The sequence below is a fragment of the Ranitomeya imitator genome, chromosome 2, assembly GCF_032444005.1.
Source record: "Ranitomeya imitator isolate aRanImi1 chromosome 2, aRanImi1.pri, whole genome shotgun sequence".
Classification (NCBI taxonomy): Eukaryota; Metazoa; Chordata; class Amphibia; order Anura; family Dendrobatidae; genus Ranitomeya; species Ranitomeya imitator.
Genome location: NC_091283.1, coordinates 655,437,666 through 655,581,844, shown reverse-complemented (window position 1 = coordinate 655,581,844; position 144,179 = coordinate 655,437,666). Strand labels below are relative to the sequence as shown.

The window sequence follows — 144,179 nt, the reverse complement described above, 5'->3', positions numbered from 1 at the left end:
GTCAAGTGTTCACTTAGTTATGCCCCTCCAGGCTCTCCTCAGACCATGACACGGTGGTTCCATCACCCCTTCCTTTACAGGTGTGCATCTGATTACCAGGATTAAAGGAAGCTGGCACAGGTGAGTAACATTTTTATCTAGCGTATCATGCCAATGGTGGGACATGGCAAAGGATTTCTTGTTGAACTCATCTGAACATGATGTCAGCCATAGTTTAGGCTATCAGTTATGATCAAAGACTCCTCCGTTTACACTACGGGGCACAGTCACTGACATCAGCTAAAATATGGTGAAGTGAAGACTTCAAAGGATGGATGAGTAGAACACAAGAATCTAAGGTTGTTGATACTAACCAATATGGTAAGGCCTCTCAAGTGTAGACGGAATTGCAGAATACAAAGAGGATAAACTACATAATAAGTTCTGGTGTTTTGTTTTCCAATTCTAAAGCTACTAAACTTGGCCTTTGGTAGCAACATTGTGGGCATTTACTTCAACAGGAGCTAAGCTGGAGCACCCAAGATCACTCTCTGTACAAAGTACAGAGTTGTGTTATACTGCTCTATACAGCCCAATGGGGAACTGCTAACAGCTGATTAGTGGGTATGTGGCATGTCTAACCCCAAACCATCTGATATTGATGATCTGTTCTATGGATAAGTAAGCTATAAAAAGGTTTTTACAGAACCATATAATCCTGACAATTAGTTTCATAATGTAAGATGGTGAGATGTCACGTGATGTACAGTCACACAGCACATAACTTATCTTTTTGGGGTTTTTTAATTTCATTTTATCTCTTCTTGTTAAATGAAACAAAGTAGACCTCTGCACAATGAATGGTAAGTTCATTGCACTGTACTAAGTAGTTCCTGGTACTTCTAGGTACATGTAGTTGGGGATAATCCAAAACAGTAAGTCATGTGGTCCGACAACCTGATCTACTGATATACCTGCAGAATACATTAGCATGCAGGTGAAAGAAGACACATTTCAAGCAGTGCTTTAAATAAGAACAAATGAGTGTGGAAATCTGCAATTAACCAGAAAGTGTGCTGTAATGTAATTTATAGAGGACAAGCTGTTCTTCGTGAGCTGAGGCACTGGACCATTTTTGGATCCTTGAGGTCAACTTCCCTGAGCTGACATCTGGTTCTACTAAGATCTCTTCCATGCTGTCATTCTGTTCAACACTGAGTAAGCAATAGTCTTAAACTTCCAACCTGCATTTTACAAACATGTAATCACTGATGTTCTCCAATACTAAGATTTTGCATTTTACTCATTAACCTTAGACCCAGACAGTATGGTCTTTAATTTAGACCAGCCAGGCCTGCAGGATAAATCCTAATTGTCTTCAAATTCCAAGAGTGCCCATGAATTTTAGAAATGTAATTGAATCAGGCACTCCAAACTGAGTAACATAAAGGTTTTCTTTTTTTTTAGTTTAAGAATCGTTGAGGACCAGTAGTAGGGGGTGGCAGGGGTTCCCTGCTTTGGACAATTCTCACTTCTGGAAAAATAAAAGTGGTTGTGCAGCACCAATAATTCCTTGTTCGGCAATAAGAGACACTCCTGCATGCTGACCTAGTTGTTGAGGCAGGTTGAGGAGGTTTCAAAAACCAATTCAGCTGAGAGACCAAGCTCTCAGCAACTTCAGAAACAAGGTTTAACTCCTGCCCTGCTGGCACAAGACAGCCAGGTCAGAATTCAGGAGAAGAGCTTCTGGTCATCGTGTGTGAATGAGGCCCAGAGCGCTGCGGTTCTCTGGAACCTCTCTGTTGCGGTAGCCCCATGACAGTACCCCCCTTCTATGAGGGACCTTCGGAACCTCAGGACCAGTTTTCTCAGGATGAGCTGTATGAAATGCCCGGACTAACCTAACCGCATGGACATCGACTGCAGGTACCCACATCCTCTCCTCAAGACTGTACCCTTTCCAATGTACTAGATACTGTAGAGACCGGCGAACAAATCGAGAATCCATGACCCTGACTATCTGGAACTCGAGATTTCAATCAACCAGGACCGGAGAGGGAGGTAAAGGTGATGGATTAGGTGACGCCACAAGCCTCTTGAGTAAGGAGCGTTGAAAAACATTATGGATCCTAAACGACTGAGGTAAAACCAGCCGAAATGCAATAGGATTGACGACGACCACAATCCTATAAGGGCCAATGAACCTAGGGCCCAATTTCCACGAGGGAACTCTCAGTTTAATATTCTTTAAGAACAACCAAACCCAATCACCCACACATAAGTCCAGACCTTTCATACGTCTCCGATCAGCCGCATTGTTATATCTGAAACTCATCTTCTTTAATTTATCAAGAACCCCTTGCCATACGGACGTGATGGACGAAGAAAACCTCTCATCTTCAGGCACCGCCCGAGGAATCCTTCCTATTAAACTAACTGAATTGAGGATGAAAACCATATGCCCCGAAAAATGGGGACTTACCAGTAGACTCATGAGTACGGTTGTTTATTGCAAATTCTGCCAACGGTAAGTACTTAACCCAGTCCTCCTGATTTTCTGAAATGAAACACCTGAGATAAGTTTCAAGATTTTGATTTACACGTTCTGTCTGACCATTGGATTGAGGATGAAAAGCGGAAGAAAATGACAAATGAATCCCCAGCCGGCTGCAAAAAGCCCTCCAAAACTTAGAAATAAACTGCACCCCACGGTCTGACACAATATCTGAAGGAACACCATGCAATCTCACAACCTCCTTGATAAAGATCTGTGCCAGAATCTTGGCATTAGGTAACGCGGGAAGAGAAATAAAATGTGACATCTTGCTAAATCTGTCAACTACGGTTAAAATAACTGTATTACCCTCAGAAACCGGTAAGTCGGTGATGAAGTCTATTGACAAATGAGTCCAAGGTCTATTGGGAATCTCAAGAGGTTGGAGAGACCCAGACGGGCGAGTACGAGGGGTCTTGGAACGTGCACGCACACTGCAGGCAGCGACATATTCCTGTACATCATGATTTACCCCAGACCCCCAAAAACGCCGAGCGTCTGACGGTACAGTTCAAAGCAATGATGGAGAGAGCGTCAGCTGACGCTCCGTCTCCCATCATTTCCCGCTCTGCCTTGGACACTGTGGGTGCGCGATGACGTTATCGCACACTCACTGTGTGCCAGCAGGCCATGCAGCCACTGAGACAAGAGCAGAGAGCAGCGCGGGCACAAGGAGAGGTGAGGAGTGTGTTTTTTGTTTTTTTTACTATAACAGTGAGTACTGGACTGTTGGGCCATTCTCGGGGGGGAGATGCAGGCTGTGCTACTATATACTATGCGGGCTGTGTTATATAGTATGCATGCTGTGTTATATACTATGCGTGCTGTGTTATATACTACGTGGGCTGTGCTATATACTATGCGGGCTGTACTGTATACTACGCGGGCTGTGCTGTATACTACGCGGGCTGTGCTGTATACTACACGGGTTGTGCTATATACTACGTGGGTTGTGCTGTATACTATGCAGGCTGTGTTATATACTACGCGGGCTGCGCTGTATACTATGCAGGCTGTGCTGTATACTTTGTGGGCTGTGCTGTATACTACGCGGGCTGTGCTGTATGCTACGCGGGCTGTGCTGTATACTATGCGGGCTGTGTTGTATACTACGCGGGCTGTGCTATATACTATGCAGGCTGTGCTCTATACTATGTGGGATGTGCTATATACTAAGTGGGCTGTGCTGTATACTACGCTGGCTGTGCTGTGTACTATGCGGGCTGTGCTGTATACTATGCAGGCTGTGCTATATATTATGCGGGTCGTGCTATATACTATGTGGGCTGTGTTATATACTATGCGGGCTGTATTATATACAATGCGGGTTGTGCTATATACTGTGAGGCTGTGCTATATATTATGTGGGCTGTGTTATATACTACGCGTGCTGTGTTATATACTACGCGGGCTGTGCTGTATACTACGTGGGCTGTGCTGTATACTACACGGGTTGTGCTATATACTACGTGGGTTGTGCTGTATACTACGTGGGCTGTGCTGTATACTATGCAGGCTGTGCTATATACTACGCGGGCTGCGCGGTATACTATGCAAGCTGTGCTGTATACTACACGGACTGTGCTGTATACTACATGGGCTGTGCTGTATACTACGAGGGCTGTGCTGTATACTACGAGGGCTGTGTTGTATACTATGCGGGCTGTGCTATATACTATGCGGGCTGTGCTATATACTACTCAGGCTGTGCTGTATACTACGTGGGCTGTGCTGTATACTATGCGGGCTGTGCTGTATACTACAAGGGTTGTGTTGTATACTATGCGGGCTGTGCTATATACTATGCAGGCTGTGCTATATACTATGCGGGATGTGCTATATACTAAGTTGGCTGTGCTGTATACTGTGTGTTGTGAATTCTGCTCTTGGGTTCCCTCCAGTGGTTGTAGGTGGGAATGCAGTTGTCTCTGAGTCACAGACCTGGCCAGGTGTATCGGATGATTACAATTCTGACTGGGATATTTAAGTGGGCAGGATCCTTTAGCCCTTGCCAGTAGTCAATGTTCCTTGTGAAGTGTTCGATCACTTTCTGGCTTCTCCTGCTCGCTGCCTATTTCAGCAAAGATAAGTGTTTGGTTTTTGTTTCTGTGGCACACTGCCAGTGTGCTTGTTTCAGTTTTATTCCTGCTCTGATTGTAGGATTCACTGGAGTTGCAGATTTACGCTCCTACATCTTTTAGTAAAGATGTAGGAAGTTTTTGTATATTCTGCTGTGGATGTTTTGAAGGGTTTTTTATACTGACCGCACAGAACTCTGTCTGTTATGATACGGTGGTCTAGGAGCAACATGGAACGAGCTCCGAAGGAAGTGGTAACTGTACTGACCGCAGTCCCTAAGCTCAACACAACACTAGAAGTAGCCGTGGAATGCTCCTAACTCTCCCTAGGCATCTCGTCACAGCCTAAGAGCTAACTACCCCTAAAGATAGAAACAGGAAAACTATCTTGCCTCAGAGAAAATCCCCAAAGGATAGATTAGCCCCGCACAAATAATGACTGTGAGTGGAGAGGGAAAAGACATACACAGAATGAAACCAGGATGAGCACAGGAGGCCAGTCTAACTAAATAGATAGGACAGGATGGAATACTGTGCGGTCAGTATAAAACACTACAAAAATCCACGCAGAGTTTACAAAAAATCTCCACACCTGACTAAAGGTGTGGAGGGCAAATCTGCCTCCCAGAGCTTCCAGCAAGACAGAATTAATTCACACTGATAAGCTGGACAAACATAGAAAGCACAGAATGGATAAGTCCACAATCTATGGACAGAAAAGGGCAAGCAAAAACTTAGCTTAGCTGAACTGGTCAGGATAACAGGGAACTCCAAAGAGATGTGAATCCAACCAGGAACCATTTACAAGTGGCACTGGCTGAAGAAAGAGCCAGACCTAAATAGCCGAGCAGAAGAGACGATAAGTGAAGGCAGCTGATGACAGCTAACTCCAAGGAGCAGCCATACCACTAGAAACCACAAGAGGGGGCCCAAGAGCAGAACTCACAAAAGTGCCACTTACAACCACCGGAGGGAGCCCAAGAGCGGAATTCACAACACATACCCCCCTTGAGGAGGGGTCACCGAACCCTCACCAGAGCCCCCAGGCCGATCAGGACGAGCCAAGTGAAAAGCACGAACCAAATCGGCGGCATGTACATCGGAGGCAACAACCCAAGAATTATCCTCCTGGCCATAACCCCTCCACTTGACAAGATACTGAAGCCTCCGACTCGAAAAACGAGAATCCAAAATCTTCTCAACCTCATATTCCAACTCTCCCTCAACCAACACCGGGGCAGGAGGGTCAACCGAGGGAACAACGGGCACCACATATCTCCGCAACAAAGATCTATGGAAAACATTATGAATGGTAAAAGAGGCAGGAAGAGCCAAACGAAAAGACACCGGATTAATAATTTCAGAAATTTTATAAGGACCAATAAACCGAGGCTTAAACTTAGGAAAGGAAGCCTTCATAGGAACATGATGAGAAGACAACCAAACCAAATCCCCCACACGAAGCCGGGGACCAACACACCGACGGCGGTTGGCAAAACGTTGAGCCCTTTCCTGAGACAACGTCAAATTGTCCACCACATGAGTCCAAATCTGCTGCAGCCTGTCCACCACAGAATCAACACCAGGACAATCAGAAGGCTCAACCTGCCCAGAAGAAAAACGAGGATGAAAACCAAAATTACAAAAGAAAGGCAAAGGTACCAGATGGACCATTTTAGAGAACCGGTCACAAACAACCCAGATAACAGACATCTTCTGGGAAACAGGAAGATCCGAAATAAAATCCATGGAAATATGCATCCAGGGCCTCTCAGGGACCGGCAAAGGCAAAAGCAACCCACTAGCGCGGGAACAGCAAAGCTTGGCCCGGGCGCAAGTCCCACAGGACTGCACAAAAGCACGCACATCGCGCGACAAGGAAGGCCACCAAAAGGACCTAGCAACCAAATCTCTGGTACCAAAAATACCAGGATGACCAGCCAACACTGAACAATGAACCTCAGAAATTACCTTACTTGTCCATCTATCAGGAACAAACAGCTTCCCCACTGGACAGCGGTCAGGCCTATCAGCCTGAAATTCCTGAAGCACCCGCCGCAAATCAGGGGAGATAGCAGAAAGAATCACCCCCTCCTTAAGAATGCCAACCGGCTCAAGGACTCCAGAAGAATCAGGCGAAAAACTCCTAGAGAGGGCATCAGCCTTAACATTCTTAGATCCCGGAAGATACGAGACCACAAAATCAAAACAAGAGAAAAACAGGGACCATCGAGCCTGTCTAGGATTCAGCCGCTTGGCCGACTCGAGGTAAATCAGATTCTTATGATCGGTCAGGACCACAACACGGTGTTTAGCTCCCTCAAGCCAATGTCGCCACTCCTCAAACGCCCACTTCACAGCCAACAACTCCCGATTGCCGACATCATAATTGCGTTCCGCAGGCGAAAACTTTCTGGAAAAAAAAGCACATCGTTTCATCAAAGAACCATCAGACTCCCTCTGAGACAAAATGGCCCCTGCTCCAATCTCAGAAGCGTCGACCTCAACCTGAAAAGGAAGAGAAACATCCGGTTGACGCAAAACACAGGGGCAGAAGTAAATCGGCGTTTAAGCTCCTGAAAGGCCTCAACAGCCTCAGAGGACCAATTTGTCACATCAGCGCCTTTCTTCCTTAAATCAGTAAGGGGCTTAACCACACTGGAAAAGTTGGCAATGAAACGGCGATAGAAATTAGCAAAACCCAAAAATTTTTGAAGACCCTTCACAGATGTGGGTTGGATCCAGTCATGAATAGCTTGGACCTTAACAGGATCCATTTCTATAGACGAGGGAGAAAAAATAAAACCCAAAAAAGAGACCTTCTGAACTCCGAATAGGCACTTAGACCCCTTCACAAATAAAGCATTATCACGAAGGATCTGGAATACCATCCTAACCTGCTTCACATGAGACTCCCAATCATCGGAAAAAATCAAAATATCATCCAAATATACGTCCATGAATTTATCAAGATAATTGCGGAAAATATCATGCATGAAAGACTGAAACACAGATGGAGCATTAGAGAGCCCAAATGGCATCACAAGGTATTCAAAATGGCCTTCGGGCGTATTAAATGCAGTTTTCCATTCGTCACCCTGTTTAATACGAACAAGAATATATGCCCCTCGGAGGTCAATCTTAGTAAACCAACTAGCCCCCTTAATCTGAGCAAACAAATCAGTAAGTAAAGGCAAGGGGTATTGGAATTTGACCGTGATCTTATTAAGAAGACGATAATCAATACAGGGTCTCAAGGAGCCATCCTTCTTAGCAACAAAAAAGAAACCCGCTCCCAATGGTGACGAAGAGGGCCGAATATGCCCTTTCTCCAAAGATTCCTTAACATAGCTCCGCATGGCGGCATGCTCTGGCACAGACAGATTGAAAAGTCGGCCCTTAGGGAACTTACAACCAGGAATCAAGTTAATAGCACAATCACAGTCCCTGTGCGGAGGAAGGGAACTGGACTTGGGCTCATCAAATACATCCTGGAAATCCGACAAAAACTCAGGGACCTCAGAAGAGGGGGAAGAGGAAATTGACATCAAAGGAACGTCACTATGTACTCCTCGACAACCCCAACTAGTCACCGACATAGTTTTCCAATCCAGCACCGGATTATGTTCCTGTAACCATGGAAATCCCAGTACAACAACATCATGCAGGTTATGCAACACCAGAAAACGGCAATCTTCCTGATGTGCAGGAGCCATGTACATAGTCATTTGTGTCCAGTACTGAGGTTTATCCTTGGCCAAGGGTGTAGCATCAATGCCCCTCAAAGGAATAGGGCTCTGCAAAGGCTGCAAGGAAAAACCACAGCGCCTGGCGAATTCTAAGTCCATTAAGTTCAGGCAGAGCCTGAATCCACAAATGCCATGACAGAAAAGGACGACAATGAGCAAATCAGGGTCACAGATAAGAGAAATTTAGGCTGTATAGTACTAATGGTAACAGACCTAGCGACTCTCTTAGTACGCTTAGGGCAATCAGAGATAACATGAGCCGAATCACCATAGTAAAAACACAGTCTATTCTGACGTCTGAATTCCTGCCGTTCTATTCTAGTCAAAATCCTTTCACATTGCATAGGTTCAGGACTTTGCTCAAACCGGCAGGCGTAGGAAAGCCCACCATAACATCTTTAAGGGTTTAAGAAAGGCCTTTTCTGAAAATAGCAGCCAGAGCCTCTTCATTCCATTTAGTGAGCACAGACCATTTTCTACATTTCTGGCAGTATAACTCTGCCGCTTCCTGACGTTGACACAAGGCCAACAGAGTTTTTTCCGCATGATCCACAGAATTAGGTTCGTCATACAATAATCCGAGCGCTTGAAAAAATGCGTCTACATTCAATAATGCCGGATCCCCTGTTTCAAGAGAAAAAGCCCAGTCTTGAGGGTCACCACGCAGCAAGGATATGATGATTTTTACTTGCTGAATGGGATCACCAGAAGAACGGGGTTTCAAAGCAAAAAACAATTTGCAGTTATTTTTAAAGTTCAAAAACTTGGATCTGTCCCCAAAAAACAAATCAGGAGTAGGAATTCTGGGCTCTAAAGCCGGAGTCTGGACAACATAGTCTTGGATACTCTGTACTCTTGCAGCAAGTTGATCCACACGAGAAAACAAACCCTGAACATCCATGCCAAAGCATATATCCTGAACCACCCAGATATCAAGAGGGAAAAAAAAAAAAGACAAACTAGAGCACAGAAAAAAAATGGTTCAGAACTTTCTTTTCCTTCTTTTGAGATGCATTTAATTCATTTTTGGCCACTTGTACTGTTATGATACGGTGGTCTAGGAGCAACATAGAACGAGCTCCGAAGGAAGTGGTAACTGTACTGACCGCAGTCCCTAAGCTCAACACAACACTAGAAGTAGCCGTGGAATGCTCCTAACTCTCCCTAGGCATCTCGTCACAGCCTAAGAGCTAACTACCCCTAAAGATAGAAACAGAAAAACTATCTTGCCTCAGAGAAAATCCCCAAAGGATAGACTAGCCCCCCACAAATAATGACTGTGAGTGGAGAGGGAAAAGACATACACAGAATGAAACCAGGATGAGCACAGGAGGCCAGTGTAACTAAATAGATAGGACAGGATGGAATACTGTGCGGTCAGTATAAAACACTACAAAAATCCACGCAGAGTTTACAAAAAATCTCCACACCTGACTAAAGGTGTGGAGGGCAAATCTGCCTCCCAGAGCTTCCAGCAAGACAGAATTAATTCACACTGATAAGCTGGACAAACATAGAAAGCGCAGAATGGATAAGTCCACAATCTATGGACAAAAAAGGGCAAGCAAAAACTTAGCTTAGCTGAACTGGTCATGATAACAGGGAACTCCAAAGAGATGTGAATCCAACCAGGAACCATTTACAAGTGGCACTGGCTGAAGATAGAGCCAGACTTAAATAGCCGAGCAGAAGAGACGATAAGTGGAGGCAGCTGATGACAGCTAACTCCAAGGAGCAGCCATACCACTAGAAACCACAAGAGGGAGCCCAAGAGCAGAACTCACAAAAATACCACTTACAACCACCAGAGGGAGCCCAAGAGCGGAATTCACAACAGTACTCCCCCCTTGAGGAGGGGTCACTGAACCCTCACCAGAGCCCCCAGGCCGATCAGGACGAGCCAAGTGAAAAGCACGAACCAAATCGGCGGCATGGACATCGGAGGCAACAACCCAAGAATTATCCTCCTGACCATAACCCCTCCACTTGACAAGATACTGAAGCCTCCGACTCGAAAAACGAGAATCCAAAATCTTCTCAACCTCATATTCCAACTCTCCCTCAACCAACACCGGGGCAGGAGGGTCAACTGAGGGAACAACGGGCACCACATATCTCCGCAACAAAGATCTATGGAAAACATTATGAATGGCAAAAGAGGCAGGAAGAGCCAAACGAAAAGACACCGGATTAATAATTTCAGAAATTTTATAAGGACCAATAAACCGAGGCTTAAACTTAGGAGAAGAAACCTTCATAGGAACATGACGAGAAGACAACCAAACCAAATCCCCCACACGAAGCCGGGGACCAACACACCGACGGCGGTTGGCAAAACGTTGAGCCCTTTCCTGAGACAACGTCAAATTGTCCACCACATGAGTCCAAATCTGCTGCAGCCTGTCCACCACAGAATCAACACCAGGACAATCAGAAGGCTCAACCTGTCCAGAAGAAAAACGAGGATGAAAACCAAAATTACAAAAGAAAGGTGAAACCAAAGTAGCCGAACTAGCTCGATTATTAAGGGCAAACTCAGCCAACGGCAAGAAAGACACCCAATCATCCTGATCAGCAGACACAAAGCATCTCAAATAGGTCTCCAAGGTCTGATTAGTTCACTCAGTTTGGCCATTAGTCTGAGGATGAAACGCCGAAGAAAAAGACAAATCAATGCCCATCTTCGCACAAAAGGCCCGCCAAAATCTAGAGACAAACTGAGAACCTCTGTCAGACACAATATTCTCCGGAATGCCATGCAAACGAACCACATGCTGAAAAAATAATGGAACCAGATCTGAGGAGGAAGGCAACTTAGGCAAAGGTACCAGATGGACCATTTTAGAGAACCGGTCACAAACAACCCAGATAACAGACATCTTCTGGGAAACAGGAAGATCCGAAATAAAATCCATGGAAATATGCGTCCAGGGCCTCTCAGGGACCAGCAAAGGCAAAAGCAACCCACTAGCGCGGGAACAGCAAGGCTTGGCCCGGGCGCAAGTCCCACAGGACTGCACAAAAGCACGCACATCGCGCGACAAGGAAGGCCACCAAAAGGACCTAGCAACCAAATCTCTGGTACCAAAAATACCAGGATGACCAGCCAACACTGAACAATGAACCTCAGAAATTACCTTACTTGTCCATCTATGAGGAACAAACAGCTTCCCCACTGGACAGCGGTCAGGCCTATCAGCCTGAAATTCCTGAAGCACCCACGCAAATCAGGGGAGATAGCAGAAAGAATCACCCCCTCCTTAAGAATGCCAACCGGCTCAAGGACTCCAGGAGAATCAGGTGAAAAACTCCTAGAGAGGGCATCAGCCTTAACATTCTTAGATCCCGGAAGATACGAGACCTCAAAATCAAAACAAGAGAAAAACAGGGACCATCCAGCCTGTCTAGGATTCAGCCGCTTGGCCGACTCGAGGTAAATCAGATTCTTATGATCGGTCAGGACCACAACACGGTGTTTAGCTCCCTCAAGCCAATGTCGCCACTCCTCAAACGCCCACTTCATAGCCAACAACTCCCGATTGCCGACATTATAATTGCGTTCCGCAGGCGAAAACTTTCTGGAAAAAAAAGCACACGGTTTCATCAAAGAACCATCAGACTCCCTCTGAGACAAAACGGCCCCTGCCCCAATCTCAGAAGCGTCGACCTCAACCTGACAAGGAAGAGAAACATCCGGTTGACGCAACACAGGGGCAGAAGTAAATCGGCGTTTAAGCTCCTGAAAGGCCTCAACAGCCTCAGAGGACCAATTCGTCACATCAGCGCCTTTCTTCGTCAAATCAGTAAGGGGCTTAACCACACTGGAAAAGTTGGCAATGAAACGACGATAGAAATTAGCAAAACCCAAAAATTTTTGAAGACCCTTCACAGATGTGGGTTGGATCCAGTCATGAATAGCTTGGACCTTAACAGGATCCATTTCTATAGACGAGGGAGAAAAAATAAAACCCAAAAAAGAGACCTTCTGAACTCCGAATAGGCACTTAGACCCCTTCACAAATAAAGCATTATCACGAAGGATCTGGAACACCATCCTGACCTGCTTCACATGAAACTCCCAATCATCGGAAAAAATCAAAATATCATCCAAATATGCGACCATGAATTTATCAAGATAATTGCGGAAAATATCATGCATGAAAGACTGAAACACAGATGGAGCATTAGAGAGACCAAATGGCATCACAAGGTATTCAAAATGGCCTTCGGGCGTATTAAATGCAGTTTTCCATTCGTCACCCTGTTTAATACGAACAAGATTATATGCCCCTCGGAGGTCAATCTTAGTAAACCAACTAGCCCCCTTAATCTGAGCAAACAAATCAGTAAGCAAAGGCAAGGGGTATTGGAATTTGACCGTGATCTTATTAAGAAGACGATAATCAATACAGGGTCTCAAGGAGCCATCCTTCTTAGTAACAAAAAAGAAACCCGCTCCCAATGGTGACGAAGAGGGCTGAATATGCCATTTCTCCAAAGATTCCTTAACATAGCTCCGCATGGCGGCATGCTCTGGCACAGACAGATTGAAAAGTCGGCCCTTAGGGAACTTACAACCAGGAATCAAGTTAATAGCACAATCACAGTCCCTGTGCGGAGGAAGGGAACTGGACTTGGGCTCATCAAATACATCCTGGAAATCCGACAAAAACTCAGGGACCTCAGAAGAGGGGGAAGAGGAAATTGACATCAAAGGAACGTCACTATGTACTGAGGTTTATCCTTGGCCAAGGGTGTAGCATCAATGCCCCTCAAAGGAATAGGGCTCTGCAAAGGCTGCAAGGAAAAACCACAGCGCCTGGCGAATTCTAAGTCCATTAAGTTCAGGGCAGCGCCTGAATCCACAAATGCCATGACAGAAAAGGATGACAATGAGCAAATCAGGGCCACAGATAAGAGAAATTTAGGCTGTATAGTACTAATGGTAACAGACCTAGCGACTCTCTTAGTACGCTTAGGGCAATCAGAGATAACATGAGCCGAATCACCACAGTAAAAACACAGCCTATTCTGACGTCTGAATTCCTGCCGTTCTATTCTAGTCAAAATCCTATCACATTGCATAGGTTCAGGACTTTGCTCAGAGGATACTGCCATATGGTGCACAGCTTTGCGCTCGCGCAGACGCCGATCAATCTGAATGGCTAGAGACATAGATTCGCTCAAACCGGCAGGCGTAGGAAAGCCCACCATAACATCTTTAAGGGTTTAAGAAAGGCCTTTTCTGAAAATAGCAGCCAGAGCCTCTTCATTCCATTTAGTGAGCACAGACCATTTTCTACATTTCTGGCAGTATAACTCTGCCGCTTCCTGACGTTGACACAAGGCCAACAGAGTTTTTTCCGCATGATCCACAGAATTAGGTTCGTCATACAATAATCCGAGCGCTTGAAAAAATGCGTCTACATTCAATAATGCCGGATCCCCTGTTTCAAGAGAAAAAGCCCAGTCTTGAGGGTCACCACGCAGCAAGGATATGATGATTTTTACTTGCTGAATGGGATCACCAGAAGAACGGGGTTTCAAAGCAAAAAACAATTTGCAGTTATTTTTAAAGTTCAAAAACTTGGATCTGTCCCCAAAAAACAAATCAGGAGTAGGAATTCTGGGCTCTAAAGCCGGAGTCTGGACAACATAGTCCTGGATACTCTGTACTCTTGCAGCAAGTTGATCCACACGAGAAAACAAACCCTGAACATCCATGCCAAAGCATATATCCTGAACCACCCAGATATCAAGAGGGAAAAAAAAAAAGACAAACTAGAGCACAGAAAAAAAATGGTTCAGAACTTTCTTTTCCTTCTTTTGAGATGCATTTAATTCATTTTTGGCCACTTGTACTGTTATGATACGGTGGTCTAGGAGCAACATAGAACGAGCTCCGAAGGAAGTGGTAACTGTACTGACCGCAGTCCCTAAGCTCAACACAACACTAGAAGTAGCTGTGGAATGCTCCTAACTCTCCCTAGGCATCTCGTCACAGCCTAAGAGCTAACTACCCCTAAAGATAGAAACAGGAAAACTATCTTGCCTCAGAGAAAATCCCCAAAGGATAGATTAGCCCCCCACAAATAATGACTGTGAGTGGAGAGGGAAAAGACATACACAGAATGAAACCAGGATGAGCACAGGAGGCCAGTTTAACTAAATAGATAGGACAGGATGGAATACTGTGCGGTCAGTATAAAACACTACAAAAATCCACGCAGAGTTTACAAAAAATCTCCACACCTGACTAAAGGTGTGGAGGGCAAATCTGCCTCCCAGAGCTTCCAGCAAGACAGAATTAATTCACACAGATAAGCTGGACAAACATAGAAAGCGCAGAATGGATAAGTCCACAATCTATGGACAAAAAAGGGCAAGCAAAAACTTAGCTTAGCTGAACTGGTCATGATAACAGGGAACTCCAAAGAGATGTGAATCCAACCAGGAACCATTTACAAGTGGCACTGGCTGAAGATAGAGCCAGACTTAAATAGCCGAGCAGAAGAGACGATAAGTGGAGGCAGCTGATGACAGCTAACTCCAAGGAGCAGCCATACCACTAGAAACCACAAGAGGGAGCCCAAGAGCAGAACTCACAAAAGTGCCACTTACAACCACCGGAGGGAGCCCAAGAGTGGAATTCACAACAGTAAATATAATGAATTGAGGGGAGCAGGAGGTACAGAGTAGGATGCAGGACTGTGACTGGTTTTGAATTGCGTGAATGAGTACAGTTGCTAATGTAGTGATGGCGGTGTGTGCTGAATGAAGAAGAAAAGCAAAGATGAAGGACTTCAACTAGAGATGTCACCAGTGAGTAAGTGTGTTACTTATACACTGTATACTATATACAGAGTTCCTGTATATACTGGTGATCACTGTATTACCTGTACACCGACACTATATACAGAGCTTCTATGTATAATGTCACTGGTGATCACTGTATTTCCTATTTATTATTATTATTATTATTATCTACATATATAACACTATTAATTCCATGGTGATGTACATGAGAAGGGGTTACATAAAAAAACAAAATATCACACTACACAAAATAACAAAGTACTTACATAGGTTACCTAATTAGGTATGAAGTGACACAAGACAGAATATATAAAAGCATTTTCCTTTATTAACAAAATATTTAAAATAGAATATATATGTTTTTAAAAAGACAGAGATGATGGAAAAGGTGGGATCTCCAAAAAAGACAGGAGGTGACACACAAAAATGACACTTTTTGTATATATCAGCACATGGAAGGTGTATACCTAAATTAATATTATGGACTACTTTAGGCCTGTCCCACACATCCAGATAATTCCGGTACCGGAAAAATCGGTACCGGAATTATCCGTGTCCGTGTGCTTACGTAGTACATCAGTGTGGCACACGGGCGGCAGCCGTGTGCCGCCCGTGTGCCGACTGAGGACCACACGGACCATGCAGGAGACAGCGCTATAGTTAAGCACTGTCCTCTGCGTGCGGTGCTGAAGCCGGTATTCATCCCTTCTTCCCAGCAGCGTTCGCTGGAAAGATGGAATGAATAATCTTTTTTTTTTTCCCTTAAAAATAAAGTTTAGTCTCACCACAAACAGGTCATCGTGCATACAGAGCAGTTCAGAGATTGCAAAATGACAGGTAGCAAGCAGCAGAATAAATGGTTATATTCCAAGATTACCACTAGATGGCAGTTAAGTAAAAGATTGAAAAAAGTGTTGATAAACGTAGCAAACATAGAGCCATCTATATATCTAACGAAGTTAGTTTGCAAAAAAAAAAAAAACACATGTTGCCCAAAGTGTTGGAAAAGGAGGGAGTATTTATCTATACACGGGCTGTGTCATTTCCAATAGGTAAAAAGAAGGACTAATTTAAGGCAGAGGGGCGCAAAAAAAAAAAAAAAGGCGTCTTAATGTTTTACTAGTAGTCCATTAGATTAGGAAGACACAGACCGGGAGAAATACTATAGAGCTCAAATAGGGCAAGTAAACGTGTTCATGCGACTTCAAGGATATAATATGGCAGATAAACAACAATGGCGGCCAAATGAAGGAAAAAAGGAATAAATTAAGGTACCAAATGCCGCACTATCTGTGTGTAGAGACTTCCGATCATGCGCCCTGTGACACGCAGTGGAACGCACTGCGCGTCACAGAAGGGGCGCCGACCGCAAGTCAGATGGAAACCAAAGACCGGCGCATGTGCACCATCCAACAGGGGAGGAATGGGTGTAGGTGTGACGTGTGTCGCGTGCAGCATCGTCCACCCCGACCCCGAAAAAAATGGAACAACAGGAAGGGGGAGGAAGCGGTGCCACACGCGGCATAATAGAGAATAATACAGGGACCACTATAAAAGATGTTTTTCGAAACCGCTGAAAACCAAACCCAAAGATGGCAAAGGGAGTCACTAAGGTAACCAATATATATATCTATGCAAGCAACCAAAAGTGACACCAAGGAGGGATTAAATAAAAATGATGAAGGTGAGAGGCATAAGTTGCCTATAAGCAAGTGATAATAAATGGATAATTGAGGGAAAGCATATGTAAAGGGAAGTGAAGGGAAAAGTATTAGATGAAGAAGGATGCATACTCATGCACCAATAATAAAAGTAATAATGTTTGCATAAGCAAGATAAATCAAAAAATGAATGAACAAGACAATATTAGTATACGGTAAAATGATATAAGGTGACAAAGTGCAATAGTGCCAAAACAAGGACATATCAATGAGAAAATCTTCCATACTATATAAAGAAAGGGGGGTATTTAACCCCTATCTGACCTCGGACGGGATAGTACGTCCGAGGTCAGATCCCCTGCTTTGATGCAGGGCTCCGCGGTGAGCCCGCACCAAAGCCGGGACATGTCAGCTGTTTTGAACAGCTGACATGTGCCCGTAATAGGCGCGGGCAGAATCGCGATCTGCCCGCACCTATTAACTAGTTAAATGCCGCTGTCAAACGCAGACAGCGGCATTTAACTACCGCATCCGGCCGGGCGGCCGGAAATGACATCATCGACGACCCCCGTCACATGATCGGGGGTCGGCGATGCGTCTCCATTGTAACCATAGAGGTCCTTGAGACCTCTATGGTTACTGATGACCGGTGGCTGTGAGCGCCACCCTGTGGTCGGCGCTCACAGCACACCTCCATTTCTGCTACATAGCAGCGATCAGCAGATCGCTGCTATGTAGCAGAGCCGATCGCGTTGTGCCTGCTTCTAGCCTCCCATGGAGGCTATTGAAGCATTGCAAAAGTAAAAAAAAAAAGTTGAAAAAAATGTTAAAAAAATAAAAAAAATATAAAAGTTTAAATCACCCCCCTTTCGCCCCAATCAAAATAAATCAATAAAAAAATATAAAATCTACGCATATTTGGTATCGCCGTGCTCAGAATCGCCCGATCTATCAACTAAAAAAAGCATTAACCTGATCGCTAAACAGCGTAGCGGGAAAAAAATTCAAAACGCCAGAATTACGTTTTTTTTGTCGCCGCAACATTGCATTAAAATGCAATAACGGGCGATCAAAAGAACGTATCTGCACCGAAATGCTATCATTAAAAACATCATCTCGGCACGCAAAAAATAAGCCCTCAACCGACCCCAGATCACGAAAAATGGAGACGCTACGGGTATCGGAAAATGGCGCAATTTTTTTTTTTTTTTTTTAGCAAAGTTTGGAATTTTTTTTCACCACTTAGATAAAAAATAACCTAGTCATGTTAGGTGTCTATAAACTCGTACTGACCTGGAGAATCATAATGGCAGGTCAGTTTTAGCATTTAGTGAACCTAGCAAAAAAGCCAAACAAAAAACAAGTGTGGGATTGCACTTTTTTTTCAATTTCACCGCACTTGGAATTTTTTTCCCGTTTTCTAGTACACGACATGCTAAAACCAATGATGTCGTTGAAAAGGACAACTCGTCCCGCAAAAAATAAGCCCTCACATGGCCAAATTGACGGAAAAATAAAAAAGTTATCGCTCTGGGAAGGAGGGGAGTGAAAAAGAACACGGAAAAACGAAAAATCCCAAGGTCATGAAGGGGTTAACTCCCGTGGTTCAAAAATTCATATTGCCCATAAAAGGTCATAAGAGGTCCCATATACACGAAAATTGTCTTTTTGATTTTCATTCTTCAAGTTCACCATTACTCCTGGAATCTTCGTAATAAGGGACCATCCGAACCAGACCAGAGCCACTGCGCTGTTGCCCAGAAACACGAGAAAGATGTATATATCTTGGGTGGAAGACCGCAAGTGCGTTAGAACAACACTTAGGATACCTGAGGTAAATAAGAGCATGAAGTTAAAATTAAAAATATGAGACTGAAGAAAGGAATAAAAAGCCAAAAATACAAAGGTTATAACCTAGAAACCGATAAAACCTCGGAGATTATCATTAGTGGGTTAAGGAATTATTACTAAGGAGTGATGACTATTATAAGAAGGAAGCAAACCCGTGACTTTCGTTTAGACCAAAGGGTGTGATGGTGTTTAGGCGATAAATCCATCTACTCTCCTGTTGCGCTAGTAGTTTGCCTAGGTCACCAACGCTTATGCCCAGGTCAATTTGGTCTATAGCTTTGAAAATAAGGCCGTTTGATTGGGAATTGTGATATCTTTTAAAATGGCGAGGCAAGGTTTTAAGCAATGAGATATCCTCAATAGTAGTGTTGAGCGATACCTTCCGATATCGGAAAGTATCGGTATCGGATAGGATCGGCCGATATTCAAAAAATATCGGATATCGCTGATACCGATACCCGATCCCAATGCAAGTCAATGGGACCAAAATATCGGAATTAAAATAAACCCTTTCTTTCCTTGTAGGTTCATTCTACATGAAGGAAAACAACTAAGAATAATGCAGGATGTATTCAGGGAGGTGGCGGAGACATTAAAGTCATAGAGGTTTAGCCCAATCAAATAGAATAGCATGTTTTTTGTTTTTTTTTTAAAGACGTTCGGAGTGACAAAGATATTGACTATGTAAAAATTTTTTTTATTTTGTTAGATATTGATGTTTCACTATTCCACGCCCTTCCCCTTTTTTTTTTTTTTACTTTTCCCACACTTTCATCTTCATCATCATCAGCATCTTTGACATCAACTTCTTCTTCACCTTATTCATCTTCTTCTTCATCCTTTACCTTTTTGTTTTTTGATTACATTCTTCATATTCATTTTATTCAACTATTATTATTCTTCCTATTCTACATATTCATTTTATTCAACTGTTATTATTCTTCCTATTCTACTTCTTCATCATATTCTCATTTGTGACAGGCATTCCCGTAGTTGTTATCTATAAAAGTTGGAAGATTACACCTTCCGTTCTGCCAGTCACAAAAGTTACATTTGTCCGCGTTCAGTTTGGCCTGCAGCATCAGGCTTTATCCAGGGGCACCACGAGGAGGAACGGACTCACCCCCATACACTGCTTAGTCTTCTTCTGCATATAATTTAGATAATATCTTTTGCTCTGATATTAAGTGTTATGCTTAATGTTCTTCTGCTCTTTGTTCTGCAGCCTCTTGTTCTTCTGCTTCTCGGTCTTCCATGTCGTCGTCTCCAGGGTCGTCGTCTCCAGTGTCGTCGTCTCCGCCGTCGTCGTCATCGGGGTGGTCTTTCTGGTCATCGATGTTAGGGTCTTCAACTTGGAAATGTAGCAGAAGGTACAAGAAGGCTGAGAAAATGCCAAGAACCAGCTGATGGAACTGGAACTCGGATGGCTACCCGAAGGTTCAAGAGCCTATGGAACTACCGAGGACCAGCTGACGTTACTGGAACCCGGAAACTAAGCAGGAGGTACCCGTGCTAAAAAGCACTACCAAGGACCGCCTGACGTTGGCGGAACTCGGATACCCAGAAGGAGGCACCTAAGCCAAAGGCTCTGCCCGGAACCAGCTGACGGTACTGGAACCAGGATGGGGAGCAGAAGGTACAAGAGCAAAAGACACTGCCGAGAACCAGCTGACGGTACTGGAACCCGGATGGGTAGCCGAAGGTCCAAGAGCCAATGGAACTACCGAGGACCAGTTGACGTTACTGGAACCCGGTTACTAAGCAGCAGGTACCCGTGCCTGAAAGCACTACCAAGGACCACCTGACGTTGGTGGAACTTGGATACCCAGAAGGAGGCACCTAAGCCAAAGGCTCTGCCCGGAACCAGCTGACGGTACTGGAACCAGGATGGGGAGCAGAAGGTACAAGAGCAAAAGACACTGCCGAGAACCAGCTGACGGTGCTGGAACCAGGTGGTGGACCCGAAGGTCCACAGGAGAGGAGAGAACAGCTAGGCCGCGAGGCAGCCGCAGTTACCGAACCCCAACAGTCCTACAGGGGGAGCTGGGCCTACTGGCACTACAGAACCAGCCTTGACTACCAATTCATGCAGCCCACATAGGAAGCTCCTGAACTGGAGGCACCCTGGAGTTGGCTAACTCGACCGCAACACGACGGGGCAACGCATAGGTGTCTCAGTGAGTTTGACAGTACCCGGAAACAGCTGACGGTGCTGGAACCAGGCTGGGCACGAGGGAGTACCCGTGACAAAAACACTGCCGAGAACCAGCTGGCGGTGCTGGAACCCAGATGCGTTGCCCCAGTGTGCAAGAGCCAATGGCACGACCGAAGACCAGCTGACGGTGCTGGAACCCGGTTACTAAGCTGTAGGTGCCCGCGCTTAAAAGCACTACCAAGGACCGCCTGGCGTTGGCGGGACTTGGATACCCAGGAGGAGGCACCTAAGCCAAAGGCTCGGCCCGGAACCAGCTGACGGTGCTGGAACCAGGTGGTGGACCCCAAGGCCCACAGGAGAGGAGAGAACAGCTAGGCCGCGAGGCAGCCGCAGTTACCGAACCCCAACATTCCTACAGGGGGAGCTGGGCCTACTGGCACTACAGAACCAGCCTTGACTACCAATTCATGCAGCCCACATAGGAAGCTCCTAAACTGGAGGCACCCTGGAGTTGGCTAACCCGACCGCAACACGACGGGGCAAGCATAGGCGTCTCAGTGAGTTTGACAGTACCCGGAAACAGCTGACGGTGCTGGAACCAGGTTTGGCACGAGGGAGTACCTGTGACAAAAACACTGCCGAGAACCAGCTGGCAGTGCTGGAACCCTGATGCGTTGCCCCAGTGTGCAAGAGCCAATGGCACGACCGAGGACCAGCTGACGGTGCTGGAACCCGGTTACTAAGCTGTAGGTGCCCGCGCTTAAAAGCACTACCAAGGACCGCCTGGCGTTGGCGGAACTCGGATACCCAGGAGGAGGCACCTAAGCCAAAGGCTCGGCCCGGAACCAGCTGACGGTGCTGGAACCAGGTGGTGGACCCCAAGGCCCACAGGAGAGGAGAGAACAGCTAGGCCGCGAGGCAGCCGCAGTTACCGAACCCCAACAGTCCTACAGGGGGAGCTGGGCCTACTGGCACTACAGAACCAGCCTTGACTACCAATTCATGCAGCCCACATAGGAAGCTCCTAAACTGGAGGCACCCTGGAGTTGGCTAACTCGACCGCAACACGACGGGGCAACGCATAGGTGTCTGTTGTGAATTCTGTGGCAGAGCTCCCTCCTGTGGTCACAAGTGGTACTTCGGCTGATTCTCTCTGGGAGTTTCCGTTTGTGGAGGAAAGTGGTACTGCGGCTTCTGAGTTTCCTCCCTCAGGTGATCTGGTGAGGTCGTTAGGTGCTTCTCTACTTAACTCCACCTAATGCTTTGTTCCATGCTTCCTGTCAATGTTCCAGTGTTGGACTTGTTTTTCCCTGGATCATTCCTGTGGCCTGCTGCTCTGCATAGCTAAGTTCTAATTTGCTATTTGTTTGCTATTTTTTCTGTCCAGCTTGTCTAATTTGTTTTGCTGGAAGCTCTGGGACGCAAAGGGTGTACCTCCGTGCCGTTAGTTCGGTACGGAGGGTCTTTTTGCCCCCTTTGCGTGGTTTTCTTTAGGGTTTTGTGTAGACCGCAAAGTTATCTTTCCTATCCTCGCTCTGTTAAGAAAGTCGGGCCTCACTTTGCTGAATCTATTTCATCCCTACGTTTGTCTTTTCATCTTAACTCACAGTCATTATATGTGGGGGGCTGCCTTTTCCTTTGGGGTATTTCTCTGAGGCAAGGTAGGCTTATTTTCTATCTTCAGGCTAGTTAGTTTCTCAGGCTGTGCCGAGTTGCATAGGCAGAGTTAGGCGCAATCCACGGCTGCCTCTAGTGTTGTTTGGAGAGGATTAGGAATTGCGGTCTGCAGAGTTCCCACGTCTCAGAGCTCGTTCTATTATTTTGGGTTATTGTCAGATCACTGTATGTGCTCTGACCGCTATGTCCATTGTGATACTGAATTGCCTATCACAACAGTACAGGAAGCCAAAAGTGCTAATGATTCTCAATAGAGTGAAAAAAGAAGTTCTGAGACCATTTTTTTTTTCTTTGCACTGTGTTTTGCCTTTTTTTTCCCCTAGACATTTGGGTGGTTCAGGACACAGGTGTAGCAATGGACATTAAAGGTCTGTCTTCATGTGTGGATCAGCTCACGGCAAGAGTTCAAAATATTCAAGATTTTGTAGTTCAGAATTCTTTGTTAGAACCGAGAATTCCTATTCCAGATTTGTTTTTTGGAGATAGAACTAAATTTCTGAGTTTCAAAAATAATTGTAAACTATTTCTGGCTTTGAAACCTCGCTCCTCTGGTGACCCAGTTCAACAGGTTAGGATCGTCATTTCTTTTTTGCGTGGCGACCCTCAGGACTGGGCATTTTCTCTTGCGTCAGGAGATCCTGCATTAAGTAATATCGATGCGTTTTTCCTGGCGCTTGGATTGCTGTACGATGAGCCTAATTCAGTGGATCAGGCAGAAAAAAATTTGCTGGCTCTTTGTCAGGCTCAGGATGAGATAGAGGTATATTGTCAGAAATTTAGAAAGTGGTCCGTGCTCACTCAATGGAATGAATCTGCGCTGGCAGCTATATTCAGAAAGGGTCTCTCTGAAGCCCTTAAGGATGTCATGGTGGGATCTCCTATACCTGCTGGTTTGAATGAGTCTATGTCTTTGGCCATTCAGATCGGTCAACGCTTGCGTGAGCGTAAATCTGTGCACCATTTGGCGGTATTACCTGAGATTAAACCTGAGTCTATGCAGTGCGATAGGACTATGACCAGAGTTGAACGGCAAGAACACAGACGACTGAATGGGCTGTGTTTCTACTGTGGTGATTCCACTCATGCTATTTCTGATTGTCCTAAGCGCACTAAGCGGTTCACTAGGTCTGCCACCATTGGTACAGTACAGTCAAAATTTCTTCTGTCCGTTACCTTGATCTGCTCTTTGTCATCGTATTCTGTCATGGCGTTTGTGGATTCAGGCGCTGCCCTGAATTTGATGGACTTGGAATATGCTAAGCGTTGTGGGTTTTTCTTGGAGCCCTTGCAGTGTCCTATTCCATTGAGAGGAATTGATGCTACGTCTTTGGCCAAGAATAAGCCTCAATACTGGACCCAGCTGACCATGTGCATGGCTCCTGCACATTAGGAGGTTATTCACTTTCTGGTGTTGCATAATCTGCATGATGTGGTCGTGTTGGGGTTGCCATGGCTACAAGCCCATAATCCAGTATTGGATTGGAAATCCATGTCGGTGTCCAGCTGGGGTTGTCAGGGGGTACATGGTGATGTTCCATTTCTGTCAATTTCGTCATCCACCCCTTCTGAGGTTCCAGAGTTCTTGTCTGATTACCGGGATGTATTTGATGAGCCCAAGTCCGATGCCCTACCTCAGCATAGGGATTGTGATTGTGCTATCAATTTGATTCCTGGTAGTAAATTCCCAAAAGGTCGACTGTTTAACTTATCCGTGCCTGAGCACACCGCTATGCGCAGTTATGTGAAGGAATCCCTGGAGAAGGGGCATATTCGCCCGTCATCGTCGCCATTAGGAGCAGGGTACTTTTTTGTAGCCAAGAAGGATGGTTCGCTGAGACCTTGTATAGATTACCGCCTTCTTAATAAGATCACTGTTAAATTTCAGTACCCCTTGCCATTGTTATCTGATTTGTTTGCTCGGATTAAGGGTATGTGCACACGTTCAGGATTGCATCAGGATTTGGTCAGGATTTTTCATCAGTATTTGTAGCCAAAACCAGGAGTGGGTGATAAATACAGAAGTGGTGCATATGTTTCTATTATACTTTTCCTCTAATTGTTCCACTCCTGGTTTTGGCTACAAATACTGATGAAAAATCCTGACCAAATCCTGATGCAATCCTGAACATGTGCACATACCCTTAGGGGGCTAGTTGGTTCACCAAGATAGATCTTCGTGGTGCGTATAATCTGGTGCGAATCAGGCGAGGCGATGAATGGAAAACTGCATTTAATACGCCCGAGGGTCATTTTGAGTATCTAGTGATGCCATTCGGACTTGCCAATGCTCCATCAGTGTTTCAGTCCTTTATGCATGACATCTTCCGAGAGTACCTGGATAAATTCCTGATTGTGTACTTGGATGACATTTTGATCTTCTCGGATGATTGGGAGTCTCATGTGAAGCAGGTCAGAACCGTTTTTCAGGTCCTGCGTGCTAATTCTTTGTTTGTGAAGGGATCAAAGTGTCTCTTTGGTGTGCAGAAGGTTTCATTTTTGGGGTTCATCTTTTCCCCTTCTACTATCGAGATGGATCCTGTTAAGGTCCAAGCCATCCATGATTGGACTCAGCCGACATCTCTGAAAAGTCTGCAAAAGTTCCTGGGCTTTGCTAATTTTTATCGTCGCTTCATCTGCAATTTTTCTAGTATTGCCAAACCATTGACCGATTTGACCAAGAAGGGTGCTGATTTGGTCAATTGGTCTTCTGCTGCTGTGGAAGCTTTTCAAGAGTTGAAGCGTCGTTTTTCTTCTGCTCCTGTGTTGTGTCAACCGAATGTTTCTCTTCCGTTCCAGGTCGAGGTTGATGCTTCTGAGATTGGAGCAGGGGCTGTTTTGTCGCAGAGAGGTTCTGATTGCTCAGTGATGAAACCATGCGCTTTTTTTTCCAGGAAGTTTTCGCCTGCTGAGCGAAATTATGATGTGGGCAACCGAGAGTTGCTGGCCATGAAGTGGGCATTCAAGGAGTGGCGTCATTGACTTGAAGGAGCTAAGCATCGCGTGGTGGTATTGACTGATCATAAGAACTTGACTTATCTCGAGTCTGCTAAGCGTTTGAATCCTAGACAGGCTCGTTGGTCGCTGTTTTTTGCCCGTTTTGACTTTGTGATTTCGTACCTTCTGGGCTCTAAAAATGTGAAGGCGGATGCTCTGTCTAGGAGTTTTGTGCCCGACTCTCCGGGTTTATCTGAGCCGGCGGGTATCCTCAAGGAAGGAGTAATTGTGTCTGCCATCTCCCCTGATTTGCAGCGGGTGCTGCAAAAATTTCAGGCTAATAAACCTGATCGTTGTCCAGCGGAGAAACTGTTTGTCCCTGATAGGTGGACGAATAAAGTTATCTCTGAGGTTCATTGTTCGGTGTTGGCTGGTCATCCTGGAATCTTTGGTACCAGAGAGTTAGTGGCTAGATCCTTTTGGTGGCCATCTCTGTCGCGGGATGTGCGTACTTTTGTGCAGTCCTGTGGGATTTGTGCTCGGGCTAAGCCCTGCTGTTCTCGTGCCAGTGGGTTGCTTTTGCCTTTGCCGGTCCCGAAGAGGCCTTGGACACATATCTCTATGGATTTTATTTCAGATCTTCCCGTTTCTCAAAAGATGTCAGTCATTTGGGTGGTCTGTGATCGCTTTTCTAAGATGGTCCATCTGGTACCCTTGTCTAAATTGCCTTCCTCCTCTGATTTGGTGCCATTGTTCTTCCAGCATGTGGTTCGTTTGCATGGCATTCCAGAGAATATCATTTCTGACAGAGGTTCCCAGTTTGTTTCGAGGTTTTGGCGAGCCTTTTGTGGTAGGATGGGCATTGACTTGTCTTTTTCCTCGGCTTTCCATCCTCAGACTAATGGCCAGACCGAACGAACCAATCAGACCTTGGAAACATAGTAACATAGTAACATAGTTAGTAAGGCCGAAAAAAGACATTTGTCCATCCAGTTCAGCCTATATTCCATCATAATAAATACCCAGATCTACGTCCTTCTACAGAACCTAATAATTGTATGATACAATATTGTTCTGCTCCAGGAAGACATCCAGGCCTCTCTTGAACCCCTCGACTGAGTTCGCCATCACCACCTCCTCAGGCAAGCAATTCCAGATTCTCACTGCCCTAACAGTAAAGAATCCTCTTCTATGTTGGTGGAAAAACCTTCTCTCCTCCAGACGCAAAGAATGCCCCCTTGTGCCCGTCACCTTCCTTGGTATAAACAGATCCTCAGCGAGATATTTGTATTGTCCCCTTATATACTTATACATGGTTATTAGATCGCCCCTCAGTCGTCTTTTTTCTAGACTAAATAATCCTAATTTCGCTAATCTATCTGGGTATTGTAGTTCTCCCATCCCCTTTATTAATTTTGTTGCCCTCCTTTGTACTCTCTCTAGTTCCATTATATCCTTCCTGAGCACCGGTGCCCAAAACTGGACACAGTACTCCATGTGCGGTCTAACTAGGGATTTGTACAGAGGCAGTATAATGCTCTCATCATGTGTATCCAGACCTCTTTTAATGCACCTCATGATCCTGTTTGCCTTGGCAGCTGCTGCCTGGCACTGGCTGCTCCAGGTAAGTTTATCATTAACTAGGATCCCCAAGTCCTTCTCCCTGTCAGATTTACCCAGTGGTTTCCCGTTCAGTGTGTAATGGTGATATTGATTCCCTCTTCCCATGTGTATAACCTTACATTTATCATTGTTAAACCTCATCTGCCACCTTTCAGCCCAAGTTTCCAACTTATCCAGATCCATCTGTAGCAGAATACTATCTTCTCTTGTATTAACTGCTTTACATAGTTTTGTATCATCTGCAAATATCGATATTTTACTGTGTAAACCTTCTACCAGATCATTAATGAATATGTTGAAGAGAACAGGTCCCAATACTGACCCCTGCGGTACCCCACTGGTCACAGCGACCCAGTTAGAGACTATACCATTTATAACCACCCTCTGCTTTCTATCACTAAGCCAGTTACTAACCCATTTACACACATTTTCCCCCAGACCAAGCATTCTCATTTTGTGTACCAACCTCTTGTGCGGCACGGTATCAAACGCTTTGGAAAAATCGAGATATACCACGTCCAATGACTCACCGTGGTCCAGTCTATAGCTTACCTCTTCATAAAAACTGATTAGATTGGTTTGACAGGAGCGATTTCTCATAAACCCATGCTGATATGGAGTTAAACAGTTATTCTCATTGAGATAATCCAGAATAACATCCCTCAGAAACCCTTCAAATATTTTACCAACAATAGAGGTTAGACTTACTGGCCTATAATTTCCAGGTTCACTTTTAGAGCCCTTTTTGAATATTGGCACCACATTTGCTATGCGCCAGTCCTGCGGAACAGACCCTGTCGCTATAGAGTCACTAAAAATAAGAAATAATGGTTTATCTATTACATTACTTAGTTCTCTTAGTACTCGTGGGTGTATGCCATCCGGACCCGGAGATTTATCTATTTTAATCTTATTTAGCCGGTTTCGCACCTCTTCTTGGGTTAGATTGGTGACCCTTAATATAGGGTTTTCATTGTTTCTTGGGATTTCACCTAGCATTTCATTTTCCACCGTGAATACCGTGGAGAAGAAGGTGTTTAATATGTTAGCTTTTTCCTCGTCATCTACAACCATTCTTTCCTCACTATTTTTTAAGGGGCCTACATTTTCAGTTTTTATTCTTTTACTATTGATATAGTTGAAGAACAGTTTGGGATTAGTTTTACTCTCCTTAGCAATGTGCTTCTCTGTTTCCTTTTTGTCACAAGGGGGCAACCTATCTGAGATGCTTTGTTTCTGCCGATCAGGATGACTGGGTGTCCTTTTTGCCTTTGGCTGAGTTCGCCCTTAATAATCGGGCCAGCTCGGCTACCTTGGTTTCGCCATTTTTCTGCAATTCTGGGTTCCATCCTCGTTTCTCTTCAGGACAGGTTGAGTCTTCGGACTGTCCTGGTGTGGATACTGTGGTGGACAGGTTGCAGCAGATTTGGACTCATGTAGTGGACAATTTGACCTTGTCCCAGGTGAAGGCTCAACGTTTCGCTAATCGCAGACGCCGTGTGGGTCCCCGACTTCGTGTTGGGGATCTGGTTTGGTTATCTTCTCGTCATATTCCTATGAAGGTTTCCTCTCCTAAGTTTAAACCTCGTTTCATTGGTCCGTATAGGATTTCTGAGGTTCTTAATCCTGTGTCTTTTCGTTGGACCCTCCCAGATTCTTTTTCCATACATAACGTATTCCATAGGTCATTGTTGCGGAGATACGTGGCACCTATGGTTCCATCTGTTGACCCTCCTGCCCCGGTTTTGGTGGAGAGGGGAATTGGAGTATATTGTGGAGAAGATTTTGGATTCTCGTGTTTCAAGACGGAAACTCCAGTATCTGGTTAAATGGAAGGGTTATGCTCAGGAAGATAATTCCTGGGTTTTTGCCTCTGATGTCCATGCTCCCGATCTTGTTCGTGCCTTTCATGTGGCTCATCCTGGTCGGCCTGGGGGCTCTGGTGAGGGTTCGGTGACCCCTCCTCAAGGGGGGGTACTGTTGTGAATTCTGTGGCAGAGCTCCCTCCTGTGGTCACAAGTGGTACTTCGGCTGATTCTATCTGGGAGCTTCCGTTTGTGGAGGAAAGTGGTACTGCGGCTTCTGAGTTTCCTCCCTCAGGTGATCTGGTGAGGTCGTTAGGTGCTTCTCTACTTAACTCCACCTAATGCTTTGTTCCATGCTTCCTGTCAATGTTCCAGTGTTGGACTTGTTTTTCCCTGGATCATTCCTGTGGCCTGCTGCTCTGCATAGCTAAGTTCTTCTTTGCTATTTGTTTGCTATTTTTTCTGTCCAGCTTGTCTAATTTGTTTTGCTGGAAGCTCTGGGACGCAAAGGGTGTACCTCCGTGCCGTTAGTTCGGTACGGAGGGTCTTTTTGCCCCCTTTGCGTGGTTTTCTTTAGGGTTTTGTGTAGACCGCAAAGTTATCTTTCCTATCCTCGCTCTGTTAAGAAAGTCGGGCCTCACTTTGCTGAATCTATTTCATCCCTACGTTTGTCTTTTCATCTTAACTCACAGTCATTATATGTGGGGGGCTGCCTTTTCCTTTGGGGTATTTCTCTGAGGCAAGGTAGGCTTATTTTCTATCTTCAGGCTAGTTAGTTTCTCAGGCTGTGCCGAGTTGCATAGGCAGAGTTAGGCGCAATCCACGGCTGCCTCTAGTGTTGTTTGGAGAGGATTAGGGATTGCGGTCTGCAGAGTTCCCACGTCTCAGAGCTCGTTCTATTATTTTGGGTTATTGTCAGATCACTGTATGTGCTCTGACCGCTATGTCCATTGTGATACTGAATTGCCTATCACAACAGTACAGGAAGCCAAAAGTGCTAATGATTCTCAATAGAGGGAAAAAAGAAGTTCTGAGACCATTTTTTTTTCTTTGCACTGTGTTTTGCCTTTTTTTTCCCCTAGACATTTGGGTGGTTCAGGACACAGGTGTAGCAATGGACATTAAAGGTCTGTCTTCATGTGTGGATCAGCTCACGGCAAGAGTTCAAAATATTCAAGATTTTGTGATTCAGAATTCTTTGTTAGAACCGAGAATTCCTATTCCAGATTTGTTTTTTGGAGATAGAACTAAATTTCTGAGTTTCAAAAATAATTGTAAACTATTTCTGGCTTTGAAACCTCGCTCCTCTGGTGACCCAGTTCAACAGGTTAGGATCGTCATTTCTTTTTTGCGTGGCGACCCTCAGGACTGGGCATTTTCTCTTGCGTCAGGAGATCCTGCATTAAGTAATATCGATGCGTTTTTCCTGGCGCTTGGATTGCTGTACGATGAGCCTAATTCAGTGGATCAGGCAGAAAAAAATTTGCTGGCTCTTTGTCAGGCTCAGGATGAGATAGAGGTATATTGTCAGAAATTTAGAAAGTGGTCCGTGCTCACTCAATGGAATGAATCTGCGCTGGCAGCTATATTCAGAAAGGGTCTCTCTGAAGCCCTTAAGGATGTCATGGTGGGATCTCCTATACCTGCTGGTTTGAATGAGTCTATGTCTTTGGCCATTCAGATCGGTCAACGCTTGCGTGAGCGTAAATCTGTGCACCATTTGGCGGTATTACCTGAGATTAAACCTGAGTCTATGCAGTGCGATAGGACTATGACCAGAGTTGAACGGCAAGAACACAGACGACTGAATGGGCTGTGTTTCTACTGTGGTGATTCCACTCATGCTATTTCTGATTGTCCTAAGCGCACTAAGCGGTTCACTAGGTCTGCCACCATTGGTACAGTACAGTCAAAATTTATTCTGTCCGTTACCTTGATCTGCTCTTTGTCATCGTATTCTGTCATGGCGTTTGTGGATTCAGGCGCTGCCCTGAATTTGATGGACTTGGAATATGCTAAGCGTTGTGGGTTTTTCTTGGAGCCCTTGCAGTGTCCTATTCCATTGAGAGGAATTGATGCTACGTCTTTGGCCAAGAATAAGCCTCAATACTGGACCCAGCTGACCATGTGCATGGCTCCTGCACATCAGGAGGTTATTCACTTTCTGGTGTTGCATAATCTGCATGATGTGGTCGTGTTGGGGTTGCCATGGCTACAAGCCCATAATCCAGTATTGGATTGGAAATCCATGTCGGTGTCCAGCTGGGGTTGTCAGGGGGTACATGGTGATGTTCCATTTCTGTCAATTTCGTCATCCACCCCTTCTGAGGTTCCAGAGTTCTTGTCTGATTACCGGGATGTATTTGATGAGCCCAAGTCCGATGCCCTACCTCAGCATAGGGATTGTGATTGTGCTATCAATTTGATTCCTGGTAGTAAATTCCCAAAAGGTCGACTGTTTAATTTATCCGTGCCTGAGCACACCGCTATGCGCAGTTATGTGAAGGAATCCCTGGAGAAGGGGCATATTCGCCCGTCATCGTCGCCATTAGGAGCAGGGTACGTTTTTGTAGCCAAGAAGGATGGTTCGCTGAGACCTTGTATAGATTACCGCCTTCTTAATAAGATCACTGTTAAATTTCAGTACCCCTTGCCATTGTTATCTGATTTGTTTGCTCGGATTAAGGGTATGTGCACACGTTCAGGATTGCATCAGGATTTGGTCAGGATTTTTCATCAGTATTTGTAGCCAAAACCAGGAGTGGGTGATAAATACAGAAGTGGTGCATATGTTTCTATTATACTTTTCCTCTAATTGTTCCACTCCTGGTTTTGGCTACAAATACTGATGAAAAATCCTGACCAAATCCTGATGCAATCCTGAACATGTGCACATACCCTTAGGGGGCTAGTTGGTTCACCAAGATAGATCTTCGTGGTGCGTATAATCTGGTGCGAATCAGGCGAGGCGATGAATGGAAAACTGCATTTAATACGCCCGAGGGTCATTTTGAGTATCTAGTGATGCCATTCGGACTTGCCAATGCTCCATCAGTGTTTCAGTCCTTTATGCATGACATCTTCCGAGAGTACCTGGATAAATTCCTGATTGTGTACTTGGATGACATTTTGATCTTCTCGGATGATTGGGAGTCTCATGTGAAGCAGGTCAGAACCGTTTTTCAGGTCCTGCGTGCTAATTCTTTGTTTGTGAAGGGATCAAAGTGTCTCTTTGGTGTGCAGAAGGTTTCATTTTTGGGGTTCATCTTTTCCCCTTCTACTATCGAGATGGATCCTGTTAAGGTCCAAGCCATCCATGATTGGACTCAGCCGACATCTCTGAAAAGTCTGCAAAAGTTCCTGGGCTTTGCTAATTTTTATCGTCGCTTCATCTGCTGATTTGGTCAATTGGTCTTCTGCTGCTGTGGAAGCTTTTCAAGAGTTGAAGCGTCGTTTTTCTTCTGCCCCTGTGTTGTGTCAACCGAATGTTTCTCTTCCGTTCCAGGTCGAGGTTGATGCTTCTGAGATTGGAGCAGGGGCTGTTTTGTTGCAGAGAGGTTCTGATTGCTCAGTGATGAAACCATGCGCTTTTTTTTCCAGGAAGTTTTCGCCTGCTGAGCGAAATTATGATGTGGGCAACCGAGAGTTGCTGGCCATGAAGTGGGCATTCAAGGAGTGGTGTCATTGGCTTGAAGGAGCTAAGCATCGCGTGGTGGTATTGACTGATCATAAGAACTTGACTTATGCTAAGCGTTTGAATCCTAGACAGGCTCGTTGGTCGCTGTTTTTTGCCCGTTTTGACTTTGTGATTTCGTACCTTCTGGGCTCTAAAAATGTGAAGGCGGATGCTCTGTCTAGGAGTTTTGTGCCCGACTCTCCGGGTTTATCTGAGCCGGCGGGTATCCTCAAGGAAGGAGTAATTGTGTCTGCCATCTCCCCTGATTTGCGGCGGGTGCTGCAAAAATTTCAGGCTAATAAACCTGATCGTTGTCCAGCGGAGAAACTGTTTGTCCCTGATAGGTGGACGAATAAAGTTATCTCTGAGGTTCATTGTTCGGTGTTGGCTGGTCATCCTGGAATCTTTGGTACCAGAGAGTTAGTGGCTAGATCCTTTTGGTGGCCATCTCTGTCGCGGGATGTGCGTACTTTTGTGCAGTCCTGTGGGATTTGTGCTCGGGCTAAGCCCTGCTGTTCTCGTGCCAGTGGGTTGCTTTTGCCTTTGCCGGTCCCGAAGAGGCCTTGGACACATATCTCTATGGATTTTATTTCAGATCTTCCCGTTTCTCAAAAGATGTCAGTCATTTGGGTGGTCTGTGATCGCTTTTCTAAGATGGTCCATCTGGTACCCTTGTCTAAATTGCCTTCCTCCTCTGATTTGGTGCCATTGTTCTTCCAGCATGTGGTTCGTTTGCATGGCATTCCAGAGAATATCGTTTCTGACAGAGGTTCCCAGTTTGTTTCGAGGTTTTGGCGAGCCTTTTGTGGTAGGATGGGCATTGACTTGTCTTTTTCCTCGGCTTTCCATCCTCAGACTAATGGCCAGACCGAACGAACCAATCAGACCTTGGAAACCTATCTGAGATGCTTTGTTTCTGCCGATCAGGATGACTGGGTGTCCTTTTTGCCTTTGGCTGAGTTCGCCCTTAATAATCGGGCCAGCTCGGCTACCTTGGTTTCGCCATTTTTCTGCAATTCTGGGTTCCATCCTCGTTTCTCTTCAGGACAGGTTGAGTCTTCGGACTGTCCTGGTGTGGATACTGTGGTGGACAGGTTGCAGCAGATTTGGACTCATGTAGTGGACAATTTGACCTTGTCCCAGGTGAAGGCTCAACGTTTCGCTAATCGCAGACACCGTGTGGGTCCCCGACTTCGTGTTGGGGATCTGGTTTGGTTATCTTCTCGTCATATTCCTATGAAGGTTTCCTCTCCTAAGTTTAAACCTCGTTTCATTGGTCCGTATAGGATTTCTGAGGTTCTTAATCCTGTGTCTTTTCGTCTGACCCTCCCAGATTCTTTTTCCATACATAACGTATTCCATAGGTCATTGTTGCGGAGATACGTGGCACCTATGGTTCCATCTGTTGACCCTCCTGCCCCGGTTTTGGTGGAGGGGGGAATTGGAGTATATTGTGGAGAAGATTTTGGATTCTTGTGTTTCAAGACGGAAACTCCAGTATCTGGTTAAATGGAAGGGTTATGCTCAGGAAGATAATTCCTGGGTTTTTGCCTCTGATGTCCATGCTCCCGATCTTGTTCGTGCCTTACTGTATGTGCTCTGACCGCTATGTCCATTGTGATACTGAATTGCCTATCACAACAGGTGTCTCAGTGAGTTTGACAGTACCCGGAAACAGCTGATGGTGCTGGAACCAGGCTGGGCACGAGGGAGTACCCGTGACAAAAACACTGCCGAGAACCAGCTGGCGGTACTGGAACCCAGATGCGTTGCCCCAGTGTGCAAGAGCCAATGGCACGACCGAGGACCAGCTGACGGTGCCGGAACCCGGTTACTAAGCTGTAGGTGCCCGCGCTTAAAAGCACTACCAAGGACCGCCTGGCGTTGGCGGAACTCGGATACCCAGGAGGAGGCACCTAAGCCAAAGGCTCGGCCCGGAACCAGCTGACGGTGCTGGAACCAGGTGGTGGACCCGAAGGCCCACAGGAGAGGAGAGAACAGCTAGGCCGCGAGGCAGCCGCAGTTACCGAACCCCAACAGTCCTACAGGGGGAGCTGGGCCTACTGGCACTACAGAACCAGCCTTGACTACCAATTCATGCAGCCCACATAGGAAGCTCCTAAACTGGAGACACCCTGGAGTTGGCTAACCCGACCGCAACACGACGGGGCAAGCATAGGCGTCTCAGTGAGTTTGACAGAACCCGGAAACAGCTGACGGTGCTGGAACCAGGTTTGGCACGAGGGAGTACCTGTGACAAAAACACTGCCGAGAACCAGCTGGCGGTGCTGGAACCCGGATGCGTTGCCCCAGTGTGCAAGAGCCAATGGCACGACCGAGGACCAGCTGACGGTGCTGGAACCCGGTTACTAAGCTGTAGGTGCCCGCGCTTAAAAGCACTACCAAGGACCGCCTGGCGTTGGCGGAACTCGGATACCCAGGAGGAGGCACCTAAGCCAAAGGCTCGGCCCGGAACCAGCTGACGGTGCTGGAACCAGGTGGTGGACCCCAAGGCCCACAGGAGAGGAGAGAACAGCTAGGCCGCGAGGCAGCCGCAGTTACCGAACCCCAACAGTCCTACAGGGGGAGCTGGGCCTACTGGCACTTCAGAACCAGCCTTGACTACCAATTCATGCAGCCCACACAGGAAGCTCCTAAACTGGAGGCACCCTGGAGTTGGCTAACCCGACCGCAACACGACGGGGCAAGCATAGGCTTCTCAGCGAGCTTGACACAACCCGGAAACAGCTGACGGTGCTGAAACCAGGTTTGGCACGAGGGAGTACCTGTGACAAAAACACTGCCGAGAACCAGCTGGCGGTGCTGGAACCCGGATGCGTTGCCCCAGTGTGCAAGAGCCAATGGCACGACCGAGGACCAGCTGACGGTGCTGGAACCCGGTTACTAAGCTGTAGGTGCCCGCGCTTAAAAGCACTACCAAGGACCGCCTGGCGTTGGCAGAACTCGGATACCCAGGAGGAGGCACCTAAGCCAAAGGCTCGGCCCGGAACCAGCTGACGGTGCTGGAACCAGGTGGTGGACCCCAAGGCCCACAGGAGAGGAGAGAACAGCTAGGCCGCGAGGCAGCCGCAGTTACCGAACCCCAACAGTCCTACAGGGGGAGCTGGGCCTACTGGCACTACAGAACCAGCCTTGACTACCAATTCATGCAGCCCACATAGGAAGCTCCTGAACTGGAGGCACCCTTGAGTTGGCTAACTCGACCGCAACACGACGGGGCAATGCATAGGTGTCTCAGTGAGTTTGACAGTACCCGGAAACAGCTGATGGTGCTGGAACCAGGCTGGGCACGAGGGAGTACCCGTGACAAAAACACTGCCGAGAACCAGCTGGCGGTGCTGGAACCCAGATGCGTTGCCCCAGTGTGCAAGAGCCAATGGCACGACCGAGGACCAGCTGACGGTGCTGGAACCCGGTTACTAAGCTGTAGGTGCCCGCGCTTAAAAGCACTACCAAGGACCGCCTGGCGTTGGCGGAACTCGGATACCCAGGAGGAGGCACCTAAGCCAAAGGCTCGGCCCGGAACCAGCTGACGGTGCTGGAACCAGGTGGTGCACCCCAAGGCCCACAGGAGAGGAGAGAACAGCTAGGCCGCGAGGCAGCCGCAGTTACCGAACCCCAACATTCCTACAGGGGGAGCTGGGCCTACTGGCACTACAGAACCAGCCTTGACTACCAATTCATGCAGCCCACATAGGAAGCTCCTAAACTGGATGCACCCTGGAGTTGGCTAACCCGACCACAACACGACGGGGCAAGCATAGGCATCTCAGTGAGTTTGACAGTCCCCGGAAACAGCTGACGGTGCTGGAACCAGGCTGGGCACGAGGGAGTACCCGTGACAAAAACACTGGCGAGATCCAGCTGGCGGTGCTGGAACCCGGATGCGTTGCCCCAGTGTGCAAGAGCCAATGGCACGACCGAGGACCAGCTGACGGTGCTGGAACCCGGTTACTAAGCTGTAGGTGCCCGCGCTTAAAAGCACTACCAAGGACCGCCTGGCGTTGGCAGAACTCGGATACCCAGGAGGAGGCACCTAAGCCAAAGGCTCGGCCCGGAACCAGCTGACGGTGCTGGAACCAGGTGGTGGACCCCAAGGCCCACAGGAGAGGAGAGAACAGCTAGGCCGCGAGGCAGCCGCAGTTACCGAACCCCAACAGTCCTACAGGGGGAGCTGGGCCTACTGGCACTACAGAACCAGCCTTGACTACCAATTCATGCAGCCCACATAGGAAGCTCCTGAACTGGAGGCACCCTTGAGTTGGCTAACTCGACCGCAACACGACGGGGCAATGCATAGGTGTCTCAGTGAGTTTGACAGTACCCGGAAACAGCTGACGGTGCTGGAACCAGGCTGGGCACGAGGGAGTACCCGTGACAAAAACACTGCCGAGAACCAGCTGGCGGTGCTGGAACCCAGATGCGTTGCCCCAGTGTGCAAGAGCCAATGGCACGACCGAGGACCAGCTGACGGTGCTGGAACCCGGTTACTAAGCTGTAGGTGCCCGCGCTTAAAAGCACTACCAAGGACCGCCTGGCGTTGGCGGAACTCGGATACCCAGGAGGAGGCACCTAAGCCAAAGGCTCGGCCCGGAACCAGCTGACGGTGCTGGAACCAGGTGGTGCACCCCAAGGCCCACAGGAGAGGAGAGAACAGCTAGGCCGCGAGGCAGCCGCAGTTACCGAACCCCAACATTCCTACAGGGGGAGCTGGGCCTACTGGCACTACAGAACCAGCCTTGACTACCAATTCATGCAGCCCACATAGGAAGCTCCTAAACTGGAGGCACCCTGGAGTTGGCTAACCCGACCACAACACGACGGGGCAAGCATAGGCATCTCAGTGAGTTTGACAGTCCCCGGAAACAGCTGACGGTGCTGGAACCAGGCTGGGCACGAGGGAGTACCCGTGACAAAAACACTGGCGAGATCCAGCTGGCGGTGCTGGAACCCGGATGCGTTGCCTATTAAAGATTGGCTTCCTAGAGCCCCAACTAGCGGGGTTGGAGCAAAGGGTAAGCAGGGGGAGCAGAGTGTAGGCCGAAGCCTGCACTGGAGGCAGCTTTGTGTCTGCGTTGCGTTTGCAGGACACTTTGCCGGCTACACAGTGGGGGAAGAGCTGGCGTTGCTGAACCCCACTAACACAATGGCGGGTGTTTTTCTCTGTGCAGCTATCACTTGCGGGCAAAAACTAGCGATGTTAGAGCCCGTGGTGAAGCAGGAGGAGGAGGAGAGGAGCAGAGTGTAGGCCAAAGCCTAGTTGAACCAATTTCAAAGGAAACCTTTAACCCCCCCTCAGGTGTTACAAAGTACAAGAGACACACCTTGTGCAGTATTAATGCTGCACAAGTGAAAGGTTGCTCTATTAATTAGTCTACTTGCACACGCTGAATGAAAGACGTACACAATTTAGCCCATTGTACAGTCAAACTGTAGTGGATGCGTGACTTGGCTTTTTAAGGAGACGCAGCACAGGTGTCCCAAATAACGCCTTAGTGCTTGGCGCAGCTTCCTGAGCGTTGTTTTTTGCTGTACAGGAGTCTGCGCTCTTGTGTTATCCCTTGGCAATGCCCTGTTAGCGCTGCCCGTCTTATGACCTCATTTCATGTTGGCCGGTGCGGTTAACGATGGCCATTAATCCCAGACCCACAGTGCCTTTTCATAAAGTCACACTGCGGTGCTGGGATTCGTGGCCTTGAGCAGTAAATATTTTAACCGCTCACACACGTCCTTACACCTGCTTCAGACTGGGCGGCCTCTGCTGATCCCTTTTCGCATGCCGCGGCCATGAGGCTGCACAGTCTGAAGAAGGCGGAAGGAGATGAGTGACGACAGGCGAACATATGCACTGCTCGTGCCCATAAACCACACCCTCGCTGACAAAATAAATAAGAAACCGAGGGGCGTTGTTTGGAGCAGGGCGGACGCACAGGCGCAGCCAGCTAACCAATGATGTCAAAAGACGGGAAGCGCTACCAAGGCTGGTGCTGCGTATCATTAGAAAGGAAAGTCACACCTCAGGGACAGTGGAATGGTCTCAATGAGACACATTTTGTACGTGTTGAGTTCCACGTGGGCAAGTAGAAAAAGTCAGCCACCTTGTACAAATGCAGCAGTACTGCTGTACAAGGTGGCTGTTATACATTGAAACACCTGAGGGGGGTGGGCAGGCTTCCGTCAATTTCAGTTCATGTGCCTGCGTGGCGTTTGCAGGTCACGTTGCCGGCTACACAGCAGGGGAACAGCTGGCGTTGCTGAACCCCACTAACACATTGGCTGGTGTTTTTCTCTGTGCAGCTAGCACTTCCGGGCAAAAACTAGCGGTGTTTGAGCCCAGGGGCAGCAGCAGGAGGAGAGGAGCAGAGTGTAGGCCGAAGCCTGCACTGGTGGCAGCTTTTGGTCGGTTGTGCCAGCGTGGCTTGTGCTGGACACGATGCCGGCTACACAGCAGGGGAACAGCTGGCGGTGCTGAACCCCACTAACACATTGGCTGGTGTTTTTCTCTGTGCAGCTAGCACTTCCGGGCAAAAACTAGCGGTGTTTGAGCCCAGGGTCAGCAGGAGGAGGAGAGGAGCAGAGTGTAGGCCGAAGCCTAGTTGAACCAATTTCAAAGGTAACCTTTAACCCCCCCTCAGGTGTTGCAAGGTACAAGAGCCACACCTTGAACAGCATTAATGCTGCACAAGTCAAAGGTTGCTCTATTAATTTTGCTCCTTGCACACGCTGAATAAAACACGTTTACTATTTAGCCCATTATACTGTCAAACAGTAGTGGAGGCGTGACTTTTCTTTTTAAGAAGACGCAGCACAGGTGTCAAAATTTACGGCTAGGTGCTGGGCGCAGATTCCTTAGCGTTCTTATTTGCAGTACAGGAGACTGCGCTCTTGTGTTATCCCTTGGCAATACCCTGTTAGTGCAGGCCGTCTTATGACCTCATTTCATGTTGGCCGGTGCGGTTAACGATGGCCATAAATCCCACACCCACAGTGCCTTTTCATAAAGTTACACTGCGGTGCTGGGATTCGTGGCCTTGTGCAGTAAATATGTTTGCCGCTCACACATGTCCTTACACCTGCTTCAGACTGGGCGGCCTCAGCTGATCCCTTATCGCCTGCCACGGCCATGAGGCCGCACAGTCTGAAGAAGGCGGAAGGAGGGGAGTGAAGACAGGCGAAGATATGCACTGCTCGTGCCCATCAATCACACCCTCGCAGTCATAATATATGAGACGAGGGGCGTTGTGTCGGGCAGGGCGGACGCACAGGCACAGCCAGCCAACCAATGATGTCAGAAGACGGGCAGCGCTAACAATGGGGGTGATGCGTGTCATTAAAAAGGAAAGTCACACCTCAGGGACAGTGGAATGGTCTCAATGAGACACATTTAGTATGTGTTTAATTAAACGTGGGCAAGGAGAAAAAGTCAGCCACCTTGTACAAATGCAGCAGTACTGCTGTACAAGGTGGCTGTTATACATAGAAACACCTGGGGGGGTGGGGCCTGGTTCCCTTTAATTTCAGTTCAGGTGCCTGCATGGTGTTTGCAGGACACGTTGCCAGCTACACAGCAGGGGAACAGCTGGCGTTGCTGAACCCCACTGACACATTGACTGGTGTTGTTCTCTGTGCAGCTAGCACTTCCGGGCAAAAACTAGCGGTGTTTGAGCCCAGGGGCAGCAGGAGGAGGAGAGGAGCAGAGTGTAGGCCGAGGCCTGCACTGGTGGCAGCTTTTGGTCGGTTGTGCCAGCGTGGCTTGTGCTGGACACGATGCCGGCTACACAGCAGGGGAACAGCTGGCGGTGCTGAACCCCACTAACACATTGGCTGGTGTTTTTCTCTGTGCAGCTAGCACTTCCGGGCAAAAACTAGCGGTGTTTGAGCCCAGGGTCAGCAGGAGGAGGAGAGGAGCAGAGTGTAGGCCGAAGCCTAGTTGAACCAATTTCAAAAGTTACCTTTAACCCCCCTTCAGGTGTTGCAAGGTACAAGAGCCACACCTTGAACAGCATTAATGCTGAAAAAGTCAAAGGTTGCTCTATTAATTTTGCTCCTTGCACACGCTGAATAAAACACGTACACTATTTAGCCCATTATACTGTCAAACAGTAGTGGAGGCATGACTTGTCTTTGTAAGGAGACGCAGCACAGGTGTCAAAATTTACACCTAGGTGCTGGGCGCAGATTCCTGAGCATTGTTATTTGCTGTACAGGAGTCTGCGCTCTTGTTATCCCTTGGCCATGCGCTGTGAGCGCTGCCTGTCTTCTGACCTCATTTCATGTTGGCCGGTGCGGTTAGCGATGGCCATGAAACCCAGACCCGCAGTGTCTTTTGTTTAAGTCACACTACGGGGCTGGGATTCGTGACCTTGCGCAGTAAATTTTTTTGCCTGTCACTCATGTCCTTACACCTGCATCAGATTGGGCGGCCACAGCTGATCCCTTCTTGCATGCTGCGGCCATGAGGCCGCACAGTCTGAAGAAGGCGGAAGGAGATGAGTTAAGACAGGCGAAGATATGCACTGCTCGTACCCATCAATCACACCCTCGCAGTCAAAATAAGTAAGACAACGAGGAGCATTGTTTAAGGCAGGGCGGACGCACAGGCGCAGCCAGCCAATCAATGATGTCAGAAGACGGGAAGCGCTACCAAGGGTGGTGCTGCATATCATTAGAAAGGAAAGTCACACCTCAGGGACAGTGGAATGGTCTCAATGAGACACATTTTGTACGTGTTTAATTAAACGTGGGCAAGGAGAAAAAGTCAGCCACCTTGTACAAATGCAGCAGTACTGCTGTACAAGGTGGCTGTTATACATAGAAACACCTGGGGGTGGGGGGCAGGCTCCCTTCAATTTCAGTTCATGTGCCTGCGTGGCGTTTGCAGGTCACGTTGCCGGCTACACAGCAGGGGAACAGCTGGCGGTGCTGAACCCCAGTAACACATTGCCTGGTGTTCTTCTCTGTGCAGCTAGCATGTCTGGGCAAAAACTGGCTGTGTTTGAGCCCAGGGTCAGCAGGAGGAGGAGAGTAGCAGAGTGTAGGCTGAAGCCTGCACTGGTGGCAGCTTTTGGTCGGTTGTGCCAGCGTGGCTTGTGCTGGACACGATGCCGGCTACACAGCAGGGGAACAGCTGGCGGTGCTGAACCCCACTAACACAATGGCGGGTGTTTTTCTCTGTGCAGCTAGCACTTCCGGGCAAAAACTAGCGGTGTTAGAGCCCAGGGTCAGCAGGAGGAGGAGAGGAGCAGAGTGTAGGCCGAAGCCTAGTTGAACCAATTTTAAAGGTAACCTTTAACCCCCCCTCAGGTGTAGCAAGGTACAAGAGCCACACCTTGTGCAGCATTAATGCTGCACAAGTAAAAGGTTGCTCTATTAATTTTGCTCCTTGCACACGCTGAATAAAACACGTACACTATTTAGCCCATTATACTGTCAAACAGTAGTGGAGGCGTGACTTGTCTTTTTAAGGAGACGCAGCACAGGTGTCCAAAATAACACCTTGGTGCATGGGCGCAGCTTCCTGAGCGTTGTTATTTGCTGTACAGGAGACTGCGCTATTGTTATCCCTTGGCCATGCGCTGTGAGCGCTTCCTGTCTTCTGACCTCATTTCATGTCGGCCGTTGCGGTTAGCGATGGACATGAATCCCAGACCCACAGTGTGTTTTCAAAAAATCACACTGCGTGGCTGGGATTCGTGGCCTTGTGCAGTAAATATGTTTGCCGCTCACACATGTCCTTACACCTGCTTCAGACTGGGTGGCCTCATCTGATCCCTTATCGCATGCCACGGCCATGAGGCCACCCAGTCTGAAGAAGGCGGAAGGAGATGTGTGAACACAGGCAAACATATGCAATGCACATGCCCATCAATCACACCCTCGCTGTCCCAAAAAATAAGACACCGAGGGGCGTTGTTTCGAGCAGGGCAGACGCACAGGCGCAGCCAGCTAACCAATGATGTCAAAAGACGGGAAGCGCTACCAAGGGTGGTGCTGCGTATCATTAGAAAGGAAAGTCACACCTCAGGGACAGTGGAATGGTCTCAATGAGACACATTTAGTACGTGTTTAATTAAACGTGGGCAAGGAGAAAAAGTCAGCCACCTTGTACAAATGCAGCAGTACTGCTGTACAAGGTGGCTGTTATACATAGAAACACCTGGGGGGGTGGGGCCTGGTTCCCTTTAATTTCAGTTCAGGTGCCTGCATGGCGTTTGCAGGACACGTTGCCAGCTACACAGCAGGGGAACAGCTGGCGTTGCTGAACCCCACTGACACATTGACTGGTGTTTTTCTCTGTGCAGCTAGCACTTCAAGGCTACAACTGGCAGTGTTATAGCCCAGGATCAGCAGGAGGAGGAGAGTAGCAGAGTGTAGGCCGAAGCCTGCACTGGTGGCAGCTTTTGGTCGGTTGTGCCAGCGTGGCTTGTGCTGGACACGATGCCGGCTACACAGCAGGGGAACAGCTGGCGTTGCTGAACCCCACTAACACAATGGCGGGTGTTTTTCTCTGTGCAGCTAGCACTTCCAGGCTACAACTGGCGGTGTTATAGCCCAGGGTCAGCAGGAGGAGGAGAGGAGCAGAGTGTAGGCCGAAGCCTGCACTGGTGGCAGCTTTTGTTCAATTGTGCCAACGTGGCTTGTGCTAGACACGATGCCGGCTACTCAGCAGGGGAACAGCTGGCGGTGCTGAACCCCACTAACACAATGGCGGGTGTTTTTCTCTGTGCAGCTAGCACTTCAGGGCAAAAACTAGCGGTGTTAGAGCCCAGGGTCAGCAGGAGGAGGAGAGGAGCAGAGTGTAGGCCGAAGCCTAGTTGAACCAATTTCAAAAGCTACCTTTAACCCCCCCTCAGGTGTTGCAAGGTACAAGAGCCACACCTTGTGCAGCATTAATGCTGCACAAGTCAAAGGTTGCTCTCTTAATTTTGCTCCTTGCACACGCGGAATAAAACACGTACACTATTTAGCCCATTATACTGTCAAACAGTAGTGGAGGCGTGACTTGTCTTTTTAAGGAGACGCAGCACAGGTGTCAAAATCTACACCTAGGTGCTGGGCGCAGCCTCCTGAGTGTTGTTATTTGCTGTACAGGAGTCTGCGCTATTGTGATCCCTTGGCCATGCGCTGTGAGCGCTGCCTGTCTTCTGACCTCATTTCATGTTGGCCGGTGCGGTTAGCAATGGCCATGAATCCCAGGCCCGCAGTGGGTTTTCAAAAAATCACACTGCGTGGCTGGGATTCGTGGCCTTGTGCAGTAAATATGTTTGCCGCTCACACATGTCCTTACACCTGCTTCAGACTGGGCGGCCTCAGCTGATCCCTTATCGCCTGCCACGGCCATGAGGCCGCACAGTCTGAAGAAGGCGGAAGGAGATGAGTTAAGACAGGCGAACATATGCACTGCACATGCCCATCAATCACACCCTCGCAGCCAAAATATATGAGACAACGAGGGGGGTTGTGTCGGGCATGGCGGACGCACAGGCACAGGTAGCCAACCAATGATGTCAGAAGACGGGCAGCGCAACCAAGGGGGTTTGGTGAGTGTCATTAAAAAGGAAAGTCACACCTCAGGGACATTGTAATGGTCTGTAATGAGACACATATTTTACGTGTTTAATTCAACGTGGGCAATGAGAAAAAATCAGCCACCTTGTACAAATGCAGCAGTACTGCTGTACTAGGTGGCTGGTATACATAGAAAGACCTGGGGGGGTGGGGCCTGGTTCCCTTTAATTTCAGTTCAGGTGCCTGCATGGCGTTTGCAGGACACGTTGCCGGCTACACAGCAGGGGAACAGCTGGCGTTGCTGAACCCCACTAACACATTGGCGGGTGTTTTTCTCTGTGCAGCTAGCACTTCCAGGCTACAACTGGCGGTGTTATAGCCCAGGGTCAGCAGGAGGAGGAGAGTAGCAGAGTGTAGGCCGAAGCCTGCACTGGTGACAGCTTTTGGTCGGTTGTGCCAGTGTGGCTTGTGCTGGACACGATGCCGGCTACACAGCAGGGGAACAGCTGGCGTTGCTGAACCCCACTAACACAATGGCGGGTGTTTTTCTCTGTGCAGCTAGCACTTCCAGGCTACAACTGGCGGTGTTATAGCCCAGGGTCAGCAGGAGGAGGAGAGGAGCAGAGTGTAGGCCGAAGCCTGCACTGGTGGCAGCTTTTGGTCGGTTGTGCCAGCGTGGCTTGTGCTGGACACGATGCCGGCTACACAGCAGGGGAACAGCTGGCGGTGCTGAACCCCACTGACACAATGGTGGGTGTTTTTCTCTGTGCAGCCAGCACTTCCGGGCCCCAACTGGCGTAGTTAGAGCCCAGGGTCTGCAGGAGGAGCAGAGTGTAGGCGGAAGCCTACTTGAACCAATTTCAAAGGTAACCTTTAACCCACCCTCAGGTGTTACAATGTTGAAGAGCCACACCTTGTGCAGCAGTAAAGCTCCACAAGTTAAAGGTTGCTCTTTAAGTTTTGCTCATTGCACACGCAGAATGAAAGACGTACACAATTTAGCCCATTGAACAGTAGTTCAGTTCTGTATTGGAGGCGTGACTTGTCTTTTTAAGGAGACGCAGCACAGGTGCACATAAATAACGCCTTGGTGCTGGGCGCAGCCTCCTGAGCGTTGTTATTTGCTGTACAGGAGTCTGCGCTATTGTGATCCCTTGGCCATGCGCTGTGAGCGCTGCCTGTCTTCTGACCTCATTTCATGTTGGCCGGTGCGGTTAGCAATGGCCATGAATCCCAGGCCCGCAGTGGGTTTTCAAAAAATCACACTGCGTGGCTGGGATTCGTGGCCTTGTGCAGTAAATATGTTTGCCGCTCACACATGTCCTTACACCTGCTTCAGACTGGGCGGCCTCAGCTGATCCCTTATCGCCTGCCACGGCCATGAGGCCGCATAGTCTGAAGAAGGCGGAAGGAGATGAGTTAAGACAGGCGAACATATGCACTGCACATGCCCATCAATCACACCCTCGCAGCCAAAATATATGAGACAACGAGGGGGGTTGTGTCGGGCAGGGCGGACGCCCAGGCACAGGCAGCCAAACAATGATGTCAGAAGACGGGCAGCGCTACCAAGGGGGGTGGTGCGTGTCATTAGAAAGGAAAGTCACACCTCAGGGACAGTGGAATGGTCTCAATGAGACACATTTTGTACGTGTTGAGTTCCACGTTGGCAAGGATAAAAAGTCAGCCACCTTGTACAAATGCAGCATTACTGCTGTACAAGGTAGCTGTTATACATAGAAACACCTTGGGGTGGGTGGCAGGGTCCCTTTAATTTCAGTTCATGTGCCTGCGTGGCGTTTGCAGGTTACGTTGCCGGCTACACAGCAGGGGAACAGCTGGCGGTGCTGAACCCCACTAACACATTGGCTGTTGTTTTTCTCTGTGCAGCTAGCACTTCCGGGCGAAAACTAGCGGTGTTTGAGCCGAGGGGCCGCAGCAGGAGGAGAGGAGCAGAGTGTAGGCCGAAGCCTGCACTGGTGGCAGCTTTTGTTCTGTTGTCCCAGCGTGGCTTGTGCTGGACACGTTGCCGACTACACAGCAGGGGAACAGCTGGCGGTGCTGAACCCCACTGACACATCAGCTAGTGTTTTTTCTGTGTAGACAACACTTCCAGGTGGCAACTGACAGTGTTGAAACCCAGGGAATCAAAGAGGAGCAGAGTGTAGGCCGAAGCCTGCAGTGGAGCAAGTTGAAAGGGAACCTTTAACCCCCCCCCCCCAGGCATTTGTTGCTGAAAGAGCCATCTTGTACAGCAGTAATACTGCACATGGAAAATGGTGGCTCCTAAAATTATGCTCCTTGCAAACGCTGAAGTACACACTCATATAATGTATCTCCTCACACCGTCAAACCGTCCCGGAAGTGGGACTTTCCTTTGTAATGTGACACAGCACAGCCGTCATTCCAACCCCCTTGGTGCCGTGCGCCACCTCCTCAACGTTGTTTGGTTCTGTCACGGAGCCCGCGCTGTAATGTTATCCCTTGGCCATGCACAGTTAGCGGTGCCCGTCTTCTGACATCATTTAGGTGTCAGGCTGGCAGTGCCTGTGCGTCCAAGCTGCCCGAGATCCAACCTCGCAGTGTCATCTAAAGTAATCCCACTGCGGGCCAGGGATCCATGGGCATGCGCAGTGCATATCATCGCCTCTCACTCCCCTCCTTCCTGCTTCTTCAGACTGTGCGGCGTCACGGCCGTGGCATGCTATTAGGGATCAGCTGACGCCGCCTAGTCTGAAGAAGCGTGAAGAAGGGGAGTGAGAGGCTAGTATATGCACTGCGCATGGCCATGGATACCAGGCCCACTGTGGGATCACATTAGACGACACTGCGAGTTGGGATTTCGGGCAGCGTGGACGAACAGGCGCAGCCAGGACGACAACAAATGATGTCAGAGGACGGGCAGCGCAAACTGTGCATGGCCAAGGGATAACATAACAGCGCAGGGTCCATGACGGAATCAAACAGCGCTAAGGAGGCAGCGCACGGTGCCAAGGGGGTAGCAATGACGGCTGTGCTGCGTCACATTACAAAGGAAAGTCCCACCTCCGGGACGGTTGGACGGTGTGAGGGGACACATTACATGAGTGTGTAGTTCAGCGTTTGCAAGGAGCATAATTTCAAGAGCGACCTTTTCCTTGTGCAGTATTAGTGCTGCACAAGGTGGCTCTTTCAGTAACAAACGCCTAGGGGGGGGGGGGACAGGTCCCCTTACATTTTAGTTGTGCCAGCATGGCAGTCGCATGACACGTTGCCGGATACACAGCTGGGGATCAGCTGACGTTACTGAACCCCAATAACAGAGGAGCGACTGTTGACTGTGCAGACAGCACTTCCAGGCACCAACTGGCGGTGTTAGAGCCCAGGGACAGCAGGAGGAGCAGATTGGAGGTATTGCCGCACACACAGCTGGGGATCAGCTGACGTTACTGAACCCCAATAACAGAGGAGCGACTGTTGACTGTGCAGACAGCACTTCCAGGCACCAACTGGCGGTGTTAGAGCCCAGGGACAGCAGGAGGAGCAGATTGGAGGTATTGCCGCACACACAGCTGGGGATCAGCTGACGTTACTGAACCCCAATAACAGAGGAGCGACTGTTGACTGTGCAGACAGCACTTCCAGGCACCAACTGGCGGTGTTAGAGCCCAGGGACAGCAGGAGGAGCAGAGGAACAGAGTGTAGGCCGAAGCCTGATTGGAGCAAGTTGAAAGGGAACCTTTAACCCCCCCCCCCAAGACGTTTGTAGCTGAAAGAGCCATCTTGTGCAGCACTAAGCATGCAAAAGGAAAAGGTTGCTCTTTTAATTATGCTCCTTGCAAACACAGAAGTAAACACTAAAAATGTGTCCCCTTATACCGTAAAACCGTCCCAGAGGTGCGAATTTCCTTCGTAATGGGACACAGCACAGCTGTCATTCCTATCCCCTTGGTGCCGTGCGCTGCCTCCTCAGCGTTGTTTTAAGCTGTCACGGAGCCTGCGCTGTTCTGTTATCCCTTGGCCATGCCCAATTAGCGCTGCCTGTCTTCTGACATAATTTGGTGTCAGGCTGTCAGTGCCTGTGCGTCCACGCTGCTCCAGATCCCACCTCGCAGTGTCGTCTAACGTAATCCCACTGCGGGCCTTGGATCCATGGACATGCACAGTGCATATCTTCGACTCTCACTCCCCTCCTTCCCTCTTCTTCAGACTGTGCGGTGTCACGGCCGTGGCATGCTATTAGGGATCAGCTGACGGCGCACAGTGTAAAGAAGGCGGAGGGAGATGAGCGAGAGCCCAAGGGGAAGATATGCACTGCGCATGCCCATGGATCCCAGGCCCGCAGTGTGATTCAATCAGAAGACACTGCGAGGCGGGATCTCGGGCAGCGCGGCCGCACAGGCGCAGCCAGCCTGACACCAAATTATGTCAGAAGACAGGCAGCGCAAATAGGGCATGGCCAAGCGATAACAGAACAGCGCAGGCTCCGTGACAGCTTAAAACAACGCTGAGGAGGCAGCGCATGGCACCAAGGGGGTAGGAATGACGGCTGTGCTGCGTCACATTACGAAGGAAAGTCCCAGCTCCGGGACGGTATAACGGTATCAGTGAACACATTTTATAAGTGTTAAGTTCTGCGTGTGCAAGGATCTAAAATAAAAGAGCTACCTTTTCCTTGTGCAGCATTACTGCTGCACAAGATAGCTCTTTCAGTAACAAATGACGGGGGGGGGGGGACAGGTTCCCTTACATTTAGGTTGTTGTGCCAGCGTGGCGGTCGCAGGACACATTGCCGGCTACACAGCTGGGGATCAGCTGACGTTACTGAAACCCAATAACACTGGGTCGTATGTTTTTACTGTGCAGCCTGCACTTCTGAGCCGCAACTGGCGGTGTTGGAGCCCAGGAATAGCAGTTCAGGTGGTAGAAAGATGAACACAGCAGGAGACCTGGATGACACCCAATTACTTAATCAGGCAGAGGAGTGGCAAATTCCTGCGAGATCCAGGCCTGGTTCATTTTCAGGAAAGTAAGCCGGTCAACGTTATCGGAGGATAGTCGCATGCGACGGTCTGTTAGTACACCACCTGCGGCACTAAAGACACGTTCCGATAAGACACTAGCCGCAGGGCAAGCCAGCACCTCCAATGCATACTGGCTTAGCTCTGGCCATGTATCCAGCTTAGAGACCCAAAACTTGAACGGGGAAGAGCCGTCTGGGAGTACAGTAAGAGGGCAAGCCATGTAGTCTGTCACCATCTGACGGAACCGTTGCCTCCTGCTGACTGGAGCCGCCAGTGATGGTGTACACATTTGGGGCGGGCACACAAAAGTGTGCCAGAGTTGTGCCATACTGGGCTTGCCTTGGGCAGAGGCACTGCTTCTGCTCCCTCTTTGGGCAGAGCCTCCCCCACTGCCTCGACGCACTGAGCTGCTTTGTAAAGCACTAGCAGCACTCCTCTCAGTTGGACTGGAGAAGATGATGGAATTCACCAGTGTGTCGTGGTACTCCCGCAATTTACGCTCCCGGATCAACGCTGGGATGAGGTTTTGGACGTTGTCCCGGTAGCGAGGATCGAGGAGGGTGAACACCCAATAATCAGGCATGTTGAGAATGTGGTCGATGCGGCGGTCGTTTCTCAGGCACTGCAGCATGAAATCCATCATGTGCTGCAGACTGCCAATTGGCCCAGAAACGCTGTCTCCTGCTTGAGACATGATCTCTGCCCGCTCGTCATCACCCCACCCTCGCTGTACACACTGACCACTGGACAATTGTGTCGCTCCCTCCTCTGGACGGAGCTCTTCCTCCTCCATTGACTCTTCCTCATCCTCCTCACAAAGTGGCCCCTGCGTACCCCTTTGTGAGGAACCACGTGGCGCTGACTCTCCAGAAGCTGATGGAAAAGGTGACTCCTCATCCTCCACCTCTTCCACAACATCATCCCTTAACCCTTGCAAAGTTTGCTGAAGCAGGCAGATAAGGGGGACAGTCATGCTGACTAGTGCATCATCTGCACTTGCCATCCGCGTGGAATAATCAAAAGGACGCAAAACCTGGCAGACATCCTTCATAGTGGCCCACTCTGTGGTTGTGAAGTCTGATCGGCGCTGACTGCGACTTCTTTGCGCCTGATGCAGCTGGTACTCCATAACTGCTTGCTGCTGCTCACACAACCGCTCCAACATATGTAACGTGGAATTCCACCGGGTAGGGTGTTCCGGAAGGCGGAATCGGCGCTGCAGAGCAGCAATGCGGGATCTTGCCAAGCTGGAACGCCGCAAGTGAGCACACTCTAGGCGGACCTTGTGCAGCAGGGCATCAAGATCCGGATAGTCCCTCAGAAAACTCTGCACAACCAAATTGAGCACATGTGCCAGACATGGGATGTGAGTGAGGTTGCCAAGGGCCAAAGCTGCTACCAGATTTCGGCCATTGTCACACACTACCATGCCTGGCTGGAGATTCGCTGGCAGTAACCACACATCGCTCTCCTGCTTGATGGCATTCCAGAGCTCCTGCGCTGTGTGGCTTCGATTCCCCAATGAAACTAGTTTCAAGACGGCCTGCTGACGTTTGGCCACGGCTGTGCTCATGTCGGTCATAGGTAAACGTTCACGGGTCCATGTGGAGGTGGACTGTGACGGCTCCTGCAGAGATGATTCTGAGGAACTTGTGTAAGAGGAGGAGTCAATGCGTACAGACTGGATTCCTGCAATCCTTGGAGTGGGCAGGACACGTCCTGCGCCACTCGCACGATCTGTACCTGGCTCAACAACATTAACCCAATGGGCAGTGAGGGAAACGTATCGCCCCTGTCCATGCTGACTGGTCCACGCATCGGTGGTGAGGTGGACCTTGCTACTGACGGCGTTCAGTAGCGCATGTTTTATGTTTCCCTCAACATGCATGTGCAGGGCAGGGACAGCTTGCCTGCTGAAGTAAAAGCGGCTGGGCACCTTGTACTGTGGGACTGCCAATGCCATCAAGTCACGGAAGCTGTCAGTCTCCACCAGCCTGAATGAGAGCATTTCCAGGGACAACAGTTTGGCAATGCCTGCATTCAGAGCCTATGCTCGGGGGTGGTTGGCCGAGAATGCCCGCCTTTTCTCCCATGCCTGTACTACCGATGGCTGTAGAGTAGACTGGGAGTGTGAGGATGACTGGGAAGGTGGTGCTGTGGGTGGAATTAAACAAGGTCTCTGGACAACAGTGCCAGAGGTTCTTCCATGGCGATCCTGGGAGGAAGCCAAACCAGCTGTGCGTGAGCTGGAGGAAGAGGCAACACGAGCTGAAGAGGTGGTAGCTGCCGCTGTTGGTTGGCCTACATCTTCAGTGTGTTTCTGTAACTCCACCGTGTGCCTGGTCCGCACATGTTTCCACATATTTGTGGTATTGAGGTTGCTGACATTTTTTCCTCTTTTTACTTTCTGATGACACAGCTTGCATTTGACAAAACAAATGTCATCTGCAACTGTGTCAAAAAAGGACCAGGCACTGCAAGTCTTGGGAGCGCCTTTTTTGGCTTTGGAAAGAGACAGGCTCCTAACGGGTGCCAAAGTGGAGGCTACAGGCTCCGCAGTCTTCCCCCTCCCTCTCCCTCTTTGGCCCGTAAGGGGAATCTCTTCCTCAGAGCTGCTCCCACCACCTTCCTGTTCCTCACGCCACGATGGGTCAACGACCTCATCATCTCCACTACCCTCTGCCACCAACTGCTCCTCCTGGGTAGTCTCGGCAGCACAGTATGCACCAGAAAGCGGCACCTGAGTTTCATCATCAGATGCGTACTGCGCTGTGGTCACCGGAGGCACTGGCCCACCCGCCTCTTCAGAGTCAGAGAGACAAAGCTGTTGGGCATCACTGCACACTGCCTCTTCTTCCATTTCTCCAATGCTGCTTGGCTGGCCCCCTGTTTCCAAGCCAAGAGATTCAGAGAACAGAAGTAGAGACGGCTCCTGTCCTGGGCTCTCTGACTGCCTGGCCAATTTGGCAGGTGGTGAAGAGACAGATGGCTGCTCTCCAGTGCTCTGTGCCTGAGAGGATGTGGCACTAACTGAAGTCGATGCCGAGGCGTTAGCTGCCATCCACCTGACAACGGCTTCAATTTGGTCTTCACGCAGCAGCGGTGCACGGCGCTCTCCGACAAAGCTGCGCATGAAGGACTGTTCCCTGCTGAAACTGAGTGACGACGAGTCACCGGTGCCCGCAGCAGGCACAGAATCACCACGTCCTCTCCCTGCTCCGCGCCCACGCCCACGTGCCTTACTCCCTGCCCTCTTCATCTTGGTTGACAGATAAAGATAAGCAGAAAAGTACTAAGGCCTTAGTGTGCTTATTCCTGAAATGCTCCTCCTAACAGGTGTAAGAAACACTAATGTTGTAAAGTGTGGACTAAACTTTATTATTTTTCAAATGTGGCCTACACAAGTGTTAAGTTGTGTTTGGTGAACTTTCCTTTTTTTTTTTTCTGCAGATCGGACTACAGAGCAAGTTTAACTCACACGGGGACCGTGCAGACAGCCGTAAACGGCGCTGCAAGGCCCAAAAACCCTCCTCTAGGTTATCCTATGTAGTGTTTTTCCACTATTTAGCTTGAGACGGGTGGAAAGACACTAATAGGAAATTTTTTTTTTTAAATTTTAAACAGGCTGCACTATTTGAAAAAAAGGAAAAATTTTTTCAAGGTATGAGGCAGTAACGCACCCTGAGCTGAATCCAACCGGCTATGGCTGCACACAGACTACAGGGCGAGCTGCGCTCACACAGAGACCGTGCAGACAGCCGTAAACGGCGCTGCAAGGCCCAAAAAAACCCCTCTAGGTTATCCTATGTAGTGTTTTTCCACAATTTAGCTGGAGACGGGTGGAAAAACACTAATAGGAATTTTTTTTTTAAATTTTAAACAGGCTGCACTATTTGAAAAAAAGGGAAATTTTTTTCAAGGTATGAGGCAGTAACGAACCCTGAGCTGAATCCAACCGGCTATGGCTGCACACAGACTACAGGGCGAGCTGGGCTCACACGGAGACCGTGCAGACAGCCGTAAACGGCGCTGCAAGGCCCAAAAACCCCCCTCTAGGTTATCCTATGTAGTGTTTTTCCACAATTTAGCTGGAGACGGGTGGAAAAACACTAATAGGAAATTTGAGAAAAAATGTGCAGCAGGCTGCACTATGAGCAAAAAAGGACAACTGTGTGAGGCAGTGTGAACCCCCCCTGAGCTGAATACAACCGGGTATATGGCTGCACACAGACTACAGAGTGAGCTGCACACACACACACACACAGAGACCTTGCAGAACGCTGTTAAAACAGCGCTGCAAGGCAAGAGCAAGGTGAACAGTGAAGAACACACAGCGTTTTGCTAAATTAGCCTTGGGAAAGGAAAATAAAGCAATTAGCTATCTCAACTGGCCCTCAGTTAGAACACAGCGTCCTGTCCCTAACTGAAATCACAGCAGAGTGAGCGCAAAATGGCGGCAGCGTTTTTTTATAGTGCAGAGTGACATCATTTCAGCAGCCAATCACAGCCTTGCCAGTACTTACATGCCCACCATGCTAAACAGGATGTGCCCACACTTCTATTCATTCCTCATTGGCTGCTGCGTTCAGTTTGAATTCTGCGAACTTCCGATTCCGGTATCCGATACGCGGAAAGTATCGGAATTCAGTATCGGAATTCCGATACCGCAAATATCGGCCGATACCCGATACTTGCGGTATCGGAATGCTCAACACTACTCAATAGTCTTTGATTTTTCTATATCCCTAATGTGTTCCCTTACCCTAATCTTAAGTTCACGTGTTGTCAGGCCAATATATATCAAATTACAGGGGCAAGTTGCATGGTATATTACACCCTGGGAAGCACACGTAAGGTGTTTTCTGATGGTAAATGATTTTGATCCGTCAAAATTGACAATTTTTTTGGACTTCCTTAAATTAATGCAGGCTTTGCATAAGCCGCATGGAAAAAAGCCTTGTAGTGAGCGTAAAGATGATGAAGTGAGTGAGGGGTCGTAGTGACTGTGAACTAATATGCTCGAAGATTACGGCTTCTTTTTGCCACCATAGAGGGATATGAAGGAAGACACTATTTTAATATAGGATCTGTCATCAGGATGTGCCAGTGTTTTTGAGAATTGCCTTTAGGTCCTTCCACCGATTGTAATACATGGAGATGAACCTTACCTGGTCACAGGGGTGGATTAAGGGTAGCCAGGGCCCCGGGCTGTTCAGACACTGTGGGCCCCCCCCGGTCATGTGACGGGGGTCATGTGACGGGGGTCATGTGACGGGGGTCATGTGACGGGGGTCATGTGACGGGGGTCATGTGACGGGGTCATGTGACGGGGGTCATGTGACGGGGGTCATGTGACGGGGGTCATGTGACGGGGGTCATGATATACCCGAACCAGATTATTCCAGAAAAATGGCCGGGCCCTACTCTACTGTAACCTATTAAATATTTGTTAGAATCTGCAATACAATTTAGGTATATTTTGACCAATAATATCACATACAAGGAACAAATACCACCGCACCGTGACCAGACCACAAATTACAACCACAGTGATCGAATAATATTACATACAAGGATCAAATACCACCGCGCCATGACCAGACCACAAATTACAACCACAGTGATCGAATAATATCACATACAAGGGACAAATACCACAACACCATTTCCAGACCACATATTACCACCACATAGTGACTGAATACTACAATACTGATCAGTAAAAAACAACAACACAATACTATCACCATAAGTGCCAGTATTCACAGGAGATCTGTACTTAGTATGCAGTGTCTGTGTAGAGGTAATACAGAGATCACTGGTGGTATTATACACAGGAGCTCAATATAGTATACATTGTATAGTGTCAGTGTATAGGTAACACTGACTCACCAGTGACGTCTCTAGGTGAAGTCCTTCATCTTTCAGCCAGCACAGACCGCCATCATTTCTCCCAGCCAGGACTCGTTTCTGCAGGAAATAACACAGTTATCTCGAGCTCCGCTTGCAGAACACATTACTTAATTTTCACAACTTCTACATTACACCACATGAAGAAAAAAAGGTGATATAGTGTCACTCTGCACAGTAACATGACCGCCCCCCATTTAAAACAGTATACTCAAAAAATAAAATAAATACATCACTGCAGTAATAATATCCCTAAATTAGCCCCTATGGTAATAATATTCCACATCCTGGCCCCGTGTGTCTCATTCCTGGCTCCAGCCATATGTTCTCGCATCCTGCCCTCATGAGTATCCATTCTACCCCATATGATCTCCACATCCTGCCCCATATGTCTCCATCGTATCCATCCTGCCACATGATCCAATCCTGCCCCATGTCTTTAATTCTGCCCCGTGTCTCCAATCATGCCCCGTGTCTACATTCTGCCCATGCCTCCAGTCCTGCCCCCATTGTGTCCAGCAATCTGCCCCAGTATGTCCAGCATATTGCCCCAGTGTCCAGCAATCTGCCCCAGTGTCTCCAGCATATTGCCCCCAGTGTGTCCAGCATTGCCCCCAGACAGTGTGTCCAGCAATCTGCCCCAGTGCGTCCAGCATTGCCCCCAGACAGTGTGTCCAGAATATTACCACCAGTGTGTCCAGAAATCTGCCCCAGTAAGTCCAGCATTTCCCCCAGTGTCTGCAGCATTGCCCCAGTGTCCTCCAGCTCCAGCAATCTGCCCCAATGTCCTCCAGCATTGCCCCAGTGTCCTCCAGCATTGCCCCAGTGTCCTCCAGCAATCTGCCCCAGTGTCATCCAGCAATCTGCCCCAGTGTCATCCAGCAATCTGCCCCAGTGTCATCCAGCAATCTGCCCCAGTGTCATCCAGCATTGCCCCAGTGTCATCCAGCCATCTGCCCGTGTCCTCCAGCATTGCCCCAGTGTCTTCCAGCATTGTCCCAGTGTCCTCCAACAATCTGCCCCAGTGTCTTCCAGCCATCTGCCCCAGTGTCCTCCAGCCATCTGCCCCAGTGTCCTCCAGCCATCTGCCCCAGTGTCCTCCAGCCATCTGCCCCAGTGTCCTCCAGCCATCTGCCCCAGTGTCCTCCAGCATTGCCCCAGTGTCCTCCAGCCATCTGCCCCAGTGTCCTCCAGCATTGCCCCAGTGTCCTCCTGCCATCTGCCCCAGTGTCCTCCAGCCATCTGCCCCAGTGTCCTCCAGCCATCTGCCCCAGTGTCCTCCTGCCATCTGCCCCAGTGTCCTCCAGCCATCTGCCCCAGTGTCCTCCAGCCATCTGCCCCAGTGTCCTCCAGCCATCTGCCCCAGTGTCCTCCAGCATTGCCCCAGTGTCCTCCAGCAATCTGCCCCAGTGTCCTCCAGCATTGCCCCAGTGTCCTCCAGCATTGCCCCAGTGTCCTCCAGCCATCTGCCCCAGTGTCCTCCAGCATTGCCCCAGTGTCCTCCAGCATTGCCCCAGTGTCCTCCAGCCATCTGCCCCAGTGTCCTCCAGCATTGCCCCAGTGTCCTCCAGCCATCTGCCCCAGTGTCCTCCAGCCATCTGCCCCAGTGTCCTCCAGCCATCTGCCCCAGTGTCCTCCAGCCATCTGCCCCAGTGTCCTCCAGCCATCTGCCCCAGTGTCCTCCAGCCATCTGCCCCAGTGTCCTCCAGCCATCTGCCCCAGTGTCCTCCAGCCATCTGCCCCAGTGTCCTCCAGCCATCTGCCCCAGTGTCCTCCTGCCATCTGCCCCAGTGTCCTCCTGCCATCTGCCCCAGTGTCCTCCAGCCATCTGCCCCAGTGTCCTCCAGCCATCTGCCCCAGTGTCCTCCAGCATTGTCCCAGTGTCCTCCAGCAATCTGCCCCAGTGTCCTCCAGCATTGCCCCAGTGTCCTCCAGCCATCTGCCCCAGTGTCCTCCAGCATTGCCCCAGTGTCCTCCAGCATTGCCCCAGTGTCCTCCAGCCATCTGCCCCAGTGTCCTCCAGCATTGCCCCAGTGTCCTCCTGCCATCTGCCCCAGTGTCCTCCAGCCATCTGCCCCAGTGTCCTCCAGCATTGCCCTCAGTGTGTCCAGTCCACCGTTGTAAAAAAAAACAAAAAAAAAAACAAAGTCTCCTCACCTGTCCTCGCTCCAGCGCCGCGGTGAGCTCCCTCCAACAGAGCACACTCGCCGGCGACTGACAATGACGTCAGACGCCGGCGACGTGTGCGCCTGCGGCCGACATCAGCCGCCAGCCTCCAATTGGCTGGCGGCTGGTGTTAACTATTGACGTGCGGGCGCGTGCCCGCACGTCAATAGGAAACCGCCGCAGGCAGCGCCGGAAGGGGCCCGGTGAGCAGATGAGAAGGGGCCCCATGCGGGCCCCCTCTCTCTGCCCACCGGCTACGGCAGGGGGCCGGGGGCGGGCACATAAATGCCGGCGGCGGCCGCCGGCAGCGGCATTCGAATAACAGATGATCAGAGGGTCAACAGTGCGGTAGCCCAGGGCCCCCCCAGACCACTGGGCCCTGGGCTACCGCCCATATTGACCCTCTGATAATCCGCCCCTGCCTGGTCATCTTGAGATGTCAAAAAGACAATTTTCGTGTATATGGGACCTCTTATGACTTTTTATGGGCAATATGAATTTTTGAACCACGGGAGTTAAATACCCCCCTTTCTTTATATATTATGGAAGATTTTCTCATTATTGATATGTCCTTGTTTTGGCACTATTGCACTTCGTCACCTTATATCACTGCACTTTATTACCGTATACTAATATTGTCTTGTTTATTCATTTTTTTATTTATCTTGCTTATGCAAACATTATTACTTTTATTATTGGTACATGAGTATGCATCTTTCTTCATCTATTATTTTTCCCTTCACTTCCCTTTAGGCCAGATACCGGAGAAAACAGTACCGGAGTTATCCGTGGCCGTGTGCTCACGTAGGCCATCCGTGTGGGATCTGTGTGATGTCCGTGAGTACGTTTTTAGGGTCCGTGTGCTGTCTGTGTGCTGTACGTGTGTCCGTGTCTGTGTATTGCAACAATTTTTACAATTTTAACCCTATGACAGGGAAAAACGCACACGGACTCCACACTGACAGCATCCGTGTGCGGTACGTGTTTACACGGACCCATTGACTATAATGGGTCCGTGTGATCCTTGCGCTCCCACGAACACTGACATTTCTCCGTGTTTTGCAAACGGACACACGGTCCGTGAAAACACGCTGACATGTGCAGAGACACATTGATTTTAATGTGTCTACGTGAGTCAATGTCTCTGGTACGCGAGGAAACTGTCACCACACGTACCGGAGCCACTGACGTGTGAAACCGGCCTTACATATGCTTTCCCTCACTTAACCATTTATTATCACTTGCTTATAGGCAACTTATGCCTCTCACCTTCATCATTTTTATTTAATCCCTCCTTGGTGCCACTTTCCGTCGCTTGCATAGATATATATATATTGGTTAACTTAGTGACTCCGTATGCCATCTGTGGGTTTGGTTTTCAGCAGTTTCGGCAAAACATCTTTTATAGTGGTCCCTGTATTATTTTCTACTATGCCGCGTGTGGCGCCGCTTCCTCCCCCCTCCCCTTGCCTGTTCTGTTTTTTCAGGGGTTCGGGGTCGGGGCAGATGATGCTGCACGCGACACACGTCAAACCTACACCCATTCCTCCCTTTCTGGATGGTGCACATGCGCCGTCCTTCGGTTTCCATCTGACTTGCGGTCGGCGCCCCCTCTGTGACGCACAGTGCGTTCCACTGCGTGTCACAGGGTGCATGATCGGAAGTCCTTTTTGCTTATGGGAGTATCTGACTGGCTTCATGCGCCATAATCTATGCCAGATCTCTCGCCTGTACTCCTATACCCAGCACGCAAACTCCGCCTCTCAATTTATGCTAAACACACACTTGGGACATATTAACCCTCCCCATCCACCTAGTTTCCACCACGCCCCCCTGTATGAAGAAGTGGTAACGCGAAACGGCGCTCGTCGGGCGCAGGAGGTGACACCACTTCCTTTCAGGCTGCCTCACCCCTTCCACTCCCCACATTCAGGTAATATCGGCTTGCTTTAAACCATCTCTACACACAGATAGTGCTGCATTTGGTACATTTATTCCTTTTTTCCTTCATTTGGCCGCCATTGATGTTTATCTGCCATATTATATCCTTGAAGTCGCATGGACACGTTTACTTGCCCTATTTGAGCTCTATAGTATTTCCCCGGTCTGTGTCTTCCTAATCTAATGGACTACTAGTAACACATTGAGACGCCTTTTTTTTTTTTTTTTGCGCCCCTCTGTCTTAAATTAGTCCTTCTTTTTACCCATTGGAAATGACACAGCCCCTGTATAGATAAATACTCCCTCCTTTTCCAACACTTTGGGCAACATTTTTTTTTTTTGCAAACTAACTTCGTTAGATATATAGATAGCTCTATGTTTGCTACGTTTATCAACACTTTTTTCAATCTTTTACTTGACTGCCATTTAGTGGTAATCTTGGAATATAACCATTTATTCTGCTGCTGGCTACCTGTCATTTTGCAATCTCTGAACTGCTCTGTATGCACGATGACCTGTTTGTGGCGAGACTAAGGGTGTGTTTTTTCCGGTTTGTGTGTTCTTCTCTCATTAAAGGACTGTAAAGTTGAACAGCGAGACGTTATCCATGTCCACCTGCTTTAAAGTACTCCATAATATTAATTTAGGAATACACCTTCCGTGTGCTGATATATACAAAAAGTGCCATTTTTGTGTGTCACCTCCTGTCTTTTTTGGAGGTTCCACCTTTTCCATCATCTCTGTGTTTTTCAAAACATATATATTCTATTTTAAATATTTTGTTAATAAAGGACAATGCTTTTATATATTCTATTTTGTGTCACTTCATACCTAATTAGGTAACCTATGTAAGTACGTTTATCTGAAGTGCTATCTGCCAATTTAAATTTGGATTATGGGATTTACAAAATAACAACGGTAGACTGGTACAGAGGGGAGAGGCCCCTGCCCTTGCGGGCTTACATTTTACAGGATTATGGGGAAGGAGACAGTAGGTTGGGAGTTGCAGTAGCTCCAATGGTGATGAGGTGGCACTGTGATCATTGCAGGTTGTAAGCTTTCCTGAAGAGGTGGGTTTTCAGGTTCCGTCTGAAGGATCCGAATGTGGTGTATAATCAGATGTGTTGGGGCACAGAATTCCAGAGGATGGGGGATATTCGGGATAAGTCTTGGAGGCGGTTGGGTGAGGAGCAGATAAGTGTGGAGGAGAGAAGGAGGTCTTGGGAAGACCGGAGATTACTGGAAAGAAGATATCGAGAGATTGGAGATATACGGAGGAGAAAGGTTATGGATGGCTTTGTAGGTCAGTATTAGCAGTTTGAACTGGATACGCTGGGAAATTGGGAGCCAGTGAAGGAATTTGCAAAGGAGGGAAGCAGAAGTGTAGTGAGGAGAGAGATTAATTAGTCGGGCAGCAGAGTTAAGGAGGGACTGGAGAGGTGCGAGAAGGTAGGTGTCAGGGATACAATATATGTTAGGACAAATCCATGATATCACAGGCCGGGAAGGTCACGAGTACCACCTGCTGTGATCTTTGGAGCAAACCGCTCTCTGCTACCCCCATCGTCCGGACAATTACACGATTGGCTGACGATCATCGGAGAAGGCCGCAACCTGTTTGCACCACTAGGCTACCTATCGGAAAATTAATAGTTAGCGCACGGCATATACACCTCCGGATTCTAACACATGGAATATGTGTGCACACCCTGGTACAACCGCTAACAAACAGCTAACTCTCCAATGCTCCCAGACTACTCGCCACCACCACTAATCTGTTTCGGTTGATGAGACTCCGCTTATGGTTGCTTATGACTTCAAGGCGTAGTTTACAGAACAGAACTATTACATTTTATATTTAATCCAAAGGGAGACAGTGTTTGTGAAAAATATAAAAAAGATTTTAGAAGGGGGACAAAACAATACACCATAAACAGTTACATAAAATAAAAGGGAGTAACAGGAGAACTTACTACACCGATCGCAGAGATGAGTCAGTTTAGCCTAAGGAGAGCGCTTCGATTTGGTTGTCGATAAACAGGGCCCCTGCATACATACATGCACGATATGTAGCTCTCTGCACGAATGCTGACTATAATTTTTTATGAGGCCCCGAGTCCCACGCACACACCTCTCTGTGATGACCTCACAAGGTCCCGGTTGTGGGCTGGTTCAGCCCTTCAGAATTTTAGGAAATCCCAATTTATAACTCCTCATAGAGTGATCACAGAATGTCGAGACTGATGTCTTCTTTTGTATCAGGATTTTATCAAAGTGTGGAGACCAAACATGGCCTAGCTGCTGGTGGTTATATAGTCCCTATGGATTTGGGGCCTTTTGGTGGGGGTTATAATTAAAGTATTTTCCTTGAGAAAGCCACGGTGGCAAAACGTACGTTGGAGCTGGAGCTATAGGAGCCACTGATCCCTTACCATTGGTATTTATCCATGATTCTTTATATTTTCTATGCACTTTATTTTTAGACTTAGATTTTTTTTTTCTGTCTATTAACTTTTGCACTTTATAAAGATTATGTATAAGGGATCATTTATAATTATGTTTTTTGGTCAGCTTTCCCAATTATGATTATATTATATTATCTCCTTGTACAATGGTATATTGATGTCATTGTTGTCAGTTTTCTCTAATATTGTGATTAATAAAATAATTTTAAAATTTTCCATATTTTGGACCCCCATTTTTTTGGTATATTCACCTTTTGAGTAAGTTGTTCATGGTAATATTAGTATAATGGTTTTTTTTAATTAATTAGCAGTATTGTAGTATTCGGTCACTATGTGATGGTAATGTGAGGTCATCTGGTCATGGTTTGACTGTATTTATTCCTTGTATGTTTTGTAATTTGGTCACTATGTGGTGGTGATATGTGGTCTGGTCACAGAGTGGCGGTATTTGTTCCTTGTATGTGGTATTATTGATCATTTTAAAAAAATGAATGTGACACATTCCATTAAAGAGAAATAAATAAAATTATACCAAAAAAGAGTATTGGATATTTTAACAAATGTTTATTGATGAGCAAATATACTCGTTACTCGAGATTTCCTGAGCACGCTCGGGTGTTCTCCGAGTATTTTTTAGTTGTCGGAGATTTAGTTTTCATCTCTTCAGCTGAATGACTTACATCTGTTAGCCAGCATAAGTACACATGGGGGTTGCCTGGTTGCTAGGGAATCCCCACATGTAATCAAGCTGGCTAACAGATGTAAATCATTCAGCTGCGGCGATGAAAACTAAATCTCTGAGCACTAAAAAATACTCGGAGGTCACCCGCGCATGCTCGGGAAATCTCGAGTAACGAGTATATTCGCTCATCACTACAAATGTTTAATAGGTTAGAGTAGAGTAGAGTCTACCTTGTCGTAGCGGCAACTTAAAAAATCTTTTGGCCAAAACAAAAGCTGATGGCTATGTATGTGATATGGTGTTCAATGGGAACTGTTAATGTGTGATTGATGAGGACAGAGTACAGAAGTGGATTTTTTCCAAGGCTGGGTGGTGGGACTGTGCAAGGTTTGAGGGGTAGAGACGCATCTGGGGTGGAGCCTGGACAGGGTCTCAAGGGGGCCTGAAAATGTTGCTGATAGGAAACAAAGGATGGTTATTAATGGAACACACTGAGATTGAGTCAGTTAACATTGGCGTGCCACAATTATCAGTCACCGCGGCTGCATCGGGGCCCAGAGTTGGAGGGGTCCCGCAACGACGGCGCACTTCCAGCTGAGATGTATGGCGACGCAGAGAACCTGCCGACTCCTTACATTGCCACATATGCCACTGGCCTATAAGAGGTTGGCAGCTGACATCGGCATGACCCTAACTGGGGGAACATGACAGCAATGTCATGCACCATGGCTCACACACCAAAGATCATATGTAGCAAGATGGGAGCAGCAGATCAGAGGCAGGAGCTACTGGACAGAACAGAGGACAATTGTTTCATCTAACACATCATCCGGCACACCGGGAAAAAGTCCTTCTCACTAGCTGGACTGGGGGAAGGTTCCTGCACTAACATGAGACTGCTTTATAGTGTGTGGAAGCTACATACCTCAGCCTGGTCCTGCGAGGCTGGCTGACCGTAGGTAATGATCATGCCGACTGGCCCTACAGCCCCTTATCTATAGTATGATGGCCCCCACAGCCCCTTATCTATAGTATGATGGTCCTACAGAACCTTATCTATAGTATGATGGTCCTACAACCCCTTATCTATAATATAATGGCCCACAGCCCCTTATCTATAGTATGATGGCCCTACAGCCCTTTATAATATTATGGCCCAACAGCGCCTTACCTATAGTATAGTGACGCCACAGCCCCTTATCTGTAGTATGATGGCCCCCACAGCCCCTTATTATAATAGGATGGCCCCCACAACCAAATAATATAAAAAAAAAAATAAAGATCATACCTAATCTTGATTCCTGGCACCATAGCCTCCCCCTCCTTTTCTATAGTGGGCCTGCAGGGTGGAGTGCTTCAATGACATGATCACTTGACCTGTGTCAATATGCTGATATCTCACAATTCACAGGCCATCAGCAGCTGCGGTTTACGCTATGGACAGTGATAGGGTAGGGAGCTTGTGTCTTGCTGCTGTATTATGGGATTGAACTGTATTGTTGTCAAGTTGAAGCCAACACAGTTCAATGCGGCAGTCGCAGGAGATAAGGGGCTCTGCGCAAATCGTTCGGGGCTAGAGCCCTGGATCTTTGAGGCTAGAAACTCCCCTGCCCAACGGTCAAGCCTATCCTCACCATCAGAGGCTCAAGTGAAAACCACTTAGTCATGGCCTTCCAGGGTAAGCCTGGTCCAGACCCACCACCATCACACTGCCCTTCTGAATCCATGAAGGGAAGCTGTCCTATGATTTGTGCTGCCCAAATTGCAGCAGGAGTCCCAGCCAGGTATAGTGTCTGGAATGCTCTGGCCTCAGCTAGAATATGCGGTGAAGATGCTTCCAGGACACATGGCAAACCAGGCCAGCTTTTCTGTACATGACTGACAGCTCCCTGTCCATTAACTCTGGCAGCGCTGGAGAGAGTCGGTGGGTGGCGGAGGGTACTGATCATGGGTCTCCTGCAAGATCTTTGTGTATGTTTGCACAGTGAGGAATGGCTCTGTATTTGCTCAGGATTTGACGCAGGTGAAATCTGCATCTGAGGTCACTGGCAGGTCACCTGCGTGTTTGATGCAATTTTTACATGCGTTTTTTTATGCTTTTTTTCTTTACATGCATTTTTTGTCACTTGAAATAAAGCTTTTTGAAAGTTGGCTTCTGGGAAGGAAAAAAGAATGATATCCTGTTTGCAGATAGGGTAGTCAGTAAATCTGCAGGTTGGACCTGCATTCAGTAAACGCTGCAGGTTGGACGCTGCGTACATCTGCAGCATCCAGATGTTAAAGCATAATGGAGGGCATTTCAAGAAATCCCATCTCCACTATGCTTTCAAAGACGCAAACGGTAGACCTGCGTTAACGGACATGTGGCGCGTCTTTCCAGACCGCAGCATGTCTATTTACGATACGGAGACACTCATTCCCCGCAGCGTAAATTTCCCATAGGCTATCATTGGATCCGGCAAAACCACATCTAATAATTATTAGTCATATGCATAATAAATGCGGAAACGCAGCTTACTACGCATGCGTACTAATTTACATGTGTTGAATCTGGTGTCACATCTGGTAGTATGTGACGGGTCGGTGTCACACCTGCGAGTGTGATGCGAGAGACTCGCGCAAGTCTCTCACATCAACAACAGGCACTACCGCCGGCACTCAGACCGAGTGCCGGGTGTTGATGTGAGAGACTTGCGCAAGTTTTTCACATCACACTCGCAAGTGTGACAGCAGCCACACAGGAATATGTAATGTCCTTTCCTTTTTTTTTTACTGAATAAATATATATTTTTTAAAAATGGTGTGGGCTCCTGTGCAATTTTCAAAACCAGCAGATGAAAAACCAGTGACTGGGGGGCTAATACCCATGGAGCTTCCCAGGCTATTAATATCACCTCACAGCTGTATACTTAGCCTTTACTGGCTATTAAAATAGGGGGACCCCCCAAAAAATGAGTTGGGGTCCCCTATAATTAATAACCAGCTAAGGCTAGGCAGACAGCTGTGGCCTGATATTAATAGCCTAGGAAGGGACCAGGGATATTGCCCCCCCTGCTAAAAACACCAGCTCTCAGCGGCCCCAGAAATGGCGCATCTCTAAGATGCATCAATTCCGGCACTTAGCCTTGCTCTTCCCACTTGCCCTGTAGCGGTGGCAAGTGGGGTAATAGTTTGGGGGTTAATGTCACCTTTGTAATGTAAGGTGACATCAAGCCCATTAGTAATGGAGAGGCGTCAATAAGACCTCTATCTATTACTAATGCTATAGTTGTTAAGGGGTTAAATAAAGACACAGCCAGAATAAAGTATTTTAATGACATAAAACACAACACAGTTTTCCTATCTTTTATTGTTCTGCTAATTCCCGGAATCCCTCGATCTCCTGCAAAAAAAAAAAAATAATAAACCAACACAAATACTTCCTCTCCGACGTAGTCCTTAACCCCTTCATGACCCCATCTTTTTTCGGTTTTGCATTTAAGTTTTCTTCTCCCCTTCTTCCCAGAGCCATAACTTTTTTTATTTTTCCATCAATATGCTAGAAATTGGAGAAAAAATTCAGTGTGGTGAAATTGCAAAAAAAGTGCAATCCCACACTTGTTTTTTTGTTTGGCTTTTTGCTAGGTTTACTAAATGCTAAAACTGACCTGCCATTATGATTCTCCAGGTCATTACGAGTTCATAGACACCAAACATGTCTAGGTTATTTTTTATCTTAAAAAAAATTCCACACTTTGCTTAAAAAAAAAAAAATTGCGCAATATTCCGATACCCGTAGCGTCTCCAGTTTTCATGATCTGGGGTTCGGTGAGGGCTTATTTTTTGCGTACCGAGCTGACATTTTTAATGATACCATTTTGGTGCAGATACCTTCTTTTGATCGCCTGTTATTGCATTTTAATGCAATGTCGCGGTGACCAAAAAAGCATAATTCTGGCGTTTCAAATTTTTTTCTCACTACGCCATTTAGCGATCACTTTAATCCTTTTTCTATTGATAGATCAGGCGATTCTGAATGCACAATACCAAATATGTGTATATTTGATTTTTTTTTTTATTGTCTTATTTTGAATGGGGCGAAAGGGGGGTGATTTAACCCCTTCCCGACCTGTGACACAGCGAAAGTCGGTGCCAATCCGACCTGTGACGCATATGCTGTGTCACAGAATGATCGCGTCCCTGCAGATCGGGTGAAAGGGTTAACTCCCATTTCACCCGACCTGCAGGGACAGGGGGAGTGGTAGTTTAGCCCAGGGGGGGGTGGCTTCACCCCCCCCCCCCCCCGTGGCTACGATCGCTCTGATTGGCTGTTGAAAGTGAAACTGCCAATCAGAGCGATTTGTAATATTTCACCTATTATAACTGGTGAAATATTACAATCCAGCCATGGCCGATGCTGCAATATCATCGGCCATGGCTGGAAACATTGATGTGCCCCCACCCCACCCATCGCCCCCCCAGCCCTCCGATCTGTCCTTTACACTGCTCCGCTCCCCTCCGTCCTCCTGTCAGCTCCCCCCCGTGCTCTTGTCCGCTCACCTCCGTGCTCCAATCACCCCCCCTGCAGTCCGATCCACCCCCCCGCAGTCCGATCCACCCCCCCTGCAGTCCGATCCACCCCCCGATGCTCCAATGCACCCCCCCGTGCTCCGATCCACCCCCCTGTGCTCCGATTTACCCCCCCATGCTCCGATCCACCCCTTCCCCGTGCTCCCCCCCACCCCATCATACTTACCGAGCCTCCCGTGGTCCGTGGTCTCCTTTCCTGGGCGCCGCCATCTTCCAAAATGGCGGGCGCATGCGCAGTGCGCCCGCCGAATCTGCCGGCCGGCAGATTCGTTTCAAGTGCATTTTGATCACTGCGATAAAACCTATCGCAGAGATCAAAATAAAAAAAATACTGAATGACTCCCCCCTTTGTCACCCCCATAGGTAGGGACAATAATAAAATAAAGATTTTTTTTTTCTTCCACTAAGGTTGGGGTAAGGGTTAGGGGTAGGGTTAGGGGTAGGGTTAGGGGTAGGGTTAGGGTTTCGGTATGTGCACACGTATTCTGGTCCTCTGCGGATTTTTCCGCTGCGGATTTGATAAATCCGCAGTGCTAAACCACTGCGGATTTATGGCAGATTTACCGCGGTTTTTCTGCGCATTTCACTGCGGTTTTACAACTGCGATTTTCTATTGTAGCAGTTGTAAAACCGCTGTGGAATCCGCAGAAAGAAGCGACATGCTGCGGAATGTAAACCGCTGCGTTTCCGTGCAGTTTTTCTGCAGCATGTGTACAGCAATTTTTGTTTTCCATAGGTTTACATTGAACTGTAAACTCATGGGAAACTGCTGCGGATCCGCAGCGTTTTCCGCAGCGTGTGCACATACCTTTAGAATTAGGCCATGTGCACACGGTGCGGATTTGGCTGCGGATCTGCAGCAGTGTTCCATCAGGTTTACAGTACCATGTAAACCTATGGAAAACCAAATCCGCTGTGCCCATGGTGCGGAAAATACCACGCGGAAACGCTGCGTTGTATTTTCCGCAGCATGTCAATTCTTTGTGCGGATTCCGCGGCGTTTTACACCTGTTCCTCAATAGGAATCCGCAGGTGAAATCCGCACAAAAAACACTGGAAATCCACGGTAAATCCGCAGGTAAAACGCAGTGCCTTTTACCCGCGGATTTTTCAAAAATGATGCTGAAAAATCTCACACGAATCCGCAATGTGGGCACATAGCCTTAGGGTTAGGGTTGGAATTAGGGTTGTGGTTAGGGTTAGGGGTGTGTTGGGGTTAGGGTTGTGGTTAGGGGTGTGTTGCGGTTAGGGTTGTGATTAGGGTTATGGCTACAGTTGGGATTAGGGTTAGGGGCGTGTTGGGGTTAGTGTTGGAGGTAGAATTGAGGGGTTACCACTGTTTAGGCACATCAGGGGTCTCCAAACGCAACATGGCGCCACCATTGATTCCAGCCAATCTTGTATTCAAAAAGTCAAATGGTGCTCCCTCACTTCCGAGCCCCGACGTGTGCCCAAACAGTGGTTTACCCCCACATATGGGGTACCAGCATACTCAGGACAAACTGTGCAACAATTACTGGGGTCCAATTTCTCCTGTTACCCTTGTGAAAATAAAAAAATGCTTGCTAAAATATCATTTTTGAGGAAAGAAAAATGATTTTTTATTGTCATGGCTCTGCGTTGTAAACGTCTGTGAAGCACTTGGGGGTTCAAAGTGCTCACCACATATCTAGATAAGTTCCTTGGGGGGTCTAGTTTCTAAAATGGGTCACTTGTGGGGGGTTTCTACTGTTTAGGCACACCAGGGGCTCTGCAAACGCAACGTGACGCCCGCAGAGCATTCCATCAAAGTCTGCATTTCAAAACGTCACTACTTCACTTCCGAGCCCCGGCATGTGCCCAAACAGTAGTTTATCCCCACATATGGGGTATCACCGTACTCAGGAGTAACTGGACAACAAATATTGGGGTCAAATTTCTCCTGTTACCCTTGGGAAAATTAAAAAATTCTGGGCTAAATAATTATTTTTGAGGAAAGAAAACATTTATTATTTTCACGGCTCTGCATTATAAACTTCTGTGAAGCACTTGGGGGTTCAAAGTGCTCACCACACATCTAGATAAGTTCCTTTCGGGGTCTAGTTTCCAAAATGGGGTCACTTGTGGGGGGTTTCTACTGTTTAGCCACATCAAGGGCTCTGCAAACGCAACGTGACGCCCACAGAGCATTCCATTAAAGTCTGCATTTCAAAACGTCACTACTTCACTTCCGAGCCCCGGCATGTGCCCAAACAGAAGTTTACCCCCACATATGGGGTATCACCGTACTCAGGAGAAACTGGACCACAACTTTTGGGGTCTAATTTCTCCTGTTACCCTTGGGAAAATAAAAAATTGCAGGCTAAAAGATCATTTTTGAGAAAATAATTTTTTATTTTATTTTCATGGCTCTGCGTTATAAACTTCTGTGAAGCACTTGGGGGTTCAAAGTCCTCACCACACATCTAGATTAGTTCCTTTGGGGGTCTAGTTTCCAAAATGTTGTCATTTGTGGGGGATCTCCAATGTTTAGGCACACAAGGGCTCTCCAAACATGACATGGTGTCCGCTAATGATTGGAGCTAATTTTCCATTTAAAAAGCCAAATGGCGTGCCTTCCCTTCCGAGCCCTGCCGTGTGCCCAAACAGTGGTCTACCCCCACATATGGGGTATCAGCGTACTCAGGAGAAACTGGACAATAACATTTGGGGTCCAACTTCTCCTAATACCCTTGGCAAAATAGGAAATTACAGGCTAAAAAATCATTTTTGAGGAAAGAAAAGTTATTTTTTATTTTCTTGGCTCTGCGTTATAAACTTCTGTGAAGCAGCTGGGGGTTTAAAGTGCTCAATATGCATCTAGATAAGTTCCTTGGGGGGTCTAGTTTCCAAAATGGGGTCACTTGTGGGGGAGCTCCAATGTTTAGGCACACAGGGGCTCTCCAAAACGCGACATGGTGTCAGCTAACGATGGAGATAATTTTTCATTCAAAAAGTCAAATGGCGCTCCTTCCCTTCCGAGCCTTACCATGTGCCCAAACAGTGGTTTACCCCCACATGTGAGGTATCGGTGTACTCAGGGGAAATTGCCCAACAAATTTTAGGATCCATTTTATCCTATTGCCCATGTGAAAATGAAAAAATTGAGGCGAAAAGAATTTGTTTGTGAAAAAAAAGTACTTTTTCATTTTTACGGATCAATTTGTGAAGCACCTGTGGGTTCAAAGTGCTCACTATGCTTCTAGATAAGTTCCTTGGGGTGTCTAGTTTCCAAAATGGGGTCACTTGTGGGGGAGCTCCAATTTTTAGGCACACGGGGGCTCTCCAAACGTGACATGGTGTCCGCTAAAGAATGGAGCCAATTTTTCATTCAAAAAGTCAAATGGCGCTCCTTCCTTTCCAAGCCCTGCCGTGCGCCCAAACAGTGGTTTACCCCCACATATGAGGTATCAGCGTACTCAGGACAAATTGGACAACAACTTCCGTGGTTCAGTTTCTCCTTTTACCATTGTGAAATCAAAAAAATTGTTGCTAAAAGATAATTTTTGTGACTAAAAAGTTAAATGTTCATTTTTTCCTTCCATGTTGCTTCTGCTGCTGTGAAGCACCTGAAGGGTTAATAAACTTATTGAATGTGGTTTTGAGCACCTTGAGGGGTGCAGTTTTTAGAATGGTGTCACTTTTGGGTATTTTCAGCCATATAGACCCCGTAAACTGACTTCAAATGTGAGGTGGTCCCTAAAAAAAATGGTTTTGTAAATTTCGTTGTAAAAATGAGAAATCGCTGGTCAAATTATAACCCTTATAACTTCCTAGCAAAAAAAAATTTTCTTTCCAAAATTGTGCTGATGTAAAGTATACATGTGGGAAATGTTATTTATTAACTATTTTGTGTCACATAACTCTCTGGTTTAACAGAATAAAAATTCAAATTGTGAAAATTGCGAAATTTTCAAAATTTTCGCCAAATTTCCATTTTTATCACAAATAAACGCATAATTTATTGACCTAAATTTACCACTAACATGAAGCCCAATATGTCACGAAAAAACAATCTCAGAACCGCTAGGATCCGTTGAAGCGTTCCTGAGTTATTACCTCATAAAGGGACACTGGTCAGAATTGCAAAAAACGGCAAGGTCTTTAAGGTCAAAATAGGCTGGGTCATGAAGGGGTTAAACTTTTATATATTTTTCATTTTTTAAAACATTTTTTTTTTTACTTTTGCCATGCTTCAATAGCCTCCATGCCAGAAGCTGGCACAACTCGATGGGCTCTGCTACATAGGAGCGATGTTCAGATCGCTCCTATGTAACTGAATTACTTCTTTGCTATGAGCGCCGACCATAGAGCAATAGACCTCTGGATGTCATGCCGATGATCGCTGACCCCCGATCACGTGACGGGGTCAGCGATGCGCTCATTTCCAGCCCGATGGCCGGAAGCGCTAGTTAAATGCCGCTGTCAGTGTTTGACAGCGGCATTTAACTAGTTAATAGCGGTGGACAACCACAAGATGGCAGTAAATAAACCGTCATCCCCAAGAAGCCAACCATTCATTAAAAGTTTAAATCAATTTTATTATACAAACAAAAACATAAAGACAATACATATACATATTAAAAAGCTACATATATCTTCCGGGTAAATACCCCATGGGAACGCCAAGAGTGACACACTATGTTAACGTTAGACCAAAAAATTACTTATCTAAAGTTCACAAGCAAGCCTCCTCATGAAACATATAGAGTTAAATATAGGGTGCAGTATGCATCCACTTAATAGTAACTATGTCCATGTGAATACCGCCATCTTATTAACCACTACATTCTATATATACCTCCACCTTATAAAGATCCCCTAATATCAAATAGCCACAGGCTAATCAAAAGAATGCGAAAAAGGTAGATAGTAAGAATATTGATATTACCTCCAGCAGGTCCTAGATACTGTGCGTCCACCCTGGCTGATTCCCAGCGCCCCAACGCGCGTTTCGCCCTTGCTTCTTCCGGGGGCGTCCAGCATAACACATAAATAACACAAAACAACATATTGAAACAATAGCAGCAACAGCAGCAGCGTCCATTCTTCTTTCTTGATGAACTTCCTTTAATAAGATATAACGTGGGCATCATTTCACATTTCACATAGCACCGATCAAGATAGGCCCATACAGATATACTAAAACGAATAAAAACACATAATTAACATACATAATCAAAAATACATGTAAAATCACCCATACCCTAAAAAATACCTCTCATAACAGTATAATATTCCTACCACCTACCAAGCACTGAGAAACCAATTCAAATAAGACAAGGCAAATAACCCACTCTATAGAAAGGCTGAGAAACCCAAACTCTCATTAAGCCCATTAGGACTTAGGGTTCCCAGGCGGTATATCCATTTACTCTCCGTTTGGGCTAATATTTTTGCCAGGTCCCCTCCACGGATGCCCAGCGTAATCTGATCTATAGCCTTCACAACAAGACCACTAGCATTACATCCATGATGTGCCTTGAAATGTCTAGCAAAGGGCTTCAAGGCTACATCATTATCCGCATCTTTTGCCTTTAGGATGTCCCGGACATGTTCTCTCGTTCTTAATTTCAGTTCCCTTGTTGTGAGGCCAATATACACTTTTCCGCAGGGACATTGCGAATGGTACACCACTCCTTGTGAACTGCAGTTCAAATGTTTCCGGATCGCATATTTTTTAGACCCATCGAAATTGCAAAAATTCGTTGCTTTTATGTGGTTATAACAGCCTTTACATAAACCGCATGGGAAGAAACCAAGTCTTCCCATGTTTCTTTCCTTTTTCTTTTTCTCATAATGGCTGTGTACCAACGTATCCTTTAGATTTGCAGACCTTCTAGCAACAAAAGAAGGACGATCCGGCAAAATTCGCCTCAAAATAGGGTCCACTTGCAGAACCTTCCAATGTTTAGATATAATCTCTCTAAGTTCATTCCATTTATTGTTATAAGTAGAAATGAAACGTACTTGTTCCGGGTGGTCCTGTTTTCTGGCTCCAGACGAATCCTTATACAACAGTTGGTTCCGCGGTGTCTTGGAGGCCCTGAGGTATCCCCTTCTTATCATCCTTTTGCTGTACCCCCTTTCTGTAAATCTTCTTGTCAAATCCATGGCTTGTTTTTCGAAGCTACTTTCATCCGAACAGATTCTCCGAGCCCGGAGAAACTGTCTAACCGGAATTCCCCGAATCGTGGAGATGGGATGGGAGGAATCTGCATATAGAAAAGAATTAGTTGCGGTGGACTTTCTAAAGATGTCAGTATTGACCACACCATCAGGATTCACTGAAATCTGGATATCCAAAAACTCAATTTCTCTTCCATATTTGAACGTAAGCCTGATATTCTTGGAATTGTTATTCAAATGTTGCATTACGCGTTCCAAACCTTCCAAAGGGCCTTCCCATATAAACAGAACATCATCGATGTATCTCATCCAGTTGTGAATGTGACATGTCCTGGATGAGATCACCCTGAAAAACCTCCCTTTCCCAAGCCCCCAAAAATAAATTGGCATACGAGGGGGCACAAGAGGCCCCCATCGCAGTACCTTGCAACTGTAAATAAATCCGGTTATTGAAAGTAAAAACGTTGTGAGTCAATAAAAATTCAAGTAGAACCATAATTAGTTCCACCATTTCCGCCTCAAAAGGGCCAGATTTAAGAAAAAAATCGGACTGCCTCTAAACCATCTTGATGTCGTATGGAAGTGACGCCCCCGGAAGAAGCAAGGGCGAAACGCGCGTTGGGGCGCTGGGAATCAGCCAGGGTGGACGCACAGTATCTAGGACCTGCTGGAGGTAATATCAATATTCTTACTATCTACCTTTTTTGCATTCTTTTGATTAGCCTGTGGCTATTTGATATTAGGGGATCTTTATAAGGTGGAGGTATATATAGAATGTAGTGGTTAATAAGATGGCGGTATTCACATGGACATAGTTACTATTAAGTGGATGCATACTGCACCCTATATTTAACTCTATATGTTTCATGAGGAGGCTTGCTTGTGAACTTTAGATAAGTAATTTTTTGGTCTAACGTTAACATAGTGTGTCACTCTTGGCGTTCCCATGGGGTATTTACCCGGAAGATATATGTAGCTTTTTAATATGTATATGTATTGTCTTTATGTTTTTGTTTGTATAATAAAATTGATTTAAACTTTTAATGAATGGTTGGCTTCTTGGGGATGACGGTTTATTTACTGCCATCTTGTGGTTGTCTATAGTTATTTGGGAAGTACCATTAATAGGTATAGATTTGGACTTTTTGGATTATTAGTTAATAGCGGTGGTTGCATCGCGATTCCACCTGCCCCTATTGCGGGCACATGTCAGCTGTTCAAAACAGCTGACATGTCCCGGCTTTGATGTGGGCTCACCGCTGGAGCCCGCATCAAAGCGGGGGTTCTGACCTCAGACCGATTATCCCGTCCGAGGACAGAAATGGGTTAATGAGTGTCCCACGACGAGTCCAGCTCTGCTAAATCTGGATGCCTAACATCCAGATGTAGCAGAGCTTGTAGATGACCACCGGAGATAACTATCCTGCGGTCACCTGTTTGTTCTCACACTCAGCTGACCGTGAGAACTTGTCTAGTGACCGGAGGTAACCCCGGCGGTCACGTGCACGGCGATTCTCGCGGTGAGCTCAGTCATCACAAGAACTGCAGTGGGTGCAAACTTCCGCCGGTCACAAGGTAACAGATTATTTAAATTAGTTTGCATGCGTAGTAAGCTGTGTTTACGCAGTTACGATGCATGTGACTAATAATTAGATGCGCTTTTACCACATCTAGTGATAGTCTATGGGAAATTTACGCTGCGGGGACGGAGCATCTCCGCATCGTAAATAGACATGCTGCGCTCTAAAAAGATGCGCCACATGTGCGTATATGCAGGGATGCCACCTGCGTCTCCGAAAGCATAGTGGAGATGGGACTTCATAAAATCCCCTCCACTATGCTGTAACATCTGGACGCTGTGGATTACACTCTGCGGCTGTACGCATCATCCAATCCGCAGCAAATCCTGAAGGTTTCCTGACCGTCAGCTGCGGGCTGATATTCATAGCCCAGGAAGGGGCCATGGATATTGCCCCCCCCCCAACTGTAAACACCAGCTCCCAGCCCCCCCCCTCCCCCCCAGAAATGGCGCATCTGTAAGATTCTGGCACTCAGCCTCTCTTTCCACTGCCCTGTAGCGGTGGCATATGGGGTAATAGGGGGTTGATGTCACCTTTGAATTGTAAGGTGCCATCAAGCCGGCTTACTAATGGAGAGGCGTCAATAAGACACCTATCCATTACTAATCCTAGAGTTGTTAACGGGTTAAATAAACACACACATGCAGAATAAGGTATTTTAATGAAATAAAACACCACACAGTTCTGCCAATCCATGTGACGCCCTCGATCTCCTGGAAAAAAAAAGAAAAAATAATAAACCAACACAAATACTACCTGGTCCAACGCAGTCCATTTAATAACAAGTGTCCTATGACGATCTCACATGAGGAGATATGACAGCTCTATAGGCCTCCAGTGACACAATGACAGGAGACAATGGCTCCTGCAGTGTTATCACTGAGGGTTCAATAGACTCTCACTTTATGGCACTGCTGCGTGAGAATTTTCCCATGCAGCGGTGCTGCAAGTGATAGTATGAACTCTGCACTCACAGCGGTGGAGGGATACAGTGCAAAAGGATACCTTCCCTCATCGTATCACTGGACCGGAGCCCCTGGAGAGCGGTCGCATCTCCCGATGTGACTGCTCTCCATGAGAGATCGTCGGGGACTTCCACCGGCATCAGGGGCTTATCAACAGCATTCTGTAATACAGTAGATAAGCCCCCGATGTATCCTGAAAGATGAGAAAAAGAGGTTAGATTATACTCACCTGGGCGGGTGGTCCGATCCGATGGGCTTTGCGGTCCGGGGCCTCCCATCTTCATAGGATGACGTCCTCTTCTTGTCTTTACGCTGCGGCTCTGGCGCAGGCGTACTTTGTCTGCCCTCTCTGACCTTTCCCGGCACCTGCGCACTGCAGTACTTTGCTCTGCCTTCAACAGGGCAAACAAAGTATGCCTGCGCGATATATCCCTCCTCCGCTGACGGGAGAGAGGTCACCCAAGTTTATTCTCTCACCAGCAGTGCTGTGTGAGAAAAGTCCTGTGCAGCATTGCCGTAAAGTGAGAGAAAAAACTCAGGTAACCTCTTCAGCGATGCACTGCAGGAGCCATTATCTCCTGTCAGTGCATCGTGGGAGGCCCTTTAGAGCAGTGACATCACCCGATGTCACTGTTCTATAGGGAAGATCGTTGTGGGACACTCGTTATTAATTGGACTGCATCGGAACAGGGAATGTACGTTGGTTTATTTTCTATTTTTTGCAGGTGATCAATGGCTTCGGGGAATAAGGCGTGGTTGTAAGTATAGTGAAATTAAGAATATTGAAAACCTTTTTTTGGCCGTGTCTTTAACTCTTTCACTACTATAGGATTAGTAACGGATACGTGTCTTACTGACGCCTCCCCATTACTAACTGGGCTTAATGTCACCTTACAATGAAAGGTGACATTAACCCCTTATTACCCCATATGCCACCGCTACAGGGCAATGGGAAGAGAGAGGCTAAGTGCCGGAATTGGCACATCTTACAGATGTGCCATTTCTAGGTTGGCTGGGGGCTGGTATTTGTATCCAGGGGGAGGGCCAATAACCATGGCCCCTCTTTAGGCTATGAATATCAGGCCGCCGCTGTCTGCATAGCTTTTTCTATTAATTATAGGTGGATCCCACGTCCTAGCCTGGGAAGCTTCAAGGGTATTAACCCCTTCCCAGGCTAGAAACATCGGCCCCCAGCTGTCAGCTTTCCCTCTCTGGCGCAGAAGATTGTACGGGAGCCCACGCCACTTTTTTCCCCTTTTTAAAAAAAAAAAAAATTAAAGGTATTGCGTGCAGATTTTGTGTGTGTCTTTATTTATGTACCATTTAATTAGGTTCATTACTAAACATCAGCCTTGGTATTATCTATCTATAGATCTATCAACTATCTATGATCTATCTATTATCTATCTCCTATCTATTTCCTATCTGTCTGTGTAAACATTATTCCTCAATGGAGTATGTAAAATAAGAGGTTGGACAAAGAAATGACATCACAATTCTTTTTTGTTAAATAGATCTTAGGGTATGTGCACACGTTGCGGATTCTCTGTAGATCCGCAGCGTGTTTGCAGTGCAGAAAAGCTGCAGATCCGCAATTGATTTACAGTACAATGTAAATCAATGAGAAAAAAAAATGCTGTGCACACTTTGCGGAAAATCCGCTGTGGAAACGCTACGGTTTAAAAGAAGTAGCATGTCACTTCTTTTTTGTGAATCTGCAGCGTTTTTGTACCCATTCCATTATAGAAAACCGCAGGGGTAAAAAACGCAGCAAATCCGCAAGAAAACCGCAGCAAAAACGCACAAAAAACTCTGCGGAACCGCACAAAAAACGCGACAAATCCGCAGGTGTGTTTTCTGCTAGGAGAGGCAGAATCCGCACCAGAAATTCCTAAGCCTTATCCGCAACGTGTGCACATAGCCTTAGGGTACTTTCACACTAGCGTTTTTTTAAATCCGTCACAATGCGTCGTTTTGCAGAAAAAACGCATCCTGCAAAAGTGCTTGCAGGATGCGTTTTTTCCCCATACACTTCTATTGACGACGCATTTGCACACTTCGCATCCGTCTTGCGATGAATGCGTCGTGCTTTGGCGGACCGTCGGGGAAAAAAAAACCCTACATGTAACGTTTTTTTCTCCCGACGGACCGCTTTTTCCGACCGCGCATGCGCGGCTAGAACTCCGCCCCCACCTCCCCGCACCTTACAATGGGGCAGCAGATGCGCCGGAAAAATGCATCCGCTGCCTCCATTGTGCAATGCAGCAAACGCTAGCGTCGGAATCTCTCCCCGACGCATTGCGACGGGGAGATTCCGACGCTAGTGTGAAAGAAGCCTTAGGGTATGTGCACACGTAGATTTCCTGCAGATCTGCAGCTGTTGTTTTCCGCGCAGAAACGCTGCAGATCTACAAGTAATTTACAGAACAATGTAAAATCAATAGCAAAAAGAAAATGCTGTGCTAATGGTGCAGAAAAATCTGCACGGAAAATGCAGCAGATTCAAAAAAGGAGCATGTCAATTCTTTGTGCAGATCTGCTGCGTTTCTGCACCCATTCCATAATAGAAATCTGCAGGGGTAAAAAAAAAAGGAAGAAATCTGCACAAAAATCTGTAACGTGTGCACAGACCAAAAAAAGGTGCAGATTCTGACCTACGTTTTCTGCCAAGAAATTCAGAATCTGCACAGAAAATTCCACAGTCAAATCCGCAACGTGTGTATATAGCCTTATTTAGGTTAAGGTACCTTCACACTAAACGATATTGCTAGCGATCCGTGATGTTGCAGCGTCCTCGCTAGCGATATCGTTCAGTGTGACAGGCAGCAGTGATCAGAATCCTGCTGTGATGTCGTTGGTCGGAGCTGAAAGTCTGGAACTTTATTTCGTCGCTGGATCTCCTGCTGACATCGCTGGATCGGCGTGTGTGACACCGATTCAGCGATGTCTTCACTGGTAACCAGGGTAAACATCAGGTTACTAAGCGCAGGGCCGCGCTTAGTAACCCGATGTTTACCCTGGTTACCATCGTAAAAGTAAAACAAATAAACGCTTCATACTTACCTTCCGTTGTCTGTCCTCCGGTGCTCTGCTTTCCTGCACTCACTGTGAGCACAGCGGCCGGAAAGCAGAGCGGTGACGTCACCGCTCTGCTTTCCGGCCGCTGTGCTCACAGACAGTACAGAGAAGCAGAGCGCCGGGGAAAGACAGCGGAAGGTAAGTATGAAGCGTTTATTTGTTTTACTTTTACGCTGGTAACCAGGGTAAACATCGGGTTACTAAGCGCGGCCCTGCGCTTAGTAACCTGATGTTTACCCTGGTTACCGGCATCGTTGGTCGCTGGAGAGCGGTCTGTGTGACAGCTCTCCAGCGACCAAACAGCGACGCTGCAGCGATCCGGATCGTTGTCTGGATCGCTGCAGCGTCGCTTAGTGTGACGGTACCTTTACAAAAATGCAGACAAATCTGCATGAAAATCTGCACAGAAAACGCATCAAAACCGAGCGGATTTTTACCTGCGTTTTCTGCCAAGAGATTCAGCATCTGCGCAGAAAATACCACAGGCAAATCTGCAATGTGTGCACATAGCCTAAAGTTCCAGCTGAAACGTTTCCAGGAATAGACCTGGCTGCGATTTGTGCAGCCTGCAGTTTCTGTATGATGAAACACCGACTACCAGGAAACCTGCACAAACACATAGCTGCCATCACTGCCCCCGGTAGCAGCCAGTGAAGCAATGGGTGCGGAGTGTCGCCTACTGCACCTGTGACGGCCGCCAGGGTGGGGGGTCCGCATCCTACCGCCAGGAGCCCGGTGTGTGACGGTGTAATGTGACGCTACGGCCTGCTCCCTGCGTCCTCACACCGCGAGCCAAATACACGGGCACACGCGGACTGACTGAAACCCCATCCTGTGTCTTCACCTCCCATCCTGTGTCTTCACCCCCATCCTGTGTCTTCACCTCCCGCCTCCTTTCCAGGCCAACTGATGCTGCTGAGGAGACGCTCCGTGCCTGACAGATACAGCTGCCATTCTGCAGCAGCGCCACGAACAGGAAGAAGCTGTGTGGTTTCCGGGTGACGGGGATCCTCCGTCATCACCGATCTCCGGTGTGCACAGCTCTGGTGAGTTATGTCGGCCTTGTATTTGTGACCGGTCTTACTAATATAAATGTGTAGGTGGAGGCACACTGCAGCCTTGTAGAGGCTGCCACACCGGAGGACCCACCGGCTTCCCTCAGTAATGCTACGGGGGCAGGCCGGCTTCCCTCAGTAATGCTACGGGGGCAGGCCGGCTTCCCTCAGTAATGCTACGGGGGCAGGCCGGCTTCCTTTTGTGTGTTTAATGGTACAGAGCCGACCGGCTTCCCTCTAATGTACACTGCAGGAGCCGGCTGTGCCGGGGTGTAATTCTACCTGTAATAATTAGCCATCCTAGGGAGCAGGCCGGCATCCCTCTTTATGTAAGACTACAGGAGCCGGTTATGCCTCCTCTCTGGGTGTAACGCTTAGGCCGGGGTCACACTACCGTGTTTTACGAACGTAAGAGAGATGCTGAAAATACGGATTGCACACGGTACAATGCTTCTCTATGCCCCTGCTCCTATCTGCCGTATTTTACTGATCCGTATTATACGGCTTTCTACGGCCATAGAAAATCGCAGCATGCTGCGTTTGTCACCGTATTGCGCAAAAAAACGCCAATGAAAGTCTATGGAAGCCCCAAAAATACGGATTACACACGGACCAGCAGTGTGACTTGCGAGAAATACGCAGCGCTGTTAGCGAGAAAAGCCGGTAATTCAGTGCGGTGTACAGTAAAATCACACTGACAGCTTACAATAGAGTAGGTAGAATAAATGTGTACACATAGAATAGGTATATATATATATATATATATATATATATATGTCAGTAGACACATATATGTATATATATTATTACTTCATACAGCGCTAGATAGCTTTAAAGCCGGTAATTCAATTACCAGCTTTTGCTTTCTCCTTCCTAAACCCGACATGATATGAGACATGGTTTACATACAGTAAACCATCTCATATCACCATTTTTTTGCATATTCCATATTATTTGCTATTAAATTAAAGGGTTAAATGGCGGAAAAAATTGACGTGGGCTCCCGCGCAATTCTCTCCGCCAGAATGGTAAAGCCAGTGACTGAGGGCAGATATTAATAGCCTGGAGAGGGTCCATGGTTATTGCCCCCCCCCCCCCGGCTAAAAAACACCTGCCCCCAGCCACCCCAGAAAAGGCACATCTGCCTCCCCTCTGGGTGTAACGCTTAGGGACCAGGCTTTGCCTCCCCTCTCGGTGTAGCACTACAGGAGTGGGCCCTGCGTCCCCTCTGGTGTACTGGTTCAGCTGTAGTCCCCACTCACTATACTGTGAGCAATGGCCGTGACGGGACCGTGATGTACAAATACGGCAGAGAAATATAGGTATAGTACATTGCCAAAAATTTGACTTCTCAGATTACATGAGTGATATCTATTGTAAATTCTACAACAGCCACGAAATCGGACAAAATAGTCCTCCATACAGTATTATGGGCACCACATAGAGCTCCATACAGAATAATGAGCCCCATATATTTCTCCATACAGGATTATGGGCACCACATAGAGCTCCATACAGAATAATGAGCCCCATATATTTCTCCATACAGGATTATGGGCACCACATAGAGCTCCATACAGAATAATGAGTCCCATATATTCCTCCATACAGGATTATGGGCACCACATAGAGCTCCATACAGAATAATGAGCCCCATATATTCCTCCATACAGTATTATGGGCACCACATAGAGCTCCATACAGAATAATGAGCCCCATATATTTCTCCATACAGGATTATGGGCACCACATAGAGCTCCATACAGAATAATGAGTCCCATATATTCCTCCATACAGGATTATGGGCACCACATAGAGCTCCATACAGAATAATGAGCCCCATATATTCCTCCATACAGGATTATGGGCACCACATAGAGCTCCATACAGAATAATGAGCCCCATATATTCCTCCATACAGGATTATGGGCACCACATAGAGCTCCATACAGAATAATGAGCCCCATATATTCCTCCATACAGGATTATGGGCACCACATAGAGCTCCATACAGAATAATGAGCCCCATATATTCCTCCATACAGGATTATGGGCACCACATAGAGCTCCATACAGAATAATGAGCCCCATATATATCTCCATACAGTATTATGGGCACCACATAGAGCTCCATACAGAATAATGATCCCCATATATTGCTCCATACAGGATTATGGGCACCACATAGAGCTCCATCTAATATATAATTGCCTAGAATACTACTTCCTGCAATTTGTGCCAACTTCCGTGGCTTTGTCCGGAGCTAATGTGCGGAGCTAATGTCCGGAGCTAATGTCCGGAGATAAGTGACGTCAACAGTGTCCAGTGTCTGATTGGTTGCTGCCTGCTGCAAGCGACCAATCAGAAACGTGCCGTACTGTGACACACTCCGCCCGCCATTTTGGTGTGATTTTTGAATTTTTACCTCACAGCAAGTTTCTACTGCGTGGAGGCGGGCCCAGTGACGTTGCTCTTCAAGCTCCTGCCGAATTTCATCAAAAAAATGATAATACCATTTACCAAAACTATATATATTTAGTTGTGAAGTGGTTCAGTGACATTTTCACACCAATTTTGAACTTTTGTTTGGTGTTTTCTCCATATACTGCCTATTATTTTTGTTCTTTCTTACTATTATTTATTAATTGTATTATTCTTACATTTGAATAAATAAAGTATATATGGATTCTAGACTCCCGATTCTTTAGAATCGGGCTGCCATCTAGTACAGAATAATGAGCCCCATATATTCCTCCATACAGGATTATGGGCACTACATAGTCCTCCATATTATGGGCACCACATAGTGCTCCATACAGTATAGTGAGCCCCAAATATTGCTCAATACAGAGTAATGGGCACCATATAGTGCTCCATACAGAATAATGTGCCCAATATAATGTTCTATACAGAATGCTGGGCCCCATATAATGCTCCATACATAATAAATTGCCCTGGTGTGACAGGTGGTGACACTGGTCCTGGCTGTAAGGAGGCCCTGGCGCTTTGACAGCTTACAGCTGCCACTTATTCTATGATGGATGACTGTAGCATGTCAGAGAGAATCTATGACTGAAAGCCGATGGCTCCTTGGAAGAAGAGTTACATTTTCTCCTGTGAGCTGTGCTTTCAGGACGCCGGCTTGAGACCTTTTGCAATGCGACTAAACAGGTTGTCCAGGCTTGTGATGAAAGTTTACAGTTACTCTGTGGCTGCAGAATTCTGAATCCTCACAGCATGCTGTCATTGTAAGGATTTTCATGTGCCGGTGGACATAGCAGCCTGTCATGTGGCAAGTATGTGATTGGCATGCTTTTGTTAGAATCCCAACTAGGCGGGCGTTGCCTTGTTCAGTACAAGTGAGTTGAGTGAGCATACGTATGAAAATCGGATTCCTGTGGTCATGTGACTACCCGCTGAGAATCCTGAAAGTATGTGGTGTGCTTGCTGTCAGCATTCAGAAGTCTGCAGTCACATAGGATGACTGCAGACTTTCATCACAAGCCTGCAGATTAGAAAAATTAAAAAAAAAGATATTTTTACCACTAAAATATTTTAGCTTCAAATTTTTCATTTTTCACAAGGATAAGAGGAGAAAATGGACCCCGCAATTTGTAATTCCGTTTCTTCTGAACGTAGCAAAACCCCAAATGCATTCGGAAATTGTTTGGTAACACGGCACAGCCCGGAAGTGAAGGAGCGCAATTTTACTTTTGAAGCACAGATTTTCCTGGAATAGTTTACAGACTGCATGTGCAGAGCCCCCCCTTCCCCACCACCACCCTCAAATGATCCCATTTTCCAAATTGCAGATATGGCATTTTTGTACCTACATTGTGCTTCTGAGGACACGCTGCTCAGACATTAAGTGGGCTCTTCCTTACATTAATGCCACCCATGTGGATGCTAGCTGCAGTGTAGTCACACTGGGTTTTTCTGAGATTAAGGCTCGAAACACCTTAGTGTATAAAAAAAATTGCACCGATGTTGATCCAGAAAAGTCAGATGAGTATCATAAGAGTACAATGCGATTTTTCTTCCCTGGCATCCGTATGACATAGTATTTTTAACATTATCTTTTACATACTGTATTTGTCATTTAAAGCTAGTTTACAAACTAATAAAGCAATCGTAAATACAGATATAGATGGCTACAAGACAACTATACTATTTATTCTATTTAATGTCACAAGCCTGCTACATATAATAACCTAGCGCCCTTTTGTGCCTTGCATGTGGCACTACATGGTGTTTAGCCTAATATAACCTATTAAATGAATAATTTAATTAGAAAAATGTTGTGAGATCCCCCTTTCTTATTAACCTGCTGAGGGAAAGCAGACACCGGTGATCTGGTATTATTATTCTGGGAAGGGTCCAATATCCATTCAAACCAGCCGTTAGCCGCCCCAGAATTGCCGCATCCATTAGATGTGCCAATTCTGGCGCTTAGCCTTGGCTTTTCCCGATTGCCCTGGTGCAGTGGCAATTGGGGTAATTGTTTTGGGGTTGATGTCAGCTGTGTAATGTCCACTGACATCAAGCCCAGGGGTTAGTAATGGAGAAACATCTGTCAAGACACCACTATTACTGATCCCGTAATCAAAAGAAAAACACACACACACACACACACACACACACACACACACACACACACACACACACACACACACACACACACACACACACACTAGGCCTTTGCTGGCTATTGAAAATAGGAGGGATCCCACTTTATTTATTTTTTTGGGGTCCCCCCCTTTTTAATAACTAGCAAGACTATGCAGACAGCCATGGGCTGAAATTAATAAGCTGGGAAGGGGCCATGGATATTGGCCCCTTCCCAGACTAATAACACCAGGCAAACAGGTTTCTGCTAATAACCAAGAAAAATTATCTTTCACAATTGGTGCAGAATCCAACCAGAGGAGCAGCACTTTTAGACCTAATACTATCTAATAGACCTGACAGAATAACAAATCTGCAGGTGGTTGGGCATTTAGGAAATAGCGACCACAATATTGTGCAGTTTCACCTGTCTTTCACTAGGGGGACTTGTCAGGGAGTCACAAAAACATTGAACTTTAGGAAGGCAAAGTTTGAACAGCTTAGAGATGCCCTTAATCTGGTAGACTGGGACAATATCCTCAGAAATGAGAATACAGATAATAAATGGGAAATGTTTAAGAACATCCTAAATAGGCACTGTAAGCGGTTTATACCTTATGGGAATAAAAGGACTAGAAATAGGAAAAACCCAATGTGGCTAAACAAAGAAGTAAGACAGGCAATTAACAGTAAAAAGAAAGCATTTGCACTACTAAAGCAGGATGGCACCATTGAAGCTCTAAAAAACTATAGGGAGAAAAATACTTTATCTAAAAAACTAATTAAAGCTGCCAAAAAGGAAACAGAGAAGCACATTGCTAAGGAGAGTAAAACTAATCCCAAACTGTTCTTCAACTATATCAATAGTAAAAGAATAAAAACTGAAAATGTAGGCCCCTTAAAAAATAGTGAGGAAAGAATGGTTGTAGATGACGAGGAAAAAGCTAACATATTAAACACCTTCTTCTCCACGGTATTCACGGTGGAAAATGAAATGCTAGGTGAAATCCCAAGATACAATGAAAACCCTATATTAAGAGTCACCAATCTAACCCAAGAAGAGGTGCGAAACCGGCTAAATAAGATTAAAATAGATAAATCTCTGGGTCCGGATGGCATACACCCACGAGTACTAAGAGAACTAAGTAATGTAATAGATAAACCATTATTTCTTATTTTTAGTGACTCTATAGCGACAGGGTCTGTTCCGCAGGACTGGCGCATAGCAAATGTGGTGCCAATATTCAAAAAGGGCTCTAAAAGTGAACCTGGAAATTATAGGCCAGTAAGTCTAACCTCTATTGTTGGTAAAATATTTGAAGGGTTTCTGAGGGATGTTATTCTGGATTATCTCAATGAGAATAACTGTTTAACTCCATATCAGCATGGGTTTATGAGAAATCGCTCCTGTCAAACCAATCTAATCAGTTTTTATGAAGAGGTAAGCTATAGACTGGACCACGGTGAGTCATTGGACGTGGTATATCTCGATTTTTCCAAAGCGTTTGATACCGTGCCGCACAAGAGGTTGGTACACAAAATGAGAATGCTTGGTCTGGGGGAAAATGTGTGTAAATGGGTTAGTAACTGGCTTAGTGATAGAAAGCAGAGGGTGGTTATAAATGGTATAGTCTCTAACTGGGTCGCTGTGACCAGTGGGGTACCGCAGGGGTCAGTATTGGGACCTGTTCTCTTCAACATATTCATTAATGATCTGGTAGAAGGTTTACACAGTAAAATATCGATATTTGCAGATGATACAAAACTATGTAAAGCAGTTAATACAAGAGAAGATAGTATTCTGCTACAGATGGATCTGGATAAGTTGGAAACTTGGGCTGAAAGGTGGCAGATGAGGTTTAACAATGATAAATGTAAGGTTATACACATGGGAAGAGGGAATCAATATCACCATTACACACTGAACGGGAAACCACTGGGTAAATCTGACAGGGAGAAGGACTTGGGGATCCTAGTTAATGATAAACTTACCTGGAGCAGCCAGTGCCAGGCAGCAGCTGCCAAGGCAAACAGGATCATGGGGTGCATTAAAAGAGGTCTGGATACACATGATGAGAGCATTATACTGCCTCTGTACAAATCCCTAGTTAGACCGCACATGGAGTACTGTGTCCAGTTTTGGGCACCGGTGCTCAGGAAGGATATAATGGAACTAGAGAGAGTACAAAGGAGGGCAACAAAATTAATAAAGGGGATGGGAGAACTACAATACCCAGATAGATTAGCGAAATTAGGATTATTTAGTCTAGAAAAAAGACGACTGAGGGGCGATCTAATAACCATGTATAAGTATATAAGGGGACAATACAAATATCTCGCTGAGGATCTGTTTATACCAAGGAAGGTGACGGGCACAAGGGGGCATTCTTTGCGTCTGGAGGAGAGAAGGTTTTTCCACCAACATAGAAGAGGATTCTTTACTGTTAGGGCAGTGAGAATCTGGAATTGCTTGCCTGAGGAGGTGGTGATGGCGAACTCAGTCGAGGGGTTCAAGAGAGGCCTGGATGTCTTCCTGGAGCAGAACAATATTGTATCATACAATTATTAGGTTCTGTAGAAGGACGTAGATCTGGGGATTTATTATGATGGAATATAGGCTGAACTGGATGGACAAATGTCTTTTTTCGGCCTTACTAACTATGTTACTATGTTACTATGTTACCAGCCTTCAACTGCCACAGAAATAGTGCATACATTAGACGTGAGCTGTTATTAATAGGCTGGGAAGCTCCATGGATATTGGCCCCTTCCCAGAATAATGACACCATTTCACAGCTCTGTGCTAAATACAAGTACAGACACAAAGCACTGATTATACTGTATGTATCTCTCTTATATCACTAGATGGTGGCCCGATTCTAACGCATCGGGTATTCTATAATATGCATGTCCACGTAGTATCTTGCCCAGTCACGTAGTGTATTGCCCAGTCACGTAGTATATTGCCCAGTCACGTAGTATATTGCCCAGTCACGTAGTATATTGCCCAGTCACGTAGTATTCAGCACTGTCACATAGTATATTGCCCAGCCACGTAGTATTCAGCACTGTCACATAGTATATTGTCCAGACACATAGTATATTGCCCAGCGACGTAGTATACAGCACTGTCACATAGTATATTGCCCAGCCACGTAGTATATTGCCCAGTCACGTAGTATATTGCCCAGCGACGTAGTATACAGCACAGTCACATAGTATATTGCCCAGTCACGTAGTATATTGCCCAGTCACGTAGTATATTGCCCAGTCACGTAGTATACAGCACAGTCACATAGTATATTGCCCAGCCACGTAGTATATTGCCCAGTCACGTAGTATATTACCCAGCCACGTAGTATACAGCACAGTCACATAGTATATTGCCCAGTCACGTAGTATATTGCCCAGTCACGTATATTGCCCAGCGACATAGTATACAGCACAGTCACATAGTATATTGCCCAGCCACTTAGTATATTGCCCAGCGACTTAGTATACAGCACAGAGCCACGTAGTATATTGCCCAGCCATGTAGTATATTGCCCAGTCACGTAGTATATTGCCAAGCGACGTAGTATACAGCACAGAGACACGTAGTATATTGCCCAGCCACGTAGTATATTGCCCAGCCATGTAGTATATTGCCCAGTCACGTAGTATATTGCCCAGCGACGTAGTATACAGCACAGAGCCACGTAGTATATTGCCCAGTCACGTAGTATATTGCCCAGTCACGTAGTATATTGCCCAGTCACGTAGTATATTGCCCAGTCACGTAGTATATTGCGCAGCTATGTAGTATACAGCACAGAGCCACGTAGTATATTGCCCAGCCACGTAGTATACAGCACAGAGCCACGTAGTATATTGCCCAGCCACGTAGTATATTGCCCAGTCACATAGTGTATTGCCCAGTCATGTAGTATATTGCCCAGCTATGTAGTATATTGCCCAGTCACGTAGTATATTGCCCAGTCACGTAGTATATTGCCCAGCTATGTAGTATACAGCACAGAGCCACGCAGTATACTGCCCAGTCACGTAGTATATCACACAGCCCACAGAGTATATAACACTGCCTATGTAGTATACAGCACAGAGCTACGTAGTATACTGCCCAGTCACATAGTATATAACACTGCCTATGTAGTATATAGCAGCCACGCGGTATGTAACACAGCCCACGTAGTATACAGCAGTGTGGGCACCATATTCCTGTTAAAAAAAATAATGAAAATAAAAAATAGTTATATACTCACCTCCTGGGATCCAGCAGAGCTCCGGCGATAGGCGCGCGGCTGCCGCCATCTTCCGTTCCCAGGATGCATTGCGAAATTACCCAGATGACTTAGCGGTCTCGCGAGACCGCTAAGTCTTCTGGGTAATTTAGCAATGCATTGCCGGGAACGCAAGATGGCGGCAGGCGCGAGCGGCTCAGCGGACAACGGAGGGAGAGAATAGCAGGTTTTTTGTTTTTTTATTATTGTTAACATTACATTTTTTACTATTGATGCCGCATAGGCAGCATCAATAGTAAAAGGTTGGGGACACACAGGGTTAATAGCAGCGGTAATGGAGTGCGTTACCCGCGGCATAACGCGGTCCGTTACCGCCGGCATTAACCCTGTGTGAGTGGAGGGGAGTATGCGTACAATTCAAAAAAATTCCGGCACTCATAGATGTCTGCAAATTAGATTTATTCCATTGCAATCCCAATTTATATAACGTTTCGGTCTGAAACTTACACCTTCATCAGACGGATTGCTGCAGCGTGGAAGGAATCAGATGTAATCAGCGCATGGAAAAGGATAAAATTCCTATTAGTAATGGCGCTCAGGGGAGTATGTGGGCGCCGGCCACTGACTGCGGGTAGTAAGGAGCCGCCATTTTCTTCCAGACTGTGCCCGTCGCTGATTGGTTGCGGCAAAACAGCCACGACCAATCAGCGACTTGGATTTCCAGGACAGACAGAGGCCGCGACCAATGAATATCTGTGACAGACAGACAGAAAGATAGACAGACGGAAGTGACCCTTAGACAATTATATAGTAGATGACAGTTCGGGCTGTGAATTTAGTGTACTTGGTTGATGAAATGTGGGTTTCCTTTGTCATGCGTGCGTAAAAAGCGTACTGTACATGCATGGTCCTTTTGATTTTGATTTTTTTTAAGTCAGTCCTAAGATGCAAGCTGTGACGTAAGTACTCGGCATATAGCGCAGGACACATGTGGTATAAGTGATAAGACAGCATTTTTTTCAGATCAGTATGATTACAGTGATACCAGATTTCTATATTTTTATGTTTGGCTACTATCACACACTAAAAAAAATATTTTCTAAAAAATAATTTTTGCAATGTTTTTGAAGGCTACTTTTTTTTTTCACTCCAATCACCATGCGGTAAAACTGATCAGATATCTGTAATGTTCAGGTCAGTAAGATTACAGCAACATCACATTTATCAATATGTTTTTTTTCTTTTATTTTTAAATTCAGAAATATCATTTGTATTTGCATTGTCACATTTTGAAAGGTGTGTATATATATATATAACTATTTTATTTTTCCGCTAACAGTCGTATGAGGTTTTTTTTTTTTGCTGGGCAAAATAACATTTTTATTGATACGGTACCATTTTTCTTTACATATGAATTTTTGATTGCGTTTTAGTCTTTTTGTGGGGTGGTATGGGAAAAAAATAGTTTATCCTGTGTTTTTTACTTTTCAGAGAAGAAATCAGGCACTTGCGTTCCAGTCCAACTCTTTCCAGGGAGGCTACTTGCAAATGTATATTCCTAGTTTAGCATTTCATGGCTTGCAAGTCTCCCTATACCAATTTATTGCACTCCATAAGCAGAAACGTGATCTCTTGTGAGAGGCTTCTCACCCACCAAACCAGATCTCCTGCTTTACACTAATGAGGGGAAGACACCAAGAAATATGTTTCTGCAAATGAAGTTTCTAGTTTGGATTTTAATTCATTATTTTATGCCACGTGGCAAGGTCATTTACAGGGTCGATAGTGACTTTCAGAATTGCTACCTCCACTAGGTGGCACTAGAGTTTCTATCCTCTTCTTTGAAGAGATTACTTGCATATTCATAATCCCAGAGGAGCACTGCGTGGCCTATAAGTCTCACTACGCTGACTTCACAAGGAGAACCCTCACACTTTAGACCCCATATCGGATGCCTTTCACCCAGTCGTGTTTTCAGTTGCTATGTTTTGTGTGAGTAAATTAAAGGGAATATGCCACCATTTTTCTGCTGTCCTGAAGAGAGCATAAGGTGGGGACGAACCCAGATTGTAATGCCACTTATTGGCCATATTTCTGTAGTATTGATAAATACAGTGATTTGGTTGCTTTGTCTGTGGTGCTAATTGCACAGTATATGCAGAAACAGTAGGGGGAGAAGAACTCATGAATATAGACTACTACACGGCACTAGTTTGTCCTCGAGAGGAGTACTAGTGCGGCAGCAGTAAAAACATGAAGCCCAATATGACAATCGGGGTCTCTAGCGACGTCATGCTGCCCTCAGTTAAGTCAGCACAAACCTGGGGACAGATATTCTGTGACAATCCCTCGCACCATGTGACCTACTTGTAGTGTATAGATCCCTGTACAGCCATGGCTGGGCTGCAAGAGGTCAAGACAAATGTATCCAGGAAAAGGTACTACCATTATATCGCATTTTTACTTTGCATTTGTAAAACGTGAAATGGTTTTTGCAGACACTAAAACAAGTCTCCTTTCTTCCAGAAACACTGCATCGCCTGGATGTGTCACCTCTATAGAAGTGAACGACAAGGTATAAGGATAGCGTTTGGTGTTTGGTCATGTCTGCTGGCGTGTTGGTGCCCCTATATTGACTTCAATATTGGCCTGTAAGGTCATGTGATATTATTCTGGCTTTTGGGAAGAATCCTGGAAAGACCACAATTCTTGGCGAATGGCAGCAGATAGGAGTCCCATGCCTGAAAGGATATTAAACCTCACATTGGACATCATCCACCTGCTGACTGGAGAGGTGAGAGGCCTCTGGGTAAGCCCAGGTTCACACTAGCACTTGGAGTTATATTGTTCCGTCCCATTGTAGCATTTTAAAAAGTTAGGAACAGCGGATGCCCATTACAATGCAATCATGGGATGCGATAGGTTGCCATGGCAGCCAGGGACATACTGAAGGCCCCCATTCTAGTACATCTAAGCCTCTGACGAGGCTTAGTAGGAGACCGGTGTCTTATATCAGCAATTAAAACCAAGGCAGGAACTAGTGAAAAATGTTTTAAAAAAAACCCTGTTTCCCAAAACCCAAATGGCAAATTCTAGAATTTTTTACATATTTAACCCATTATTGCATATGAACGTATAGATTGATCATCACTGGGGTTTCGATGTGTTCAGGGGCTGAACTCCCTTCACATGCTGTTAGGGTATGTTTCCACGTTCAGGAAACGCTGCGTGTTTGACGCTGCGTTGAGACACAGCGTCCAGATGTTACAGCATAGTGGAGGGGATTTCATGAAATCCTGTCTCCACTATGAGTGGTAATACGCATCCGGCGGCCCTGCGATTCCGGACATGTGGCGCGTCTCTTTAGATCGCAGCATATCCGTTTACCTTGCGGCGACGCTGCACCGCTGCAAGGAAAACACAGGGCCCTATGTGTGGGGTGCGGTGATTCCGGATGTGTGCAATGAACACATCCGGCATCATCGCGTCTCCAGAAGGGGGCGGAGCGAGTTTTCTGCTCCATCCAAAGCGCTGGCCATCCTGAACGTGGACACGTATCCTAAATGTCGACTATAAGATACAACGGCATCTGCATCTCACATCAAAAGGTAGAGCTGAGCTCTGATTGCATCTGTTAACCACTTAAAGTCTACTATCAAGTTGATGCCCACACACGCATTGGGTCCCATTGAACTCCACCCACATTGCACTGCTGTCTCATATTGGCATCCAGGGGCCATTTTTATTTCATTTATTTATTTATTTATTTATTTTACTCACTTATACAGCGCCATTAATTCCACAGCGCTTTAAAGACATAAGCGTACATTTTGATACACCTATGAAGGTGAGACACAGTTTACACCTCATAGGAGACTGTGGTTTTACCTATATACTACAATTTTTGTTAATGCAGTATACAGTGGGTTCGGAAAGAATTCAGACCCCTTTAAGTTTTTCACTCTTTGCGCAAACACTCATATTTAAGTCACATACTGTCCATTTCCTTGTGATCCTCCTTCAGATGGTTCTACTCCTTCAGTTGAGTCCAGCTGTGTTTAATTAAACTGATAAGACTTGATTTGGAAAGGCACACACCTGTCTATATAAGACCTCACAGTGCATGTCAGACCAAATGAGAATCATGAGGTCAAAGGAACTGGCCAAGGAGCTCAGAGACAGAATTGTGGCAAGGCACAGATCTGGCCAAGGATGCAAAATAATTTCTGTAGCACTCAAGGTTCCTAAGAACACAGTGGCCTCCATAATCCTTAAAGGGACTCTGTCACCTGAATTTGGAGGGAACAATCTTCAGCCATAGGGGCGGGGTTTTCGGGTGTTTGATTCACCCTTTCCTTACCCGCCGGCTGCATGCTGGCTGCAATATTGGATTGAAGTTCATTCTCTGTCCTCCATAGTACACGCCAGTCCCTTTAACCCCTTCATGACCTTGGGATTTTCCGTTGTTCCGTGTTCGTTTTTTGCTCCCCTTCTTCCCAGAGCCATAACTTTTTTATTTTTCTGTCAAATATGGCCATGTGAGGGCTTATTTTTTGCGAAACAAGTTGTACTTTTGAACGATATCATTGGTTTTAGCATGTCGTGTACTAGAAAACGGGAAAAAATTTCCAAGTGTGGTGAAATTGCAAAAAAAGTGCAATCCCACACTTGTTTTTTGATTGGCTTTTTTACTAGGTTCACTAAATGCTAAAACTGACCTGACATTATGATTCTCCAGGTCATTACGAGTTCATAGACACCTAATATGTCTAGGTTCTCTTTTATCTAAGGGTATGTTTCCACGTTCAGGAAACGCTGTGTGTTTGACGCTGCATAGAGCCGCAGCGTCAAACACGCAGCGTCCAGATGTTACAGCATATTGGAGGGGATTTCAGGAAATCCCGTCTCCACTATGCATTAAAAGACGCATGCGGCATACCCGCGGAAACGGATATGCGGCGTGTCTTTTAAGAACGCAGCATGTCCTTACAATGACGAAAGGACAATGCAGGTGACCTGCCAGTGACCTCAGGTGCAGACTTGGTCAGGATTTTACCTGAGTAAAATCCTGACCAAATCCTGATGCAATCCTGAACATGGACACATACCCTAAGTGGTAAAAAAAATTCCAAACTTTGCTAAAAAAAAAAAAAAAAAAAAAAATTGCTCCATTTTCGGATACCCGTAGCGTCTCCCTTTTTCATGATCTGGGGTCGGGTGAGGGCTTATTTTTTGCATGCTGAGCTGGCGTTTTTAATGATAGCATTTTGGTGCAGATACATTCTTTTGATCGCCCGTTATTGCATTTGAATGCAATGTCGCGGCGACCCAAAAAGCATAATTTTGGCGTTTCAATTTTTTTTCTCGCTACGCAGTTTAGCGATCAGGTTAAACCTTTTTTTTATTGATAGATCGAGCGATTCTGAACGCGGCGATAACAAAAATGTGCAGGTTTGATTTTTTTTTTTAAATTGATTTATTTTGAATGGGGCGAAAGGGGGGTGACTTAAACTTTTATATATATATATTTTTTTTTTTTCACATTTTTTAAACTTTTTTATTTTTTCATTTTTGCCACGCTTCAATAGCCTCCATGGGAGGCTAGAAGCTGTCACAACGCGATCGGCTCTGCTATGCAGCAGAAATGCAGGTTTGCTATGAGCGCTGACCACAACAGGCCGGTATTAGTAACCATCGAGGTCTCAAGGACCTCTATAGTTACCATTCTGACGCATCGCTGACCCCTGATCATGTGATGGGGGTCGTCGATGCGCTCATTGCCGGCCAGAAGCGCCGGTTAAATGCCGCTGTCAGCGTTTGACAGCGGCATTTAACTAGTTAATAGCGGCGGGTGAATCGCGATTTCACCCGCCGCTATTGCGGGCACATGTCAGCTGTTCAAAACAGGTGACATGTCCCGGCTTTGATGCGCGCTCACCGCCGGAGCCCTGCATCAAAGCGCGCAGGGCCGGCTCCAGGTTTTTGAGGGCCCCGGGCGAAAGAGTCTCAGTGGGCCCCCCCTTTAACACATACCATGATTCATGATCGCATATAAACACAGCCATGTAGTATATAACAGCCCACGTAGCATATAACACAGCCACGTAGTATATAGCACAGCCACATAGTACATAACACGTCCCATGTAGTTTATAGAACAGCCATCTAGTATATAGCACAGCCCACGTAGCATATAACAGCCCACGTAGTATATAGAACAGCCATGTAGTATCCAAAAATGAAAAGAAATGAAGTGGCACTCACCCGATGTTGCTATATGAGAATGTCCTTTATTCAGAGCATACACTCACAGACATATAGTCTGTGACCCGTTGAAGACCCTGGACCCGTTGAAGCGCGCAGGCGCGAAACGGCCGTCGTCCTCTTGCCTCCTCCTGCACCTCTCTCCTTACCAAGCCGCCTCTCCACTATATGTCTGTGAGTGTATGCTCTGAATAAAGGACATTCTCATATAGCAACATCGGGTGAGTGCCACTTCATTTCTTTTCATTTTTGGATTAACATTGCTATTCATGTTGTGCACCACCCCAACGCTTTTGCTTATTGCATGCCGCGGTGGTTCTAATCTGAGTCTCTTTGATCCATACTCCAGCGCTGGTTGTTTGAGGTTTGGGCAAACTCCACGTTTTTGTTTTATTTGTGGAGGAAACACCTGGTGCCATTCCACTTTTTTTGTTACATATACAGCCATGTAGTATATAGAGACGCTTGCCCCATATAGTGCTGCACAAACGTTATGGCCCCATAAGATGCTCCATACAGACACTTGCCCCATTTGCTGTAGAGGCGATCAAAAAAAAAAAAATCACATACTCACCTCTCCGTCGCTCAGGCCCCCGGCACTTTCAATATTCACCTGTCCTCGTTCCAGCCTGCCGCTCCATCTTCTTCAGCGTCTTCTGCACTGACGCTCAGGCAGAGAGCGCGCACTAACCACGTCATCACGCCCTCTGACCTGAGTGTCACTGCTGAAGACGTGGAAGACGGAGCGGCGGCTGGAACGAGGAGCAGGTGAACATCGCGCAGCGCTCCCCTCCCCGTTATCCTTACCTACTCCTGGCGCTGTGCAGTCCCTGCTTCCTGGCGCCGGCAGCTTCTTCCAGCGCCGGCAGCTTCTTCCTGTATTGAGCAGTCACCGTTACCGCTCATTACAGTAATGAATATGCGGCTCCACCTTTATGGGAGGTGGAGCCGCATATTCATTACTGTAATGAGCGGTACCATGTGACCGCTCAGTACAGGAGGAAGCTGGGGACCTGCAGGGACCGCGCCAGCCGCCAGGAGTAGGTGAGTATAATTAGACAGCCCCCGGCCGCTGTGGTCCTAGGCACTGGCAGCTACCTGCCCTTAACGCCGGCCTTGAATGGCCCCCATGTCTCGCCAGGGCCCCGGCATTTGCCCGGGTACGCCGGGTGCTGACGCCGGCCCGCGGTATCTGACCTCGGACGTACTATCCCGTCCGAGGTCAGAAAGAGGTTAAATGGAAGAAGTTTGGGACCACCAGAAGTTTTCCTAGACCTGGCCGTCCAGCCAAACTGAGCAATCGCGAGAGAAGAGCCTTGGTGAGAGAGGTAAAGAAGAACCCTGAAGATCACTGTGGCTGAGCTCCAGAGATGCAGTAGGGAGATGGGAGAAAGTTCCACAAAGTCAACTATCGTTGCTGCCCTCCACCAGTCTGGCCTTTATGGCAGAGTGGCCCAACGAAAGCCTCCCCTCAGTGCAAGACATATGAAAGCCCGCATAGAGTTTGCTAAAAAAAAAAAACACATGAAGGACTCCTAGACTATGAGAAATAAGATTCTCTGGTCTGATGAGATGAAGATAGACCTTTTTGGTGATAATTCTAAGCAGTATGTGTGGAGAAATCCAGGCACTGCTCATCACCTGCCAAATACAATCCCAACAGTGACACATGGTGGTGGGAGCATCATGCTGTGGGGGTGTTTTTCAGCTGCAGGGACAGAACGACTGGTTGTCATTGAAGGAAACATGAATGCGGCAAGTACAGAGATATCCTGGATGAAAACCTCTTCCAGATTGCTCTGGACCTCAGACTTGGCTGAAGGCTCACCTTCCAGCAAGACAATGACCCTAAGCACACAGCTAAAATAACAAAGGAGTGGATTCAGAACAACTATGTGGCCATTCTTGACTGGACCAGCCAGAGCCCTGACCTAAACCCAATTGAGCATCTCTGGAGAGACCTGAAAATGGCTGCCCACCAACGTTCACCATCCAACATGACGGAACTGGAGAGGATCTGCAAGGAAGAATGGCAGAGAATCCCCAAATCCAGGTGTGAAAAACTTGGTGCATCATTCCCAAGACAACTCATGGCTGTTCTAGCTCAAAAGGGTGCTTCTACTCAATACTCAAAGGGTCTGAATACTTATGACCATGTGATATTTGTTTTTATTTTTTTAATAAATTTGCAAATATTTCTACATTTCTGTTTTTGTTCAGTCAAGATGGGGTGCAGAGTGTACATTAATGAGAAAAAAATGAACTTTTTTTGAATTTACCAAATGGCTGCAATGAAACAAAGAGTGAAAAATTTAAAGGGTTCGGAATACTTTCCGTACCCACTGTATAGTACAAGTGATCAGATGATCACAGGTTCAAGTCCCTTAGGGGACTTTAAAACTTTTTATTTTAAGTCCAAAATTTCAAATCGCTTCCATTTAAAAGTAAAGAAGAAACTGGTATTGCTGTGCCTGTAAACTTGTGATAAAAATATAAAATCAATCAACTCCTCTCTACGTTAACTCCTAGGTACATGAATTCTTCGTCATCTATCTTCTAAGAACCCTCAACCAATAAGCCTTCTTTTTCATATAGGGGCATAATTGTCAATGCTCCCCAGTGAATTCTTAGGCCTGCCAAATTTCTAAACTGTTTAAACATTTCCATGACCCCACTGATCAGATTGTTGGAGCCATGGAACAGTAAGATGGCGTTCACAAATGGTGCTATTCTTTTTACCACACTTCTCTAATTGATTCCCTGAATCTCTGCTCTTCTTAAGGTACCGTTATAGTTAACGATTTACCAACGATCACGACCAGCGATACGACCTGGCCGTGATCGTTGGTAAGTCGTTGTGTGGTCGCTGGAGAGCTGTCACACAGACAGCTCTCCAGCGACCAATGATGCCGAAGTCCCCGCGTAACCAGGGTAAACATCATGTTACTAAGCGCAGGGCCGCGCTTAGTAACCCGATGTTTACCCTGGTTACCATTATAAAAGTAAAAAAAAAAACACTACATACTTACATTCCTGTCGCGTCCCCCAGCGTCAGCTTCCCTGCACTGTGTAAGCGCTGGCCGAAAAGCAGAGCGGTGACGTCACCGCTGTGCTCTGCTTTACGGCCGGCCGGCGCTGACACTGGGGGACGCAGGGAAGCTGACGCTGAGGAACGTGACAGGAATGTAAGTATGTAGTGTTTTTTTTTTTACGTTTACAATGGTAACCAGGGTAAATATCGGGTTACTAAGCGCGGCCCTGCGCTTAGTAACCCGATGTTTACCCTGGTTACCAGTGAAGACATCGCTGGATCGGCGTCACACATGCCGATTCAGCGATGTCAGCGGGTGATCCAGCGACGAAATAAAGTCCTGATCATTCCCCAGCGACCAACGATCTCCCAGCAGGGGCCTGATCGTTGGTCGCTGTCACGCATAACGATTTTATTAACGATATCGTTGCTACGTCACAAAAAGCAACGATATCGTTAACGATATCGTTATGTGTGACGGTACCTTTATGCTATTTGCAAATTGCCCAATAGCTAAACAAAAGAGGGGATAAGGGGAACCTCTGTATATACTTAAATAGCCTATTCAGATTGTGGGACCATCCAGCCATGAAACCAGCATGGTCTTTATTAAAATGAATCTTTCAGTAGATTTTTGTGATGTAATCCAACAGCATCATGATGAATAGACAGAACCCCTTCCAGCGATGTATCACTTAGTTTAGTGGGTGCTGAAGTTATGACTGAATCACAGTTTTTTTTTTGCTGCAGATTTAGCAGAGATTAGAATAAACCATGTATAATCTCGTCTACACCACTGATTGCACACAGAAAGCTTACAAAGCCTAATAAGTGAGACATTACTGGAATCAGGCACTCTTCCCCTACATCATGCTGCTCTCAGGTTGCATAGGAAAAGCCTGGTGACGGATTCCCTTTAATTCCTCAATCACTCACTTCAATCTAGTTTTCAAATATTTTAGCCAAGACCTTAATGTCTATATTCATAAGCAATATAGGTGTATAAGAGTGCATGGATGCGGGACCTTCTCCTCCTTAAGTATAATCAGCACCTCCTTAATACACCATTTCTTTCTGTCAAATGCTTTTTCTTATGTGATCAATAATTACAGGATCAATATCTCCTCCAGCTCCTTATATGCGGACCACCTATCTGTAGTTAGAGCAAGGGACATGGCCATGCTCTGGTACTGAGTGGACGCATGTGAGCAGAGCTCCTGGTATCCTGGACAGATATCCTGTTTAAAAACCCATATTCCCTGTCAAAACTCTACTATACCGGTGGAGAACGAGAAGAGTCGGTATAGGAGCTGTGTGAGACAGACTACGAGGCCTGGGGACTGCTGTGCTTCGGTCGGGAGGACTTTGGCTCTTGGCACGCTGAGAGGAGTGGGCAGCTATTTTGGGTGTCCTGTATCAGCATTGTAAGTGGACGCATGACGGCGTTTACAGGACAAGGCAAGGCATTACTTACCCTTTGTGTGAAGGTAGCAAGGGTCCTTGATGACGGAAAGCTCACGGCCTGAGTGCGGAGCTGGTTTACATTAAGCTTGCAGGAACGCCGCACTTGTTGCTCACTTGGGTTATAAAACCTTCAGTACTTAGATCCTGCAGTCGGCGCTTGTGCATGTAAGCAGGTTGCGGGATGCAGTGACAGACAGGAGGCAGAGCAAGGGTTAATAAGATGTAACAATTTAATAAAACAAGGGATTCACTCCTAGCAGGGAGGTTAATTGTTAAAGGAGGGATAATAGGAGTAGCAACTGTAAGGCCCCTTTCACAGGTCCGTGTCTTCGGTACTTGTGGTGACAGTTTTCCCACGTACATATGTAGACCCATTCAAATGAATGGGTTTGTGCACCTGTCAGTGAGTTTCCACGGACCATGTGTCCGTGGGCAAAACATTCTGACATGTCTGTGTTTTGCTGTCAGCACGGAGGGCTAAATGTCTGGCGCATGTGCACACAGAGAACACACATTGATGTCCTCCGTGTGACACGGACGGCTGCAGGGGAAGAAGCGCTACTGTAAGCGCTGTTCCCCGGTGGCCCGTGCTCAAGCCGGCTTTCATCCTTCTTCCCTTCTCTGCTTTTGGGGCTTTTGGGACTGTTACCCCCATCATCCCACACCTGCTTCTGCCAATAACAGTATATTATTTTTTAATTAATTTAAAAAAAACGGCGTGGGGTCCCCCCATTTTTGACAACCAGCGTTGCTAAAGCTCACAGCTGGGGGCTGCTATTTTCAGGCTGGTAAGGGGGCATTGATATAGGCCTCCACAGCCTAAAAACAGCAGCCCGCAGCTGCCAGAAAAGGCGCATCTATTAGATGTGCCTTTTCTGGCGCTTTGCCCGTCTCTTCCCACTTGCCCTGTAGCGGTGGCAAGTGGGGTAATATTTGTGGGGTTGATGTCAGCTTTCAGGTGATATCAAGCCCACAGCTTAGTTATCGGAGAGGCGTCTATAAGACATCTATCCATTACTAATCCTATAGTTGTAATGTTAAATACAGACACGGCCAGAATAAAGTCTTTTATTTGAAAAAATTACACAGACACCTTTAATGTTCTAAATTAAACCATGTTTACTTCCACACCTAATTCCCCGACGCTCTCGATCTCCTGTAATAAAAGTAAAATAATAAACCAACAATATACCCATACCTGTCCATCATTGTGTCCCATGCCGTAATCCATATCTAGAGGATATACAGTTTTCAACCAGGACAGTGCCAAGATGTGACACTCCCGGCTGAAAATCAATGGTAAATGAGCTGCTGAGAGCACAGCATCATTCACCAGCGGTGACATCATCACGGCTGGGCTTAACTGAGGTGACCTCTGGACCGTGGGAAAAATCCGGTTATGCCGCTGGTGAATTTATTTCCAAATGATTGCAGCCGGCGGCTTTGGAATATCCCGATCATCCACATCTACAGTCACTCTTATTAGCGGCAGCAGGTGTGGGGTGATGGGGGTAACAGTCCCAAAAGCCCCCACCTGCTGTCGTTCGGACTTTAATATAATGCTCATCATTCTCCTCTGCTCGCCGGAAGAGCAGGGGAGAATGATGAAAGCCGGCTTCAGCACTAGCCACCGGGGGGACAGCCTTACTGTAGCGCTTGTTCCCTGGCGGCTGTCCATGAGAAACTGATGCGGCAAACAGGTGGCACACGGTTGCCACACATGTGCTACACATACTACACAAACGGACACATGTACATGGATATCTCAGATACCGTTTTTTTTCCGGTGCCGGAAATAAATGGACTAGTGAAAGGGGCCTAAAGCAAAAACAGTCCAACTAAAGAACTTATCGTGTTCTGTATAGTCCTCTGCAATAGATGATCCCGCATGGGGGTTGTAGAACCGGCAGCGGCCGGCCGATGTCCTCACATGGGGTCCTCTAAGCGATGTTCCGTCTTTGGCGGCAGCGATCGGTCTCCGGTACCTTTCGCTGAACCCCTGGTCCGTAAGCACGTTAGGTCGAAAGAAACAGGGCCGCAGCATTCTCAGTCAAGCGTAAACGTGAGGGAAGCAAGTAGCAGGTTAGGCGCAAAAGTCTGTCCGGTACTCGGCCTTCTCTCTAATGCACGTGCGCAGTACTCGCAGTCACTGAGCGCAAGGCACTCCTGTCTCTGGCAGCTACTGAGCGCATGGCACTTCTGTCTGCAGCGGTCCCGCTGGAGGCGGCGGGGACCAAACATCGCAGACCATCGCGGCGCCGGTGCTCAGGACGGAGCACGCTGCTCACCCGGCTGCGCGCTACTGCTGAATTGCGCCAAACTGCCCGAAGCTGCGCGCACTTGACTTTTTAAGCTGCCCCTCCTACCCAGGTCACGAGGTTGGTCCGGCTCCTCATTCCTTCCCCCAAGCAACAAGAAAGGCAGCCTCAACCGTTCCGGACCCGGCTCAGTACAGAAACCCGTGGCCCGGTCTTCCTCCTTACTCCCTCTCTCCTTTATCTCGCCATTCCACGGCGAGAGATCTTGTAGCAAGCGTTGACACTCCTCCATCCCTTGAATGATCTGCTGCAAAATAAACTGGTCTTGTTCATAATGGTTGGGAGGTATTCCAGCTGTCGTTCGTTTTGTGCAGCGTAAGTCAGGTTGGGTAGTCGAGTCAGATTTGGCAGTTGAGGACGGGGATGCATCCGGGGTTCGGTGGAGCAGCCATATCGGGAGTTTCAGGTTCTCGCACTCATGTGTCAGTGGGTAAAGGATCGTCCAGGTCAGAGGGTAAGGCAGGTTCTTCTTCATCACAAGGTCGCTGGAGTGGACACTTCGGGAGCACTTGGCCCTCTTCCTTCTCTTTCAGGATCTCTTGACAGGCATGGACGTAGCTTGCTTCGGTGGACTACTCGGGTAGGGACCCCTTCTTTTCCCTTAGGCTGGACTTCATAGACGTGTCCATCAGTTCCAATTCGGCGTTTCACCCGATATGGAGTTTGTTCCCATCGATGCTCTAACTTGCCTCGAGGTCGCTTGTCTTGGACCAATACTTGGTCCCCATCCTTGAGAGCTGTCACGCGCAGAGGCGTCGTGTCATGGTGTTCAAGTTCCCAAAACCTGGCCTGTACTAGTGGGTGCAGAGTCTGCAAGTGATGTCGATGTTCACGGACCCAGGTGGACACTCCCGTCCGTGACTAGTCCTTCTCTGGGTCCAACTGCAGATCGGTAATCTCTCATCCTTTTCAGCTGAACAGCAGGGTGTATGGCGTTTATCAGGTTGTACTGTGCACGCGGTTGTTGTATACCCAGACCTACTTAGCTACATACTCGTGCCATCGGACTTTTCTGTCTTCCTCCAATGTTCTCAACATCTGAATCAACGTCCGGTTGAAACGTTCACAGGCTCCATTCCGTGCGAATGGTAAGGTGTCATCCTGGACTTTTCAATCCGATACAGGCTGAGAATCTCCTCCATCACTCAACCTTGAAAGCAGGCGCCTTGATCAGAATGAATTATTTTCAGGCAACCGTACAGTACAGACCAAATGTTTAGACACACCTTCTTATTTAAAGATTTTTCTGTATTTTCATGACTATGAAAATTGTACATTCACACTGAAGGCATCAAAACTATGAATTAACACATGTGGAATTATATACTTAACAAAAAAGTGTGAAACAACTGAAAATATGTCTTATATTCTAGGTTCTTCAAAGTAGCCACCTTTTGCTTTGATGACTGCTTTGCATACTCTTGGCATTCTCTTGATGAGCTTCAAGAGGTAGTCATCAGGAATGGTTTTCACTTCACAGGTATGCCATGTCAGTTTTAATAAGTGGGATTTCTTGCCTTATAAATGGGGTTGGGACCTTCAGTTGTGTTGTGCAGAAGTCTGGTGGATACACAGCTGATAGTCCTACTGAATAGACTGTTAGCTGCTTTTTTCTTGCCATAATACAAATTCTAAGGAAAGAAAAACGAGTAGCCATCAGTAATTTAAAGGGACTCTGTCACCTGAATTTGGCGGGACTGGAAAGATTGCCTTGTGCAGGCGTGTACTACGGAGGACAGAGAATGAACTTCAATCCAATATTGCAGCCAGCATGCAGCCAGCAGGTAAGGAAAGGGTGAATCAAACACCCGAAAACTCCGCCCATATGACCCAAAACCAGTCCCGCCAAATTCAGGTGACAGAGTCCCTTTAAATTACTGATGGCTACTCGTTTTTCTTTCCTTAGAATTTGTATTATGGCAAGAAAAAAGCAGCTAACAGTCTATTCAGTAGGACTATCAGCTGTGTATCCACCAGACTTCTGCACAACACAACTGAAGGTCCCAACCCCATTTATAAGGCAAGAAATCCCACTTATTAAAACTGACATGGCATACCTGTGAAGTGAAAACCATTCCTGATGACTACCTCTTGAAGCTCATCAAGAGAATGCCAAGAGTATGCAAAGCAGTCATCAAAGCAAAAGGTGGCTACTTTGAAGAACCTAGAATATAAGACATATTTTCAGTTGTTTCACACTTTTTTGTTAAGTATATAATTCCACATGTGTTAATTCATAGTTTTGATGCCTTCAGTGTGAATGTACAATTTTCATAGTCATGAAAATACAGAAAAATCTTTAAATAAGAAGGTGTGTCACCTCTGCTTCTGAGGATAAGTTTATCCGAGTCACCAGCCTCAGAAATCGCAGGTTAACAGCAGCTCAGATTAGAGACCATGTCAATGCCACACAGAGTTCTAGCAGCAGACACATCTCTACAACAACTGTTAAGAGGAGACTTTGTGCAGCAGGTCTTCATGGTAAAATAGCTGCTAGGAAACCACTGCTAAAGACAGGCAACAAGCAGAAGAGACTTGTTTGGGCTAAAGAACACAAGGAATGGACATTAAACCAGTGGAAATCTGCTTTGGTCCAATTTTGAGATCTTTGGTTCCAACCACCGTGTCTATGTGCGATGCAGAAAAGGTGAACGGGTGGACTCTACATGCCTGGTTCCCACCGTCAAGCATGGAGGAGGAGGTGTGATGGTGTGGGGGTGCTTTGCTGGTGACACTGTTGGGGATTTATTCAAGATTGAAGGCATACTGAACCAGCATGGCTACCACAGCATTTGCAGCGGCATGCTATTCCATCCGGTTTGCGTTTAGTTGGACCATCATTTATTTTTCAACAGGACAATGACCCCAGAGACACCTCCAGGCTGTGTAAGGGCTATTTGACCAAGAAGGAGAGTGATGGGGTGCTACGCCAGATGACCTGGCCTCCACAGTCACCAGAACTGAACCCAATCGAGATGGTTTGGGGTGAGCTGGACCGAGAGTGAAGGCAAAAGGGCCAACAAGTGCTAAGCATCTATGGGAACTCCTTCAAGATTGTTGGAAGACCATTTCCGGTGACTACCTCATGAAGCTCATCAATAGAATGCCAAGAGTGTGCACAGCAGTCATCAAAGCAAAAGGTGGCTACTTTGAAGAACCTAGAATATAAGACATATTTTCAGTTGTTTCACTTTTTTGTTAAGTATATAATTCCACATGTGTTAATTCATAGTTTTGTTGCCTTCAGTGTGAATGTACAATTTTCATAGTCATGAAAATACAGAAAAATCTTTAAATGAGGTATGTCCAAACTTTTGGTCTGTACTGTACACCCGGATGAAATCTCAGCAGATGGCCTGCGCAGCTGACTCGCACAGCTGACTCAGTCATCTGATCCCGGGTCGGAGTCACCACAGCGAACTTTGCGAAGTGGTCGGTCATCACAAGGCAATGTTCGTATGCGAGACAAGCGGGACCTACGGTCAAGTAGTCGAGCATTAACAGTTCTATAGGCGTGGAGGTCACGATGGTCTGCATGGTCTCTGTTCAGGAGGTTTGGCTAATTCACAACATTCGGCATTGTCTACAGGCTTCCTCCACCGCAGACCAACTTCTGCAGCCACTGGAACGTCTTCTCCAGGCCAAAATGTGCCCTTCTCTCATGAGCTACTGTGTGGCCACCTCACTGATCAACTTTTCTGGGAATACCACTTGCCAAGTTATTCCCAACTCCCATACTAACTGCACCTTCCAATACAACAAGCCATCTTCCAATTGGAGCCTCTCCCACTGCCGGAGGATCTGCAATGTTCCTGGGGACAGGGCATCTCTCTCACTTTGGCTGGGGAGCTGCTTCAAAGCCACCCACTGTCTCAACTAAGTGAGTTCCCTATCTTCCTGCTGCAGCTGCACCCAATCATCACGAGATTTTCCCAGCATGTGTTCCCCCGACCCCTCTCCGATATCTTCCTGCGTTGCCGCCAACGTCCGGGTGGAATTCCGGAACGCAGGAATCTCTTCTGCCTCCAAGCTCTTCGTCTCGGTTAGTTCCAGGCCATTCGTGAGTCACTCTGGACAGAGCATCGGTAAGTATATTATCAACTCCTCTTTGATATGCGATCTTGTAGCGGTATTTCGCCATACGTGCCACCCATCTTTGCTCCAAGGCCCCCCGTTTTGCATTTTGCAGGTGAGCCAGAGGATTGTTATCTGTGCCTACCAATACATTGGACCCTCACAGGTACTCGTCAAGTTTCTCGGTCATTGCCTACACTAGCGCCAGTAGTTCCAGCTTGAAAGAACTGTAGTTATCTGGATTTCTTTCGGAGTCGTGATGAGATCGAATCGCATAAGCAATCACCCGCTCTCTTCCGTCCTGCATCTGTGACAATACAGCTCCTAGCCCATGTAGGTTTCCATCAGTGTGAAGGATGAAGGCTTGCAAGAAGTTGGCATAGGCCAGAACGGGTGCATCCATCAGGACCATCTTCAGAGCTCAGAAGGCTTCTTTCTGGCTGGCTCCCCACTGGATGATCTGAATCTTTGAATCGGATGGCACTATTTTCAACAACTCCAGCAGCGGATTAGCTATACGAGTGAGTACGATAGTATCCAGTAAGTCCCAGAAAGGCCCGGACATCCTTCACAGTCTTTGGGGTGGGCCATTCCTACACTGCTTCTATCTTCTCTCGTGCAGACCACACCCCCTCAGCAGATACAACATGCCTAAGATATTCAGTTTTCTTGCGGAAGAGGTGACACTTTGGGGGCTTCACTTTCAGGCCGTGTTTCTGCAGTCGACTCAGCACTTGCCCCAGCCTCCGGAGATGCTCCTTAAAGGTAGCTGCATATACAATGATGTCATCCAGATAAATAAGGATGGCTTTGAAGTTCTGGTCTCCCAATCATTTTTCCATTGTTGAAAGGTCCCAGGGGCGTTGGTAAGACCGAAGGGAACGATTGAATTCAGACAGTCCCTTGGGTAGGATGAACGCCCTCTTTGATCGATCATGTTCAGCCATGGGCACCTGCCAATATCTGCTGGATAGATCTAGGGATGAGAAATACTTCGCTTTTCCCAAGGCAGGCAATGACTCTTCAATTCGGGGCAAGGGATACGAGTCTCGCACCGTGCATGCATTCAGTCGCCCATAATCAACACAAATGCAGGGTCCCGTCCTTCTTCTGCACCAGCACAATGGGAGCTGCCCATGGGCTTTGACTCTCTTGAATGACTCTACTCTTCCCGCATGTCCTGAATTTCCTTCTGAATTTCTCTCACCCACCCTGGTTAATCTGCGGGCGGAGCCGATACCTCCTCGCTCCGGACCTTCCCTGTCGAGGCCGCCAACCCCTGCTCTTGCTCGCACGCACTTCCGCCCCAACTTCCAGAAAAGACATAAATGTATTGGTTGGCAAGCGCGCCTGCAGGGCCTGTTTAAGCAGCGTTCTACGAGTTGGTCCCTCAAATTACATCAGGAGGGCCCACACCCACATCATCCCGCTTAGCGATCGCGGCCTGGATCTCCTGCAGTGCATTCATATATTGGGTCACAGATGGCCCCTCCCTTTGGACGCGGCTAAATAAGCGCATCCGTAATTCACCAATATCTGTGGAGTCCCCATGCATCATTTCCAAGATCTGTAACACTTTGGTGAACACGTTCCGCTCGTGCGGGGCCGGAACATAACAAAACATCTGGCTTCCCCGTCTAGGACCATCACAGCAATCTCCTCCTGCATAGCGGGGGTCATGGGGTACATCCTTAGCATGCCTTTAACCCACTCGGACCTCTCCCATAACTGAATTTCTCCTTGTAAACTTTTGGAGATTGCTGAGCATGGCCCCGAGCGGCAAGCTGGCCCTTGGGACCCCCCCACGGCCGCTTGGTCTGCCACCTCTGTGCTTGTAAACTGCATCCTGCCGGCTACGTGAAGGCTAAGCAGGTTGCGGGATGCAGTGACAGGAGGCCGAGCAAGGGTTAACAAGATGTAACAATTTAATAACAAGGTATTCACTCCTTGCAGGGAGATGGAGGATTACAGGCTGGGTCTCAAGATTGTGCCCATGCATCTTGCAGGAAGCGGCAAAAAGTTGTCTTTGGAGACATAGTGAGGAGGTTGGGACGCGGCTAAGCAAGCGCAGCCGCAATTTACCGATACCAGTGGAGTCCCCATGCATCTCTTCCAAGATCTGTAACACTTTGGTGAACATGTTCCGCTCGTGCGGGGCCGAAACATAGCAAAACATCTGGCTTCCCCATCTAGGACCATCACAGCAGTCTCCGCCTGCATATCGGGGGTCATGGGGTGCAACCTTAGCATGCTTTTAACCTGCTCGGACCACTCCCATAACAGAGAATTACTCCCTGTAAACTTTGGGAGATTGCTGAGCATGGCCCCGAGCGGCAAGCTAGTCCCCCACGGCCGCTTGGTCTGCCACCTCTGTGCTTGTGAACTGCATCCTGCCAACTACGCGAAGTCTAAGCAGGTTGCGGGATGCAGTGACAGACAGGAGGCCGAGCAAGGGTTAAAAAGATGTAACAATTTAATAAAACAAGATTTCCACTCCTTACAGGTAGATTAATGGTTATAGGAGGGATAATAGGGGTAGCAACTGTAAAACAATAGCAATCCGACGAAAGAACTTATCGTGTCCTGTATGGTCCTCTGCAGCAGATGATCCCGCAGGAGGGTTGTAGAACCGTCAGTGGCCGAGCTATGTCTTCAGATGGGGTCCTTTAAGCGATGGTCCGTCTTCTGGCGGCAGCAGTCAGTCTCCGGTACCTTCTGCTGAGCCCCTAGTCCATAAGCACGTTCTGCCGAAACAAACAGGGCCGTGGCTATGACCCGCAGCGAAAGGATGGGCCTGGAAGATGGAGGATTACAGGCTGGGTCCCAAGATGGCGCCCATGCTTCTTGAAGGAAGCAGCAAAAAGATGTCTTTGGAGACATAGTGACGAGGTTGGGAAAGTTTGCCCATAATGACCACCCTGGAGTTTCTGGCTGACAGGATCCGCAGAATACAACCCCAACAGGATCCCGTTACATGGCCTTATCATTGGAGCAAGTGGAAATCTGTAGTCAGAGCAAGTCAGTATTAAGAAAGAAGGGGAATGCTAGTAAGGAGGAAAGTTGGGGTAACGGGACAATGCAGGAATCCACTAACATCCTAGTTAAATTTGAACTTCTCCAGTTTCTTATTAAATATAAAAATATAAATTTATCAATATAATATAAAAAAATATACATTCTCTTTAAATTTTATTCAGAATTTTTCTCATTTCGTAGGACTGCACTTTGGTGAAGAAAAATTATAGCAAGTGTGTTTCCCTTGGAAGTCGTCCTTGTGTGCCTGGAGATTTGATCAGTACCCAGTGCCCCATCATGGTGTCTCCACTAATAAGCATAGAAAAAAAGAAACAGAAGATCCTAGACCTCACCAACAAGATCATTGAGCTGCTGACTGGTGAGGTGAGTGCCGCTGGGAAAATTATGGTATTATACAGTAAAAATAAAATTGGTGTCTGGATGGTGATTGTATTACTCTATCGGGTTCCACTAAGGCAGGGGTGTCAAACTGCATTCCTCGAGGGCTGCAAACAGGTCATGTTTTCAGGATTTCCTTGTACTGCACAGGTGATAATTTAATCACCTACACAAATAAAGAGTTGGTGATTAAATTATCACCTGTGCAGTACAAGGAAATCCTGAAAACATGACCTGTTTGCAGCCCTCGAGGAATGCAGTTTGACACCCCTGCTCTAAGGTGTCAGGACGTAACTGTCTGTTTCTCCATGGAGGAGTGGGAGTATTTAGAAGGACACAAAGATCTGTACAAGGATTTCATGATGGAAAATCCCCAGCCCCTTACCTTTTATGGTGAGAGGACACTGTCCTTTACGGTCATGTACACTGTAGCTTTCACAGTCACTTTTTACTCTCATCATCTAACATGGAAAAATGATTCAATTGCTGTTTGTGCTTCAGATGAATCCAATAGCAGAAATACACGAGACAGATGTCCAATTTCTCTTTATATCCAGGATTGTCCAGTGGAAAATCATAACATTATGCAGGATCTTGGGGCAAGTGTAACCAAGATCGAAGCCACCAATAAAAAACGAGTTATGACCTTAATCCATCTTAAAAACCACAGAAAAAATGAATGTAGTGCCCAGCAATGTAAAAACAACATTGCTGTGCACATATTCAGTCTCTTGATACTCTTTACCGCCTCAGTCTTCAGAAACCATGGGGTTTTTCTTTGGGCAGCTTCCATTATTTATAGTTTGAATTAGAACACATTCAGTATTTGGTCAGTATTTTACATCAGTATTTGTAGCCAAAACCAGGAGTGGGTGATAAATCCAGAAGTGGTGCACATGTTTCTATTATACTTTTCCTCTGATTGTTCAACTCCTGGTTTTTGTTTACAAACACTGATGTAAAAAACTGATTGTGTGAATGTGGCCTCTAAAAGAAAACATGCCGGCAAGAGAGCCATCAGCAAAACCGCTTTGAGAAAAAGACTGCTAGCTGTTTCCTGAATGGCTTTGCCTAGGAAAACCTTGGGAGGTCCACCAGCATCTTAAAGACATCATGTGCACATATCTTTAGGGATGGCAGGGGACGGATGGAATGGAAAATTGCTGCACGCACACACAGGTTTCTTTGTAGCCTTCAACCATGGAGATCTGTACCCCTGCATAACACTATAAAACATTTTCAGAGTTGTTTCAGATTATATATTGTTTGTATTGGAGATTAAAAATAAAAATATTAGTTGCAAAGATGGACATAGTCTTTAGTTCAAAAAGTCTATTACATTTTTTTTTTTTTTTTTACTTAGGATAACAACCTTGTTGAAGTTACTGTTGGAGAAAAGGAGGAGAGCTTTATGAGCGAGGAACAAGTTAAGGAGGAAAATATTCCTATAGTTATTAAGCCAGGTGAGTACCAACAACTATCTTAGACAGTGAAAAATGGGCACACATCCTATAGATTTCAGTCAATATGAAAATTATCAGATAACATTCATTGTAATATTAAAATGGTTGTCTGGGATTTCATTTTCATGTCCCAGGATTGAAAACGTAGAACAGGACAAAGAGCTATTATATCCTTCCCTAAGTCCAGAGATGCTACTCCTGTCTCAGTCTTCGACAGATTACAACGGTGGTGTAATAACTACAGCGTAAATAACTGCAGCAGCCAGTTTGTGGGCTTAGCACTGATGCCGTTGTAGATGTTACATGCTGCTGATCCCAGTGATTGGCTGCAGTGGTCACCTACACAGTAGTAGTGACTGGTGATATAGATAGATCTTTAATTCTTCAATCAAGTTCATAAAATTACCCCATATAAAATACTAATGTCAAAAATTAACTTTAAATAGCATACTCGTATTAATATTGGAGTAATCCACATTTCAATTTTTATGTTTAAACATCAGTAGTACATGTAAAAATAAGAAACTTTGTAATCTTATGTCACATTTTTGCCAGAAGCACGACAGTGCATGGTGGGACAGAAAAGCAAGGGGAGCTTCTCCACTAGGGAAAAATTAAAGGGGGACTCCCCTCATACTCGCTCTGCACCACGCTGAGCTCCCTAGCGTCCATAAATGGGTTCTTTCGCCCTGTGCGGTGATCATGTTCTTATCCCTGTCTTACCCTGAGAACAAACCTGACTAGTGCATAGGACAGCAGGAACGCTAGTCATTCTCTAACTTAAAGACACAAAGGGAAACAGACAAATATAGCACAAACAGCAGTCAGAGAAAGCGCTCCCAGATTTCAGAAAGGGGAAAGATATGGTGCGGCAAGCCAAGTAGGAGATAAGGTAAGGAGATGCACTCAAACTTCCACACAGAAATCTCCAAAGACATCTCTCTTCAACAGCTCACACCTCCAGCTCCAAACCAGGTTATAGCAAACTATCACTGGCATCTACTAAAGCTAAGAGGTGAGTATTTATACCAGAAGCTAGTGGAGAAATCAGAACAGCTGAGATAACTTGATATGGAAAGCTCTAGGAGACAAACAGAACTGTTCAACTCTTGCAACAACATAGCAAGTGAATTCTGCTCATCTTAAGCCTTGCAACACCAGAACAATGGAATTCTGCACAGCTAACCCGATGGCAAAGCAGATATAACCAGTGCAAGTGCACGTGTAGCCAGACGCCCCGATCTTCTGACCCCTGAACAAGAGGAGACCACTCTGTCGCGCTACCCCTTGCTCTGGAAAAGCAAAATGGCTCCAGGCCCCCCCAAAGGAAATTCAGCAAATTCTTTGCTCCCAAATCCAAACGCTCCCCTCCCTTCTGAGCTCCACAGTGAGTCGAAACCACATTTAGCATCCACATGTTGGGCATTTCTGTAGCGATGAGAGCCCACATAATTTACTTTGGTGCCATTTTAACCCATTTTCCTGTGTGAAAATGTAAAATCTGGGGCTAAGGCTGGGTTCACATCAGCGTTTGTGTCCGCGACGTGGAGCTGCGTACTTCTTTACTTAAGCTCTGCCTACTTCCGCATGCATTCTGCGTACTCATCGTTATCATTGTGTACGCAGGGACATACGTTGTATGTGAATGCGTCCGGGTGCGTCGTTTTGATGTGCCCGCCGAGCGCAACATGTTGCATTTCCTTGTGTTCGGTGTACACGTCCAAACGACGCCCCCGGATGCATCCGCATACAACGCATGTCCCTGTGTACACAATGTTACAGAAAGGTACGCAGGATGCATGTGGAAGTAGGCGGAGCTTAAGGAAAGAAGTCAGCAACACCACGCTGCTGACTGAAACGCTAATGTGAACTTAACCTAAAACAAAATTCTGGTGGTAAAAATGCAATTATTTTTTCTTCACTGTTCAATGGTATAAAATTCTGTGACCCATCTGTGGTGTCAATATGATCACTGCACCTCTAGATGAATTCATTGAGCGTTTAGTTTGTAAAATGGGGTCTCTTATAGGGGGTTCTGCTGTTCTGGCACCTCAAGGGCTCTACCAATGTGACATAGCACCCTCAAACCATTCCAGCAAATTCTGAACTCCAATATGGCACTTCTTCATTCTGAGCTTTGTACTGTGGCTCAAAAGTAGTTATCGACCCATATGAGGTATCAGCGTACTCAAGAGAAATTGCACAACAAATTGTGTGAAACCAGTTCCCCTGTTAACCTTGTGAAAATAAAAAAAATTGGATGGAAAAACAACATTTTTGTGGGAAAAATGTGATTTTCATATTTTCTTTTCTTAGATCAACAATATAAACTGCTGTGAAGCACCTGAGGGTTCAAGGTGCTCACCACACATCTAGATACGTTCCTGAGAGGTCTAGCTTCCAAAATGGTGTCACTTGTGGAGGGTTTCCACTGTTTAGGCACATGATGGACTCTTCAAACGCAACATGACACCTACAGGCCATTCCATCAAAATCTGCGTTCCCAAACTTCGCTCCTTCCTTTCTGAGCCCTGCCGTGCGCCCTAAATGTAGCTTTTCACACCATATGGGGTATTGGCATGCTCAGGAGAAATTGCACAACATATTTTGGTGTCCATTTTTTCCTGTTACCCTTGTAAAAATAAAAAAATTGTGTCTAAAGTAAATTTTTTGTGAAAAGGTTAAATGTTCATTTTTTACTTCCACATTTTAAAAATTCCTGTGAAGCACCAGAAGGGTTAATAAACTCTTTAATGTGGTTTTGTGCACCTAGAGGGGTGCAGTTTTTAGAATGATTTCTCTTTTGGATATTTTCTGTCATACAGGCTTCTCAAAGTCACTTCAGATGTGATGTTGTCTCTAAAAAAATGGTTTTGTAAATTTTGTTGAAAAAAATAGAAATTAATGGACAATTTTTTTACCCTTATAACTTCCTAATTTAGTTTTTTTAATGTTTCAAAAAATTTTGTGATGTAAAGTAGACATGTGGGAAATGTTATTTATTAACTATTTTTTGTGATATAACTCGCTGGTTTAAGGGCATAAAAATTAAAAGTTTGAAAATTGTAAAATTTTCATCAAATTTCCGTTTTGTTTTTTTTTTACAAATAAACACAAGTCATATCGTAGGAAATTTTACCACTATGATGAAGTACAATATGTCAGGAAACAAACAATCTTAGAATCAGTGGGATCCGTTGAAGCGTTACAGAGTTATTACCTCATAAAGTGACAGGGGTCAGAATTGTAAAATTTGGCCTGGTCATGAAGATGCAAACAGGCTTGGTGGTTTAAGGGGTTAACCTCTAATTGTAATTGTTGTCCAGGAGATGAATACAAATTCCACATGCCTTCATGGAATATAGAAGAGCAATTAAGTTAAGCAATTGTATGTTCTCATCTCATCATATACTGTTTATCTGTGGAATAATTATATACCGTATATACGCGTGTATAAGCTGAGTTTTTTAGCCCCTTTTTTTGGCTGAAAAAGACCTCCCTCGGCTTATACACGAGTCCCAGTGCGGAGGTCCCTGGCGTCTCCGGAACATGTCCGTGCTTCCCTACAGCCTCAGTAAGTATTCCGGTGTCTGTTGACAGGGCCTGCGGTCGACGTTGGCACCGAGGAAGGTGCCGGTGTCCTGAGCAGGTGGGGACACCCAAACTATATGGGGGCCAGGTGACTGTGCCACTGCTTGCTCAGGACACCGGCACTTGCGATATTCACCTGTCCCCGTTCCACCGCTGTGCTGTGTCTTCCGCGTCCTCTGGCTGTGACGTTCAGGTCAGAGGGCCTGCCTGAACAGTCACTGCAGGGAGCCAGCGACGCTGAAGCTCAATGGTCAGCGACGAGAGGTGAGTATGTCATTTTTTCCTTATTGCAGCAGCAGCAGCAATATAGGATATAATCATATCAGCATAAACTGCACTGATATGATGAGCATCTTATGGGGCCATCATCAACTTTTATGCAGCATTACATGGGGCATATTTTTCTATGGAGCATCTTATGGGGCCATCATCAACCTTTATGCAGCATTATATGGGGCATATTTTTCTATGGAGCATCTTATGGGGCCATCATCAACCTTTATGCAGCATTATATGTTGCATATTTTTTTATGGAGCATCTTATGGGGTCATCATCAACCTTTATGCATCATTATATGGGTCATATTTTTCTATGGAGCATTTATGGGGCCATCATCAACCTTTATGCAACATGATGCATTTCTCACCCTAGGCTTATACTCGAGTCAATAAGTTTTCCCAGTTTTTTTTTTTGTGGCAAAATTAGGTGCTTCGGCTTATACTCAGGTCGGCTTATACTCGAGTATATACGGTAAGTACTTTTGTGAAAATCATCCTAATCCTTAATGGAGAGAAGATAAAAGGGTTTTCACCAAAATCACAAGATAATAGCAATAAGAATAAGATGCTATTTGATATTAGTTTCTAATGTTCATTTTATGCTTTTGATTTAAATATTAAATATATAAATTGTTTTTTTATTGTGCTTTCAATTTCTTAGTACTCTACTGTTCTCTGCCATAGTATATTGCTTTTAGACTGTGAATTCTATAGTGCTGATATGTATATTTTTGTGGTTTTCCTTTCCTTTTTCTGCATAATTTTTTGGTGTAATTTGTTGCTGTCTCAATACTTTTCTCCATTTAATATATTACTTATTGAAATGTTTTTGGCAAGCTTTCCATCCCAGAATCATGGCTGGTGGATGCACTTAAATTAATCCCATTTAGAGAAACTTGCAGCAGTGTAATCTGTAATTTTGTGTCGGATCCCAAGGTTCTGCAAAGAATTTCTGCTGCCAATTTCCAGTGCAAAAATATTGGATGTGTATTAGCTTTCCATAATCATTAGATCTCTACTGGAGCAGAGCACTTTCAAGTAAGCATCTTAAAGTATAACTGTGGTTTCTGGAGAACGTGCAGTAGACTGTCAGTTCCGCCTCTAGCTCAGGGGTGCACAACATATTTTGGTCCACATTGGTTCAGTATGACAATCTTAAGGGGCGCAAAAGAAACGTAAAGGGGCATTTACATGAGTACATCTGCAGAACCAAGTTTTGAATATTTGAGAATGATTTTGAGAATTTCTGCTCAAAAAAATCCATGTGAACACTTCCAAACTTAGACTGAATTTTTGGAGCAGAAACTCAATTAAATTTTCCTCATAATTTAAAATTAAATTTCAATTTTAACTTGAAGCACAGTATGGATTGCTACACGATCAGAACCTCCGTCGGTGCATGAATACATCACCAAGCTTAGTTCAGTGATCAATTGCAGTTTTAGGTTAGCCCCATTATACACTTGTATCATGTAAACTTGCAAATCCTAGTATGTCCTTAATAATGGTATGGAGATACTGGGAGTTGTTGATACTAGCCATCAGACTGTGGACCATACACTAACCACAGTATTGATAAGACCTGGTCAATATCACAAATAAACATTTACATACAGGTACCTTATAGGTGACATCTTCTCTTATCTTTCCCTTGTCCAACCCACAGCGTCCAGATATTACAGCATAGTGGATGGGATTTCATGAAATCCTTTGCCCACGATGTATCCAGAGACGCCCGCAGATCACCTGCGGAGACGGATATGCGGCGTATCTTTCTAGACCGCAGCATATCTATTTCTTTTGCGAAACTCCACAAGAGAAATTTCACCCATACAATGTATTAGACGCAGTGAATCCGTGCGGTTCAGTGAACATATGCAGATTCACCTGCGTTTAATAGACAGCAGTGCTTTGGATGCAGCAGACATGCGCTGCGTCCAAAGTGCTGCCAATACCTGATCGTCTGCACATACTCTTACTGTGCTTCTTGCACAAGTTATCCCCTCAGGGCTGACTCTCTCCATAATATCCTCCCCACAATGCCTCTCTCCTTAATGTTCCCCCACACTGCCTGTTTCTGTAATCCCCCCCACACAACGCCTCTTTGTAATATCCCCCCACACAGCTCCTGTCCGTAATGCTGCCCCACACAGCTCCTCTCTGTAATATTACCCCACACACAGCTTCTCTCCCTAATGTCCCCGCACACAGCTCCCCTCCTTAATGTTTTTGCCCACAACTCCTCTCCCTAATCCCTCCCACAGCTCTTCTGCATACCATGCCTCCTCCACAATCCTCTTCCCATATTGTGGCCTCATAGAAACCGCATACCGCCCCCCTTACCCCCTACCCCCCCGCAGTGTGATGAGGTCACAGTGCGGAGTGATGACCTTATCATACTGCTGCACGTCGGGATGGGGGCTGATGGGCACTGTCCTGCTCTGCTGAAGTATTTAACTGTATTGGCATCTGAAAGACATGAATACAGTCGAGGATAGGGAGGTGGAAGCTGGAGTCTCATGGTTGTCTGCGGGCCATACAACATCCTCCGGCAGGACACAAGCCTGCATTAGCTCTTCCGTTCTCCATAGATGCTTATGAGCAGCAACTGTCATTTCATACCTCTGGTAATCTGTCTACGCTGAAGACAGATTTTACCTGTGAATTATCTGTGCAGGAGGATAAATAAGCAGATTTCTTTGATAAGAAATTTTACATAGCTTCTATCTTCATTTTGTATTATTGATTTAAAAAAAAAATGACACCTACTCTTTAACTTCTCCTAGGTTGTCGCGAATACCATGACACATTTGCAACTGAAGATTCTCAGAGAGAAGCTGCTGATACTACAAATCTGCCACTAGCACTTCACAGCAGGGATCTTATAAGCGATTCCTCTAACCCTGGAGCTGAGTCACAGAGCACAGATCACATAGAGTGTGAAACATATCCATGTCCAGAATGTGGGAAAAGTTTTACCATGAGATCTAGTCTTTTACGTCACTTGAAGAACCACTCTGTGGAAAAGCCATTTGCATGTATCGACTGTGGTAAATGTTTTATGCGCAAGTCAACTCTTGTAAAACATTTCAGGAGCCACACAGGGGAGAAGCCTTTTTCATGTAAGGAATGTGGTAAATCTTTCATGCAGAAGTTTAATCTTACAGAACATCACAGAATTCACACTGGAGAGAGGCCATTTTCCTGTCCTGTGTGTGAGAAATGCTTTACATACAAATCTGATTTTATGAAACATCAGAGGATCCACACAGCAGAGAAGCCGTTTTCATGTTCTGAGTGTGGAAAATGCTTCACACAGAAGTTGGGGCTAGTCCGACATGAGAGAATTCATGTGGGAGAGAAGCCACTGTTGTGTTTGGCTTGTGGAAAACGTTTTGCCAGAAAATCAGAACTTGTTAAGCATGAGAGAATTCACACAGGGGAGAAGCCGTTTCTCTGTTCTGTCTGTGGGAAAGGTTTTATTCAGAAGTCAGACCTTATGAGACATCAAAGAATTCACACAGGAGAAAAGCCATTTCCCTGCTCAGAGTGTGAAAAACGTTTTATACTGAAATCTGAACTTGTTAAGCACATGCGAAATCACACAGGGGAAAAGCCATTTTCTTGCTTCCATTGTGGGAAATGTTTTGCCTGGAAGTCTGAGCTTATGAAACATCAGAGATTCCACACAGGGGAGAAGCCATTTCAATGTTCAGAGTGTGGTAAATGCTTTACACAGAAATCGGATCTTATGAGACATGAGATTGTTCACCTGCGATAGCAGCTGTTCTCATATTTGGGCCATTTTTCTTGCACATGAAATAACTGCTATGTGAATAAGGACTTAAGTTTCATCAGTGATTATCATCAGTTTCATCTGATTTTCATCAGACTTTGGTCCAGTTTTTATCAGTATTTCCATATGTTAAAAATATTGGTTCTCCTATCTAGTCTGTGACGATTTGACTGCGCTTGGCTGGCATCTTTTTTATTTACTGTATTTATTTTTATCCACAAACCCATAGACTTGCATTGCGAATTTTAATCTGACACTTGAATCCAGATTGGACAAGTCTCTTCAATTTTGCTTGGAACGGTTCTGTGAAAGATCAGACATGTGAATTGCCCCATTCACTATTTTATAAGTGCAAGTGATTTGTGTGAAAAACACAGATAGCACCTATATGAGGAAAAACTGACACGTGAATGAGGCCTGAGTTTGTGGAGTTGGCTTCCTCTAGGGTCACAAGTAGCAGATAGTGTTTAGGATACAGTGATCACTTTGTGTTGCCACCAAACTTGATGCATATTTGAGATGAATGCCCAATGTGAGAATTAAATACAGTGGGTACGGAAAGTATTCAGACCCCTTTACATTTTTCACTCTTTGTTTCATTGCAGCCATTTGGTAAATTCAAAAAAGTTCATTTTTTTTCTCATTAATGTACACTCTGCACCCCATCTTGACTGAAAAAAACAGAAATGTAGACATCTTTGCAAATTTAATGAAAAAGAAAAACTGAAATATCACAAGGTCATAAGTATTCAGACCCTTTGCTCAGACTCTCATATTTAAGTCACGTGCTGTCCATTTTCTTGTGATCTTCCTTGAGATGGTTCTACTTCTTCATTGGAGTCCAGCTGTGTTTAATTAAACTGATAGGACTTGATTTGGAAAAGCACACACCTGTCTATGTAAGACCTCGCATCTCACAGTGCATGTCAGACCAAATGAGGTCAAAGGAACTGGCCAAGGAGCTCAGAGACAGAATCATGGCAAGACACAGATCTGGCCAATGATACAAAAGAATTTCTGCAGTACTCAAGGTTCTTAAGAGCACAGTGACCTCGATAATCCTTAAATGGAAGAAGTTTGTGACCACCAGAAGTCTTCCTAGACCTGGCCGTCCAGCCAAACTGAGCAATCATGGGGAAAAGAGCCTTGATGAGAGAGGTAAAGAAGAACCCCAAAATCACTCTGGCTGAGCGCCAGAGATGCAGTAGGGAGATGGGAGAAAGTTCCACAAAGTCAACTATCAATGCAGCCCTCCACCAGTCGGGCCTTTATGGCAGAGTGACCAAACAGAAGCCTCTCCTCAGTGGAAGACATATGAAAGTCTGCATAGAGTTTGCTAAAAAACTCATGAAGGACTCCAAGACTATGAGAAATACGATTCTCTGGTCTGATGGGATGAAGATAGACCTTTTTGGTGATAATTCTAAGCGGTATGTGTGGAGAAAACCAGGCACTGCTCATCACCTGCCCAATACAATCCCAACAGTGACACATGGTGGTGGTGGCAGCATCATGCTATGGGGGTGTTTATCAGCTGCAGGGACAGGACAACTAGTTGTCATTGAACGAAACATGAATGCGGCCAAGTACAGAGATATACTGGATGAAAACCTCTTCCAGAGTGCTCTGGACCTCAGTCTTAGCCGAAGGTTCACCTTCCAACAAGACAATGACCCTAAGCACACAGCTAAAATAACAAAGGAGTGGCTTCAGAACAACTGTGACCTTTCTTTACTGGCCCAGCCAGAGCCCTGACCTAAACCCAATTGAGCATCTCTGGAGAGACCTGAAAATGTCTGTCCACCAACGTTCACCATCAAACCTGACGGAACTGGAGAGGATCTGCAAGGAAGAATGGCAGAGGATCCCCAAATCCAGGTGTGAAAAACTATTTGCATCATTCCCAAGAAGACTCATGGCTGTACTAGCTCAAAAGGGTGCTTCTACTCAATACTGAGCATATGGTCTGAATACTTATGACCGTGATATTTCGTTTTTTTTTTCTTTTTTAATACATTTGCAAAAATTACTACATTTCTTTTTTATTTTAAGGGGTGCAGAGTGTACATTAATGAAGAAAAAAATGAACTTTTTTGAATTTACCAAATGGCTGCAATGAAACAAAAGAGTGAAAAATAAAATTTAAAGATGTCTGAATACTTTCTGTACCCACTGTATGCAGTATATGTATTTATTTTATTTTATACAAGGATAATCAATAAATGAGGTAGGCTAGGCTGCAATGGTTTAATTGTAATCCATCCTCTACTTCTTGTCACTTAACCCTTTGTGTAGCATTATAGCTCTGATGCGTGGTGTATATAGAAAAATGTAAAGATGACATCTATCTATAATCTGTAATTTATAAATTGCAAAATATAAATTATTTTTCTGAAACAATAACGTTTTATTGAGGTTTTTCAAATAAATAACAATGCGTGAATAAACATAGAATATAACAATTATTTTCACACAATAAACCATAAGAAAACCACTTTGCATAGTAAGTTCCAGTTGAAGCCACAAGATAACATATCCAAAATAGATAGCTAAACTATATAGAACAGGTAAATCTGATAATAGATAGGGATGAGCGAATAGCTTCAGATAACTCCTTATCCGAATAGCTATAGCTCTTACCGAATAGCTGCATCAGGATCCCGGATACCTGAAGCGCTCCCGATAATCAGCTGTTCGGCTCCGCAGCTGCATGTGTCATGGCTTTGTGGAGAGCCCAACAAACAGGCTCTTCATGCATGTGTTGTGACTGTCACACAAGCTGCAGCACATGCAGCTGCGGCGCCGAACAGCTGATTATCGGGAGTGATCCGGGTTCCCACTGCAGCTATTCCGTAAACGCTATAGGTATTTGGATAAGGAGTTATTCAAAGCTATTCGCTCATCCCTAATAATAGTCTTTTAAATTATAGACCGTTGTATATGGTAAGTAGCTCTCCAAGATCTTTATGATCTAAACCTGAGATGTGTATTTTTGAGTGTTGAAGCCAGGGTTTCCAGTCAGATAAGTCATGAACCCAGTTGTTCTTGTAGGCAATCGCCTTCTCATATGAACATATTATATTGATATAACATATAACATCCTTCGATCGTGGAGTATTAGGGTTCTTCTACATTCTACTAATACTCAGTTTGGCTGCCAGTAATGTATATGTGGTAAACACCATTTCCTTTACAGGCACTGAGTAAATACCCAAATATAGCAATGCTAATGAAGGATCGAACTTAACCCCTTTACCCCCAAGGGTGGTTTGCACGTTATGGACCGGGCCACTTTTTACAATACTGACCACTGTCCCTTAATGAGGTTATAACTCTGGAACGCTTCAACGGATCCCAGTGATTCTGACATTGTTTTCTCGTGACATATTGTACTTCATGATAGTGGTAAAATTTCTTTGATATTACCTGCATTTATTTGTGAAAAAAACGGAAAATTTTGAAAATTCGCAATTTTCCAACTTTGAATTTTTATGCAATTAAATCAGAGATATGTCACACAAAATACTTAATAAGTAACATTTCCCACATGTCTACTTTACATCAGCACAATTTTGGAACCAAAATTAGGGAGTTATAAGGGTTAAAAGTTGACCAGCAATTTCTCATTTTTACAACACCATTTTTTTTTAGGGACCACATCTCATTTGAAGTCATTTTGAGGGGTCTATATGATAGAAAATACCCAAGTGTGACACCATTCTAAAAACTGCACCCCTCAAGGTGCTCAAAACCACATTCAAGAAGTTTATTAACCCTTCAGTTGTTTCACAGGAATTTTTGGAATGTTTAAATAAAAATGAACATTTAACTTTTTTTTTCACAAACATTTTTTCCTTCAGCTCCAATTTGTTTTATTTTACCAAGGGTAACAGGAGAAAATGGACCCCAAATGTTGTTGTACAATTTGTCCTGAGTACGCCGATACCCCACATGTGGGGGTAAACCACTGTTTGGGCGCATGACAGAGCTCGGAAGCGAAGGAGCGCCATTTGACTTTTCAATGCAAAATTGTCTGGAATTGAGATGGGACGCCATGTTGCGTTTGGAGAGCCACTGATGTGCCTAAACATTGAAACCCCCCACAAGTGACACCATTTTGGAAAGTAGACCCCCCTAAGGAACTTATCTAGAGGTGTGGTGAGCACTTTGACCCACCAAGTGCTTCACAGAAGTTTATAATGCAGAACCGTAAAAATAAAAAATCATTTTTTTTCACAAAAATTATCTTTTCGCCCCCAATTTTTTATTTTCCCAAGGGTAAGGGAAGAAATTGGACCCCAAAAGTTGTTGTACAATTTGTCCTGAGTGCGCTGATACCCCATATGTGGGGGGGGGGACCACCGTTTGGGTGAATGGGAGGGCTCGAAAGGGAAGGAGCGCCATTTGGAATGCAGACTTAGATGGAATGGTCTGCAGGTGTCACATTGCGTTTGCAGAGCCCCTAATGTACCTAAACCATAGAAACCCCCCACAAGTGACACCATTTTGGAAAGTAGACCCCCTAAGGAACTCATCTAGATGTGATGTGAGAGTTTTGAACCCACAAGTGTTTCACTACAGTTTATAACGCAGAGCCGTGCAAATAAAAAATATTTTTTTTTCCACAAAAATTATTTTTTAGCCCCCAGTTTTGTATTTTTCCAATGGTAACAGGAGAAATTGGACCCTAAATATTGTTGTCCAATTTGTCCTGAGTACGCTGATACCCGATAAGTGGGGGGGAACCACTGTTTGAGCGCATGGCAGAGCTCGGAAGGGAAGGAGCATCATTTGGAATGCAGACTTAGATGGATTGGTCTGCAGGCGTCACATTGCGTTTGCAGAGCCCCTAATGTACTTAAACAGTAGAAACCCCCCACAAGTGACCCCATATTGGAAACTAGACCCCCCAAGGAACTTATCTAGATGAGTTGTGAGAACTTTGAACCCCCAAGTGTTTCACTACAGTTTATAACGCAGAGCCGTGAAAATAAAAAATCCTTTTTTTTCTCACAAAAATTATTTTTTAGCCCCCAGTTTTGTATTTTCCCAAGGGTAACAGGAGAAATTGGACCCCAAAAGTTGTTGTCCAATTTGTCCTGAGTACGCTGATACCCCATATGTTGGGGTAAACCCCTGTTTGGGCACACGGGAGAGCTCGGAGGGGAAGGAGCACTGTTTTACTTTTTCGACGCAGAATTGGCTGGAATTGAGATCGGACGCCATGTCGCGTTTGGAGAGCCCCTGATGTGCCTAAACAGTGGAAACCCCCCAATTATAACTGAAACCCTAATCCAAACACACCCTTGACCCTAATCCCAACGGTAACCCTAACCACACCTCTAACCCAGACACAACCCTAATCCCAACCCTATTCCCAACCGTAAATGTAATCCAAACCCTAACCCTAACTTTAGCCCCAACCCTAACCTTAACTTTAGCCCGAACCCTAACTGTAGCCTTAACCCTAGCCCCAACCCTAACCCTAGCCCCAACCCTAACCCTAGCCCCAACTTTAACCCTAGCCCCAACCCTAACCCTAGTCCTAACCCTAGCCCTAACCCTAATGGGAAAATGGAAATAAATACATTTTTTTAATTTTTCCCTAACTAAGGGGGTGATGAAGGGGGGTTTGATTTACTTTTATAGCGAGTTTTTTAGCGGATTTTTATGATTGGCACCCGTCACACACTAAAAAACGCTTTTTATTGCAAAAAATATTTTTTGCGTTACCACATTTTGAGAGCTATAATTTTTCCATATTTTGGACCACAGTGTCATGTGAGGTCTTGTTTTTTGCGGGACGAGTTGACGTTTTTATTGGTAACATTTTCGGGCACATGACATTTTTTGATCGCTTTTTATTCAGATTTTTGTGAGGCAGAATGACCAAAAACCAGCTATTCATGAATTTCTTTTGGGGGAGGCGTTTATACCGTTCCGCGTTTGGTAAAATTGATAAAGCAGTTTTATTCTTCGGGTCAGTACGATTACAGCGATACCTCATTTATATCATTTTTTTATGTTTTGGCGCTTTTATACGATAAAAACTATTTTATAGAAAAATAATTATTTTTGCATCGCTTTATTCTGAGGACTATAAATTTTTTTAATTTTTGCTGATGATGCTGTATGGCGGCTCGTTTTTTGCGGGACAAGATGATGCTTTCAGCTGTACCATGGTTATTTATATCTGTCTTTTTGATCGCGTGTTATTCCACTTTTTGTTCGGCGGTATGATAATAAAGCGTTGTTTTTTGCCTCGTTTTTTTTTTTTTTTTCTTACGGTGTTTACTGAAGGGGTTAACTAGTGGGACAGTTTTATAGATTGGGTCGTTACGGACGTGGCAATACTAAATATGTGTACTTTTATTGTTTGTTTTTTTTATTTAGATAAAGAAATTTATTTATGGGAATAATATATTTTTTTTTCATTATTTAGGAATTTTTTTATTATTGTTTTTTACACGTGTGGAAAATTTTTTTTTTTACTTTGTCCCAGGGGGGGACATCACAGATCAATGATCTGACAGTTTGCATAGCACTCTGTCAGATCACCGATCTGACTTGCAGTGCTGCAGGCTTACCAAGCGCCTGCTCCGAGCAGGCACTTGGTAAGCCACCTCCCTCCCTGCAGGAGGATGCCTCCACCTCCCTCCACCCGTTTGCCGCGGCCATCTTGGATCCGGGCCTGGAGCAGGGAGGGAGGTAAGGAGACCCCCGCAGCAACGCGATCACATCGCGTTGCTGCGGGGGTCTCAGGGAAGCCCGCAGGGAGCCCCCTCCCTGCGCGATGCTTCCCTGTACCACCGGCACATCGCGATCATGTTTAATCGCGGTGTGCCGGGGGCGGTCCGTGACAGCTCCTGGCACATAGTGCCGGACGTCAGCTGCGATAGGCAGCTGACACCCGGCCGCAATCGGCCGCGCTCCCCCCGTGAGCACGGCCGATCGCGCTGGAAGTACTATTCCATCCTTGGGAAGTAGGGCCCACCCCACATGGACGGAATAGTACGTCTAATGGCAGAAAGGGGTTTACTTACTTACATACTTTAGTATGGATGGCGTTTTAAATCAGCTGGAAAATCGAGATCCAGAAGTCTGAAATAAGCGGGGACTCAGACAGGATATGCAGTAGTGTACCTCTATGCCCACAACCCCGCCAACAGGGATGTGAGGAGTTCGGGAACATTTGACTCAGTTTTACCAGGGTGTAGTACCAATGCACTACAAAACCATAAAATGTTTTTTATGTAATCTTCGTCGTAGGCTACACATGAGGTTCTACGAGTCGCAAACGGTAATAAGTCTGACTCAATAATCGACAGAAGGGGAAGAAAGTTGGCTCTATATAGGGAACCAATGGAGGAAGTTAATCATGTTCCTAAATAAGCTATCTGTTCTGGTTGTCAGTCCAATGTGAATTGCTTTTGTAGATGTGATAGTGTGCTGTCTGGTATATTGATGGGGTGAATTTGATAATTCCCCTCATTGATCTTGTAGAAAGAAAGCAAGCCAAAAGTTTAGATTACTTTCATCTTCCAACAAGGTTTTGGGGTCTTCCAGAGTTAGGATGACATCATCAGCATACAGGGATATACAGTGAGAATAATCCACCACCAATACCCCTTTGATCTTATGGTTTTGTTTAATTACTTCGGCTAATGGCTCTATATACAGTATAAACATTAAGGGAAACAGGGGAAACCCCTGCCTCTTCCTATTAGAGATCTGGAAATCATCTGCTATAGTGGCGTATAAGAAAATCTTCACAGAGGGAGAAGAGTACAATGCTTTTATAGCTGATATAATCGGACCCCCAAACCCCATTTGGTTCAGTACCAAAGAGAAATTACTATTTCGCTCGGTCGAAAGCCTTCTCAGCATCCTGGGTGACATATGCCTGACAAAAAGGCCTGAGCAGTCACTGTGGACGCCATATGACCCGAAATCCAGCGGTGTCTTTTTAGAATTGCACAGTTTTGTGCACTTTTGAAAAGATCACCGCTGAACAGAGGCCAGACGGAGTCCAGAGTAAATATGCTCCTCATTATAGTGAATGGATCCCGCGGGGGTTTCACCTGTCACATCACTCGAAGTTTTAGATGGAAACGCCAAAGTACGTGTTCAGCGTAGTGCGCCAGATAAATGTGATCCCAAACATTATGTAAAATGTTCCCAACAAAAGCTTCAACTCAATCCACAAAAAAGCAAGTCCCCACTCAGGTCCGTCATCTGTTAACAGAAATATAGGCAGTAAATAGTAATAACGGTCCTAGGAGTGGTTCAACACTAAAATCCTTGTTTTGGTCTCATTCCCAGCGCTCCTAGGACCGTTATTACTATTTACTGCATTTTGTATCCTCCTAGAAGGTTAACGGCTGGAGCTGCGGTGGACCTTTTGCTTTCAATTGTAACTGTGACCCTCACAGCGCTCCCTAGTGACCGCTTTCTTTTCCCTTGAATTTCAACAGAAATATAGGGGCTTCCACGTTACTGGTAGCATAAAGGCTCTGGAAAAGCGAAATGGCTCCTCGCTCCCCCCCAAAAAAATTCAGCAAATTCTCCGCTCCCAAATCCTTCTGAGCCCCAGTGTGCCTAAACAACATTTAGCGCCCTCATTTTTTGGAATTTCTGTAGTGATGAGAGCCCGCCTAATTTACAGGTGTGAGCCTCTAGAAGCATGAGCTGGGCATAATGTACTGGTCACTACAACGTACTGGTCACTACAACAGCAGTTTGCAAGTTTCACTCAGCAACATCCACTGCTGCTTGTTTCTGAAAAACACCCATGGAGTGAAAATCGTCACTACATCCGTAGATAAATTCCCAAATTGTTATAGCTTCCAAAATGGGGTCACTTGAGGGGGGATTATGCTTTTCTAGCACTTAGGGGCTCTTTATGTGGAATCCGCAAACTAGTCTAGGAAAATCTGCGCTTCAGGAGGCAAATAGCACTCTGTCCCTCCCGACTCACTCCATATGGCTAAATGGTATTGTACAGCCACATATGGGGTATTTCTATATTCAGCAGAAATTGTGGGAGAAATTCTGGTGCCATTTTTAATCGTTTCCCAGTGTGAAAATGTAAAGCTTGGGGCTAACACACAACTTTGGTGGTAAACCTGTAAATTATTTTTTCTTCACTGCCACACACTATGGTGTCAATATAATCACTGCACCCCTAGATTAATTCATTGAGAGGTGTAGTTTGTAAAATGGGGTCACTTATGGGGGATTCTGCTGTTCTGGCACCTCAGGGTCTCTGTTAATGTAACATGGCACCCTCAAGCAAGTACAGCAAAATCTGCACTGTAATATGGCGCTACTTCCTTTCTGAGCTTTGCACTGTGCCTCAAAAGTAGTTTTCAACCACATATGGGGTATCGATGAAATCAGAAGAAATTGCACAGCAAACTTTTGGGTCCATTTTCACCTTTTGCCCTTGTGAAAATACAAAATTTGTAGCTAAAAAAGATTTTTGTGGGAAAAATGTTATTTTTTTTTTAGTTTATTTTTTTCACAGCTTAACGTTATAAACTTCTGTGAGGGTTCAAGGTGCTCAATACACATCTAGGTAAGGTCCCAAAGGGGTCTAGTTTCCAAAATGGTGTCATTTGTGGGGGGTTTCCAATGTTTAGGCACATCAGGGGCTCATCAATTGTGACATGGCGTCTGCTAATTATTCCGTCAAAAGGTGCCCCTTCCGAGCCCTGCCGTGTGCCCAAACAGTAGTATTACCTCACATATGGGGTATCGGTGTACTCAGGAGAAATTGCACAACAAATTGTATGGAGCAATTTCTCCTGTTACCCTTATGAAAATACAAAATTTGTAGCTAAAAAAAGATTTATTTGGGAAATACTTTATTTTCTGGAACAATTTCAAGGGGACCAACACTTTCGGCCATGTATGTAATGTATAATATATAGTAATGCAAGATAAGTACTGTATAGTGTAGGATGTGCTAGTGTATAAGGACAGGTAGTATAGGGATGTAGATAGTTTACTGTGGCATAGGTAGTGATGTTAGGATAAGATAGAGTTAATGTACCTGGTGATATTAACATTTTTCCCTTGTGAAGGCTTGGAGCTATAGCAGTCGGCTGACTTCCTATCTGGAGCTGTTTGAGGACGTTTGGGGTTACCTCTCTGAGTCTGCTCAAGCTAAGTTTATTCCCCTTGTCTGTCTACCTTTTTGTCTTTAGTTTACAGTGGGGATTGACCAGTGCTCATTCCTTCCCCCTCCCTATCCAGGGCCTAGCTCTAGGGAGATCCAGGGCTTGGGGTTCCTGCTATGCGATTGGTGATGAACCAATTTAGGGATGGTAGGGCAGGTAGGTTGTTTTAGATCTGCCTAGGGATCGCCACTCACCCTTTCCCTAGTGTCTGGGCTTCCCCTCATCCCTTCAAGTTACACTTAGTCTTCCCACACGGTGCGTGACAGTGGCCTTCCGGAGAAGGTCCTTGGAGAGGATGCCGAGTAACAAATCCAAGAGTTTGTAACGCAGAATGTAGCAGATCTAAGCAGGCCTGAGTATAACGGACTAGTGGGGGTCCCGAGTGCATCAGCTCCAGGGTGCCAGTAGTGGAAGAAACAGGACGTGGAACCGTAAAGCAAGTAAAGAGACTTGCCGATCAGGACTGTAGCGGTAAAGTTGGATTGTGACAAAGTAGGGACGTAATAGTGTGTCTCACTAGCCCTGGAGTAGTCTATAAAGGAACGATACTATGTGAAAGGAGTACAGTATGAGGGCCCCTTATACATTGTAGACACTTCTGTGGGGGACCCTCATACAGGGTGGGAGCTAAAGCGAGGGGCTATTATACAGCATGGGAGCTAATGTGGCACCAGTATTCAGCATGGTAACTAATGCTGAGGCCCATATACAGTGTTGGAGTTAATGCAGGGGCTCTTATACAGCATGGGAACTAATTCGGGGGCCCTTATGCAACATGGGAGTTAATGCTGGGGCCCTTATACAGTATAGGAGCTAATCAAGGGGCCATTATACAGCAGGGAAGCCATTATATAGTTTGAAGGCTGCTGTGGGGGGCAATCATAGTGTGGGGGCCTTTATACAGTGTGGACACTATTGTGGGAGCTACTGTGATAGGCAGTCATAAACTGTGGGGACCTCTAATGTGAGGGGCATACAGTTTGGGAGCTACTGTCGGGCCATCCTACAGTGTAGGGGCTACTGTGGCTGCTACTATATAGTGTGTGGACCATTATGCTGTGTTTTGGGGGAGCTGTAGTGACAACATACTGTTTATAGGGGAGCTGTGAGGGTTTTATAATGTGTATAGGATAGCTGTTTGACCATCATACTGTAAATAAGGGAACTGTGTGCCCACTATACCGTAAATACGGTGGCTGTGGGCCCACCATACTGTGTATAGATGAGCTGTGGGCCAATCATTCTGTAAATAAGGGAGATGTGGGTGCATTACACTGTGTATAGGGAGCTATGGGACCATTATACTGTGTATAGGGGAGTTGTGAGCCCATCATACTAAGTATAGGGAAGCTGTGGGACCATCATACTGTATATAGAGGATATAGTAGGAGCTGCGGGACCATATTACTGTGTCTAAGGAGGTTACAGGGCCATCATAATGTGTATAAAGGAGTTGTACATGGGGGGACTCAGGGGACATTATTAAAAGTTAAGAGGGCACTTAAGTATTATTGTTATGGAAGAACTCATAGTATTGTAACCTCCAAAGGTGCACAGGGGCATTATCACATTCTATGGGCAAAATGTGGATACTTTTCTAGGGCAGTTTCACAGGGCATTAATATTTTCTAGGGGGCAATTTTACCATCCAGAGAGCACAAAGGAGGCATTGTTACTATATAAGGTGTAAAGTGGGGGCATTACTACGTGGGGCAATAAGAGGAGCACTTTTTTGTGCCACTCTGTAAGTGCAGTAATAGGGACACATATGGAATCAGCAGCTCAATATTGGGGTATCGGCAGGATAAGGAGTGCAGGTTGGGAATAGATATGGACAGTGCAGGAAATGTGAGAAGTCAGATGTGTCTTTGTTGTAATCTCTGTAGATGAATCCTGGCTGGAGAAGTTGTCGTGTCGGTCTGGGCCAGATGGAAAATACGGGAAAAGTGTATGACTCCACCAGAAAGAACGTCAGCAGTAAGTCACCATCTATAACTGTGCTGTAATTACTTACATGTTCTGCAGAACTGGTATCTACCACAATATGGTCAGTCACTATATGGCAGTAACATCAATGTTGTGTAGAGATTTATTTTCAGTAACAGCACAGTCATCTGCTGGGGTTGTTGTTGTGCCTACTAGTATAACCACAGAGACATCTGTCCCAGATTGGCAGGTTAATTGTATCACAGCTAGACTGTCATTACTGGCCATGTAGCAGCACTGCCTGCTAAACAGGTTATTTGGAGACAATCTCTGTCTGCAATAACTACTCTCACCACAATATGGCAGCATGCACCATACAGTAATGGAATGTTCATTTTGACTACAGGATGTAGTAACGGTATAACTCCTGGAAGCAGTAATGCACCCTGGGAGTTGTAGTTCAATGGAAAGCAATAAGAGCTGGGACTACAAATCCCATAACACAGTCTAAAATTAAAATAGGCTAGTGCTAATAGACAAATTCAAGCCAGAAGGAGGCTTGGAGCGCTCAAAGAGGAAATAGTCCTGCTAGTATTGCGACGGGCCAGTACCGATGGAAGTGTGAAAGTAGCCTTAGCAGCGATTTTCCATGCGTTGTACAGTACCATGTAATAATAAAGAGTATATTCTCCCATAGGAGAAATCTCGGAGGAGAAGGAGTAGAAGATGTCCAAAACGGATGTGGGTTCATCCCATTATTCAAGAGTGGGAAGAAAAGGGACACTTCCATGTCCTTTACCAAGATTTAAGGAGGTAAGATATAGGAAGAAAAGATATATTGTCATCTGTGTTCATTTATTTTTTTATTGCTGTTCTACAATGTTGTGTTACATTATATCTGTGTGTTTAAAATAATTTATTTATTTTTTTTATTCAGTTATCCAGAGAAATTTATCCAGTTTTGCCGGCTTACGATTCAGGCATTTGATCGGCTTCTGATAATTCTGGCTCCACACCTCAGCTATGAACACACGGTCATGCGAAGATCAATCTCTGCAGAGGAAAGGCTTTGCGGCTTGCGGTAAGGCCTTTTTTTTTTTTTTTTTACACATACTCCCTGACACATTGCCCCCATAGTTAATGCTGCCACAGTGCCCCCATAATGCTGCCACTGCGCCACAATGCTGCCAGTGCCCCATAATGCTGCCACTGCGCCACAATGCTGCCAGTGCCCCATAATGCTGCCACTGCGCCACAATGCTGCCAGTGCCCCCATAATGCTGCCACTGTGCCATAATACTGCCAGTGCCCCCATAATGCTGCCACTGCGCCACAATGCTGCCAGTGCCCCCATAATGCCACTGCGCCACAATGCTGCCAGTGCCCCCATAATGCTGCCACTGTGCCACAATGCTGCCAGTGCCCCATAATGCTGCCACTGCGCCACAATGTTGACAGATATAGTGCCCCTGAATCGTATTTTTTATGTTGCCATGCATATTTTTATCGTTATTAAAAATATTCTAATTTTTTTTTTCAGGTTTTTGGCCACAGGAGAGAGCTACACATCCCTGTACCTACAATTTAGGGTTGGAAAATCCACCATCTCTCAAATTGTGAGGTGCACATGTACCGTCATCTGGCAGAAGTTGCAGCCCATCGTGATGCCTTGCCCAACCAAGGAGACTTGGCTGCAGGTTGCAGCAGGCTTTCAAACTGTGGCCAATTTCCCCAACTGCGTAGGTGCTGTCGATGGCAAATATGTGAGAGTGCTGAAGCCACCACGATCAGGATCACGCTTCTTTAATTATAAGAAGTATTTTTCTGTGGTCCTGATGGCGGTGGCTGATGCCCATTACAAGTTTGTTGCCATCGACGTTGTGCTTATGGCAGTTCTGGGGACTCTCGGGTGCTGCAATCATCACAGATTGGACTTCAAATTCTTTGAGATGGCCCCAGCCCCGAGACCTTTGCCCGGTTCCACACATCCAGTACCCTTTGTGATGGTATCGGATGGTGCATTTCCCTTAAAAACCAACCTGCTGCGCCCATACCCACGAAGGGCACTGGATGACCGGCGGAGGATTTTCAACTATAGGCTGAGCCGTGCACGAAAATATGTGTAATGCACCTTCGGGATCATGTGTAGTCAGTGGAGGATCTTTCACACTGCCATCCAGTTAGATACGGAGACCGTTGACACTGTGATAAAGGCATGCTGTGTTCTCCACAACTACGTTCGTGACTACAGCGCAGAGGTAGTTGAGAAGTCACAGCAGTCTGAATTAATTGCAGTGGACAACTTGGGTCAAGGAAGGCAATCCAGCTCGGGGGTGCGTGTGCGAGATACCTTCACTGACTACTTCATGAGTCCTGAAGTTGCCGTGCACTGGCAATACTCCTGTGCCGGTGTTGAGCAGCCTGAACAGCAGAGAAGATCGGACACCTAACCCCTTGTAACTTCTAAGTTGTAGTCCCATCGGATGATGCCTGCACAGACCCCCGGCAGCCCGCAGAGAGCCCTGGCAAGCCCGCAGAGAGCCCCGGCAAGCCTGCACAGAGCCCCCGCAAGCCCGCAGAGAGCCCCGGCAAGCCGCACAGAGCCTCGGCAAGCCTGCACAGAGCCCCGGCAAGCCCGCACAGAGCCCCGGCAAGCCCGCACAGAGCCCCGGCAAGCCTCACAGAGCCCCGGCAAGCCCGCACAGTGCCTCGGCAAGCCCGCACAGAGCCCTGGCAAGCCCGCACAGAACCCCGGCAAGCCCGCAGAGCCCCCGGCAAGCCCGCACAGAGCCCCGGCAAGCCCGCACAGAGCCGCAGCAAGCCCACACAGAGCACCCACACGCCGCACAGAGCCCCGGCAGGCACGCACAGACCCCCCACGGTTACGCACAGATCCTGCCCGCACACACACACACACACACATGCAGTCTACGCCCACGCACCACCCACACTCCATTATAGTGCATCATTGCACTATGGTAACTTCCGATTCCGGTATCTGATATCGCAAAAATATCAGAACTCAGTATCGGAATTCCGATACAGCGAATATCGGCCGATACCTGATATTTGCAGTATCGGAATGCTCAACACTACTCATCATACTTCATACCTAAATGATGGTCTTCTCTTTTGTTTAGTGTTCAATGTTATGGTATTATTTTATGGGTGCTTTATAAATAATTCACATGGACTTTATGATCCATTATGTCTATTTTTTCACTCGTTTTAGCATGTCTTACTCTTTTTCTTTAATCAGATAGTCAGACAATGTTATTTCATTGCATATCATGATATGTATTTTGATATTAGTTCTGTTATATTTTTCAGAAACAGACATTTCTTGAGAAAGGCTTGATAGCCGAAACGTTGAATTATACGTGTCTATATTTTTCATTTTTTGGAGTCCACCATCTGGATATTTTGGTTGTAATAAAATTTGTTAGGGTATGTGCAAACATTGCAGATTTCCTGCAGAACTGCAGCGTTTTTTCCACGCAGAAATGTTGCAGGTCTGCAAATGATTTCCAGTATTATTATTATTTATTTATATAGCACCATTGATTCCATGGTGCTGTACATGAGAAAGGGGTTACATCAAAATACAAATATCACTTACAGTAAGCAAAACTAACAATGACAGACTGCTTACAGAGGGAAGAGGACCCTGCCCTTGCGGGCTTACATTCTACAGGATTATGGGGAAGGAGACAGTAGGTCGAGGGTTGCAGTAGCTCTGATGGTCTTGAGGTGGTCGTGTGGTCATTACAGGTTACAGTACAATGTAAATCAATGGCAAAAAAAAATGCTGTGCTAATGGTGTGGAAAAATGGCACAGAAAACTCAGCAGATTCAAAAAAGGACCATGTCAATACTTTTTGCAGATCTGCAGCGTTTCTGCACCCATTCCATTATAGAAATCCGCAGGGGTAAAAATGCATGAAATATGCACAGAATCCGCAGTAAGGCTATGTGCACACGTTGCAGATTAGCCTAATTTTTTAGTTTCAATATGTTTATTTGAAATTTTTTCAACATCGCATAACATAACAATGACAATCCTCCAAGCAGAAAAATAAGGCAGGTTATTGGAAGGTATAACACTTGTTGAATGGAGGAGACAATTTGACACGGGGTGAGTTAGACATAAAGAAATAGTAAATACAACACGAACACAGACTAAGGGTAGAAACAACAGGGCAGGGTACATCATTGCTGTCAGCGTGGCAATTATGGGTACAACGCAGAGGGCAGTAGAATATTACGAGTCAGTACCTAGGCGAGCTCGGGCTTTAACCAAACGTAGCCTAATTTTTTGTGCGGATTCTGCATCTCTTGGCAGAAAACGCAGGTGTGGACTTGATGCGTTTTTGTGCGGAATTGCTGCGAATTTGCTGTGGATTTTGTGCGGATTTCATGCGTTTTTACCCCTGCGAATTTCTATAATGGTATGGGTACAAAAACGCTGCAGATCCGCACAAAAGAAGTGACATGCTCCTTCTTTTAATCCGCAGTTTCTCCGTGCGGAATTTTCCACACCATTAGCACCGCATTTTTTTTTTTTCATTGATTTACATTGTAACTGTAAATCACTTGCGTATCTGCAGCGTTTCTGCAAGGTAAAAAACGCTGCAGATCTGCAGTAAATCTGCAACGTGTGCACATACCCTAAATCCGCAGGAAAACCGCACAAAATCCAAAAGAAAAACACATCAAATCTGCACCTGCGTTTTCTGCCAAGAGATGCAGAATCCGCACAGAAAATTCCAGATGCAAATCTGAAACGTGTGCGCATAGCCTTAAAATTCTTATCTCTGTGTGCCAGAGTTCATATTTTTTATGGATTTCTCTTTCTCCTGAGCACCTTTTTTGGGCAGTGAGCACCCCTTATTCCCATTACGAAATTGTGGCACAAGCTAAATTTAAATTAGTACACATGTGTAGAAAGCTGCATTTCCTGTTGTGAATTCTGTGGCAGAGCTCTCTCCTGTGGTCACAAGTGGTACTTCGGCTGATTCTCTCTGGGAGCTTCCGTTTGTGGAGGAAAGTGGTACTGCGGCTTCTGAGTTTCCTCCCTCAGGTGATCTGGTGAGGTCGTTAGGTGCTTCTCTACTTAACTCCACCTAATGCTTTGATCCTGGCTTCCTGTCAATGTTCCAGTGTTGGACTTGTTTTTCCCTGGATCATTCCTGTGGCCTGCTGCTCTGCATAGCTAAGTTCTTCTTTGCTATTTGTTTGCTATTTTTTCTGTCCAGCTTGTCTAATTGTTTTGCTGGAAGCTCTGGGACGCAAAGGGTGTACCTCCGTGCCGTTAGTTCGGTACGGAGGGTCTTTTTGCCCCCTTTGCGTGGTTTTCTTTAGGGTTTTGTGTAGACCGCAAAGTTATCTTTCCAATCCTCGCTCTGTTAAGAAAGTCGGGCCTCACTTTGCTGAATCTATTTCATCCCTACGTTTGTCTTTTCATCTTAACTCACAGTCATTATATGTGGGGGGCTGCCTTTTCCTTTGGGGTATTTCTCTGAGGCAAGGTAGGCTTATTTTCTATCTTCAGGCTAGTTTCTCAGGCTGTGCCGAGTTGCATAGGCAGAGTTAGGCGCAATCCACGGCTGCCTCTAGTGTTGTTTGGAGAGGATTAGGGATTGCGGTCTGCAGAGTTCCCACGTCTCGGAGCTCGTTCTATTATTTTGGGTTATTGTCAGATCACTGTATGTGCTCTGACCGCTATGTCCATTGTGGTACTGAATTGCCTTTCATAACAGTTTCCGCACTTACTACGCATGTGACTATAAGGCTATGTGCCCACGTTCAGGATTTTTCACGTTTTTTTCGGCCGTTTTCAGCTGAAAAAACGCTAAAAAAGGCTTACATTAAGCATCCCATCATTTTAACCCCTTTACCCCCAAGGGTAATGACCGGGCCAAATTTTACAATTCTGACCACTAACCCTTTATGAGGTTATAACTCTGGAACGCTTCAACAGATCCTGATGATTCTGACAATGTTTTCTCGTGACATATTGTACTTCATGATAGTGGTAACATTTATTTGATATTACCTTCGTTTATTTGTGGGGGGAAAAAGAAATTTGACAAATTTTGAAAATTTAGCAATTTTCCAACTTTGAATTTTTATGCCCTTAAATCACAGAGATATGTCACACAAAATACTTAATAAGTAACATTTCCCACATGTCTACTTTACATCAGCACAATTTTGGAACCAAAATTTTTTTTTGTTAGGGAGTTAAGGGTTAAAAGTTGACCAGCAATTTCTCATTTTTACAACACCATTTTTTGGGGGGGACTACATCACATTTGAAGTCACTTTGAGGGGTCTATATGATAGAAAATAACAAAGTGTGACACTATTCTAAAACCTGCACCCCTCAAGGTGCTCAAAACCACATTCAAGAAGTTTATTAACCTTTCAGGTACTTCACAGGAATTTTTGGAATGTTTAACAAAAAATGTACATTTAACTTTTTTTCACAAAATATTTACTTCAGCTACAATTTGTTTTATTTTACCAAGGGTAACAGGAGAAAATGGACCCCAAAAGTCATTGTACAATTTGTTCTGAGTATGCTGATACCCGATATGTGGGGGGAACCACTGTTTGGGTGCATGGCAGAGCTCGGAAGGGAAAGAGCGCTGTTTGACTGCTCAATGAAAAGTTGACTGGAATTGAGATGAGACGCCATGTCGCGTTAGGAGAGCCCCTGATGTGCCTAAACATTGAAACCCCACACAAGTGACACCATTTTGGAAAGTGGACCCCCTAAGGAACTTATCTAGATGTGTGGTGAGCGCTTTGACCCACCAAGTGCTTCAATGAAGTTTATAATGCAGAGCCGTAAAAATAAAAAATCATATTTTTTCACAAAAATGATCTTGTGCAATTTGTCCTGAGTATGCTGATACCCATATTTGGGGGTAAACCACTGTTTGGGTGCATGGCAGAGCTCGGAAGAGAAGGAGCGCCGTTTGACTTTTCAATGCAAAATTGACTGGAATTGAGATAGGACACCATGTCACGTTTAGAGAGCTTCTGATGTGCCTAAACATTGAAACCCCCACAAGTTTCACCATTTTGGAAAGTAGACCCCCTAAGGAACTTATCTAGATGTGTTGCGAGAACTTTGAACCCCCAAGTGTTTCACTACAGTTTATAACACAGAGCCGTGAAAATAATTTTTTTTTCCACAAAATTTTTTTTTCAGCCCCCAGTTTTGTATTTTCCCAAGGGTAACAGGAAAAATTGGACCCCAAAAGTTGTTGTCCAATTTGTCCTGAGTACGATGATACCCCATATGTGGGGGGGGAACCACCGTTTGGGCGCATGGCAGAGCTCGGAATGAGCGCCGTTTGGAATGCAGACTTAGATGAAATGGTCTGTAGACGTCACATTGCGTTTGCAGAGCCCCTGATGTACCTAAACAGTAGATCCCCCCCACAAGTGACCCCATATTGGAAACTAGACCCCCCAAAGAACTTATCTACATGTATTGTGAGAACTTTGAACCCCCAAGTGTTTCACTACAGTTTATAACGCAGAGCCGTGAAAATAAAAAAATCATTTTTTCCCACAAAAATGATTTTTTAGCCCCTCAAATTTTTATTTTCCCAAGGGTAACCAGAAATTGGACCCCAAAAGTTGTTGTTCAATTTGTTCAGAGTATGCTGATAACCAATATGTAGGGGGGAACCACCGTTTGGGCACACGGGAGAGCTCGGAAGGGAAGGAGCACTGTTTAACTTTTTCAACACAGAATTGGCTGGAATTGAGATCGGACACCATGTCGCGTTAGGAGAGCCCCTGATGTGCCTAAACAGTGGAAACCCCCCAATTCTAACTGAAACCCTAACCCATCCCCTAAAAATAATCCCAATCCTAACCATAACCTGAACATGCCCCTAACCCTAATCCCAACCACACCTGTTATGCTTGAAGATGACAGGTGTTATGAAGGCAATCCAGAAACACAGTGTGCTTAGCGATCAGAGCGCACACAGTGATCTGACAAATACCCAAAAATACAAGAACGAGCTCTGAGACGTGGAAACTCTGTAGACTGCACACCTGATCCTATCCTAAATACAACTAAAAGCGGCTGTGGATTGCGCCTAACAACTACCTAGGCAACTCGGCACAGCCTAAGAAACTAGCTAGCCTGAAGATAGAAAAATAGGCCTGACTTGCCCCAGAGAAATTCCCCAAAGGAAAAGGCAGCCCCCCACATATAATGACTGTGAGTAAGATGAAAAGACAAAACGTAGGGATGAAATAGATTCAGCAAAGTGGGGCCCGATATTCTAGGACAGAGCGAGGACAGTAAAGCGAACTTTGCAGTCTACAAAAAACCCTAAAGCAAAACCACGCAAAGGGGGCAAAAAAAACCCACCGTGCCGAACTAACGGCACGGCGGTACACCCTTTGCGTCTCAGAGCTTCCAGCAAAACAAAAGACAAGCTGGACAGAAAAAAAGCAACAAAAAAGCAAAAAGCACTTAGCTATACAGAGCAGCAGGTCACAGGAACAATCAGGAGAAGCTCGGATCCAACACTGAAACATTGACAAGGAGCAAGGATAGCAGCATCAGGCGGAGTTAAGTAATGAAGCAGTTAACGAGCTCACCAGAACACCTGAGGGAGGAAGCTCAGAAGCTGCAGTACCACTTGTGACCACAGGAGTGAATTCAGCCACAGAATTCACAACACACACCCCTTATCCCAACACACCCCTAATCCCAACCCTAACCACACCCCTAACTCCAACACACCCCTAATCCCAACCATAACCCTAACCACACCCCTAACCGACACACCCCTAACTCTAATCCCAACCGTAAATGTAATCCAAACCCTAACTTTAGCCCCAACCCTAACCTAACTTTAGCCCCAACCCTAACTTTAGCCCCAATCCTAACCCTAACTGTAGCCCCAACACTAACTGTAGCCCTAACTTTAACCCTAATCAGAGTCGGACTGGGTTGTCTGGGGCCCACCAGGGGAATGGACTCTAGGGGCCCACCCTACAGCTACAGTGGGGCAAAAAAGTATTTAGTCAGTCAGCAATAGTGCAAGTTCCACCACTTAAAAAGATGAGAGGCGTCTGTAATTTACATCATAAGTTGACCTCAACTATGGGAGACGAACTGAGAAACAAAAATCCAGAAAATCACATTGTCTGTTTTTTTAACATTTCATTTGCATATTATGGTGGAAAATAAGTATTTGGTCAGAAACAAAATTTCATCTCAATACTTTGTAATATATCCTTTGTTGGCAATGACAGAGGTCAAACGTTTTCTGTAAGTCTTCACAAGGTTGCCACACACTGTTGTTGGTATGTTGGCCTATTCCTCCATGCAGATGTCCTCTAGAGCAGTGATGTTTTTGGCTTTTCGCTGGGCAACACGGACTTTCAACTCCCTCCAAAGGTTTTCTATAGGGTTGAGATCTGGAGACTGGCTAGGCCACTCCAGGACCTTGAAATGCTTCTTACGAAGCCACTCCTTCGTTGCCCTGGTGGTGTGCTTTGGATCATTGTCATGTTGAAAGACCCAGCCACGTTTCATCTTCAATGCCCTTGCTGATGGAAGGAGGTTTGCACTCAAAATCTCACGATACATGGCCCCATTCATTCTTTCATGTACCCGGATCAGTCGTCCTGGCCCCTTTGCAGAGAAACAGCCCCAAAGCATGATGTTTCCACCACCATGCTTTACAGTAGGTATGGTGTTTGATGGATGCAACTCAGTATTCTTTTTCCTCCAAACACGACAAGTTGTGTTTCTACCAAACAGTTCCAGTTTGGTTTCATCAGACCATAGGACATTCTCCCAAAACTCCTCTGGATCATCCAAATGCTCTCTAGCAAACTTCAGACTGGCCCGGACATGTACTGGCTTAAGCAGTGGGACACGTCTGGCACTGCAGGATCTGAGTCCATGGTGGCGTAGTGTGTTACTTATGGTAGGCCTTGTTACATTGGTCCCAGCTCTCTGCAGTTCATTCACTAGGTCCCCCCGCATGGTTCTGGGATTTTTGCTCACCGTTCTTGTGATCATTCTGACCCCACAGGGTGGGATTTTGCGTGGAGGGAGATTATCAGTGGTCTTGTATGTCTTCCATTTTCTAATTATTGCTCCCACTGTTGATTTCTTCACTCCAAGCTGGTTGGCTATTGCAGATTCAGTCTTCTCAGCCTGGTGCAGGGCTACAATTTTGTTTCTGGTGTCCTTTGACAGCTCTTTGGTCTTCACCATAGTGGAGTTTGGAGTCAGACTGTTTGAGGGTGTGCACAGGTGTCTTTTTATACTGATAACAAGTTTAAACAGGTGCCATTACTACAGGTAATGAGTGGAGGAAAGATGAGACTCTTAAAGAAGAAGTTACAGGTCTGTGAGAGCCAGAAATCTTGATTGTTTGTTTCTGACCAAATACTTATTTTCCACCATAATATGCAAATAAAATGTTAAAAAAAACAGACAATGTGATTTTCTGGATTTTTTTTTCTCAGTTTGTCTCCCATAGTTGAGGTCTACCTATGATGTAAATTACAGACGCCTCTCATCTTTTTAAGTGGTGGAACTTGCACTATTGCTGACCGACTAAATACTTTTTTGCCCCACTGTATATGCAAATATCTGTCATTATAGTGGAGCATCGGCTGTAAAACCCTGGCGGCTGCTGCACATCTACCGTGTGCCCCAATAACTGGGATGTATAATTACGGTAGTTTACATTAATGGGGTTCTTGGTTAAAACAAGTTATCACCGATCCATGGGCTCCACCGGATAGGTGATCGCTTAGGTCCGACAATTAGAAACTGCACCGATCGGAAGAATGTGGAAGTTTTATCCCTGACAGGACACTTTTATCACTATTTTAACCCCTTAGTGACAGAGCCAATTTGGTACTTAATGACCGAGCCAATTTTTGCAATTCTGACCACTGTCACTTTATGAGGTTATAACACTGGAACGCTTCAACGGATCCCGCTGATTCTGAGATTGTTTTTTCGTGACATATTGTACTTCATGTTAGTGGTAACATTTCTTCGATATTAATTGCGATTATTTACGAAAAAAAACGGAAATATGGCAAAAAAATATTAAAATTTAAAATTTTGCAATTTTCAAACTTTGTATTTTTATGCCCTTAAATCAAAGAGATATGTCACAAAAAATAGTTAATAAATAACATTTCCCACATGTCTACTTTACATCAGCACAATTTTGGAAACAAAATTTTTTTTTGTTAGAGAGTTATAAGGGTTAAAAGTTGACCAGCAATTTCTCATTTTTACAACACTTTTTTTTTTTTTTTTTTTAGGGACCACATCACATTTGAAGTCATTTTGAGGGGTCTATATGATAGAAAATAATGAAGTGTGACACCATTCTAAAAACTACACCCCTCAAGGTTTTCAAAACCACATTCAAGAAGTTTATTAACCCTTTACGTGCTTCACGGGAACTAAAACAATGTGGAAGGAAAAAATGAACATTTAACTTTTTTTTGCAAACATTTTAATTCAGAACCATTTTTTTTATTTTCACAAGTGTAAAAACAGAAATGTAACCATAAATTGTTATGCAATTTCTCCTGAATACGCCAATACCCCATATGTGGGGGTAAACCACTGTTTCACCGCAGAACTTAGAAGTGAAGGAGCGCCGTTTTACTTTTTCAATGTAGAATTGTCTGGAATTGAGATTGGACGCCATATCGCGTTTGGAGAGCCCCTGATGTGCCTAAACAGTGGAAACCCCCCACAAGTGACCCCATTTTGGAAACTAGACCCCCCATGGAACTTATCTAGATGTGTGGTGAGAACTTTGAATGCCCAAGTGCTTCACAGAAGTTTAGAATGCAGAGTCGTGAAAATAAAAAAATTTCCACAAAAAAGATTTTGTAGCCCCCAAGTTTTTATTTTCACAAGGGTAACAGGAGAAATTGGACCCCAAAAGTTGTTGTCCAATTTATCCCGAGTACGCTGATGCCTCATATGTGGGGGTAACCCACTGTTTGGGCGCACGGCAGAGCTCAGAAGGGAGGGAGCACCATTTGACTTTTTGAGCGCAAAATTGGCTGTCGTGTTTGGAGACCCCCTGATGTAACTAAACAGTGGAAACCCCCCAATTCTAGCTCCAACCCTAACCCCAACACACACATAACCCTAATCCCAACCCGATCCATAATCCTAATCACTAACCCTAACCATAATCACAACCCTTACCCCAAAACAACCCTAATGTCAACCCTACCCATAACCCTAATCAAAACCCTAAATCCAACACACCCCTAATCCTAATCTCAACCCTAACCTCAAACCTAACCCTAATCCCAGTACACCCCTAATCACAACCCTAACCTTAAACCTAATCCCAAACCTAACCCTAATCCCAAGCGTAACCCTAATGCCAACCCTAACCCTAATACCAACTCTAATCCAAACCCTAACCCCAAATCTAACCCTAACTTTAGCCCCAACCCTAACCCTAAGGCTACTTTCACACTTGCGTCGTTTGGCATCCGTCGCAATCCGTCGTTTTGGACAAAAAACGGATCCTCCAAATGTGCCCGCAGGATGCGTTTTTTTGCCCATAGACTTGTATTGCCGACGGATCGTGACGGATGGCCAATGTAACTTTTTTTTGTACGTCGCGTCCGCCATTTCTGACCACGCATGCGTGGCCGTAACTCCGCCCCCTCCTCCCCAGGACATAGATTGGGCAGCGGATGCGTTGAAAAACTACATCCGCTGCCCACGTTGTGCACAATTTTCACAACGTGCGTCGGTATGTCGTACCGACGTAAGTGTGTAAGAACCCTAACCCTGAATTTAGCCCCAACTCTAACCCTGAATTTAGCCCTAACCCTAAATTTAGCCCCAACCCTAACCATAACCCCAGCCCTAACCATAACCCTAACCCTAATTTTAGCCCCAGCTGCTCTTCTCCTGCCGGCCGGCAGATGGCGGGCGCACTGCGCATGCGCCCGCCATTTTCTTTTGCCAAGAAGACCAGGAGGAGCAGCAGGAGGATCCAGGGACACCGGTAAGTATAATAGGGTCCCCGAATCCCCCTATTTCTCTGTCCTCTGATGTGCGATCCCATCAGAGGACAGAGAATTACACTTTGATTTTTATTTTATTTAGTCGCCGGTAAACAGTTAATTACCGGCGATCGCAAAACAGGGGTTGGTAAAACCGACCCCGATCATGTTCTTTGGGGTCTCGGCTACCCCAGGCAGCCGAGACCTCAAAGATTCTCCCGGTGCCGGCCGGCGGGCGCACTGCGCATGCGCCCGCCATTTTGAAGAAGGCGGCGCCCACCGGGAGCCACGAGGAGTATCGGGGGGCTATCTGGGACCCCTTTTCTCTGTCCTCTGATGTGCGATCACATCGGAGGACAGAGAAATTAAAAAGAAATTGCGTTTTTTTGGGGGGGGGGGTTTGCGATCGCCGGTAAACGGTTAATTACCGGTGATCGCAAATGCGGGGTTGGTAAAAAAAAAACCCGAATCATGTTCTCTGGGGTCTCGGCTACCCCCGGCAGCCGAGACCCCGGAGAAAATCCGACTCTGGGGGGTGCTATTTACTTTTTCCACAGCGCCGTTAATTAACGGCGCTGTGGTTTAAGTACCCTTAGCAGCCGCCGTTAAAAGGTGTATCGGCAGTTGCTAAGGGGTTAAAATGCAGCGGCAGGTGGGATGTCTGACCGATGCTCCATTCATTCTCTTTGGGGCTTCCAGAAAAAAACAAGTGCAGCTACTGAGGGAATGAATGGATCAGTGATCTAGTCCGACATGCCACTCCAGTCTAATGGGGATAAAAAGTTCCACATTTTGCTGAATGGGTCCAAGCAGTCAGACCCC

The 144,179-nt window shown here is 46.1% G+C and overlaps 2 protein-coding genes across 2 annotated transcripts; both read left to right on the top strand.

Moving 5' to 3' along the window:
* Positions 1-59,086: 59,086 nt before the first annotated feature.
* LOC138665451 (zinc finger protein OZF-like) lies at positions 59,087-120,591 on the top strand. Its single transcript, XM_069752953.1, has 5 exons — positions 59,087-59,099; positions 91,021-91,069; positions 108,862-109,044; positions 110,423-110,522; positions 117,179-120,591. The coding sequence occupies exons 3-5, from the start codon at positions 108,958-108,960 to the stop codon at positions 118,171-118,173; spliced, it is 1,182 nt and encodes a 393-aa protein (XP_069609054.1). The 5' UTR covers positions 59,087-59,099; positions 91,021-91,069; positions 108,862-108,957; the 3' UTR covers positions 118,174-120,591.
* A 9,761-nt stretch (positions 120,592-130,352) lies between these two features.
* Positions 130,353-133,753, top strand: LOC138665450 (uncharacterized). The gene is made up of 3 exons (XM_069752952.1): positions 130,353-131,108; positions 131,233-131,376; positions 131,836-133,753. Exons 1-3 carry the CDS (start codon positions 131,035-131,037, stop codon positions 132,419-132,421), a joined length of 804 nt encoding a protein of 267 aa, XP_069609053.1. The 5' UTR covers positions 130,353-131,034; the 3' UTR covers positions 132,422-133,753.
* The last annotated feature ends 10,426 nt before the right edge of the window (positions 133,754-144,179 follow it).

Coding starts and splice junctions, on each gene's coding strand:
- LOC138665451 (XM_069752953.1), top strand. CDS start 108,958: ATGGTGTCTCCACTAATAAGCATAGAAAAAAAGAAACAGAAGATCCTA. Junction 109,045..110,422: donor TTGAGCTGCTGACTGGTGAG/GTGAGTGCCGCT, acceptor TTTTTTACTTAG/GATAACAACCTTGTTGAAGT. Junction 110,523..117,178: donor TCCTATAGTTATTAAGCCAG/GTGAGTACCAAC, acceptor AACTTCTCCTAG/GTTGTCGCGAATACCATGAC.
- LOC138665450 (XM_069752952.1), top strand. CDS start 131,035: ATGTGGGTTCATCCCATTATTCAAGAGTGGGAAGAAAAGGGACACTTC. Junction 131,109..131,232: donor CTTTACCAAGATTTAAGGAG/GTAAGATATAGG, acceptor TTTTTTATTCAG/TTATCCAGAGAAATTTATCC. Junction 131,377..131,835: donor GAAAGGCTTTGCGGCTTGCG/GTAAGGCCTTTT, acceptor TTTTTTTTTCAG/GTTTTTGGCCACAGGAGAGA.